Source organism: Oreochromis aureus, linkage group 18 (assembly GCF_013358895.1).
Source record: "Oreochromis aureus strain Israel breed Guangdong linkage group 18, ZZ_aureus, whole genome shotgun sequence".
Taxonomy (NCBI): domain Eukaryota; kingdom Metazoa; phylum Chordata; class Actinopteri; order Cichliformes; family Cichlidae; genus Oreochromis; species Oreochromis aureus.
In genome coordinates, this window is record NC_052959.1 from 26,917,542 (window position 1) to 27,039,437 (window position 121,896).

Genomic DNA, 121,896 nt, shown 5'->3' on the forward strand with positions numbered 1-121,896 from the left:
AATAAGCTTTGTACAACTGTGCTCTACTCGTTTACAAACCAGCACAATCTGGTGGGGACTATTTAATGAAGCTTCCTCTTGAGGACCTGAGCGGTGTTTCTTAAATTGTACTTGTAATCTTGCTCAGTCTCTCCCACGTCTTGTTCTACTCTGGTTAGGGTCAGTTTGCAGTACACTCCTTTTATATGCAATCCTGCTTCTTTTCAGGAAGCCCTCCAACTGAATAGCCTTCGATTTTAAAGAAAGACTTTCAGAATGTCCATTACATCTGAACCCATAAAAGCCGATCTTCCACACACCCAGCCAAATTTATTGTTTCTTTAATCAGCACATCTTTCAGCTGTGCTAACATAATCAAAGCCCGTTAACATGCTAAACCTGCATTAGGGAGCATAATGTGCCATTTGAACACAAGAGTGCTGAAAATGGGCCTCCGTACACCCACACAGGTATTCCATTAAATTACAGCATTTCTGATTGGTTTAATGTTCAATTAGTTGGAAACAAATGTGCATTTCAAAAACAAGGACAAACACTTCTGAGTTTGTAGATAAGTAGGATGTACTTTTTTTAACACTTCACTTTCATAAAAAAAAAAAAATCTCTAAATTAAGTCAGAATGAGCTCCACAAACGTGTGGCCAAAACGCAGATCTTCAAAGATAACATGCAAGTGTTCAGAACTGTTCAAAAAATCTAGCTTCTAAAATTTCATGATAACTCCATCAACATTAGATGTTCTTTTAATGTACATCTTGTTCAAAAATCTATCTGATAAAATCCCTTTGAAACTTGATGACTGACAGCCACTGACCACTTAAATTCCCAGTGACTCAATCTCAGATGAAAATGCTTATTACTAATCCTCATGCATTCAGCATGAGCAGCTACACACTGCGCGGTGCAGTGTACGGATCATGTACTGGAACACATTCACGGATGGGTGGTAAAGCAAAATGATGCTGATCTCCAGATGGCTTAAAGGAAGACATTTAGAGCTGATAAGAGACAATCTTGGCCAGATGTGGCCTACTGACCCTCGACACAGTTTGTGGAAAAGAAACAGATGTTGCGGGTCTCCAGAGGATTCTCGTGCGTGAACTCCGGGGAGCGCGTCTGAGGCTCAGATTCTCCCGTCAGAGAGGAGTTGTCCACCTTCACAGGGAGAGAGAGAAAAAGGATGTGAGCGCGGTGTTATCAGAGAGACTGAAGAGGTGAAACTGACAGAGTGGAAATGGGGAAAAAAAGGACTTTATAACAACAAGTGATATAGCGCTCTTGTCTTGTCAAAACTGTGTTCTGATCTAGGTGCTCGCTGCAACACGGTGGAGAAATTTGAACCACTGAGAGAAACTTTCACCCTATTCAGCAACAGCAAGTGCAGCTGCAGAAAAGATATTTTCTATACTGGTAGGACCTACAACATTATCTGATTTCCACACAAGTCATAAAAAGCAGATAAATTAGACCTAATTAAATACAGGTAAGATATTAGACTTGGTAAAACGATACAATATTACATATCAGTGAGGGAGAAAGGTGTGTGAAACTCTAGGAGTAGCATTCAATTTAAAGGTGAAATGAATCAGGGATGACAATTAGGTGAAAGTGAGCGGCCCGTTTTCATGGTAGGTTTATTCCCATCCCCATGTACAAAATGTATTATGGCTCAAACAAAGGAGATTTCTGAGGATCTGAGAAAAACGGATGTTCAGGATCATCAGACTGGGAAAATGTTGAAATGTATAATCCTTCTCTGGAGAATATGGACAACTTCGTAGTCAGACAGACAAAAGAAATTAAAGATCTTTGTTGCTCACTTCAGGTGTGCTCAATGAAAAAAACAAAACAAAACAAAAAATACTACAATTAAAGGCATTTAGTAGTCTGCCTGGTCGGTCACAAAGGAACTCAATGCGAAAGGCCACTTTTACATTGGCTAATGATTCCACCATCAGAAGACTAACTAAACAGCATTGGTGTATATAACAGGATTGTAAGGTTTGTGAAGCCCATCTGTATGTCTGCTACCAACTGCTTAAACAAGAAGGCTGTTCTGACAGTGCTTTATGGATCGGTTCAATGAGAAATGTTGTAGAAAATATACATATAACATATATTCACTGACCACAACGTTAGGTGCACTCGTTCATCTGTTGATGTAAATATCAAATCAGCCAATACCTTGGTGTATGGTCAAGATGACCTGCTCAAGCTCATTTAAGTGACTTTGAACATGGCACGGTTGTTGGTGCCAGAGCTGCTGGTGATAGCTCCTTAAAGCTGAATGCATCACATCAAGTTCAAATGATATCAAAACGGTTTCTCCAATGTGACAAAGAGTAAAATGGGCTTCAGAGACATCAGATCTCAAGTCAACAAAGCACCTTTGGGATGTGGTGGATTGTGGATGTGCAGCCAACACATCCATGCCATCTGGCATCTTTTCGTCTTCTTGCATTTGATTTTTTATTTAATGTTTTTCACTTTATTGAATTGAAAAATTGAAAAATTATTATTATTATTATTGTTATTATGAATGCATAATGATATTGTGTCAGTGGAAAGCCCTGGGATAGACACTAGTGTTTCCAAAACCTTGTTGAATCCATCCATGAAGAATTAAAACAGGCAACTGCCCACATTTAGTTTAGATGTTTAATCAGTGACCAAGTCAGATATTTTTTATTTCAGTTATCTAAATCTGGTCCTCTTTATTTTCTTTTAAGACCTTTGTCAGAGTCAGATGAACCTTTAGGTCATATTTATGCAGAAAATATTAAGAAATCTCCAAGCGAGCGTGCAGACCTTACTCTGACTCGACATAAAAAAAGACGAAAATTTAATCAAAACCAGATTAATCTTTCACACAAAATATGTATACAAAATGCCCTTTCCCTGGCTCATCAGTATGAGGTGAATTCTACAGGAACAATCTGACTCAGTTTTTCATTAAACTGCAAATCTGAAGCAGACAACTAGCCGCTCAAACATCGTGTTTGAATGTGATTACGTGGTGGCTTGGAAACGAGCCAAAATGAAAGCATTTTCTGGGTGATGTAAATATGGTCATAGCTAACACAACAACAGTTTTCGCATGTAAAACTGCACATTGCTTGTTGGCAGGGGAAAAGGCTTTAACAAGAACATGTTTAAAAAAAACATTCAGAAAACATTATTGAAATCATTTTTAAGGGGAACTGGGAAAAGTGGACAGTCCACATGAAATAACAGGAAGTGAGACAGTCTCGTCTTATGATTACTGTAGCATTGTTGTGGGTTGGTGCATCACTTTGATCCAGACTAAAATATCTTTCAAGGACTGACAGCTGGTTAACAGTTTATCACAAGGCCAAATATTTTATCAGTTATTTGATTTATTTATCATTCCCGTCCATGTCACCTGTACTTTGTTTACCTGCAAATGTTAGCATGCTCAGATGCTCTTTATGATAAACAATGTGCTAGAAAAAAGAGAAAAAAGCTACTGTAATCCCACTGCGACTTCCAGGATCCCCAGGGACGGGCCCAGCACCCCTCCCCTACCTTGCATCCGCTGGAAGAGATCACTCGAAGGTCAGCTGGGACGCGGTCTCCCCCTTTGATCTCCACCAGATCTCCCAGCACCACAAGGTCTGCATTGATCTGCATCTTCTCCCCCTCCCGGATCACCATCGCTTGCTGGCATGGAGAAAAAAAGACGAGCAGGGAGAGGGAGTGTGAGGAAGAGAGAATGTTTGGGAACAGAGAGAGGATTTAGTCAGATGAGGAGAGAGGAGAGATATAAAAAGAAGAGAAGCCAGGGGGTATGGAGGTATGTAAAAGACAGATATAGACGAGAAGTGAGATGAGAGGAGGAAGACAGGTAGGGAAAAGAGGTGCGAGAAGTGTGTGAAAAGAGTCTAAATAGATTAAAGAATTAGGCAATCAAAGTGCTAGAGGTGGATAATGCAAGGGGAGTTTTTATGCAAACACACTCACAATCCAAAGTTGGCTCAAACATTTATTCTTCCTTTGTGCAAGCTTATTAGGTTTCCACTCAAGTGAGTGTGTAAGCCCTACTTGAGGGACGGCTTATTGATTCAGAAAGCTCTGAGACTACACAAACACCAAATGCATCAACTTACCTGTGGCACCATTTTCTTGAAGGAGTCCATGATTCGAGAGCTTTTGGCTTCTTGGAAGTAAGAGAAACAGCCGGTGACAATCACCACAGCTGCCAGCACCACCCCCAGATATAACTGAAACGGAAAGAAAGCCATGTAACAGGGGGAGACGGTGTCTTTATCAACTTAGTTTGGTTCATGTAAGGCACGCTTAAGCGCAGGAAATGGGGATTTATCAGCTTGAAACGGGTCTTAAAACAGTAAAACCTTAAATGTACATGTGCAAGAACAGAGTTCAGAGGGAAAAACCTGAGGGAAGCTCACAGACTTAGTGAGAGATTTAAAAAGAAGAAGTCATCCCAGAGCCGAAATCTTCTGTACTATTTTTGTTATCTTGGACGGTTCAGTTCTCGTCAGTCCAAGTGAGCATCTGTCACCCAAACCCAGAAAACCAAGGACTGAAACTCCAATCTGCGAGGCCACTGTGAGATGCTCACTGAGCTACAGCCTGGCTTTTTAGACTTATGGTTATGTAAAAGCAGGAAACATTCATTCTGGTGTATTTTTATTGCGTTTTTGGTGGCTATTTTCAGGTCTACTGTGAAAAGGCTGTTATGGGTTCAGCTCTCACTGATGCAAACAAGACAGCCAGGCACTTTGGATGAAAGCATCTGCCAGCTGGTGTACTGTATGTCTTGGACTCCTGGAAAGAAAAATTACAAAATCCTGAAAACTTTCCTTTTTGGAAGGTGTAGCTTTCATTTGACAGCAACAACAGAATGTTTTGCTCTTTTACACTTCAGTGGGTTATTTTTTCTTTCTTTTTTTAAAAACACTAACACTGTGTAAAATCTTCTGAACCAGGAAACATATCTGTATCCCCTGAAAAATCACTTATCAGTACTTAGAACATTTTTCTCCATTTCAGTGTTCAGTTTGCAGGTCCTGATTTTGTCTCCATGTGAGTTTTGCAGATTTTAGCACAGCTCTTTTACCTCCTCTCACTTCAGAAAGAAATATTTCTGTTCACCAGCTGCATGGAAATTATAGAAACAACAGCTGTCAAGGCAGGTGACATTTAAATCAACAGGTTCTTTCCCAAATGTGAATTTTAACACCAAGAAATATATTGCGTTATTTCAGCGGCACTTTCAGAAGCCTGCTGGAACATTTTCTCAAATTAAATGCAATTCTTCAGGTCAATAAAATGCATCAAAGTAATGTAAAATTAACTTTTCATCTGACAACAACCATATGTGGAGTACATTTAAGGTGGAATTTCTTCTGTAATAGCTGCCAGTACACTTTGCAAAGGCTCAAAGTGCCGAAGCTGCAGGCTGTCAGGGCTTTGAAGTAGCTTACCGGAGCATCCAGCTGTACATGCTCAGCGCTAAATGGAGAGATTAAACTGCTGGGGGATTAATGTGCACGTGCACGTGTCTTTCTACTGTACGTTACTGTATATTATGCAAGAGCCTAATGCTGACTGGAGTCTGAAGAATGATGATGATGATTGCATAATGAGTGAGAGCCATAATGTGCAGCATGGGTGGTGCTTGGCTCCATTTGCTCAGTGGTTGGTCTGGGTATTTATTCGTGCGACTGCTAGGACTAATGCCAGTGTCACTGGTTGTTTTTGTGCCACACTCGGAAGAAGGCAAGGACTCTATGTCACGGTGTAACCGATATTCTGTACTTCTGAGGACCTAAGCCTGCTGTGTCTAAAAAGTATTTTTGGATTCACGTTACACTTTAGAAGTTGAGTTTTCCTCCTGTTCCTTTTCTGGTTTCTTTCTTTATTCTGTTTTCATGTATGCTGTCTCTGTATTGGTCCCTGTGACCAGTTGGGTTGTTATGGGAAACTCAGAAAGGAGATTAAGATCTCAAGACAAAAACCTCTCCTGAGTAAAGGTCACGTTAAGAAAATATAACCAGGGGGAAAAGAAAGCCAAAGAAAAATCCACCTTAGTTGGACTAACAATAAGTGTGTAGCCACGTCGTGATTTGTGATGTGATACTTTTTAATTCTGTTTTTTTCTTCATTTTGTGAACTGCAAGGTAAATGGCATCTCCGTCCATTATACTCAGCTGAAGGCAGACATCTCTACAGCCAGTAACAGCCAAACCATCTAGATAGATAAATACCACTATAAGCAGAGGAAAAGCTTGTCCTTTGAATTTTCTTTACTCTCTGGCCTTTGGTTTAAGATTTGATTCAAAGCAGCTGAAAGGTGTGAAGTATGTCTTTAAAAAACGATTCTGTATTTATATGAACAGTCATGTGAAAAATAACGTTTTCACAGGACTCCCGTGAAAACCTAAAAGTACACCCCCTGACTCAGCGGCTTGTAGAACCACCTGTAGCAGCAATAACTTGAACTAACAGTTTTCTGTATAACTTTATCAGTCTCTCACATCATTGTGGAGGAGTTTTGGCCCACTCTTCTTTACAATGTTGCTTTAGTTCATTGAAATTTGCACGCATTTGTTTATGAACAGTTTTGTTAACATCCCAATCACACCAATTCAGTCAGGTTGAAGTGTGGGATCTTTTTTTTCTTTTTTAGTCATTCTGTTGTAGATTTGCTGCTTTGCTTGGGATCATTGTCCTGTTGCATGACACAATTTGGGCCAAGCTATAGCTATCAGAGCAATGGCCTCACGTTTGACTCTTGAATACTTTTGTGTTCATACTTTTGAGTTCGTGGTTGACTGCACCCGGGTCCTGTGGCTGCAAAACAAGCCCAAAAACATCACCCCTGCTCCACTGTGCTGACACAAGTGCTAATAGGTGCTAATATGCGATGTTTGCTTTTTTCTAAATGTGGCGCTGTGCCTTATGGTCAAACATCAGCATTTGGTTTTGTCAGTCCAAAGGACATTATTCCAGAAGTCTTGTGGGTTGTTTAAATCCAACTTTTTAAAACTAAGCTAAGCTGTGCTGCCATGTTAATTTGAGAGAATAGAGGCACCTGGCAACCTTTTCAAACAAGCCATATGAACATTTAGGTGTTCAGTGTTTTTCTAATGGTACTGTCCTGAATTTAACATGTGAGCTGCAGAGCCGGCGATGTAGCTCTTGGGTTTTCCCTTAGCATTTCACAGTCTGAAATTTGGGTGAATTTGCTGGGATATCCACCCCTGGGAAAACTGTGGCATTGTGTTAACACATACCTACCTCAGACCAGCAAACTGCTAAAACATCTGTTTTTATGGAGGTGGTCACATTTACTGCTCATCAATTAGTCAAGTGTATCTGACTGGCATCACAGGACTGCTACTCACCCTCTTAATCCCTACTGAAACTTTAATGCTATACTTAGTTTTTTGCATAACTGTAGTGGAGATTTCTTTGCAGTAATTTCATATTTAAATTTTTATCCCCACTGGAGTTTTGAGGGGGTCTAACAGAATGGTCAAAAGGATGTGTGATGTAATCAGATGAATTTTGTCAATGTTCTCACCCCTTTTACATACACCTTTATATGTGATTGTTGGTACAACTCTGTAACTTATGCTTATGGGAAATGATGTTGAGTCCCACCAAAGATAGAAAAGGCAGGAAAATCCATAAAGTTAGTAAAATTTTGCTAGACCTGGAGGATACTTTAACTTTCATATAAAATTAGAATTAGATAAGTGCTCCAGATAAACCAAGTACATCTGTCTGAACAAGATGTTAAAATGATGCTTTCTTATGCATGGACATGTGCATTTTCAGCTCTGTGTATATATCTGAAGGAGCTGTATACAGGTGTTTCAGTTGACACCCTATATCAGTATATATAATGTATTTTATAACTGCAGCTGCCTTTGCTTTTCTGCACGTCTTACTCTGAGTGTGTGATTAATATGTTAGGTCCATATGTGTGCAAGTTTTACAAGCAGTTTCTCACATTGTCATTGGGCGGCTCCTCCTCTGTGGCCACCTGGATACTGTAGGCCAGGAAGCAAAGGATGGCCCCAATCCAGAGCAGAATGGAGAAGCCGCCGAAGAGCTGGCGGCAGAATTTGACCCACTCCGGCGTGGTTGGGGGAGGAGTCAGAGTGTTCGGACCATCCCTGGCAAGATTCTCTACAGCTCTGGCATTGGTCAGGCCCTGGGGGAGAGCAATTTTTAGGAATAAATGTCTTTCTGCTGTCACAGGCAATCTTATTACAACACAATGGCCCAGTTTTCACCTTGGCTTAAAAAGCAATTTTACAGCTGTAGTTGCAGAACATCAAGTGTCCCTGTCTGGCCTATTTAACATCACCAGCATAGAAAAAATGCTCATCTAAGATGCTCTGTTGGATGTACCTATTGAACATTTTCCTCTTAATTTCTTTTTTCCAATATCTCATTTAGCGAAATCCCGTGTAAATATCCAAAGTGCTATGATTTAATTAGAACAGATAATCACACATCTGATTAATTGACTGTCTTTGGAGCTTGGCAAATGTTTGACATTTTTACATCTTGCACTATTTCCCATGGTGTAGAGCTTTGATTTTTTTTCCATGCTCATCTTTAAAAAAGAAGATAAAAAGATAAAATCTTATTGACCTCACCTCGAATGTTACACTTAGAATCAGCAGCAGATGTGGTGAAAGCAAAAACTGATGTGGTTTATCTGCAATTTGTTTTTATCCTAAAGTGTGTAAGTTTCTTTGAGTGTGCAAAGGATTAAAGATGAAGAGGTGGCACTGGGGAGAGTCTATGTTGACCAAAGTAATGCTTGGTCTCCGTTTGGATGTTGCTCTTCAGTCTGGGCAACGAGAGATTGCATCTCTGTACGGGATATTACAGCAGCGCTTTCTTGTGTGCTTGTGTGCAAGTGTACATGTGTACTTAAGAGAGTTTGTGTGTAGCTGACATTACCAGTCTGAGGTCCACTGCATATCGTTTCCCCAAATCATCCAGATCTATTTTGTGGTCATCCTGCAAAAATAAAATGTTTCTTTGATATTGAAGCCTCAAGAATCGCAGTAGCACTGTTTCTCACTAATAAAAGAGTTTATTGTTTGTATCTAACAAGGATCCAGCAGACAGACAGACAGACAGACAGACAGACAGACAGATAGATAGATAGAGCTGAACTGAAGATGAGTAAACTCTATTGTTTCTTGAGTGTGTAAGCCAATAAAAACTGATTGTTTCCTGCTGCAAACAGAAGAAACCCATCCTGAAACACTCAATTTTCTTGTTTGATGGCATATTTCTGCTACTGGTCCAATCCCAAGACATTTCCACTGTGGGTGAAATGGAGTTTGGCAGTGTAGCAACAAAAATGTCAGCCATCAGCTGTCAGGATTGTATCAGTCACACAGGATGAAGGGTGAATTTCTTAGTAAGACAGGGAAAAATCCATATTTTTCCTCACCAACAGCCGCCTCACTGGCTGCAAGTAATTTGGCCACAATCAAGTAAACAGTTAGATAGTTAGGTTTTATTTATAAGCACCTAAACCTAGTATTGATTAGCTATTGTCTGGTGGTAGTGAAAAGGATTTCTGTGGGGAAAAATGCAGGAAATCAGTAACTGAAGAAGTATATGAGCCAGACAGATCAAAGCAAAATTAAACACTTCATCACAAAACTTCTCCTAAGTGTTGACAGTATCAAAGGGATTCTTTTCTTTAATCAGTCACAAGCCAATCTGATAACTGACAAGAGCTACTTTATCAGAGATAAAGTAGCAAAAGGCAAAACTTAGCCCACTTTTCATGGACATCGCTTGGCTGCATTCTGACAGCACCTCAAAGAGCTACAGCTCTGCACAAGACGAAACTCTGCACTACACTGCTGGTGGCCCACAAATTATTCAGTATCTTTCCGAGTACAAAGAGAAGCAGCCAAAGGGTGGCTGAGCAGATAGGAGAGGACAGACTGGCTCACAACTAGTCTGCAATTGACTGCACTAAACATGTTGGATTGCCATTTTGTTTATGGGTCACTGTTTTCATTTATAGCCTTGTTAAATAACCTGGTGTCTTTGCAGTAACACTATTTGGGGATCATTTGGTAGCAGCGGCATTGGAATCAATCACTGTGCCGAATGAGTATGAGATGGAGCAGTGACAGCTTGTTTTTCTTACCAAGGCCACCTCCTTCTTCAGCTCATCCAAGTCCTTTCCCTTCTTATTCCTCTTCCCTCCGTTCTCGGCACCACACTAGGGGAAAAGAGTGTGATAACTATACATTAGGGTATCATTGTAAACCTAAAATAAGTGGGAAAAGTCACTTGCTTGGTAGGCACATTGTGCCCTGCCATTTACATTCATAGCAACAGAATGCAAGCATCAATGTGAGCACAATGGACTTTGTGTTTTCTGGTTTATTTCAATCTCCTGACACTGTTGGCAAACCATTCACCGAATATGGACGAGAAAATATCTTTTTCTAATACTGCAAGTTCCTCATTTGCGAGCGCGAGCGAGAGTGTGTGTGTGTGTCACGAACAGTTGGAAGAATTGTGCATCATGGAAATCATCTGCCGCTGTCAGTCTCCTCCTGGCGGCACGTGTGCATGTCAGTGAAGGAGGGATATACAGCGTGAATGAGAGGAGAGTGTGAGCAAGTGACACAGTGAAAAAGTAATCAGAAAGAGCCAAACAGGGAGCACAGAGCCGGCGGAGTGCCTGAAATGTGTCTGGCATAGCAATTTCCCACCACTGTGTGTGAGGAAGATTACCAGGCTGTCCTCCCATAAAGCTAAATGGAATGGGCCTGATGGAGAGAATAAAAGCAAAATTACATAATTACCCAAATAAACAGCAAGCCGAGAACAAAACTTATTGAGGAGGAAAGCCATTATCCTGAGATGTTACTGTCTTTTTTTGTTTGTTTGTTTTTTCAAAAGGCATCATTCTGACACTTAGAGACATCAAGTGCTGAAGACGCATTTAGGAAAGTCCGTGATGCATGTCCACACCATATGCTGTCATTGTACATATATTACAGTAAGTAATGAGCGATGTTCATTCATTCATTTGCTGATATTAGAAAGAAAAGCTTCAGAAATCAAGAGAACTCACCCCTTTGCCCATGTTGGACGTCCAGACGTCAGCGGGTTATAATGTGAAGAACAGCACTCGTGGACCGCGGCCACAGTTGAGACTCTCCTCCCACGTGTGGAAGACACTGGTGGCTTTTTTGGGCCTGGCACCCCCACTACCAAAAACTCTTGTCAGGGTAACCTGACCCATATACCCCGCTCCACTGGCCCTCCCCATTACTCCACTCCTTTCCCAGGGCTTCTCCATATTCACACCCATCAACCCTACCGTGACCAAATGGTCCCACACACACACAGCAAGTACCTGCACCTGCTTAATACGTCACTACCTCCTGTCACAACACACACGGCCTGTTAGAGAACAATGGCTCTTCAATCACTCGTGTCAACACTACAAGTGAAACCTTGCTAGCAACATAACATGCAGCATTTCTAACAAACATCATAATGAGGGACCATTAGTGACCCTTAAGAATTCTCATTAAGACTCATTATCATGCAAAGGAAAGTACAGTGTCCAGCTGTTTAGTGAACAGTAATGATAGTGAGAAACTGCTGTGTTATTGTATAGCGCTGAAATGATTTCTTCATTTGTTTTGTGCATGAAATCAATGTGACTCACTGCCAACACAACACTTAAATTAGCTTAAAGTCCAAGTTATTTACTACATAAGGTGGGTCATGACCACTGCGCCCACACAACAGATGCAGCAGATGATCTTGTATCTAATGTGCACCAAATGTGTTATCACTTTTTGCCAATTGCTTTTGGAGCAGATTCTGTGCTTGGTGTCTGCTTGCATTGCATCGCATCTAATCCTGTATGAACTTTGTACTTTAGGTCTAAGCGCCTGTACAATGAGTTTCTCTGCAGTAAAGGTCTTTTATTTTTAATGGTATATTAGCATGGTTGTTTGAAATTCAGCATAAAACTGTGAAGATAAAGCTTCTTATTAAAGTGTCTAAGATATAAGCCAGAGAAGTGATCGTACAGGTCAATTAAATGAGTAACCTTCTAAGAGAAAAAGTATCTTTAAATCTAATTTGGAGGTTGTATATTTCACTGATGATGACCTAAATCTTTGTACTAAATGTCACCAATTTATTAAGAAAAAGTTATAAATAAATATGTGCAAAAATGAAATCCTCACACATCAAAACCCTTTAGAATTTCACACTGGACTTAATTACAAGAAATATAAAAGAGAGCTATAAACATTCACAGATACTTTGATTCATTCGAAAAATAAAGTTGAATTAACAAGCATTGCTTCATTTGTGGCAAGCAGCTGATAATTGTGATAGAAAATGGTATACATGAGTGTAAGCAGACAGATAATGCCTTCAGTGCATACTTAGTCTTTTTACTTGGCAAGGGAGTTAATCCCAGTAGACTCCTGTGTAAATAAGCAGATGCATATTTACAGCCTGGTACAAAAAAGGGGCTTTGATCAATTTCCTTGTTCACGGCTGTGTGGGGAAATTTTTTAATAACTAATTTATTTAAATTTGATCAAGCCTAAATTTCTCAATTTGAAGGGCATAGAAATGCTGCTACTACCTTGAATGACAGGTGGGTTGTGACTAGGCGCAAACCTGCATCGTTAGCTGAAGATGCTTACTACTCCTTAATCATGTTTGTGCTGTTTGGAGCATTTATCATGCAGTTAGCTCCCAAATAATGTGCTTATTGCATGGTTTATTGTGCCACAAGACTGAATAATAACTCTGATGCTCAGTTCTGGTAAGTAAAATTTGAGTATTATTAGCAATTTAGCACAGCTGTACTGTAATTAGCAGTTATCTGTGAAGGTGCCTTGCTAACCAAGTTAGCAGACAGCTTAGCCCTTTTCCTTCTGTGTTATTATCTCAAAACTCAGAGGTTATTGTCTCAAAATTTCAACTCAATGAATGACCGCCTCTAGGTTTCAACAAACCTAACTTAAAATTTTGAATTATTAAGTCAAAATTTTGAAACACTATCTAGAAAGTCCACAAACCAACGGGTAAAGTCAGGGTGGATGTGTTGTTGTTGTTTTGTCATTCTAAAAAGGACATTTTTTTTTAACAATAACGCTACACGAAGCTACCATGTATTAACTACATATTTGCCTGTTAACCTTCTACTTATATATTTAGGCAATCTGTATGTTTTGACTGATGAGTGACTTAATTCTCATGTATTTATTGATTTATTTATTGGTGAAGAGGATATCAACAGACATCTGATGATGCTCTTTTAATGTTAATACTTTGTAAAAGTTACAGATATCTTTTTTCATCTTCTGATGTGTTTATCCAAGAAAAAGTTTAGTGTAATAATATACACTTTTTATATTTTACAACATAGTTGTTTGTCAATTCTAAATAGGCAGCTTTAGCTGGTGAATACATGACCCAGTTTTTAAAGGTCATAGTTAACCTGCATGGTCCGATTCTTGCATCCTCTACATTTTTGCCAAACAGAAAGAAACTTGCAACTTTGTGCAAGTCCATGAATAGTCAAATTTTGTTTTTGTCTTTTTGTTTTACTTTTGTCCCACCAATCCCGACACTGTGTTTGAAGCCACAAATCCTATTCTAAAATCCTCACAACACTTTGTAACAGCTGTAACAGCAAAATATACCTCAATGTATGAGCAACTTCAGGGATGGCTGAAGTTGCTCATACATCTGGAAACTTTGGGTGGCTCAGGCAAGCAATCTGGCTTTATTACTCCCCAACTAATTTCTGGCTAAAGTCTGGCTTATACTGGGCATTATCATCCATCCAGTTTAACTTTGGGAAGCGCAGCATATAAGCATCTGTTCCACAATGTCACAAGATAATACAAAAATTTCATCTGCATTAGCTTTAAATTGAATTTTTAACACACTTAATTATGGTTGTTAGAAAAAACCAAAATAAACCTACATTTGAAGCATTCCGTGGTCTCCCATTGGCCAGTCAGTCATACACTGTCTCCGGGCAAGTCAGCGCACATCTGTTAAAGACTCTGATGTGAATAATGAGGCATAGTATTTTTGAAAAGGTTATGCTCACTAAATCCCACCAGCATGTTAATTCAGGGGGGGAAAAAATCCCCTAAAAAATTGTATGTTATTTTGCCATTTTGTGAAAGGGTGGCAAATGGTTGCTAGGCTTTTATTTCCTGTTCATCATTATTACTTTTTGATTGTAGGATTGCAAAGGGCATGATGAGGAGAACCCATTTTAGCGCTCACCTGCCACCATCATGCAGGAAAGCTTAAAAGTTTAATTTCAAAACTGAATTCCTTTTGTACTTACAAGAAAACCACCTGGTGATCACTGTGCAGCATTTAAAACCGCCAGATTACATCCACTAAAATGGTCTTTTTGAAAATGCAAAAAGCTTTCAGATAGCTAATAAGGTTAGTGCTGTTCTATAATGAGTTTTACTTCTCTTCCCAGCAATAAGCATATTCAAATATTTCAAATGGTAACTATATCATTTTGGAAGGACCTTCGTCTTTTGAAAAGTTCATAAAAGTGAGTCTTGGCAGAGACGTACGTGACAAATTTACAGAAAGCTTAGCACTCGGCACAGAAAGAAAGACACGGCAGGCACTTTCAGCTGGGTTTACTTTTGTCTTCTGTTGACAACAGCTGGCGACGTGGGGATTTTATTTTTATTTACGTTCTCTTTACAACATATTACAGTCACCAAAAGTCGTTAGTAGTTCGAAAATGATCACAAGCATTAAAATAAATGTAAAAAAATGTAAGAAGCTCCAGTCATTTCAAATGAAGGAATGATATTCTTCAACTACGACTAACACGGTTCAAAATACATACAAAACGTGTTTAAAAGGCGGTTTTAATGCTGTTTGTCTTACGTCAGGTGTCTGTGTGGCTTTGCTGAAAAAAGAAGAAAACATTCTAACTAATCCATTTGACTGGATAGTTAAACAGCGACTAGTGAAACCAGTTATATCGATGTGGATTTTAGCACCTCCATTCCTGTTATGAATTTTAAAGAAACATTCAAGTCTACGCTTTCCACCCTGCATATTAAGCTCACCAATCGCAGTCCATCTTTGGCTCAGGGTTGGGGAAGGAGCACCTTTAAAAGAAAGCTCTGGGGGAAGAGGAGGCTCTATCTGTAGTGATACATATGGATTTTTGGCTGGGCTTAACACACCAGATAAGTCTCTTCCTCTAAAGATTTCTCCCACAGCAAGCACCTTCTCCCCCCATCTTTTTTTTTTCTTCCCAGCCACATCGTGCTGCATCTAAGGCTAACCAAACCCTTATCCACCCTTCATCTTCTCTCTGACTCCGCACAACAACCTTGATTTCCCTTCATCTTTGAATAAAACATACCATAGAGACAGCCACACAGTACCTTCCATAACACACAAGGTCAGAAATATGACATATTCCAAAGAGTTACATTACATTTCTTCCCTGCCTCCATAAACATGTTCTCCATGTGTTTTCTTGCACACATGTAAAAATGCCTCAGAAACATTTGCTTTACTTAGGGTGACATACTGCTTTTGTTTTGTTTTTTAAATTTCACATGTAATCTCATTTTTAACACTTTTAACAAGACACACATATACATGAAACACGCAACGGCGACCGGAAGAGAGCTAGCTAGATTATAAGTTTTTGTTTGGTGTCTTCAGTGAGGACTAAAGGCGGATTTGTGCCCATCCGTTTCTTTCCTCTGGAAGTAGTGGGCAGAGGAGAACCTTTTGGCTTTCGAACCAGCAGAAAAAAAAGACAGTAAAGGGCCAGAGAAGAAGGGCTGGCAAAGGGACGTGCCCCAGGGGGAGGTGGCGCTTGAAGGGCAAACGAGAGGGCGTTGGTCGATCACTGTTGAACACGAAGGGAGGGGAGAGAGAGAGATGTCCATCACCGAGTTGAGAAAAGAGAAGAAGGAAGAGGAGGAAGGACAGAAGAGAGAGGAGCAGAGCATTGAGCTGTAGGCCTGGCAGTCAGATAAGGAGAGGCTTAAAGAGAGGAGTGGATTGTGTATAGGCCTTTTCTGTGGGGGAATAATGCAGTGCAGACTCACTAACCGGCAGGAAGAGGAAGAGATAAAGGAAGTCAAAGACGTTAAGGACGGCGAGAACGAAACAGGGAGTTTAGAGAGAGGAGATGATTCTCAAGATGGGGGCAGAGATGAAGAGCGAATAACAGAGGAGAGGAGACCGCAGAGGAGGCAGGGAGGGAGATGTAGAGAGAGATATCTTGTTACTAGCACACGCTAAAATAATTAGCCCTGGGTTGGCGAAGAGAAACGTGCAAGCGGATTAACTGGACCTAAAATAACTCTGAAGCTGCACCTCTTCCTGGTAAGCTCTTTTGTCAGACTCGTGAGAGCGTTGGCCAGTCTCGGGGGCCGTGACGTCATTCCAGGTTGTCAGTCCCCGGCCGTCGAGTCAACAGCAAACCGCCTCATGCACTTAGCGCAAACAGCACAGCAGGGCCCCCACCACCACCACCTGCTCTGCTCGCCTCTCTCTTCCACCCCCTTCCCCCAATCTCCTGTCGTCTGAAAAATGTGCAGCTGTTACAGTAAGCCCGTACGCTCTTATAGGACCAGAAATAGCCCCCTTTAGCCAGGGCAGGGACACAGCGACAACCTCCATTAGCTCAAATGTGAGAGGATTGAATCACCCCGAGCTCGAGGGCTTGAACCTCTATCTGCGCCGGCTGAGAGCAGGAATCATATTTCGCTCCCACTATCACTCTCCTGTCCCTCTCTGTCTCGCTTTTTCTCTGTCTAAAGTCCAGAGTGCACTCGCAGCTCCGCATAGTGTGTGTGTGTGTGTGTGTGTGTGTGTGTGTGTGTGTGTGTGTGTGTGTGTGTGTGTGTGTGTGTGCGCGCGCGTGTGATTGAGTCGTAAACATTAAGCGGGGAGATTCAGGGGACTCTAAACACGAGGGGATATCTTTCAGGTTCCTCTTAAGGAAGTTATGTGCATAGTTAAGCCCTAAACAGTTTTACAGTTTGCCCAATGAGCGCATACAGGATCCCCGGCGAGGCGTTGTGAAAATTATTTGACACCGTTGCCGCTGATATAGTAGGACTATTCTTACAGCCAGTGCTGTCTTGAAAGAGTAGAGATAATGGAAAATAATGGGGGTTGCATCAGGCTGGGCAGAAAAGGGGGGAGCAGACTAGAGGAGTGGAGGCAGTCATGGAGAAGTCAGACCTTTATCTACAGGAGGAAGAAAAGAGGGAAGGGAGGTGAGAGAGAGAGAGAGAGAGAAACAGGATAGAGCAGTTAGCATATAAATCACTTCTGTAATTTGAATTAACAAGAAAGTCAGGAAATTCACAGTGAAAGGAGGAAGAAATGGAATAGGAGAGCGGAAGAGAAAGAAGATCAGTGTGAGGTGAGAAAGTTGGAGTTTGACATGTCGCCTCTGAAAAAAGCAAATTGGCTTGTCCCCGCAGCCAGGGCTTCGTGATGCGTATCGGACGCACTTGGAGAAAGCTCTTTTTTTTTTTTTTTTTCGGTGGATAGGATCACAATGAAAGGAACCAGAAAGGCAAAACCCAGGGAGCAGCTTTTTAGATTTTGTTATCAAACCAAGCCGTCTTAGGGTCTCGCTTCAAATGGCATATCTTATGACCTGACAAAAGCACTCGGGGTGCTGGCTGGTGTAAGAGATTATCACGACATCTAAGATCTCAGCCAGTATAGTTGCGTTTATAATCATCGGCCTGTGACAGGAGCAGTTATGATTTGACTCATTTATTCAGGGACTCAGGTTAGCGTTGTGGGTTGAAAGCAGGTATGTGGTTTCTCAATAGACTTCCCACTCTCTTATCTTCGATGGGTCCCCCCCATCCCACCCCCACCTCCCTCCCTCGTGGTCTGTTATTTGAAGGTGAGCTGATTGGCGAGCCTGGAGAGGAAGCCAAGCGGTTCGGACCTCCCTGTCCCTCCTTCACCGCTGGGGCCCTCCTCACCATTTCTGCGAGTCAGCTCCAGCTCGATGGTCATCAGTACCCGACCCGAGCCCTCCTCTCCTCCTCCTCCCCCCACCCTCTCTGTTTTTCTGACTATGGTTCGCTGCTGCTGCTGCTGCTTGGGCTGGGCCTTCCCCACCGCCTGGCGTACGGGCTGGAGCAGCCGGTCAGCGAACCCGCCCCAGCCCCTCCCCGTATCCTATTTCTTATCCTTGCGTGACTCCTGCTTCTTCTTTTCCGAGGTGGCCGCCTTCACCTTGGAGGGGTCGGCGGGAGGCACAGGGCCCTGTGGGGGGAGGAGGGAGAGGGGAATTGGGGGGAGAACAGGGGAGGAGAGTCACTTCAGGAGGAAAGGAGCGTGAGGAAGAAGAGAGAAAAGAAGGGGGGGGGGGGGTGACACAGGTGTGTTAGAGGTGAGAAGATGAAATATGGGGTTAGCAGGATGGGTGGAAATGTGAAGAGGAGAGAGAAAAACACATTTAGGTGGAAGAGGAGGAGGGTGAGGAGGTAGAGAGAGAGTCCTTTTAGGGGAGGGGGTAGCAAGTGAGGGGGGGCGGTGTCCAGAGCTGTAAGGGGGTGACAAAACAGGTAACCATGCGTTAGGATGGGACCCAGTGGCAGGTAGGCTCCATACACCTGTGACAACTGAGTGACAATTGATGATTAACAAACAGACAAACGCACACACACACACAGACTAGATTTTGATTGGCTATTGAGTAAATATTGCCCTTAAATTATTAACATATCCAGTGCCTTTGAATTTGGCCTTGGTTTGTATGAATTAACTCTTTGTCGTCCTTGTCTCGGTCAAAAATAGTTCCCTATCTTATCAAATACTCAAAGCACTTTACCAGCCACATTCACCCATTCACTCCCACACATTCACGCAGTGCTTTTTATACTATACATACAGCACTTTTACTTTCACTTATCAAACACACACAGATGACACATCAGGTGCAGTTTCAGGGTTTCGGAATATCTCGCCCAAGGACGCTTTTGCATGCCGACTGATAAAACCACCGACCTTCTCATTAGTGGACGACCTGCTATTCCTTCTGAGCCACCGCTGCATCCTTCAAAGAAAATGTTTACAAATGTCTCAAATTTAGCTGGAAAGTGTTTTCATCTAGGTTACATTTCAGTGCTGAACATTGTTCCTCTGACTGGAGTTCACTACGGAGTGAAGACCTTTAGCTCAATGCGAGGAAGCTGTTTAAACACTGTTGAAAGTGCCGTTGCAGATGGAGCCAGGGCAGTTAAACGCCACACATTAAACTCTTTTAAATTATTTTTAAAACAAAGATTTTTCATGTTTAAAATAAAAATAATTTTGCATTTAAGTCTGACTTTGTGACTTTTTTATGTGTTTTGCTTGTTGTTCAAATACATAAATGGTGAAAATGCAATATGTTTGCACGACCGTCTTAAAAAGAAATGCGTCTCTTGGGGGTTAGCCTGTTAAATATGAAACATGTTTTTATCCCAGACACGTTTCATTCGACCATTAAATACTAGGTGCCTGCTACATATCTTAGACTTTCACAGTAACACCAAGAACAGAAAAATTAAATCATTTCCAGGGTAGCTGCACTTTGAGGCACAGCGTCCCATCACATTTAGAAAGGGCAGTTCCAGGGTCAGAGTGGCAACAGAAAATTAAATATTTCTGAAGTATCTAACTGAGCTACTGAATAAATAATAAGTAAAGTGTGCAGGGGAATAGTTGTTATAAATCTTCAACATTGTTTTGCTGTAGCTGTGGTCAGGGACAGACCTGCGTAATCTCTTAACATCCTCCAGGCCTCCGGTTACCCTTTGAGGGTTTGGGTTAAGGTTAAGTTAACATTATGCATCATAGCAGAAAAACAGAGAGCTAGGTACACTTCACTTAATTTTTAAAAGTAACATGCTCTAGTTTGTAGAGTGCACGCTTGTTTAACCTGTGGCTAAAACACACTCTAACCCTAACCCTGAACAAGCCAAACTCTTTATTTAGCTTCTGCTTATGTAACTTTGCAGTTTTACTGGCTGTCCTTCTGTTTATCGTTTGTGTGTTTTTAAAAAAAAAAAATTCTCCTATAAGAAATCTATAAACACAGGAGGAGGAGAGAGGGAAAATGAAGTAAAGTGTTGCTTCATTTGAGCACAACAAATCCAGGAGGAAAGACTTGACCAAGTGGAGATAAGGTCAAGGCAACACTTAACTTTACAATAAATGTATTCCAGTGCATTAACCCCTGAGTTAACCTATTGAAAACTATCACAAGCGCATGATAATGCTTTGATGGAGCCTAATAAAACTTTGCTCGTATGTAATGGTTTTTATAATGCCATTCTTTTTGAACCCCGGGTCAGCACAGTGTTGTCGTGTTACAGAGAACAGAGTGAAGAGGGAAGCGTGCCGGATATGAGGCTTTGAGACTGAAATACTTCTCCTCTAATACGTGAGGTTAGTCAACAGTGGAAAGCACACTAGAGGCGGTTTCTACCCACTGAAGCTCCCAGTAATAATACCCCGCTGATTGCATTAGAAAATTTATCTTCTTTAATTACGCACTCTGCAGAAGCTGCACACACAGACGGCAGTTGAGACACACAGTGCAACCAACTCGACAGGGAAGCTGCAAGGGCCGTCCGGTGTCATTATCTTCGATCATGCTTACATTCTCTCATACATCACTGTATTGTTTACCATTATGCATCCCACGATAGGCTCGAGTTTTGCACTGCAGTGTTTTCCATAGCTCCCACGCTAACGACGGGCTTGCTTCGTAAACACACTCCAGCCTGCTTATGCAGAACGCAGTACCACCCTCGTTACAGGGGCTGCACACACTTCAAAGGAAATGTGGGTACAGTGGCAAAATAGGAGGGACTGGCGGGGAGGTAGATAGGTAGGTAAGTGGCTGCGTCCCGTGCTGCATACTAAAAAGAGAAGGTGACAGGTGAGGAGGGAGATTGAGAGGTAGATGAAGAGCGAGAGGTAGTGATTTTCTGTCTGGAACCAAAGCTGATCAGAACCCAGAATACCTGAGGAGGGAGAGGAGAGAAACTGGAACGGGAGAGAGGAAGGGGGCGGCGGGGCGTGGAGAGGAGGGTGAGGAGGCAATCGGCAGAGAGAGAGAGAGAGAGGGAGTTAAAAAAAAATGAAAGAGCAAAGAAGGAGTTACAGATAGATGCTTCTCATGGTCAGCAAGGTAGTCAAAGGCATGGAGAGAAGAGGAAGATGCGACTGAAGAGGGGGAGACGGGACCGGATAAAAGGAATCTGAATGAGAGAGAGAGTGTGCGAGGGAGGGAGTGGAGTGAAGTGAGGCAATTGGGGAGTGGAGAAGAGAATGGGTGGGTTGTGTGTCTGTGTGTGTGTCTGTGTGTGTGTGTGTGCTCAGATCGATACTGAGTGCACTCAATTATCATTCCAGTACAGTATGTGTGTATGCGTGTTCAATCCTGTGAGCTTTCTTATGTGTGTGGCTGCGGGGGTAAAGTCCTCTTCCACAACTCCACCTAATGGGGAGTAGCGGGCACCACAGGGTTCCTTTGTCTCTCTGTCTCGCTCACCCCGTCGTTCACTTCCCTGCCCAAAAGCCTTTTTTGAGATTTGTAGTGCAAGCCCAGCAAACAGAAGAGCAACGAAGACGGCGATGCTGATGCAAAATTGTGTCGTGTCAGCAGAGCCTCCTAATAAGGGCTATTTGATCAAACAGCCACTTATGAGCGCACTGTAAAATCCCACGAGTCCTCTCTGTGTGTGGTGCAGCTAGAAGACCAGAACCAGCTCAGAGGAGCAAAATAAATAAATAAGCTAAAACACACTGGAGAGTGAGCTCAGATGGAAAAGCTGTTTTCACTGTATATTTTTCTTCCAAGCAGAGACTTGCAGGAGAGTAACTGCAAATGACAACGTTGTCAAATATTTCAGTGTCCTTTTGGCGGCGAGTTATTTATTCATATATGCACTGTCATCCGCCGCAGGCACTTGAGAGCAACTGACTGCAGCTCAAGAATAACCTGACAATCATATGACAGTAGAAAGGAAAGAAGAAGACAGAAGGAGGAAGCAGGGCTCCGGGGAGATGAGAATGAATGCACTTGTTTAAGGTAGGAGGAAGTCTCGGTCATTGCCGGTGTCGCCATCTAGGTTTACGCTACAGGGGCAACATGGCGCACTCCGGAGCCCGCCACTGCTTTACAGTTTGCTTCTACCTGTGGCTAAATGACTTGCTGTTACAATAACACCTTTGATCTCCTGCCGCGGATATCTTTACACGTCTCTCGTTTCAAAGCCGAGTCTTGATTGTTGAAAACGCCTTGAACTCAAATCCTTTGACTTCTGTCTCTCTATTTTTTCTTTTTTTTATTATCAGCATGCAAAGCATACAGTCGATTACAACCCTCCAGCCCCCACATTACCACAGAGTAATCAAACAGAACTTGCCCTGGTGCCTTATATGCACAAAAGAATACAAGCCACCAAAATGTCTGATTAATCCACCTCTTGAGGCTATCACACCCCCATGAGGAACAGAAGGGGGAAAAAAATACCCCAAATCCTTGGCGTGCAGCAGCGTAAAACCACTGATAACAGCCCAGACCATAATAGGCCCCGTGATTTTCATTTGACTCCCAGTGAGCAAAATCAGCAGCTCCCGTCCATTTCCCCACTGCGAGCAAATCATAGTCCCATTCAGTAAGGCAATAGCATTAGTGCCATAACCTGGCCTCGGCCATTTCACAGTCACTGGTTTGAGTTTTTCCTTCTTTTTTTTTGTTTTTTGCCCTGTGGCTGTTTACTGGCACCATACTGTTAGGACCCCTCCCATCCCACCCCCGAGGGAGCTGAAGCAGTGGTGAGGACCACGAGAAAGAAAGGTGGGACGGTGTGGGCTTTAAAGCACCACGAACGCTGAGACGGCACAAGAATTTTAACAGCTTGAACACTGTTATTAGTGTTAGCGGGCCCGGCTTTGAATGGCATGTTATTTTGTTGTTGATATGTTGCTGAGAGGAGGAGCCGGCTGAGTGTGAGGGCATACTCGAGCTGGTTGGACTGGCATTGGGGGAATGCGATTAGGAAACTGTGCCGTTATGCACTGTCATGTTGGATGTGTGCTATTGTGTTGCTGCACTGCAACAGAGGAGATGAATATTCCCTCTGACAACATGTTTCCTGAGCCCAAATACTCAAACACTGAATGCCATTGTAACCTCTCCAAAAGCACATCATTTTACTATTAGCGCCTGAATGTGACAGCAAACCAATCTGTTGCTTTTGGTGTTGTCGGCTGGATGTGTATATGCGCCGGTCTGTGTGTGTGTGAGTGTGTGTGGTGGGGCTGGAAGGAGGCAGAGGAAGAGAGGAGCGGGGGCAGGAAGGAGAGGAAGAGAGGCGTGTGGAATAAGTAGAAGGGGAAACTTGCCTGTCTCTGCTGTGAACCCTCTTTCTTTTTCTTGCCATGTTTGCTGGAGGGGACAAAAGAAAGACAATGTCAGGATGTCGAATCTATCTCTCCCTCCAGTGGTCACAGGGCTGCATTGCCTGGCAGCCATCATAAAGAACATCAACTTAATCTACTGGCCCTGTCTCAAGCACAGCCCCCAGGTGCTAGATGTGTTAAGATCTCATAAGACTGGAAGATTGGAAGGGTATAAGCAAGATGATGAATCTGTCATCTTCATGATCTAGTAGATAATCCACTCAGAAACCTTCACTTCACTACTTTTAATCATCTCGCCTTGGACCTATGCAGTACTGTTTTTAGATTGAATCTAAATTGAGAGATCATTATCTGTCTCTTTACAGCTGACTAACTTCAATTTTAAACCCCGCACACCTAACCAAATCAAATCGTGGCACAGCAGCTATGCCAGCTTGGCCACGCAGGTGTCCATGCCAGGGATGGGCTCCGGCTTCAGCTCCAGTCCCTGGCAAAAACCCGACTGGCAGAGAGCCGCCGGCCACAGGCCGGGCACTGACCTGACACTGAGGCTGAAGACTCGGCGTGCCACCAGGAACCTCATCAGGTAGTAGATGACCACGATGAGCACCAGCAGGCCCAGGACCACCCCGATGATGGCTCCTGTGATCACGCCAGCCTGGATGGGCACTACGAGTGGAGGAGAGGAAAAAGCAGATGAGGAAAGGTCAAAAAGGACAAAGATGGAAAAGTGGCAGTGAAAAGCAAATGCCAGGTTGAAGTCAGGAGTGTTCATAAGAAAAAAAATGTGCAACGAACCAAAAAAAAAAAACAGTAAAGGAGATGGAAAAGAAACGATCTTGTCATTTGTGGGAGGAAATTGGTAGGAGAGGAAAGGGTAAACAAAGCTAAAAGGAAAGTGAATAAGAGATGAAAGCAGCAAAGAAAAGTAAAGCAAAAGATAAAATAAAGGTTGAATGAAAGATTAAAGATACCAGCACAGTGGAGGTAGAGAAGGAGATGAAGCGACAGAGAGATAAGGTAGAATAAAGGTGAAATCAGAGAGAGTCATGGAGAGAGGTGCTGAGGGAGAAAGTGGAAGACGATGGCGTAGGAGATGGAAGAGAGAAATGGGAGGAGAAGATGAGAAGGAGGGGGAGAGAAGAAGTGAAAGGGAGGCAGTGATAGCAATCGCAAATAGAGAAAGAGATAAAATTGTAATTGATTTCATTTAACGGGAGGTGCGAAGAATTCTAAATGAGGCAAAGCAACGACTGGTTTGAAGACAGTCGCTTGATTCTGATGAACGGCGAGAACTGAGATTAATTTCAGAGTTTCAAATGATTAAGACAAATGAGAACAGTTCACTTTCAATGGAAAAAAAAAAAAGAATCACTGAAATATGGCATACAGGACGGGTGGGAATCTAGCAAGCAGGAATTTAATTTAGGAGACAAACCCCGTCTCACCTTTCTCAAACACCAGCAGTCGGACACTGGAAGGCCGGCCCACTATGTCAGGGGGGTTCTTGGCGTCACAGGTGAAGGTGCCGTTGTCGCTGAGCTCCAGGTTTTTGAGCAGGATGGATCCGTCACGGCGACCTGGGTTTCCCACAAACTCCAGTCTGTCTCTAAAGGGACCCTTGTTGTCAACATAGGCAGCACCACCAGTGTAGTGGAAGATCTACAAATGACAGACAACACACTGTCACTCTGACTAATGCTGCATTTGGATGTTTAGTAAGTAGAGCAGCAGATCAGACCTGAGAGTTCCTGCAATAACAAATTTTGCCACCATTTGTGTGCATTTTTTAAAAATATAGAGATGCACGAAGCACCTGTCAGGGGGGCACTCATGGAGCATTAGAAAAAATTAGGCCACAGCTTTTAAAACTGGCAAGCAGCTTTACACGAGGGCCAGAAAATAATATTCAAAAGCAGCTCCTGAGGGGTGTAGCAAATGTGACGCCAATTACTGGCGCACGAAAAACATATACAACATTTATAACTAATATATGGTGGATAATTGATAACTGAGGGGGTTTGGGGAATTCCAGGGAGTGGACCAAATCCCAGTGAAACATATGAGCAGTCTATTGTTTTGCATTTATAACCTATTAATTATTAAGTCCATTCAGCGTGCTGCCATTACTGCAGCAGCAAGTCTACAGTGATTACCGCTGCCTGCTGACACTGACTGCAGTGACCTATAGATAGTTTAACTGACAGAGTTAGCCAGTTTACTGTTTATGATGCAGAGGTTGTGCCTGTTTGGTTGCCCTATTTAGTTCCTTATCTTTCCCAATAATACAACAGTAGGTTGATTAAATTAGCCCATTCTTGATTTATTCCACCACCACAGCTCCCAGAGCGAGAGCTAGCTACCTGTTTCACTGTATTAAATTAAGCAGATGCACACTAATCACTGTGGTACTGCAGTTAGCCATGATGTTGTTACTGGGAACAAGGCACTTTTTCTTAATAGTTTTGATCTGTTCCTGGTGCACATCTTTTGTCCTCTGCACACACAGGTTAATGTATATGGTCTCAAACAGGGCAGCTTGCAGCTTATTGAAAGCTTGTATATTTCACTCCTGCTGGACCAACTGAAACTGCAGTATTTACTGCACAGTGTTGTCAAAGGTAGTTTTACATGTAAAGCAATTTAAAAACCGAAAACAAAGGAGAGCTTTGCATTCAGATGTCTGCATATTGTCGTGACTTCCGGTTCTCCTTCCTGGAAGAAGTGCCATGACTTTTAAAATGATGACATGCCGTCACCAGGTATTGATTATTAAACATTAAATGGCCACAGTGGCAGAATCGGGGTGATGCTCTGGATTTTACAAGGTCAAGGTCAAATGTGGCTTTTAAGGTTTCATCTATAAATAAAGACCTGAGGCCTGCTGTTACCAAGTCCCACGTGAAAAGAAGAGGACCTTTCATATGATTAACGTGTCAGAAATCAAGTATGACATTTTAAAGGGACAAATGCAGCGTGACAACAGATAGAGATATGAAACTGTAAATCTGTCCAGGCAGGGAAAGAAATGAGCGACTGAAGATAAGTGAGGAAAAAAATAAATAAAAGAAGAAGAGAAATCTAGTTTCAAAGTGAGGCCACCGCGGGAGACAGATGAAGGCGAAGGAGGTGAGGGAAGGACATAATGAGAGAGGAGGGGAGGGACAAAGAAGGTAGAGCTGTGGAGGAGGAGATTAAGGGAGGTGGACAGAGGGAGGCACAGTCAGGATGGGGAGATAGAGAGATTAGAGAGATGGCAGGATGATAAGGGCAGGGAGAGTGAAATTAAAGAGCAGGAGGCAGGTGAGGAGTGGGGAGATTAGCAGAGAACGTTGCTTTTAGTTAGTGCAGATGTTAGAGTAAACTGAGTACTTGTGTATGATGACATTTCAGATATGCACAGTACTGCATTTGCTGGATTAAACATGGATTTGTTTTTGGATAACCACGCTCCCTCAGCGCTCTACAAATCACTTTGTGAATTTTGGAAGACATTTAAAATACAGACATCCGAAGATTAAAGAACATCTCCCGAGAGAAATCAAATCGCGTGGCCTCCAAAAGAAAACCACACCTTCTTCCTGTTATCGGTTTTCTTCCTCTGCTTGCCGTGTTTCACAGAGATGGTGAAAACAATAAAAAGTCTTTTGGCAGAAAATATAGACATTGTTGGCAAGTCTAAATTTCTGTCAGTGCAGCAGACTTGTGTACTTCCCTCCTAAATATTTATACATGACTTGAATGTGAGAACAGTGGGAGTAAACAACATAAGAATGTCATTCATGCAAATAAGAAGAAAGAAGGAGGGAAGGCTCTCCTGCTGCAGCCCGCCTTAGTGATTTACATCTGGCTCTTTAGCTGCCAAATGCTCCATTATTTCAACAGCTAGACGCAATCGTTGGCTGTCTGCTGTTTGATTCTGGACAAGAGATGTTTTACTGACACAGCTGCATGCTGCAGATGAAAACAACACTGTTGTGGACAGTGAAACAATGACTTTATAGATGCCACGCTCGGTGATGTTCCGCTGGAGTTTCATCAAGCGCAGCTTTGATGCGACTATACTTGAATTGCTTGTTCCTTTCAAAGTAGCCGACCTATAAACACACAACCTCATTTTGCATAGCGTGTGTATATGTGTGTGAATTTGAGTATTACAGAGATGGCGTCCCGTGAGCCATCAGGCCTGTATGTCCAGGAGAAGGTGACGTCCTCCGAGGTCCAGCGCCAGGAGAAGAAAGAACAGGAGAGTCGGATGTCAGAGCCCACCAAGGCGTGCCGCTCCCAGCCAGTGTAAATCACTATAGCCTGGGACTGCTCAGGCACTGGGAGACACAAAGCAGGTTTAAGTGGTTAATTCACACATGGAAAGAACAAAATATTCTGGGAGCTCATATTATTTTTGATACTATGAGCTGACCTTCACTATATACTGTGTTCATGCATCTAAATCTGTAACTATAAAAACACATATACATAGTTGTTAGTATGAGCTGGTAAAAAAAATAAATAACATGCACTGTTTCTTAGAATACCTTAAGTACCTTTGTGAATATTTTTACACCTAAACTGGTATCAAAAGACACAAAGTAGTCCTCTTTTAGCATAATCCTAGGTGCATGCATATACATCCAGATAGTCACTGACAAACTGCACATTAAGTGGGGTCAAATGTGCCATTGATTCAGAGTTGCACTCAGTAAATATTTGGGTTGTCTCTAAAAGGGGAGCTTCATTTTCTCCATTAGTATGGATAACGTTGGCCTAATCATGTGCACAGTTTATGCTTGAATAATATTTAATGATCTATGTTAATTCAGTCTTGGCTGCAAAAATCAATATTTTAACTTCCTCAAAAAATGCAGTCAGCATCTCAAACAACTACCAAAGCCCCTCGGAGCTGCACAGCCTCACCGCTGAGCAGTATCATTTTTTGTATTGTTCACTTTCCCTTGGACCACGCCACCAACGAGTCACAGTATTCTCACTGCTGTATCAACATGAATGCCCTTAAGCACTCTGGAGTTTTCAGCACCCAGGGAGTAAAGTTCGCAGCTTTCACTGTGCACATCCTTGAGCGATAGCCAACCCCCGCAAAACTTGTCAATGAAATCACGCTTGACGTTTTTAATTAAAATTCTGACAAAACATCTGACAGGAGGGAGTTTAGAAAGCTGCCTCCTCGAGAGCAAAAACCCTCAGTTAAAAAGTCGTAATGCTGCTGCTCTTTAACGTTGCAAGCTTGGAGACACCTGCTTCGAGAGAGAAGCACAGATGGACAGTGCTGACCCATTTACTGGAATGCATGCAAAAAGAGACTGCATCCTCTACAGGTGTACTGTTGGCCTTTTAGATTAAATCAATACAGCAAATGCCAAGATATCAATTAAAATGCTTTAGCTAAGTGTTAATCCAGTGTAGTGGGAGGTATTAGAGTGCACTCTGAGATTAATTCAGTATCAAAGCTATTAAACCTTTTTCATTGTCATCAAGTTCATTAGTTTTCAGGTAGCACAAAACACACAAAAACCCACTTTGCCATATCCTCAGATCAGTAGAAAGATCATTTTTACATCATCAGTTTCAGTAGATTAAGTTAAGTGTGACCTTTTTTTTGTTAGAGAAGTCCTCAAAAATGAAGTTAAAACTTTAAAAGAAGGTTTTCTTTCATTTTCCCCCCCGTTTTTTTGGTTTTACCTATTCCCAGGAGGGCAACCGACGTCAGCGCCAAAAACGTCAGCATGGTCTCTGGCTTCTACGGAGCTCCCAAAAGACTGATGCTGCAGACCCGACTGGAGTCGGTCGAGGAAGAGTCCCTCTCTGGAGGGAGCGTGAGTGGAAGGAGGAGAAAGAAAGAGGTAAAAGAGAGTGGAGGGGTGCAGGATGCCAGGACAGAGGGCTTCAAAACAGGACAACAACAGAAAACCCACTGTCCCATGTTTTATACCCAACCACACCCCTCGTTCAGGCCTCAGCCCGGCCCATTCCTCCTCTCCTCACACTCCCCTCCTCCCGGCTCTCTCCATTTCCCTCTCTGAAATAAATGAGCGCATGTTATCTTTTGAAGTAGGAAAGAAAGGCAGGTGACAGACACCTGCGCTGTACAGTAGTTGGTGAATTAATTGGATAAACAATAGGCAACTAGGGGCGAATTTGCAAAGTATGTGCGACATTACAGAATGATGAATGCAATGTGTCACATTAAACCCTCACCTTGATGTGACTGAGCTGACAGGAGATGCTAATTAACATTTAGTGTGTAGGTGCAGGTAAAGGCGTGCAGCAGGGACTCGTGACCATATGCGGCTGCTCTGTATGTGATCACTGCTCGCATGTTAGTGTAACATGGAGAAAGATGGGAGGCTGGTTTCTGTTTACACTGAGGGAGGAGATCCAGCAGAGAGGTCAGTCCAGGGCCCTCTCCTCCTTCCCCCATTCCTCACCCCTCATTCTCCTCTCCTTGCACTTTCACCCCATGGCCCAAACAATGCACCAACTATTTTCTCTCATTGTTCCCCCTCTTCAGATTCCTCTCATTTGCTGACGTCTCGCACTTGAACACAAAGGAGAGAGAGTGGACAGGGCCTGACTGGTGTTTGCCTGTCTGTCAATGGGGCTTTCTTCCTCTCCCTTTCTTTTTCCCTGCCCAGACAAAGCTGCGTATTGAGATCACAGCACCCACTCCTCACTTTTCCAGTGGCACAGACAGCAGTAGAGTGTGGGGAGAGACATGCTATATATAGATGAGTTGATATGAGGACAAGAGAAGAAGCACAGACGTGAAAGTGAGGCAGCGGCGAGATATAGGCGCAGGGTGAGGAATATATGAGAAGGAGAGCAACGGTGTGAGCAAGAGTGAAGTAAAAAACAAAAAGTCTGATTTCTGGAGGTTTCATTCAATCATTCTGTCACCCGTCATGAATATGGATTCATTTAGCCGCTGGCGTATTTGCAGTGAATACATGCTCAAATTAGTAGTTCTCCTCTAGCTTCAGCAAACACACAAGCTGGATACATTCAACATTGAAGGGTAAATCATATCAACCTTGATTCAAGTCCTGCTACCTCTCTTTAGAATTTGTATATGATGAGTGAGAAGAGCTGGCACTTGACAAGGACGTCCACTTTACCCACTTCACGTCATTATTACACTGAGCCCACTTATCCAAGTTTCCTGGGATAAAAATCAAGGCTCTCGTTTTGCAAGGTAGCACAAAGCCAAGAGAGCAGCAAAGCACCGAGCATCAGATCAACTTTCTCTCACGTTTGAGACGACAACATAAATTTTTTTTGCCACTTGTGACAGCCACTCGTTCATCTTAACACCTCAGATACCCCCCTGACGGATCAGCTGAACAAAATGGACCATCTGCCAACTTGTTGGCGCCATCAACTGTCTAAGCTTTGGCTTGAATGTCTAAATCGCGACATCCTTAACAATTATTGCAGATCCTGCCTTCAGGCCCCAGAGAAACAGGGGGATTCTTTATGAGTCTGGCAGGTGCAGAATGTGGCAAGCACCCAAACTCGTCAGCACCGAGCGATGGTGGCAGCGGCAGCGGCTGAGCTTGGCAGGCAGAAACTGTATCACGTATAGAGCGAAGGCCTCCATTCCTGGCAGTGATATAGCACACTAATGCAGGAGAGGGAGAGCTCATCTGCTGCTAAATTATACAGAGAGGAGAGGTAGAGGAGAGGGGAAAGAGGTACCAGCGGGAAACACGCGGGGAAAACTCGATCTGTAGACCAATTTTAACTTCTTTTTTTTTCCGGAAAATTATACACAAGTCCTCAGCTGCACTTTAGTCATATTGAGGTGGACAAGGCTTCACATCAATTGGTGTTATTAGAGATGACTGAATACGCAAAGTACCTCAGGCTTTAGCGACTGTGCGAATGAAACCATCTCAGCTGTCTGCCTGTATAACCCATCAAGCTTGTTTTCACGGGTGGAGACAGTGGCCTCAGTTGTATTTGGTGAGGGCATGTCATTAGACACCCATATAAATTTACAGAGCATATTTCCTTGTGATTTTCTCATTTCCTTTGACATCAAATTATTTCCAATGGAATGAGGAAAAAAGAACATACCAAGCACACTTTGAAAAGCCCACAGATAAACACAGGCTGGGAAGGCATCCCGAGCTGTAGATGTTAGGGGCACTTGTCAGCTCTATCCATGTCTAATTTTTCTGCAATGTCGAGTATGTTTGTCACAGCTGAGTGCAGCACTGATCACAAGGCAGGCTGGCAGACGTGCAGAAGGGGAATGTCTTTTCAAAATGTGGAGGGCTTCTGCGAATGAAGAGCCGCTTTAAGATGGGACTGCTGGAGGGTTTCTTGCCGGTCGAGATGGGAAAAAGACAGAAGAGATACACACCACAGAGGCTGGTTCATACCAAGGTCAAAAGACTAATGACCGTCAACAGCGATCCAATGGAGTGCACTGCAATCTCAACCCCTTAAGCACAAGCATCTCAGTGTGGGCCAAAGTGAAGCGCTGAGACGTGGGGAACAACAACTGCTGCCATCATAAACCCATCACAAAGCGGTCTCGTTAGCGACTGGATCGACTCGCAGTTTCGCTCAAAGGGGTTGAATAATCAAGCGAAACATTTCCATAACCAAATAAGGCAAATGAGCCATGGCGAGCAATTGGCCAGAAAACTGTCAAAAGTTCAGGCTAGAAGGCAGGATTAAATATAAATACGGCCGTGTTATGCCACCATGGGTTCCTAATAGGAGGCAGGTTAACGATGCAGTGACAAAAAAAACCCAAAAAGGTCAACAGAGGAAAGAGTAGATGACCAAAAGTATGACATAGGTGTGTATTCATTAGTAATCTTTGACATTTAGAGAAGTTATTTTAAGTAGTGTGTTTCAAAGAGCAGCAGCTGCTTAGAGTTACAGTTTGAGACTCGTTTGACTCAGTTTAGATTCAAAGGTTTTATTTTCACTGTTTCTGTAAACGTGTAATGATATGAAAACCTGAAACAGCAACTGCTAATTTCTGATTCTTTAGTGAAGCCGTTGTTTGTTTTCTATACTCTTCATAGCTATCCAAATCTATCCTACTTGAAAAAGTAATCACCCCCTAAACCTAACAACTGTCTGTGCCATGTTTGCAAAGAAGAACTGCAACCAAGCGTTTGCAATGACTGATGAGACTTCCACAGCACTGTGAAGAAATTTGGGCCATTCTTTGAGCAGAACATCTCAATTTGATCAAAGTCCAGACTGACTACGCAACGCCAAAGTTTGAAGCTGGTGTGTTCCAAGTAACTGTCCTGCTACATAACCCGAGTACATTTGAACTTTCTTCCACAGGATTTTCTGGTAGAGAGCAGAATTCATGGTTCCATCAATTATGGCATTCAGGTTCTGAAGCAGCAACTCCACGCCATGCAAACTACCAACACCATGTTTGACTGTTGATGTAATGTCATTTTAATGAAATACTGTTTGTTTTGTGACAAATGTAACAGGACTCAAAACTTCCAAAAAGTTAAACCTTTGTCTTTTCAGTTCACAGATTGTTGAGTCCTTTTCTTTTTATAAATGTGAGATCAGCCTTTATGTTCTCTTTGGTCAGCAGTGGTTTTCACCTTTAACTCTCCCATGGATGCCATTTTTGCTGAGTCTCTTTCATATTGTTAACTGAAACACGAGAAGTTTGCAGTTCCTTTGCGACCTCCTGAATAAGTCGTCAATGTGCTCTTGGAGTAATTTTTGTAGGCAACTCCTAGGAAGGTTCATCACTGTTTCAAGTTTCCTAAGTTTTCTCCATTTGTGGATAATATCTCTCAGTGTGGTTTGCAGGAGTCCTAGCATTAAAATGGGTTTGTAAGACTTTCAAGACTAATAGATGTGACTCAATGTTTCTCAGTTGTTTCTTTACATTGTGTCATAATTTGTTGCTTTTTGGGGTCTTTTAGCCTACTTCACTTTGTTAGTAGGTTCTATGTATATGATTTATTGATGTGCAATAATGAGGCCTGTGTGTGTCTACTCAGATTTTCAATAAATGTGGTTAGTCACAGTTAATTCACACAGGGTCAGGTAACTTTTGAAAAATAAGCAAATAAATAAATCAGAAAGCGGGGAAATATTTTCTCCTCGATTGTGACTGCAATTGTGCAAGAGGGAAGGACACACTTTGCACCAATCACTAGTGAAATCAAGCTTTCATGCTCACATCCACAGCTATGCCCAGTTTAGAATGATCAGTCACCTTCTGCATGCATGTCTGCAACAAGCACTCTGAGAAAACCCTCAAATGCACAGGAAGAAGATGCAAAAAAAGGACACTACACCCAACCGACCAACAGGTTTGTACAAATTTGGAGCACTTGCTAGCTGGTTTTCATTGTTTACTGGATGTAGACTGGTGTTTATGAAGGTCATGTTGTCTAACACAGCTCTGCACCACTCCGCTCCCATGTCAAATAGTCCTTGCAGAGCCTAGGGGTGTGTTTTGATGGTCCCACTGAGCTCAAACCAGATGGGATGGCGTGTCACTGCAGGATGTTGCTGTAGCCCTGCTGCTCAAAACAGTGTTGCTTTGAATGCTGAATAAATTTCCAGCAGTCTCACCTGCTAAGTCCCCCCTCCCCAAAACCCACACACCATTACAGCTCATCCTCTGTCCTTCATGGTGTGAAGCACACATGCAGATGCTCAGCAAACCAAAGTCCAGATTTCCACCACATCTAATGTGCATTTGTTGAGTTTATTGGCCTTGCTTTTCTTAATGTCCTTCAGCAGTGGTTTCCTTGCAACAGCTAGAGTATGACAGACTGATTCACACAGACTTCACCTAGCAGTTGAGGTTAAGATACTTGAACTCAGGGAAGCACCACTGTGGTGCTTGTGGTGCCTGAGGTGCTTTTTTCAGACTGACTGACCTTCATGTCTTAATGTAATGATGGACTGCTGTTTCAGTTTACTTGGCAGCGCTGTTGTTGCCATTGAAAAGGGGTTTATTTGCTGTGCTGTACAAACGTTAAGTTGGCACTGGGAAAAAAGATGTTTTCAAAGAAAATAATAGGTTAATACATTTTTTTAAAATCACTTTTGATGACTCAGGTGATGTGAAGAATCGCAGACATAAGCAGCGTTGTTTTACACTGTCAAAACAGGGGGGGGGAATTAAATATGTAACTGTGTCCAAAGTATAGACAGCCACAGCATGTGATAAAATTGTAAACTGTGATGTAACACCTGAACACATAAAAACCAGCGGAAAAGCAAAACTGAAGAGAAGTTCATCCTGATGAAAGGGAATAACTCATTAAAAGTGTTTTTTTTGTGTAAACTCTGAAAAAAAATCTTTGATGTCTGAGCAAGCAGAGAGACTAAAGGATGAATGTGAATATCTACACACAAGTGTCATTTACAGGAAAGGATTACAACGGTTATATTTCACGGTGACGCCTCAGCCATTTGAGTTCAGTCATACATAGGTTCTTTTTTTTTTTTAAATTTTGTGGAGAGTATTCCAACTTTTCTCCTTTATTGCCTGGTATTTTTTCACTGTTTGTGCTTAATAAAAAAAGTCAATAAGATTGAAAATATGTCTAATAAAATCGTGGGTGAAAAACAGCAGTGTCACACTGCTTTGTGAGTCCAGATTCTTAAGCAAAGGGCAAGAAACTGTCTGTGATGTATCACAGCCTCTCCATAGTGAATATGAGTGATTAACATCAGGATGGAGGTATATGGTATCGCTTTTGTGGACCTCCTGTTCGTGGAGATGTTTTATATGTCCTAGTATGACGCTAGTAAACTACGCCATGGTATGATGTAAGTTGCATTTGTTGTACTTGGCATCCACTGTTGTTAATCTAAGGTTACTGAACTTAATCAAAACTAAACAAAAAAAATAAAGATAAGTGACATTTTAGTTAACTGAAATAAAAACTAGATTTTAGGGTAAAAAGATATTTTGTGCTTACAAAACTTGTATAGGAAAATTCATACACACTGACAGTTTATTAGGTACACCTTATTAGACCCCCTTTTGCCTTCTAGCTGTTTGGTCAGAAACCTGCACATCTCTGGAAGCTCTCTCCCTGTTTCTCACACAGATGGAGCAGATACTGGCCCTGCTGCTGGACCTTATGTAACCTTTGTCTCCTGGTTTCTCCTTCACACTATTAAGGAGACATCCTTTCACAACTCTTTGGGCTTGCCCATGAAGGTGAAATGGAGGAAACTGATTCTGTGGACAGATGTGCAATATCCACGTAACGAATTTAGACCAGAAGTATCTACAATCAATTAATCAGTTACAATATGTGTACCATATGAGCACACAGTCAATCTACGAGAGCCAGAAGTCTGGCTGGGTTTTAGGGGAGCAAATACTTATTCCACTTAATGTCACCGAAATCAGTTTATAACTTGTGTTTCTAACTTCCATAGAAACTTCTATAAAAACTAGACTGTTAATTTCTTTGTAAGTGAACAAACTTACATATTCAGCAGGGGATCCAATCATTCCCACACTGTATGGATGCAGCAATCTGGATGGGCTGGACTTCCTGTGCTTCAATGGGCTGTTGGCACTCATGCTACCAGCAGTGGCACTGTCAAAAAGCAAAACCAGAAGTTATCCCTTCTGGTTTTGCTTTTTGAAAGTGTCACTGCTGGTAGCAAGAGAACAACAGTCTGCTGCAGACAACGTAACTCCTTATTTGGAGGTACTTTTATTTTTTTTCTTTCTTTCTTTCTTTCGAGGATTGTCGTCTCCATCGTCTTACTGACAGTGAGCAGCTGGTTGTGAACATGTCATCATTCAACTTATGCTTGCTCTAGTGTCAAGGGATACCACTGGGGGGGAAATTACAGCTTTCCATAAACAACATGTGTTTACATTCAAGTGCCACAGATCTCAAGCACCAGCAGAAATTATGACCTTTGTCCACTTTGAGCACAGAATGACTGAGTGTGGGTGGTGGTGGTGGAGGGGCAGTCAACAAAAGTCTGATTTTGAAGGTGCTGCTCAACCATGAGAGATATCGCTGCTAAACTTTTTCCCTAATTAGGTCTGTTTTTGTGCTTAAATCTAAATAATTTAAGCACAGCAGTGATTTGTCATGGCCTGTCAGAAAAGAAAAAACACTGGAAGACAATTACCAACGCCACTGTTTGTGGTTTAATTTCAAGGATTTGTTGGCACAGTTAAACCCAACTCGCATTAGTTAAAATGAGCTGATGAAGTGCACTGATGAGTCACACTGCGCGCACAATTCTGCACTGTCTCTGGTGTTGAGGAGCTAATACCCTGTTAGAGTGGAGACTGGAGGACGAGGGAAATCATATAAAGGGTCTAAAACAGAGGGGGCCTGACATCATCAAATCCGAAAGGTTACTGGCCAACGCTGGGTGCTCAAGCTCAAGAAAAACACTATTGATATGCCGTGGGTTCGGCCGGGCACAATGGCAGGGACTGTCCCTCCCGCTCTCCCTCGTGGCCTGGCATCGCAGAGATGTCACAGAGAGCACCAAACAAATGGACGGAGGGATAGAAAGGGATGGAGGGAAGGCGAGGAGGTGGAGGAGAACAAAGTCATTGTTCTCAGGGTGGAGAAAGCGCTATTGTGAACAAGACAGATAGCTTATGTGGGAGAATGGGGTGGGGAAAGAGAGAGGGACACAAAAGGACAGAGAAAGGTGAAACCTGGCATTTTTTATAGATGCCCCCCCCCACCCCCACCCGTGCGCTTGGAGGTAATCCATAATCCTGGCTTTAGGGTACACTTCCTGAAAGTTTAAAGAGGAACACAGCAGGGACAGTTTCAGCACACAGGAGCAATCTTCAGCTTGCCTTTCATGTGCATCAAGCCTAGAGATCCTTTCTCCTTTCAAATCGTGCTTCACATCCAAGAGCCTCCAGTCACTTCTTAACATGTGGATAAACAGTTCAACAGAGGCAGGGAGCAGGTAGGTCTGCAGCAACTGCCCCCTGGGTCCAGTCTGAGCGGGTGACTCAATGTGAACTAACAGCACAGCTGTTTGAACATGGGCTGAGACCTCAGTGGAGAGATGGAGGCCGCTGTGCTGCAATGCCCTGCAGGCGTTCGATGCGTGCCAGCTGCCCCCCTCGGTAAACATCAGTGACACAAATACACGGGCGGTTAACCAGGCGCACACACACACACACGTGTTCATGGAAAGATGACAAAAACAGCCTCATTCAGACATGCAGAAAAAAGGGAACGAATGCAGAACAGTGTCAGCATGCAGGCGCTTAGACCCAACAGCAATACAAGGAGATTTGATCATTTCCTCTCCACTGACACAATGACACAAATTAGACACTCTCCACGTCAACCTTCAGTTACCCACAACAATGGACAATATCATACAGCACACACAATATGGGATTAAATTAATTACATGTTTTCTTTCTCAATATTTCACGCTCTGCTGCCTGCGTGATTCCCATTTGGGACTTTTTTCCTCAAACTGGATGTTTAAAGCTCATTTCAAAAGCAACAGCACAGCTGAACACTGCTGGTTGAATTTCAGATTTCAGTAACACCAGCAAGCCCTTGTTCTTACTTTTTGTTTTTTTCCTTGAAGATGAGATGTGATGATGATATTCAATATGTGCTTCAGATTTTCCCAAAGCTGTGTGCAGGAGACACGACACATTTAAAGCAGAAACTAGACTAAAACATTTCAGTCTTTACACGAGAAAAAGGAAGACTGAATAAAATAGGAGGAAAAAATGTGCTGCAGATAAACAGAAGACAAAACAGGCAGGCAAATCTGGATTTGGAATTTCCATGATTATTCAGCCACAATGGTGTCCTTCTCAAACTCCCCCTCAGCAGACACAGGACACGGCCCACACGCACAAATAATAGGCAAACCACCAGCCGTGCAGTATGCATACTTGCATGCAGAGAAAGCATAACAAATAGCGATCTCAAGAGCTTTCGACTATGGGAAATATAAACCACTCTGCATGTAAATACACTGACAATAGTGTGCCACATGCTGCGTGAGATGCTGCACAACTGGCACAATTTTCCAAGTCTATGCAAGAAGCTGTGAGGGTGCACAGTGGTGCCTTTAGCTAGATGACATCTGCATGCCAGTAAGCAGGCAGGTATAATGCTTAATATGTTCATCATTACAGACCGAAAGGTTTGCTAATTAAAAGTGCAGCTGAGGGTAATGACTGTTTTTTTCTCAGTCATAACACATTGGAAATTCAAATTCAGACAAGATGAAAAGTAACATTATCAATGAAGTGATTACAGTTCATCATTAAGGGAAAATGAACCCAATTTCACAACAATCCATCCAACAGCAGTAGAGCTTTAATTTGCAACAAAACAGGTAAAGTCAATGGATTTTTTGTGTGGGGGGGGCTGAGCAGCAGCGTGATCCAGAGGTTTGTGCTGCCTCACGCACCAAAGGGTCTGGGTTTGAATCCACCCGGACACATTTGTGTAGAGTTTGCATGTTCTCTGGCTTCCTCCCACACAATAATCACCCTAATAAGACGTGCTTATTAGGTAGGTGAAAACTGAACAGTTATGGTTAGAGGCAATCTCACTTTGCACTTTGAGTATAATTAGCTTAAAAAATACACAAGAAAAGCTCTCGATGCTTTGTAGATACTGAAGTAATATTGCTATTGTGATTCTTTTTTCTTAGTGTGATAAGGACAAAGTCAAAATAGTCTTAACTTGTAGTAGATTTTATAGCAATCAATCTTAATCTGTTGAGACATTTTATTCTGGACCACATGCAAAGCCCCACCTTATCTTAAAGACCTCATAGTATCTTATTATTCCCGTAGCATACTTCAGAGGAAGAGCCTCCAGCGATCTGGCCCATCTTCTGTGGAATCAGTTTCCAGGTTTGGAAAACAGGCGCCCTCTCTACTTTTAAGATTTACCTTCAAACTTTCCTTCTTGGAACTGAACCATCCTTTAGTCATGCTTCTACAAGCTCAAGCTGCTGGTGGGCCTGTATTTATATGCCACTACTGCATATAATCAACTTTGTGTCCCCTTTGGTAATCTGAAGCTAATGGCCCCTGAAACTGCTCCCTGTTTATTATATTGTTTGTTGTTATGCTCTTTTTCTCTTTGTTCACCTCTTCTTCTCTGTTCCCCCCTCACCCGAACAAGCAGAGACAGATGGCGGTTTCCCCTGAGCCTGGTTTTGTACATCACACTGTATATAAAATCTGGCCATCATGATGTCACCTTTTGGTTAGTAAGGTCTCACAGTGAGGCCTTGGCATCTCGGGGCTTGAAACCAACAACAAGTGAGGATGGATCTGAATTAGAAAACAAAGACACTCTGTGATCATGTGATGTTGAGCTGTCAGTCATAAGGAGGGTATGCCACAGAAGTGCACTGGTGAAAAGGCTTGCTGTTGGCAGAGTGCTGTGTGGAAGCATATTAGTGGAAAGTTGACTGGCAGGAAAAAGAGCGGTAAGAAAAGTTGCACCAACAAAGGGTCGACTGCAGGCTTGAGAGGATCGTCATGAAACATGGAGTCAAAAGCTGGTCTCAGGCTGATGTGAGTGCATCAAGAGCCACCAGCCTCAGAAGTCTTCAGGAAAGGAGCTCCAACTGTTGCTTTCCTAATCTAAAGCCACTGCTGAACAACAGACAAGGTCAGAAGTCTTATCTGCCATAAGGAGGAAAAGAACTGGACTGTTGCTCAGTGGTCCAGAGTCCTCTTTCCAGATAAAAATATACTTTGTGTTACATATGGAAAACAAGGCTCCGGTGTCTGGAGGAAGACTGATGAGGCACTGGATCCAAGGTGTTTGAAGTCTAGTGAGAAATTTCTGCAATCTGTTGTTATTCGGGGTGCTATGGCAGGTGGTGGTGCTGGTGGACTATGTCAACGCAACAGTCTAACAAAACATATTATAACACTTCATGCTTCCATCTGCTGAAAAGCCTTATGGGGAGCTGCCCAGAGTGCCAAAACTACCATCCAATGCTTTGCAGTCCATATTAATAATACCTTTAAATTGGCTAACCAAGTCACCTGAAGATGAAGATGAGAAACACCCGAGGCATAAACAGAGAAGAGCTGAAGGCCGCCATCAAAGCAACCTGGGATTTAATAACATCTGAGCACAGCCACAAGCTGATCACCTACATGCCACGTCACACTGATGCAGTAATTCACTGCAAAAACTCAAAATCTTACCAAATATGAAAATGAATTTTCACTTGTTCCATTGGCAGATTTTTTCACTTGTTTCAAAGTAAAATATCTTGTTTTAAGTGAAAAAAAAAAATCTGCCAATGGAACAAGTGAAAATTCTCTAATTTTTCTCTAGTTTCAAGATTCACTGTCTTGAAACAGGTTTCTGTACCTCACTGAAATGTTGCTCAGTAGCTGATCGTGTCTTATTTTAAGTGTAATGAGATCATTTTGACTAGAAATACAAATATTAAGTCCTAACCACAACATAACCAAAAAGCAGGAGAATTTACAATGAGTGCATTTAATCAAACAAATTATAACTTCAGGGTCCACCCCTAAAAAGAACCAAACCAAACAACAAGTACTTTCTCTACCTACAAAAACAAAAAACCAACATAGTGACACAGTGACATCAAACCAGCATCTGCACAGTGAACTGGTCTTGGGGGTTGGGCGGAGGATGAATGACCTGGCAGTCCCTGGCGGTGTCTTCTTATGCTCTGCCTCCCGGTTGTTAGCCAATCGGTACAATCCATCCACCCTGGATGCACCAATCATGGAGGAGCACCTGCACACTCAAATTTGCATATTATAATTACGGCAACAGTCGTAACAGTAAGCTTTTGCAGTGCATGTTAAAACAAAGCCCTAACTAAGTATTCAGTACATAAACAAACATACTTTTCAGAACTGGACATTTTACAGTGTCCAGAAAAAAAAACTTAACTCTAAAATAATTTGAATGACTGAATTTCTCGTTTTCATAGACAAAATTGTAAAGTCAATTCAGTTTTATCTATATTGCGTCTAATAACACAGCAGTCACCTCAAGGTGCTTGTTATTGTAAAGACCTTACAATTATATCAGAAACCAAAACGAGCACTTGATGATAGTGGGAAGGAAAAACTCAATTTTAACAGGAAGAAACCTCCAGCAGAACTGTGCTCAGGGAGGGGAAGTCATATCAGACACCTCACAGGGAATCATCGAGTATCTTTCTTTACCTTTCCTTACAATGTAAAATGCCCTGAGATGACTGTTGAATGGGAGTTTATGGTGGATTGACATTACCACCCCTAGAGCCAATACTGTGGCTTAGTCAGTAAGCACTGCTGCCAAGATGCTTACAGATACAAGAGCTTATTTGCAGTTCACCAGTTTCCCCCCTCCGTTCTTACTGCAGCTCTGTTGCCCTTGCATGATGTGTGACTCGCAAAACATATCTGTCAAGCAGTGAGCGTCTGTCAATGTCAAAATATTTCCCGCTCATTCAGGATGTTTAGCATTAAAAGAGATTCTGAGGTGCTCACACAGACAAAAAGCACAAACACCAAAGTAGTTCAATCTCCGCGAGCACTCGCTGCCTCTCACATGGAATCACTGTGCAGAAAACTCACAATCCTCTTTCACCACGTCATAATCACCCATCCTTGGTGCTCGAACCGCTGCGACTCTCCTTCCACACATCTGTGATTGATTCATGCTGGACAGTTAGTGGATTTCCATCATCTAATGCAAGCTGTGAGTGCTTCGCTTTTGTCCTGCTGTTTGAGCAACTGTCAGCTCCGGCATCGTCAGCTACTAATAACATTTCAGGCAGTTGGCAGTCTCTTTGGCTCGTACTATTATTACCACACACTTTGCCGTTGCCTTTTTGAGGAGAAATAAGGACAGTCTGAAACATATTTGCATGCAAACCGTACTTTTCTGGGTTTACTTGGCGGCTGTGCAGAGTGAATTTCTGATAGAGATCTGATACCGGCAGGTATGCTGTAACTGCTGAATCGATGCAGGTTTTAGGAATTCATGTGCATCGCATGTGGCAAGATGTTCACGCAACTTTGACTCTCAAAAGGAACTCAAAGTAAGTAAAAAGGAGCAGCCTCCACAAATCAATGACGTACACAGGACGCTTAAAACTGGCAAGTGCCTTTATTTTCATTCAACAGTACACAAAGAAAGAAAGAAGCTATTTACAATTACAAGAATGAAAATTCAATTATTTATTATTCCCTGCTGATGACTACAGACGATCAGTAGTAGTCCTCTGGGTCAGCTTTATCCCCCTGATTCTGAATCTGCTGCTGCTTCTTGTACAACTCGGCGATCTGCAGAGATTGAGAGGGAGAGAGATGTTTAGAGAGAACAAGGGAGACGAGACGGTTTGCGAGAAAGAGGGGAAGCAGGGTGGAGGGAGGGAGGGAGGGAGAGACTATCATGAAGTGAGGTCAGAAACATGAAGAGGAGAAGCTAAAAATATCAGTTTGATTATTCATATGCTGGGCTTTGATGTCGGTGACTCCCAGCTGCTGAGTGCGAGACGGGGGCTGTGTTCACTTGGGCTCATTGGAGTTCGGGGGCGAGGGAGGAGGAAGGCGGGACAACGAATAATGCGCGAACAACAGGCCCACCCAGAATCAGCAGTATCAGTACCAGTACAGCAGGGTGGCACGGTGAGGATGGAAAACAATGAAACATCACATTATTTCTCCTCCGCATGATCAAGGTAAAGCTTTGATTCTCAGCCCAAAAGTGGTTGCATCCAACATGATCTGGCTCGTCTTCATGTTTTCTTAATTCCCACTGACTCGAATGAGGTTAAGGTTTATTTAAACAGTGCGCTACGTCAGGCAATGTGAACCGATGTGCTGTGCTAACGAGCGTGTGTGCATCTTCACTGATGACAACTGACAGAAGCATCATTTTAATGCTGCTGATGTTCCGACTTGATTCGCTGCAGCAAACGCCTATATCTACACTCTATAAGTAACAGATGGGCATTGATTCAACTCAGTGAATAATAACATTTTATTGTAGTTCAGTCTTTAGAAATGCTACACAAGTTTGGGCGCAGGTGGTGTTACACTACAATGAACCTGGCATGGATTTTCCCGGTGAGGCGCGGCGTGCGTTTCAGAGCTGGTGCATCTAAGGCGATGCATGATGCAAGAAAGCATGTCGTAAAATGTTTAGCAGGGAATCAAACTTTAAAAATCTCGTTTCATTTTGTTGACTTGTTAGAGTCAAACGGTTTTGAACGTAGGGGATCTCTTTTTATCACGCCATGAATCAGAAAACATGGTCAACAGCAGGAGGAAAAAAATAATATCAATGTTCATCGTGTTTTCAGGTAAAAGATGTTCTATAAGTCAGGCTATGAATGATACATGAACGCAACCTTCAGAAAACAAAACTTTGAGAATACAGAAAGCAATAAACATGGAGACTTCAGTACGAGTTTCAGGCATCATAAAGAAATTCTGGTGCATCTTAACACAGAAGTGGAGACTTCTGGTCTCTGAGTATGAATTAAAAAAAAAGACTCTTTTACATCATGTTCTATTTGACACGTAGGCCCAACAGACATGGTAGTAAATTAAAAAAAAAAACCCAACAACTTCATGTCTATTTTGGACATTTCTTATCTACATTGACATGTAATTTAAGGGGGATAGTTTAATTGCTAACTCTAAATTGCCCATAGGTGTGAATGTGAGTGCGAGGGGTTGTCTGTCTCTGCGACAGACTGGCGACCTGTCCAGGGTGTACCCTGCCTCTCGCTCTAAGACAGCTGGGATACTCTACAGCTCCCCCGCGACCCTGACAAGGATAAGCGGAAGCGAATGGATAGATGGATGGATTTTTAATATGAGCATCCACTTTTGTAGCAGAAAGACCATAACTGGTTATTTATTTATTTTGTACAATGAATGAATGATATAGGCTTGGAGATGAATTTGGACACACTGTTAAGGAAACTGATTGAGGGATTAAAGAAGAAATATTTGGTAGTTTTAGCCCTACAGCATAAAATAGGTAAGTACAAATTCCAGTATTTTCTGGCAATATTCTAATATATATCAATATTTACCACTATTTCACTAATACTACAATCTAGGGGAGAAAAACTAAACAAAAACAAACTGACAATATATTTGGAAATATACTTTCAAAAACATAAAAACATTTGTATGTACATGACATTTCCTGTATAAAGTATACAGTCCATATACAGTCCTGTAACTCAGGTCAGCATTGGGATAAAAATTTTATATGCTCATGGGTCAGCAGCCAGGTCATACAGAGGCAGGCAGACATCAACATGGCATTAAAAAAAACAAAAACACCTAAGGAAACCGCGGAAAGTTGATTTGTGTTCTGGCCAAACTTTCTGGGAGTTATGTGAAACACAAATCCACTGTTAGACTAAAATAACAGAATTAATGGGTTGTGCTGCTGAGCTTGGCGTTGTCTACTTAAATTTGTTTTTCTGAAGGTACGACTGTCCTGCAGTTCTCTACTGTACAGTACAAATTATGCTTTGCTGCCTCACAATATATTGCTCAGAACCCACCACTAAACCAGGAGGTGCTGCTTTAACTGACTGTAATACAGCTCTGTTCGACATGCAGCAGGAGACCATTACATAAACCAATTCCTGTATATAAAAAAAGACTGTCCTTGGAGTGCTATTCACCCATGAAATTTTACAGGACGGCTCTTGTGAAGCGACCATGATGTTGATGACGCTTTTCTATACAACACGGTCAAACAAACATATGACTGAATTTTACTAGGTCGTGATCTTCCCTCTTTGACCTCATGATCCTTCACATGTTGTAGTCCTATAAGAGCTCTATCTGACATTGTTTTATATGTGTGTACTGCTGGTTTCATATTCATTGGTGGAGGGGGGACCAGTACTGATCTAATGTACCTGAGCTGCGGCCGTGGCGTCCTCGGGCTTCTTGTCGTCTCTAATCCTAAGGAAGCGAGGGAACCTCAGAGAAATGCCCTTCTCTGGATCCACCTGAAGAAGAGCAGATCACAAGAATTATAATTAAAACAAGCAAACAACCTGTGATACTGGGTTATCATTTGTTGTTACTTCTAAAGTACCCCCACGTACTGGATATTTTGTTGACTAACATGCACTGAAACATATTCAAGCCCTGCTAGCTCAAGGTTTGGAAACATCAACTCTTTCTACTCCGGTTCCAAAAACCTCTTTGAATTATTTGCCTTGTTTAGTATTTTACTGGCTTTAGAAATTGTACTGTACATTTTCTTTTTCAGAACAATCAAGGCTGCTTGAAAATGCAGATATATTGAATGCGAAGGGTGCATTTAAGATTTTTCAGAGCTGTAGTTACAGTTTATCAAATGCGAAAGGGTTTTTGTGCAAATTTGGGGGTCAAATGTAATTAATAAGTATACAACACTGACAATAACCTGACTTATCAATTCAATCTTTAAAACTTCTGGTAAAAGTTGCAGTAAGTACAGGCTATTTGCACAGATATGAATAAAGCTGTGCCTTGAAATTTTGGCTTTTGAAAAGTTGGGAAAATGGCTTAGACCACCATAACAGCTCATGAATTAGCGAAGGTCCCAGCAAAGCATGGAGACCATTCTGTTCATAAGTACCTGAGCTGTTCACATGAGAGCTCGAGCTTCACGTACACAGAGGGGATGAGCATCATTAGCAAATGCACATAGCACTTTTAGTTACATCAAATTGCACTGCTATAATTTCTCAGAAAATATACACTCTTTTTCAGGCTACTGCCTATCGCAGAAAGCTGTAGCCACATTATGTGTGAAGCCTCAGGGTAATCTTACAAATTACCTGTCAAAACCAACCTGGGGATGACGGCATTAAAAGAATTGATACTGCTAATCCTCTTTTTGGTTACTCATCCAAACATCTGATATTCAACTGTTTAAAAATACGATGTAAAGAAGGTTTATTGAGAACAAAATGCAACACCTGGCAAATTTCAAACCAGATTTTTTTTAATTAATTGTAACGTTTTATCCATCCCAGTGTTGTTTTACTTTGCCTGCTGTTAAAACGAGAGCTGTATTCTGGCAAACCTTTTTTATTTGCGCTGAGGGACTCTGCATCTAACATGCAGCCAAACCACGGGTAATAAACAAGTATCTGTTCTATTAAAACTGGACGCTTTTACAACATTTTTAATAACACAATTAAGAGGCACTAATTATGACTTTTCACTGTAGGCAACAGAGCATAACAGGCAGAATTTATCAGTGGAAACACATGGAGGGCGGATTAAGACACTGAACTGACCATTCCCATTGCAGCTTTGTAGACCGGAGACAGTGAGAGGTCAGCGCACTTCACCTCCCAAACCTGCACAGCATCCAGCCACACGTCGGGCTCGGCTGATTGGTCAACGCGGTAGTAAGCACGGGGCTTAGGCAGGATGTGCTCCTAGAGAACATAAAATGAAAAATTAATGATTAAATCACTAATTTATCCAAATTAAGAATAAAATGCTAGATACATTTTAGAAATGTGTACCCAGAGTTAATGGTGATTTCTTCAAAAGAACTCAAATTCGTTCTTCTTACAGTACAATTATATAAACATTTCAAACACAAAACTCTTCAGATACGCACAGCTTGTGCAGGGCACTCGGTCACACATAAAATGTCGTGATTAGAATCCAAGTTGGATGAAATAACATTTTTACTTTTAGCACGGCATAAACTGAATGCATGTAGTCACATAATCAGACAGGCACCACCAGATTACCTTTAGCATCTGACTTTTTAACGCCACTCAGTACCAAACAGAGAAAACATCACAGAGTTTGCAAAAGACAATTCATATGCCCTCAGTTTGTGCATATACACCCAGTTAACTGGAGTAGAGGTCAGTTAGTTCAGGTTTATTACATCCCTGCAGCATCAGACGGCAACAAAATCCATCAATAAAGTAGCGTTCACACAGGAAGAGCCTAGCAGCAATAAGGCAACCAGCAAAGGAATGTCAATGTACTTCAACAACATTTAGCGACAACTGTTGCCAGCAGGTCCTGAGTTGACCTTAAATGACAATATGAGTCCAGCAGTTGGGTGGCACTAGCAGTCGATTAAAAACAGCATAGAGTTCAATACAAGGTATATTCAAAAAGTCCTGGCTTTACACATAAATGTTTGCTTAAGTTTTAGGTGCATAGTGGGATTTAAGGAAACATCTAAAATGGCCCAAATAGCTGACCCTAAAAAGGATTTGGGGCAAATTCAAGTCTGGTAAGTTTTTATTTGTGCCGATATTCTCCTTCCCATGTTTAAATATAGTAAGCATCAACTCTTATTATTAAAGCAGCTGTTGAAATATAGCAGCCATGACAATAAAACTTCGACCTCATGCATTGTTTGTCAACTGATATACTGTTAAAATCTCCTTCAGAGTACTTTATCCCACGCATGCACCCAATGCCGTGGGTGTCTGAAGGAAAGCATGAAAAAAGTGACTCATGCCGAAATGAAAGATTGCCATCATTTGAACAGACTGATGAAGCCAGCAGTGTTATGTATCCCACATCTGAAAACAACTAGAGTGTACATACAGTGAACATGCAAATATGCACAGTGTAAAAATAGGGCAATGCATGCAGAGAGAACCTGGTAAAAAAGACAGTGATGGAGCGCTTTTGGTTGCCCTGCTGAATTGTGCCGTGTCTCAAAAACCACATCCCAGGAGGCAGACACAGAGTCTCAGCACTCTCATATTAAAATGGTACCTAGTTTCTTGGTGGGGGCAACATGATTTCAAAGACACATTATCACACACCTACACGAAAGATTTCATTTAGAAACAGCCTGATATACTGCACTTTTTTTCTCTTTATTTTAAACTCGATATTTACCTCTCAGGCTTCACCGCCAAACTGTTTCTGTTCCCGCGAGGCGACCGAGAAAAAAAAAGTCAACTTCTGCAATATTTAATAGTACCATTTTAACTTTGACACGAGCAATCATTCTGTCAGCGTAGGTGTCATTCTTTTACAAAATGATACCCATCTTGTTTTGGCGTGAAACAGCCATTTCAGCGAATGTGCCTCTGAAACGGTTTAATGTTAACGAGACTGCTGCAGTGTCCACAGAACTGGGTCATAGTTAAATAATTCTGGGGGAAAGAAAGCTCCAGCTGTAGCGGTGCTGTTTCCCTGCACACATTATTTATACTGTGGGCATTCAAGTGACACTCCAATACAGAGTGAATTACAATGCATGAGCTGGTAGGCGTGTAGAGTCTTATAAAATATTGAGTTCTGTCGGAGCTCAAACCTGTGGCCTTTCAGTTGTACTTGGGGATACACAGATACAGCTATATAATAGATAGAGTTATTATTGTAATCATTAGATGGGTCAAGTATTAGGTGGAGTTAATAAAACTGTAATATTGCAATTTTACACGCCTTCCAGAGCATCATAATTATACTTCACACAAGCCTAAAAAGGTGTGTGAGCTATTTCAGTTACATGCAATTATTCATGTTGATTTAAATGTATTTACACCACCAAGAACCAAGTGAAGAACTCATCTTCGGGGCATGTAAAGTGACTTTTTTAAGGTGGAGTGGCAATTATATAATCAAGTACAGTTGTTACTGCTGGGAAAACTGCGCAGTTTGTGCCTGCTGTGGATTATTTAGGCTTACATGATGTGAAACGGTAAGCTTAAAAAAATAAAAGAACTTAGAACGAAACAAAATAGATTTTAGATTTAATGAAATTACAGATCAATTCAGGTTTACTACAATTTTTTGTACAACACGTTCTAAACTCTCACAACAGCTGCTATCACAAAACACAGCTGGAAATATCATCACTCTGACCTGCAGCTACAAGGACGCAGTCATTTTCTATTTATGATACACTTTTAATGTGAATGCTCTACATTTTAAGCACATGATTAGCAATGACGAGGAGAAGCTGCATTTAGGTATTTAACTCTCTTCCAGGCTTTCAATGTGAAATGTGTGATCAGTAAACTAATAATAACATTTTATCAAGGTCACTGAATGAGAAACTGAAATTCAGTTCAATTCATTTTTAATTGATGATTTTCACTTTTGAAATGATATATTTTAGTTACATATTTTTAAATAGATACTGTATTTGTTCCTTGGTTGTACCTGAATCTATAACACATTGCTTCCACCAGAAGGTGACAATAAGGCATCAGAAGTATTATTAAACAGTATTATTATTATCAGTATTATTAAGCAAGAAAAACACAAAGAATGTGTGATTATTAATAATAATAACAAAAGAGTGCTACATGAATGTTTTTTGCAGGCCATCCTGCAAGTTAGGACTCCACCCTATGCCAGAATCATACTATCCATGGATATACTTTTAACTTGTTAAAAAAAACCTGTCACATCATGATAATGATATAAAATGATAAAGTGGCGTCATGCGTTTACTTTGCCTAGCACAAACGACGATGACAACAAAGTCCAGACATGTCTGAAAGCGAGAGCAGTGTGTCATTTTAGTACTTAAAAAGGGAGTTTCTTCAATGACATCCAATATAACATGATAATGCAATATGCAAGACAAATGTTGCTGCTAACAATGGGAACAGTGAACTTGTTTCACCACTTGAGGCAAAAACACCACCAACTACTGCTAGGCTATGAAGGCAGGTAAAGCGGAAATACGAGCAGCGACCCAAATGACTCACCTGAGCATCACTTGAGCACTCACTCCTTGCACTCTATATGGCAAGAAGAGCCAATGGTGGATGGAAATTACTAATGCGGTTACACAGCAGTAACGCAGGACTTTAAGCAACTGGTTAAAACGCTCAACTAAACCCAAGCTAACACACCCTGAGTAAAAAAATATTTTTAGATTTAAACTTTATTATGTGATCATATTGTGCAGGCTCCTGAGGAATTACAAGGTTAAGTTGCTTTTCCTATTAAACTGTGTTAAGCAGTTGCATTATTTATTTATTTTTTACTGAAAACATCTGGAGAAAACACTGCCGAGACTACTATTGTGCTTACAGTTGACTTATGCCATGTCAGTGGATATAATGCTGTGTCACTGCTACATTAATGCTGTGAAGGCTACACTTCAAATTAGGTAGTCTGTCATCAATGACAGTAACTCAATGGAAAAGGAGGATGGAAAATGCCTTTCATTTTGTTTGCACATAAAAGCTGCTGCCTGCGAGCTAAGATCACCAAAGAAATGTTTAATTTTTTCCCCTCTATTGTCATAAATATGGTTATTGCAAATTTTCAAAATATGATATAATTGGGCTTTACTGCCCCATTACCATTTTGGGTTAATGTAGAAAATATGTGAAAAATAAAAGTTTATGGTACTTACATAGTTTGTTCTTCACAAATTGACACCACTTCTATGATTTTTGAAGCCTAAATGTAATTTTCAGTTAATAATAAGCTATAAACGACTGAATGTGAGTGTCACCACTGCTTAGCTGCTTTGTTCAGATCAATGACACTGAAGTTCTGGAGTCTCATTTAACCATTTGTTACAAAATGCCTCTTTCCTTCAAAAGTGCCAACTCATTCCCAAATCATTTCTGGGAGACTTTATTTGAATGTCAAATTGTACTTTTGCTTAAAATCTATAATGAACGTGATTCTGCATCAGGCCCCAAAAACTCCACTATCAGTCAGCCTCTAATGTGTACTACCCATAATCACTTTCAAGCATCAGAATAAAGATTAGACTGAAAAATGGGGGAGGGGGGGCAGCTCCCGGTGTTACAGCACAGCAACTCGCCACCCAGGGGATTGTGAACCGAGCCAATCGTCTCCCCGTCTCGAGTCCCTTCGGCTTGCAGCACTGCTGCAACTAAAGCAACACGGCCACACCACTGGCCTTCCTTAATTCACCATCCATCACTTTCATTACAAAGCAGCACAGTGCAGGCTCTATTGGTCTCAGGAAAAAGAAAAAAGGTTACACCACTTTCTAAATCACTGCTTCACTGTAGTGATTCTACACTGTGCAGCAGTTTGTTACACCAAATTCAACCCTTTAATCTCTAAAAGAGATGTTTTAAAACCCCCACGGTGTTCACCAGGTTTGCTCAGTCTGTATTAAATAACGATTACTTTGTTTTATAAATAGATGACTGCATTTTAAAAACCCCTGTCTCTTTTATTCCTGTAAAAGAAGGAATAAATTTAGCTGATAAAGCCGGCAGAATACAAAAATGAATTTACACTCTCGTAACGGCTATCATTTTCAGAGAGCAGTTGTCAAGTTTCTTCAAATGCTTCTGCTGCTCTGCTGCTCTGGAGCAAACCTCTTCAAATATAAATTGAAAAAGAAATTCATTAACCAGCTTCAGAGCACGCCAACACAGTTTCACTAAACACATTTTATTTCATTGGTAAAATAGAAATGATTCATGGTGCCTGCCCGGCATTTCCTAAACACACCAAATGAACACCTCTGAAAGGCATGTGCTACTTATTTTAGGTAGGATGTAACACGTGCACAAGCCTAGAGGGTAGAAAACATCATCTGTAATCCCTGAGCTTATTCCTGTTACTTTTCTCCTTTTGGATAATTAAAGGTATCCTCGAGGTGCTGTTTACAAATTGAAGTTGTAACTTAGGAGTTTATCTGGACACTGGTCGTGTTATTTCGATACTAAAATCTTGGTTCATATCTGAAGAGACTGAATGAACAGAGAATATAATCTACGAATGCATAGTTGTGGAATTTCACGGCTCCAACCCCCCCAAGAACCTCAGGCAAACTCATTGTGGTTTTGCTCTAAAATTTACTGCATCTGTGTTTATGTTACTATCAAGTAGGTACTTATCAAACAATGAATTCAAGTAATCCTAAAGCTGAAGCTTCAGACGTCTTTACACAGTACTGTCATCTGTTATCTGTGAATGAAGTCTGTGAGATGGGATATATATACTTGGTATGGTCTCCTCAGGCACACAGCTCTGGCTTTGAGTGGAGAAGCCGGCCATTCAAACCTTATGTTTGCGAGGGACAGTCTATCAGAGAAAAGCTAGCTTCAAGGAAGCACTAAAAAAGCCCATTTGAAAAGACTGTACCAAGGCCCAGTATAAGACAAATAAAGATTAGCGTTGTGTGATTTCAAAACAATCTTGTTGAGTCTACAGTTAAATATTTGTCTCCCGTATATTTGCGATTTAAAAAAGAGGAAGAAAGAAAAAAAATCAAGACATCAATGTAAGGAAACAACAGTGTGACTGTTTAAAGAGTAAGTGCAACAGCCTTGCCGTGACACTTTACCTTTAAGAACTTGTAATGCTGCTCCAGATCTTCATCCTTGAAGCCTGTCCCGATCTGGAAGAGACGAAAGGAGATAAGAGGCACGCACACACACATATATACACACACACACTCAGTCTTAGATGTGTGTGAGGCAGCAGACATTTGGCAGCAGGCTGCAAAACAGAGAACAGCAAGAAAATCCCTCCCTACACCACGAGCATCTTGTCTGCCTACTTCACATTAAGCAACATGTCACCTCTCGAAAGACCTGAGCCCGCTGAGACACAAGAATCACCCAATGCGCTGACACACACAGAATAAGCGGGGAGGAAAACAGGCTGGTGTGTCATGCAAATATAGGATTTCCCAGCTTACAGATCTGCATGTATTCTGCAGATCTCCATGATAAGCTTCACTGTGTGTTTTAAAGGTAGCATTCAAGAAGATTTGGAGGTTAATCCAAGCATGTGTTCATGCATTCGTTATCTGTGCTGGTCAAGTCTTCTACCAAGCCAACTGCAATGTATTTTTAAGAGCACCTGTTCCACATGAAGTAGAGGTAAGCCAATTACTGCACAACTAGTCTGTTTTGTGGATAATCAGAGCCTCCCAGCAGCTTAATCCAATCAATACAAGTGTGTGTGCGCAAGTTAACAAAAGCAAACAGCAATGCTCACCAACATTCACATTTTTGACACAACAACAACAACAACGAAGCAAAATAAATTATTCTATTTTGGTAGTTCTGGGCTGAGCTTCATTTCCTTGGTCACCTCAGCCAGGTCCACATGTTTGATTTGCCCGATTGTTATGCTGGATGCCCTTCCTGACACAACCACACAGGGATTTGTTTGTTAGATAAATGTTTAAACCACTACATTATGCAAACACTCTTAATTTGATGATTTAATTTTTGGTTTTATAACTCAAAGCACAGGGAGATCAGTGTGAGCTTCAATGCAAGCCCACTGACTCACCATGCTGCAAATTTAAAAAATATATTTAGTTAAAACTTGACAAAAACCCAGCGAAGAAAATGAAAACCCAGACTTGGACGGAAATAAAGTGCATGAGCAGCAACATGGAGAAGCGGTTAGCACGGTCACAGCAAGAAAATTCCTGATTCAAACAACTGCCTGGGAATGCCCCATCCAATTGAGGGGAGTATGGAGCGCTCACTGTGGCTGAATGGGTTCCCTGTGGTTTCCTCTCACAAAGACATGCTTGGAAGGTTAACATATCTTATGTGACCATCTGTGAGAATGTGGGTGCATGTGGTTGTATCCGCATTTGCCCTGTGATGGACTGAATAGCTCAGAGTTAATAGATGGAAATCTGTATGTTTTTTCAGTTTTAGCCTTGTCAAACATGCCTGAGGAGGCATCGGTTCATTGAGACCGACTGCATGTCAACTGCTTTTACAAAATGTTTGTATTTTTAAATACATGGACTAAATCCTGCCCCTGACAACTAGCCCTAATATTACTTTTAGTAACAAACAAACACTGAAACTAATAAAAATGGATCCAAAACTAAACATTGACAGCTGTGCACGAATGTCCTTGTCTCTTGCACCCTCTGCATGCCTATTTTCTTTCTCCCATATGTGGGAATTTTGTGTTTGTGACGTGTGTGTGTGTGTGTGTGTGTGTGTGTGTGTGTGTGTGTGTGTGTGTGTTTTGCAGTACCCTCTTTCAATTTCTTCATGGTGGAGAAAAGGTTGTGTGGCTCAGGTCCTATTTGTTTGGCAGCACTTTTCTTTTCCAATAGGCTTTTTTATTTTTCTATTTTGACGAAAACCTCTCAGCTTGCTGCTCTGACTCATTCCTGCCTGCCTAATATCAAGCTCCTGCCAAAGACTGCAAACTGTAAATACACTTCTAAGGTATTTTAATGGGCTCACAGAGAACAGACTCAACAAACAATCATTTAATGAGATGCGTGTTGACATAACTACCAGTGTTTGTTAGAAAAACCTAGCAGAATAAAGGCAAACCAATGGTTTTGATGTACATTAATAAACTGTGGACATAAAGTGGAGAAGACTGAGATTTAGATCTTGTTTTCCACTGTGAAAGTTCTCAAAACTACAGTATTTCAATACTGGTCATTAACAAAATACCACTGAATCAGTCTTAACTATGTATAAGTGCTGGTTTCTCATTGTGTACAACTACTTTACAAGTACTTGTTTTAATCATTTAATTGACTGTAAATAGCTAAATGTATCTCTCAGCTGTCACCTTCCATTTCATTAGTGTCCCTTTTCTTCTCTGTGACAGCAGCCTGTGTGAACTGTGTGTCCACAGCAGCAGTACTGCTCCCAAATCTGCTGCTCACTCAAGGACACTTCACAGGACATACAGGTGAAATTACATTTGGGAGATGGAAATGTGGTTTAGATTCTGCTTTCGGCTACAGAGAGGGTTACTGAAGTTTACAATGTCAAAGACAAAACATTTATTCCTTTGTTGTTTAGCTGACACTGGAGAGCAAAAGGAAGATGAGTGCAGCACACAGGAGAAGTGGATGCTGCAGTCACATGGCACACACTGACAACTGCAGAAAAGATTAACGGCGTGTTTCCATGTGCCCACTCATCTCATACACATGTGAAAAAATATGTACACTCCAATTTTACTGAACATAGCTGTCCACGTGAGACGTTTAGACAGGAAACATGATCTGAAGTATTTTTTTCTTCCATTGTACAAAAACAACTGCAGGAGTTGACTGCTGCTCAAACTGAAATGCAAGTTCAACACATTACACGACTTTCAGACTCATCTAATAATACTTTTCAATTAAGCCCAAACATTCAAAGCTAACTATCAGCTTAACCACAGTTAAAGTTGGTCATTTTAAACAACAAAAAGCCTTTAAAAGCTAAATGCCCTTTGAAGAAGTGGGAAATGAATTAAAAAGAAATCAGGAAAAATGTTAAGACTGTTTCACGGTCAGACACTTTGCTTAGAGTCGTGGGAAGGGCCTTGAAGGTGGGGGTGCTGTAGTGTGTTACAGAAGTTGTCGGTCCTGCAAATAGTAGACCCCGCTGCACACAGCAGACACGAATAAACACCCAAAACTGAACTGAACCGCTCAATAACAGCCGAGAAAAAATACAGCGGCTTGCACACAACATAACACAGATGCGACACTAAGTAAACTGCACAAGACGGACACACACACCAGTCAAACTATGAGGTTTGTTAAGACAAAGCAGTGAAGACATACAATAAAACTATTTGTGCACTGCTGACCAAAACCTATCAAAATATGGAGCCAAATTTATAAGTACCCTTTTGGTAACAAAGGCAGAACTGTGAAATTACTGCTTGATTACAATGTTAAACTGCACAGCGGCAGCTTGTAAGCCAAAGCCTGACCTTCATCTGGGTGCAGGTTATAATACTCCAAATGTGACTTGGTGCTCAAAAGTTTAGGCGATAAATGTCCATGAGGACATTTAGCTAGTGCGAAGTATTGGCTGATAGCTAATTTTGAAAAATGCACCACTTCTAGAGATGTCCAGTAGAGGTGGGAATCACCATACATCCCACGATACGATACTATCACAATACTTAACCATGATATTATTGCAATTTTTAAAATATTTTGCGATATTCAGATTCTGTACATAAAGGTAAACTTTATCAATATTCATTTTATCTAATAACAAAGTCTCACACTCAGTCTTTCTCTCATTTCAGTCAGTTTTATTGTTGACAAACTGAACCGTTTGTATTACAGTCTAGTCCAACTTAACTGAATGCAACCATCTGGTACAATTATAGCTATTCTGAACTATGCAATTTGTGAAAACTATGCAGCCCCTTCAGCAACCGAAGAATTTGAAAGTAAATTAAAATAAAATATTATTTTACATTAAATAAAAAGTTTTAAACTTAATTAAAATAAAACATGTCTTAAATTAAAATAAGCAAACTCATGTTTATTGCTGCCATAAAAAAAGTTAAACACATTTGGACAGTGAAGGAATGTCAGGATTCTTGCTCAGAAAAAGGAGCTGATCAACATGCTCTGAAGTCAGAGCATGTTCCAGTCCACAAAAACTTCTTTTGTAACAAAATATCGATTTCTGCTGTCTCTGTATCGATACATTATTAGCAAACAAAATATCACGATACTACACAGTATCGATTTTTCCCCCCCACCCCTAATGTCCAGTATGTACCGTCATTTAACCATGATGCTTTTATAAGGGGGAAACAAAAAGTACTTTTACTTATTTTACCCCCAGTTTGCCTTTTGCAACTGGAGGTGCTGCAACACCGGCAATACCCCCACTTCTCTTGGCGTTGGTTAGGCTGATATCAATGCATTTATGTTCACCAAAGACAGTTAAATTAGTCATTTGATTGATTTGCTACTTTCCTTCTGAAGTGGAGCCTAAAAATAGGTCAACAATGCAGCCATATGTGATCTAATGTGTACTTGAGGGAAGAATAGTGCCACTGAGTTGTGAAAATTCTCATGGTGACCTAAAAAATTTAAGACAGTTTAATAATCTTTAGGGCTTTTTATTAGTACTTGTTAAAGTCATTTTAAGACTTTCTAAAGGCCCTGTAAACACAGGTGACCTAAAGTAATGCCTGACTGCCTCAGTCAGCTGAAGGGCCTACTCTGTAAACATGGTTTAAATGATGCCCTTCGTCTTTGAGAACTTTTGCTGAAATTTACTGTTAATGCCCAACAAAAAAAAAAAAAAAGACAAAAGGCATCTGTCCAGAAAACATTGGCTTTGTTAGGCCTTTACGTCTGTGAGAGTGTCAGCAACACTTACATCTTTCTTTCCCATGTTTTATGTGTGAACATGAATAGAAATGGAAAATGAATGACACTGCCTACAAAATCCCAAATGTTTCCAAGCCTGATTTATAACAAGTAGCCCAAAAAGTGCCAAAACATCAGTCAGTTAGCTCGCAACTTAGTTATACAGTTTTTGGCTCTGGCTTTTGAAGACTGTTTGTCCCCGTGTATTTTTAAAAATATTTTTAAAGTTACTGTGCATGGAGGAGGTGATGCTCCAACATGACTTTAGAAAAGCACAAACTGTAACTGCCAAGTTGCCTTTCAGAGAATTTAGTCAGTACAGCACATATAGTATGGGACATCACGCCCCCGTGTGTCCTGGCTGAAGAAACCTGTATTCATGCCTTTAAGGTGGATGACCTGTGATAGCATGCATACCACCCCGCCTGCACATATACCCCATGTCATCACAGTCATTCCTCAGTTCTTATGCTCTTCATCTCGCTAAAAACATATCTGCTGAGTTGAGATAACTATCTACTCCTAGTTATCTCTGTTGTCTGACTGCTTTAAGTTAGTTTAACTGACCCTGCTGGTGTTAGCTTCCACCGCACAGTTGGTGTGTAGTTTGCCCGCAGAGTGCCAATTTAGAGTGTTCCTGTGCAGTGCTTTGCGTTTTGGTATGGATGCTAAACAGAAGCAAGGAAAGCAGAAATCTACGGTTCGCTGTTTCTCTTCGCACAACGGTGATCATCACCGGTCACTATGGATGATACATGGAGCCGTCCCAGGCTGCTTATCTGGCCCTGTCCCAAGACCATGGTGTCGGTGGCTCTGCAACACTGCTGTCTAAGCACAACAGATTCTCCGCGTCACATCTGGATTCATCGAGCTCATGCTTTGCGTATCTAGCCAGAGGTAGAGCTCTGTGTAAACAGAGGTTGTCCCACCAGATTACAGAAGCTCTCTCACTGGCGTACAGCACCAAGGGCCTCGCTTTGCCCCAGGGTATAGGAGCTCATTCCACCAGGGCAAACTCACAGGCTCTTTTTAAAGCCGTAACTGTAGGTGATGTTTGTACTGCAGCTAGTTGGGCATCACTGCACACTTTTGTTTGGTTTTATCGTTTGTACATTACAGCTCATGCTGTCCTTAAGATGCTGGTGGTCCAACTCCAGTTCAGTGGCTGCTCTGCGGGGGGTGTATATATGTCCCATACTATATGTGTTGTATGGAGTGAATCAGCTGAAAGGGAACGAACAGTTACGTTTGTAACTTCTCTTCCCTGAAGGAGAGGAACGAGGTCCAACACGAGATTCCCCGCCCCGCAGCTTGGCTTGGTGAAGAGCAGCTATTGAACTGAGGGTTGATTGATGAGAGGAGCTATATGTGCAGGCGGGGCTGTACGCATGTCATCACAGGTCAAAGGTGTGAATACAGGCTTGTTCAGCCAGGACACGCGCGGACACGATATCCCATACAATGTGTGTTGTACCTCTCCTTCTGGGAATAGAAGCTATAGAGGTAATTGTTTGTTCTTCACATAAATAAGCTCAAATAAAATGGGGGCAAGTGCATTTCACAGTTGGAGATTTTATCTGATCTGAAAGTGGCCAAACTCTGGACAAGTGAGAGTAAGAGTTGGGGGGACTAAAAAATAAAAGCAAGACTGGACGCTGCAGGCCAAGCTGACAGGATAGTTGTAAACCTGTCACCTCTGTGGCTCATTCAGCATTTTTTTAAGTTTGGATCTTTGAACTGGAAAACTAAAATTAAAAATTGCTCACAATGTACTGAAAAAATCTCCTAAAAATGAAGGATTTTCAAGCACTACAGATAAAATCAACACGAGCAAAAGAAAAGATTGATATAAAAATCAATGAAGAGCTAAAAACCAGACTTCTACAATTTTCACTCCATCTTTTGTTATCCACAGCAAGGGAAATAATTATTTCACCCACTGTTGAATTTGTAACTGTTCAATTTACAAAGAAATGAATGGCCTTTAATTTTTTTTCATTTTAATAAATAGAGAAAATACCAACCAAAAATCTAGAAAATAAAACCCATTACATAAAAGTTATAAATTGATTTGTACGTCATTGACTCAAATAAGCATTTGATTTCCAAACAAAACAGTACTTTTTGGAGAAAACCTTGTTGGAAAGCACAGCGGGAAGATGATTCTTGCAGTTAGTCAGTGGGTTTACACACATCTCTGGAGGGATTTTGGCCCATTCTTCTTTATAGAAAGTCTATAAATGTTTTCGGTTTCTTGGCTGTTGCTTGGCAAATCAAAGCCTCAGCTCTGTCCACACATTTTCTATAGGATTGAGGTTTGCAGAGGTCGCTCCATGACTTTAATGTGCTTTTCCTTCCTTTGCTGCCTTAGCTATATGTTAAGCGATATGCCGGTCATTGTTACGCGACCCATCTTCAGTGTTCTGGGTGAAGTAAAGATCTTCTCGTCCAAGATTTACATGGCTCTGTCTAGGGCTGTGCGATATGACCAAAATCTCATATCCCGATATTAAGACATCTATCGTCCGATAACGATATAAATCACAAAAATGTAACATTTTCTGTAAATTCTGTGAATGTCGGGCAGCTCGACTTGCATGAAGTGATTCCAGCTGGGCGTCGCGTACCTGGAGTCGAGTGTTTTAACTGATGCATGAAACGATACATTTTTAGACATAAGTTGTAACAGCCGCCGTTTTCTTTGTGAGTATTTATTACACAGCGTGCTGCGGGAAAAGCCTGTTCTAACGTTTGAGTCTAAGGTTTATTTTTAGCACCTGACGGCTCTTTTTTGCTTCTCATCCGTAAATACTCTGCATCTTTCACGTGATTCAGTTTATTTTGAAAAGTCTCAACAGGATCTTGAGCTTTATTGTGAAAGGTTTATGTGGAAAATAAACAAAGCGGACACGAGGTGGTTTTACCGTCGTTGTTGCTAACGACAACGCATAAAAACAAGCGCTTGTCCGTCTGTAGTGTGGTTATGTTAAATATAAGAAAGAGAGAACTTTAGGAAATTAATATAGCCACTACAGTGACCATCAAAATAATGAAAAAATATTGCCGTAAACAGTTTATTTTGCGACACCACGAAACAAACGATAGCGTAAAATGAAACGATAGATGTTTTTCTATCGTCATCCGATATATATCGTTATATCGAACAGCCCTAGCTCTGTCCAGTACTCTTATCAGCAAAACAGCCCCAAAGCATAACATTTCCACCTCCGTGCCTGTCTGTGAGGACAATGTTCATACTCAGGACCATACTCAGGATTTCTCTTCTTCCAAATACGGCAGAGTTCGATTTTGGTTTCATCTGACCACAGCACTTCCTCCCTCGCCTTCTCTGAATCAATTAGATTTTCCTGGCAAACACCAAGTACTAAATCATGTTTTGCTTGGGGACAAAACACCTATTTCACTCAGTGACTTGCAAATCAATTTATAACTTTTACTTGATTTTTTTCTGGATTTTTGGTTGATGTTCTTGCCCCATTAAAATGAAACAACTATAAACATTACAAACTGTTCATTTCTTGTCAAAAGAGCAAACTTCCAAATTTAGCAGGGGATCAAATAATTATTTCCCCCACTGTACATCTGCCGAGCTGTACTTACTCAGGATAGTGATCTCAAATATGAAATCTATTTACAGATGAAATAGTTTAAAAAAAGAGAAAACTACCAGCATTGCCTGAAAAGTTAACGTGGGTCTTTAACGGGCGCTTTAACCTCCATCGGCTCCAGTGGAGCAGCTCATGGGCCAAAAGCGTAAACGCTGCGGTTGTACCAATGAGCTCCCAGGTGTGAATGTGTGTAAGTAGATGTTGTAGAAAGAATGTGTGTGTGTGTTCGCTGCTCTCTAAATCCCTTTTCTCCGGATAAAGACATAAAAGTTATAGAGACGGAAAAAAAGGGAGATGAAAGGTTTCAAGAGGACAGAGGAGAGGCTGAATTTATGCTCTGTGCTGGAGTCATACTCTGACTTGTTCACACTGTCATTATCTCACACACGTACAACTACACACACTGAAGTGGTCACGCATGTTCCAATATATGCTTACCACTTATTCCAAGACGCATCCAGTCACACCTCCACACTTGTGAACACAACGATTTTCCTCTAACTCGGACTTGAGGGGAAACACGACAGTTCAAAGCGCGAAACAGACTCACAAACACAGCTCCCACACACATAAGAGGCAAAAGCAGCACACATACACACAGAAAAACCTTCGCACTTAATTAACACTCCACACTCTACAGCACCTTAATACAAAGATGTGAAATATGCATTGCACAGAAGACAAACAATAAAATATGTCAAAATTAATTATCTTTAAGCAGAAAATTAGCTGCACTATTAAAGACTTTTTTAACACTATCCTCCCACACATCACATGTTTACATGCATCAAAAGCCACAGGTCAAAATTTAATTACACTGATTAACATTTTGAGTTGAAGGACTCAACAGCTGCCTGGAAATGTTGACACACTTGTTCTGGATGAAAATATTAAAATAGCGTCTCTGGAGACGTTTAATGTGGAACGCCAGGAATGCAAGGCCATTCAAAGATGTTTATAGAGCGCAGATATTCCTTACAGTCAGACTGGGAGAAAATAAACTTTGTGCTACTTTTCTGAAAGGAAATTGAGGATGTTGTCATCTAGCTGTTTTTTTTTTAAATCTTTACTAATGTTTTATGCATATATAGAGCTGCTTGTTTAAAAAAAAAGTCTTATGTCTATGTTTTTTTTACATAGACATAAGACAAAACACACACACACACACACACACACACACCTTGCAGACGGACTGGAACTCTTCATTTTCTTCATCGTAACAAGCCAGCAGGAAGCCCCCATAGGTGCCTGTCCTTTTTCCTTTCCCCAGATAGGCCCCAATCACACACAGGTCCACTGTGTCTCCAACTCCCTCCAAGTAGTCCTTCTTCAACTGGGGGAGGATAACAGCATGTGAGAAATACATTTATGTATAAATCACCCCAAGTTTTGGCCATCGTTCAACACAGGCAAATAAAATGTGTGACTTTAAATGTCTGCAATTTAAAAAAAACAAAAAAATCATAGTGTTAAATGAGTGGGTACCAATTATCTGTGCATAAATTAAATGCCTGAGGGTATGTTCATGTGTTTTGTTTTTTTAAACAGTATTAACCGTCACAGTTTTCGAATGCTGCGTGAATTAGTTGAAAACCCGATAGTTTAAAAATGTCCTCCAGAAATTCAAACTCAGTTTGGATGAAACTGTTTTAAACAACAGTGTAATCAACTGAGGTGTGCAGAAAAAACCCCAAATTCAAAATCTGTTACACTTATCTGTGTTTATATTTTAGAGCAGAAACCTGAGAAAAAACATGTCTGTAATTAGAAGACGAGGTACGGATGAAAAATTTCTGAACTCTGCAGCTGAAAATCAAAAACGTGATTTTGACTCGGCAGATATTCCCTTCAAGGCTGTCTCATCGTGCACCTCTGCACACCTTCGATGTTAAAGGCTTCGAGATCACCCTCTTTCAGTCCCGTTCCCTCCCCTTTTTCTTGCCCTTCTGTGACGTATACTGGATCTTCTCCAGTGTGTAAAAATGGCGCTCATTAAACTTGACCATCATTTTGGAGAAAAGGAAGTCTCAAAAAAGTCTCAAGAAGGCAAATCTGGTAAGCAAAGGCTGTCTAGGTTTGCTGAGTGCTTACAGATGCTACTGCAAAGTTCATGTATCTGATTAATCTTCTCACTTAAACAGAGCTAGGGATTGAAAATCTCACCATTAGAGATGAAGTCACATCCATGTGAATATCAAACTTATAAATCAGTGACATAGTAACTCCTTTTCCTCATTAGCATCTCATGGCATTTGTCATTATAGATATTAGTATAATAGTAAAAGTATAATTAGTAATATGAAGGTCTCAGCCAACATGACCACTTCATCTATGATCATGCTCATCTCCATCTGTATGCAACATGTGCTAATAAATAATTTGGCATTTCTGTAAGTTTTTTTGAATATGCAAAATTCAACAAAATCAAGCTATGTTAGCTTTATTAAATATTGTTAAATAGATCAGGAGTAAGAATTTGGTAAAAGTGTAAATCGTGTGCATGAAGGTTATGTGAGGAAACTGGAAAAGTGCCTGTAAAATGGCAAAAGTGACCTTGAGCACAGCTTGGACTCATTAAGAGATAATTGTTTGGAAATTTCACAAAACTCTGACCAAAAGTCTAGTAGAAATAGTGGTTTTTGTGAAAATGGAAAAGTGCCTGTATGAGACCTTCAGCACTATTTGGATGAAGACCAATTAGGTGATCATTGTGTTTCCAGTTTGAGTACATTTTGACTGGTTTAGTAGGAGGAGCAGCGACTCTTTTGAATTATGGAAAGACAGATGATGGCTGCTTCACTATGGCATAAGCAAATTAACAAAACAAAAATAAACATCAAATATCAAATGAGCAGGCTCCTGATTGTACGCTACATCTGACATATTACCTGTGGGCTTGAAAAACTGCAGATTCTTCAAGTGAAAAGCTTTAAAAATTGCTTGAGTTGTAGCCAGAGTCTTAGCTCTCATCGCCATTACTGATTCAACGATTGAAAGTCATGTCAGTTTGACAAAGAAGTTGTGTCAGTTGTTTGTTTTGGGCTTGTCTGTGGTTCAGGGTAAGAACGGGACTTTCAGAGAGTGCAAGAGAAGATGACCTTGAAGGCTTTACCTTTAAATAAAGTACGATTTGGAATTTTACTTGGCAAATGTTGGGGCTTTCCAAGCACACCATGTAGCTACCAAGAAGCAAAAAATGAAGTGCCTTTCTATAGTCACTCTAAATATATGTGTGTTTGTGTCATAACTTTATGATAGGGTAAGTGCACATCCGTTGTTAGGCAGTGTGTGTGTGTGACGTGAATGTGAATGAATAATGGGTAACAAAACCAAAGTGCATCACCAGACATACACACACACCTTGAGCCAATTATGAGAGCGCTTGGCAATTTCATAGGTGGCATCCTTCTCTAGAGTCTTCACCATGAGGCCCTCGCAGGAGTCTAAACACACAAACAGATTAATACTCCAACACACGATTCCTGCTACGCAGAAAGGAAATTAAGAGATTATCTTTCAGATACATAAAAGGTCTTTGTTTTCTTTTGAAATACACAAAACAAAAGCAGGTTGAGGACACAAAGACAGCCAGTGGACAAGGACACAGGCGTATAACTCAAAGAGACGCACGGGAAACACAGCTCTATGTGCTTCCTCATAAACAGAGCCAGACAGACACAACGCAAGAAAATTCAATTACACAACTAACAAGTCCTGTCTCTCTTATGCAAACACACAACACAACAAACACACACGCCAAACAAAGGGACGGCATGCAGGGAAAGGACGACTACTACACACAAAGCCCTCGCACAAAATCACAAATGAAATGAATCTCTCGCACAGCACACCCCCACACGCACAAAAAGGTTCAAGACGCACAGGGACAGCAGGCGAGGAAAAAAGTACACAGTCGGTGCACGCACAAAAAAGTTATGAGACACAAAGAGACAGCAGGAAGGAAAACAAGTTAGAAAGCCTGTCTCCATCTAACCGGCACGTATACGCACGCACACACCTCGGACAGATTGCTCCAGGAACTCGGCGATGGTGTCGGTGTTGTCGGAGTCGATGGATCGGGCAAACACGAACTCCCCCTCCACCTCTGAGAAGCTTTCTCTCAGTAGAGCCCGACGCCGACACAATGGCTGTCGCACCAGGGACTAAACACAACACACACACACACACAGAGAAACACACACACAATTACAAATGGCAAAACTGTATCATTACAACCATTTCCTCTCTATAGCTCGGAGCCTTGCGATGACAAGGATGAAATGCCATCTCAACCATCTACCCACTCATACACAAACACACAGTCTCAAAGTATACTCACAGACACACAGCCACGGCAGCTTTGGGCACACATACAAACACCCACACGTATACATGTGCACGCACAGCCACACACACGAGCAGCCTTAAGTCTGCAGAACATACAGTCTTATGCGCGATTTATACCCTTACTCGAAATGTATGCAGACAATGAGGCCGACGCAGCCTGCAACGTTCTGCAATTACACCTTCGGTGATTGTTCTATGCTACAGTGTCGACTTTCTTTTACACTTACATATATGCACTTTTCCACAATCAATGGCGATTGAAGCTTGTACGAGATAAACAGAGGCTTACTGCAATTTTTCCTCAACCTGTAAGGAAACTGGAGGGCTGCTGCTAGCGGGCTGTTGAAGGGAAAAATGTGGAGTGAAGTTGAACAACTATATTTTGTCGGGGGGAATTTCACTGATATTCAACTTTTATTTTAATTCATTTGACTGACAAAAAACTGAGGTGACAGGTGTGAGCTTTATTTGAAAATCACTGCTTTTACTGAAATTACTGCAACTCAGAAAACAGAAGAGTCTACACACAGATTGGTGGAGCTCTGAAAACCAGGAAATGTCATACTGACAGACCAAAAGGCTGCTGCTTTTGCATTAAGAGCATGAAAAATAATTACAGCCTATTACATTTTACATTTTGTTTTACAAAAGTTGGTTCACAACATTTCTAGGTAGTAGTTTGGTGCAAGCGACGCTGCGGCACAGCCAACCTTTCGTTCCACACATTCTTTGTGAGGATGATTCTAACCATCTACTAGAGTTTAATTTATCCGTTAAAAATAACTGAAAAGGCCACATATTCTTCTAAATATCACAAGTCAGACAACACTTGGCTAAAGCAGCAAAGCACCCACATACAGCATTGACAAGAGGACAATACACTAAAGGTCAACAGATGCAGGTTTCATCAATTAATGATGACACTGCAAGGTTTTTTTTTTTATGCTTCATTTTATTCAGCTTAGTCGCAGCACTGAAATACTGCTGCAATTTCTGTCTGACCAGAAACCCCAAAACATTGTGGGAAGCTGCTGGGGATCATACCCTTAGGAGTTCAGATTTTGACTGGAATTGCATTTTTTAAACATCTTCACATTATGTCTACTTTTGTCTTTTTGACTATAATTGAGGTAAATTTTACATCTATATTGTCATTTGACATGTGTCAATTGCCTGTAGTTGGCAGCACATGGATTTATACACTCTGACAGTAGCTTGGCACAACAGCTAGGCAATGCCAATCCTTAATGATGCTCTTGTCTTTATACATGTCATTGCTCTGAAATAGGACTTTGGCATATTGTGACACGGTGACATGCATTAATACAAAGCTGAAGTGTGCTCTGGCATAGAGGTTGTCGGACATGCACCTGGTATTTTGCAAGAATATATAGCAGTGAGCAAGAGGGGGCGCAGAAAAGAAGCCAAGTTTGGTGCTACATTCACTATCATTTCATCATGTACACCAGGGGTTCTCAAACTTTTTCTAGCATGCCAATTTCAGAAGGTGAAAAAAGTTGAAGCCTTACAACATTCTTGAATTTTACTTAAATGCAGGTCAACACAATTCATCAGCAAATTGTAGATTATTACAGTTATTTTTTGGTACTTTTCAAATTCCAAGTGCCATAGCTGCAGTATTACAGTAAGAGTGAACATACCCATCTGTAAATACACAACATATTCATTCATATCCATTATTGCAAGAAGTTCTAGCCTAGTTGACAACAGCTCCTTGACCTCTGCCAATCTGCCATATCTACAAAATTCTCTATATCTATCTAAAGACAGAATTTCTGTGACTCTTTACAAAGTTTTTTTTTTTCATTCTCTGTACCGTTCTTCTGTCTCCTTTCTGCACAAGAGTTATGGAGGCTGTGTTGCCAGTGATAAATTGAAGTTTGGGCAGTATTTTGTGTTCAAACTCAGGAGGACTTGTGTCACTACATGGAATCAAGACCGATTTATAAAAAGAGCAAGTTCAAATCCACCAAGGGAGAGAAATCTCGAAGGATAATGAGACAGATGAAGCTGGACTTGAACTAGTAGTTTGCTGTACGGCTGCCAGCCAGTGCTCATAGAAAGCTTTGTATGAGTCATACAAATCCGTTTACCCCAATGCGTTAAAAGCACAAATTTATTTATTTTCCCTCCTTTTATATTCTTGTCTTAAAAAAATGAACCCAACAAAATGAGCATATGCAGTGTATGTGTAATATTAGGTCCCTAAAGTAGATAAATAATTTAAAAAAATAGCACCAAGGACATGACCTTGGTGTCCTGTGTGGTGGCTACTGCTGACTAATAGCTCTTGCTGGTTGGTCAGGCCTTAGCAGGGGAGGTAGCTGGTGTGAATAGCATTAAAAAACCCTCCCAGGACAACAACAGCGTTAGCAATGACAAGGACTATAGGGCAAAGGCAATTGGATGTTTCCAATTAATCGAGGAGAGAGATAAACAAAAAATAAATTAATAAATAAAGGGCAACAGCCATAAAGAAGACAAAGCATGCATATACAGAGAAAAATTAATTCATCACATTTGCATAAATGCCATATTAGGAGGAAGTAGCAATGAAATGGGACAACTTAAGAAGACAGTATTGGTCTTTTAATTACATAATTTTGTTTCTGTCCACTTGGGAAAACTCACATGGCACCGGAAGATGGAAACAGTAATTAGGATTTTCTTTAGCAGTCTTAAGAAATGTGCTTAAAAACTGAGCGTTATTTGGATAGAAACATACTCTATCCCACACTCAGTCACAGTTACCACCCACAACACACACAAACAGCCTGCAAACGGCACCGTCTCACTCTCAGACAGACAGACACACACCTACCCACACACACACGCACGCACACACACCCCGTTGGAATTACAATGAGCATTACAATCATTATGTAGTTACGGCCTCCAGAAGCAGCGTCATTGGCATTCAGGGACGATGCTGGCAACTTGGCGGGCGACGAGCACGCAGGTACTCACAAACAATAAACACGCGCGGTGGTTTAAAGAAAGAAAACAGGAGCGTTTTAAGAGATCTCTGGGAAAGATTTTCATCATCATCACTAGGCCTTACCTCGCCATTGAGGTAGAGGAGGTCAAAGGCGTACACACACACTTGGACTTTGATCTCCGAGGCATCCACATCCTGCAGGGAGACATCAACACACATGGATACATTTTAATATTTTTCCCTTTGACAAAAATATGCAAATAGATGCATCTTATTCACAAATCGCTACATCCAACCTTGGGACTTGTTACAAAGAGCTCTTTGATTTCTCTCCCCGTTCATGTTGAAAGTTAACCACCCAGCCTTCCCGTCTTCCTCTTAACAGCATCACACCTCCCTGTTGTGTTCGCCCTCTCTCAGCCTATTACTTCCTGCTCCTCTGCTCACTTCACTCACCTCTTCTGCTTCTCCTTCTCCTACTCTCACCTTTCTTGAACCTCATCCTGTTTATTCCACTCCTTGTTTACTCCTGCTGGTTTCTACTTTCCCAACTCGACCTTATTACTGGGTTTCCAGCACACCCCTGATGGAACCTAAGGAATGTTGAATTCTGTGGATAAGGCTCCACAAGTGATTTACAAATCCATTACTCTGTCTGTGAAACCATTCTTTATTAGATACTAGCTTGTTTCAAACTAGTGATGTATGAAATCAGGTTGCATCATTAAAATTTAAAAGGATACCCTTGTGCAGTTTTAGACCACTAGTAGCACAATGAAGCAATGCTTTCCAGAGAAGATTTCAGGAGCATTTGTTTGCATGCAATCACAGCAATACACATTCTTAACTCCTGATTTCAAAAAATCCCAGTTTTCTGTGATGGCAGTGACATGCCAACAAGTGCAATGCAGCACAGACTGACTCAGATGGCTACCATTTAATGAATCTGCCAATTGTGGACCTGCGAGGTGTCCGCTTCTCAGACTACAGACTCTTCCTCAGTTGTGCATTATGGGTCTCCCAGTTCTCCTTCTATTCTGGTTAGACTGTGCGAATTTGAGAAGGGAGCAGTGCCCATGGCAGCATGAAATCTTCAGTTTTTTGGCAGGCTTAAAACAAAATCACTGACCACTTTTATAAAAATATTCTTTTTTTGGACTGTAATTGAACCCACAGAGGCTGATGCACAACAGAAACAGTTTCAGCTGTGCTACCATAGTTAGAAAAGGCTGACCAGTCAGCATGATAACATGATAAACTTCTCTTAACTAACAAAATGTGCCACTGGGACTCAACTGATGACTTCTGATAACAAGCCTCTGTTTGCCTATTTGGGATACTTCACTAATAGTCATTATTTATTTCAGATGAATATGACCTTTCCAAGTAAATATTCTTAAGTCATCTCAAAATAAGGTCAAAAAAATGCTTGATTGAGTTTAAAAGCCACTGTTCAAATGCGTTTGTATACGTGAAAAGAAAACATCAATACCACAGCTGATCTTAAAGACATCTGATTATTTTAAGTATGAAACACTCTTCAAACAAACTTTGCCTCCTAAGTTTATTCTCAAGCCAACTACTGTTGTTTTAAATCATCATGATCATTAACATCAGTGTACTGAAAGCCTACTTGCCCACGTGACCTAAATTACTCCCTCCAAACCTAAGCATGGTGATTTTTAAGATTTAAGGTTTATTTTTTAAAGGCATGAGCTATAACAACTAACTATGTAATCTATCAACCTACCAATTTATGTCAGTACTAAAGTACAAACTGACACTAAATCAAATCTGTGCCAAATTCCATCTGCAACTAACTTTCATACATCTGTCACCAACATATAAGAAGCTCATGATGAAATACATACTCAGCTTCATCAACATTTCCTTCAGGTAATTATTAGTTAGATAAGATAGTCAGATTAGATAATTTTGTAAAGTGTGACTGGCAGGTTCAGTTCTCCAAACTTCTGTGAGTGATCTGATAATGACTGGATGGAAGAATTAAACAGCAACGACTAAAAAAAGTTTTTAAAAAATTACAAAAAAACACCGCAATCTTTAAACCTGAAGGATTTCTCTCTTTAATTCTTCTTTTCACACCCTCATTACTTTCCTCTCTGCTCATTAATAATGTTTAATTAGTGCATATCGGGTTTCATCTCCTCAGCAGAAATATTTCATTTCAGGAAGCGTGCTTGTGGTATTGAAGCAGTTGAGATGTTACAGAATGCCAGAAGGGCAAAACAATCAGTATGTGCATCAAACCGTCATTACAAATAATCATAGTTTCATGGTGGCAGTAACAGTATCCCCCCCCCCAAAAAAAAGGAAAAGGAAAAGAAAAAGTCATCAAGATAATCATTTTCAGCAATTTCCATCACCATGTTCTCTGTATTTTCCTCCTCATTTCTCTTTTCCTAATTTACAAGGATGGCATCATGCATACAAAGAGAAAGTAAAGAGAGCAGTTTCACACTAATGTGATTGGTGTAGTGGAAAGAGGCCGTTAGTCTGATCAAAACTGAATAAACACCTTGCTGACATTTGCAATCTCAGCCACCACCACCACCCTTCTCGATCCATTTGACTCTTCCTTCTCCTACTTATCAGTCTCCCCCTCGTTCTGTCTGCTTTTTCTCCGTCCATCACCCTCAGTCTGCCGGATCATTTCACACTATTATCTCGCTCTACTCTACCTTCAAGTCTTTATCTCTGTCTTGTTTTCTCTCTTCAACCTTTTCACTCCTCCTCCTTTCTCCTCTCATTATCTCCTACTCTCTGCCTTTATGACACCACAGCCATTTTATTTCCCTTTCCTCTCCGCTATTACATCCCGCTCTGTCCATACCTTTCTCTTACGAGTGGTGAGGACCTGGAAGGGCTGGATCTGTTTCTTCTCGTGATCCCAGGCCACCGCCTCAGAGTCCAGGACACAGGATACAACAGAGTCCTTCTTCACCTGCATGAAAAACCATGACAGAGCAACAAAGAAAAATAGATAAATAAAAAGATAAAAGATTGCACTCAAGAGTGAGATGAGAAAGATTTTTTATAGATGAAGGGAGAAAAAAAGCCAGACTGCATATAGGGAACATCTGCTGTAGCAAACAGAAGACTGCTGGATTTACTTCAATGAGACTTTCAATCTTCTGACAAACTCAGAGATTCAAACTCTGTATGAGACTCAACTTGGCGCTTTTGAAAGACATGAACAGAGGCAATCATACTGAAGACATGTTCAGGTCATTTCAGGACCCGCAGCTGCCCCCAATTTGTTGCCAAATGCTTTGGAAGACGGCACATTAACATTTTTTATGCCCTACATTTATTGCTACTCTTGAGCAGTCATGTCTGATAACTGAAGCCTCTTCTTTTCAGACAGTTTCCAAACTGTTAAGCACGCCCCCTCTTTTGGTCGGACGCCCACGTCTGGTCAAAAGCTTCACAAGAAACATTCTGCAGTTTGTTGTTTATCATTTCTGCATTAACTAAAGGCTTTGGCAGCTGATAGTTATTTCCCTGTGCAGGAAGACACTGATAGGGTTTAAGCTGCGGATAAACCGTCTAGCTCATGGGCAGATTATATTGACCATCACAGCCGAATCCCAAGATCAAACTGAGCAAACTGAGCGGCTGCTAATTAGCTGAGCCACCAAATCATGTGTGAGGCTTTAATCCCTCACTTCCTGGTCAATTTGGGACCTGTAGGATACCTCGAAATGTCTACATTTCTAATCTGACTCAGACTGGGAACTTATTAGCGAAGGAAATCTGAAAGGTAATCAGACACCTAATCAAAGCTAAGGCGTAACAGACACTTTAGCTTGTTTGCAAACAGTCTGAAATATCAAACACAATCAGTTCTCCTCATAAGGTTATTAGGCTAAGTAATGAATTAATTACTAATTAATGCATCTGTATTAATATTAATGTATTAATATTAATTCACAATTTGAAACATTAAGGCTCTGTGGTAGCTTGGGGAAAATTGGTTTTCCCTTATTAAAATGCAAAATAATGCAGCAAGGTGCTGTAAAATCTAATCAAACCATCTTCTCCATGCAGGCAACCTGGGTTAGTTTGAAGTTTAACTCAGTCAGTGTGCTCACCAAGTGTGTTGGCACACAGATACACTGCCACGAAAACATAATGTCAAGATAGGCAATGTAAATGATTATTTAAGCATCTTCTTTAATTAACTGTCTGCCACATTAATGATCAGTAATCAATTTCTGAGACAAAAACTTCACATAACCAACATGAGCCATTTTCAAAGCGCAAGAAATTCAGCATCTTAAATTATGAACCATTAACTTCACAAACCCATAAAAAGGAAAATTACTTCAAAAGAAAGAAAGGCAATGCCATCACTCAAATCTATCTCGAGTCATCCAAATAATCAAGCAAAGATGCCAAAATCTGACACTATGTCTGTTTCTTCTTGCAATTTAGGAGGCGATAATGGTGAGAAAGACAGGTGAGAGACAGCGAAGGAGAAAAAGTCTGAAAATAATCCAAGAAATGCTGGTAAGGGGAGTGCAAAGAGAACAAGGCGAAGGAAGAGGAGCAAGGGAGGAAGGAACCAAAAAAAAAGTTAAAGAAAATGTTTTAAAAGGAAGGAGGAAAAAAATGGTGCGAAAGAAATGGTGAGAAGGGAGACAGGGATGAGAAGGAACCGAAGGCAAAAACAAAAAAAAGGTGAGAGAAGGCACCAGTCAAGATTGTCGACAGGCAATGAAGAGAGAGCGAGAGCAAATATGTAAGAAGTGTAGAGGGAGTGAGAGGAGAAGGGTATAAGTGGCAGAGAGGCAGACCAGAAAGGTGAAATTGCAGACAGGTAGTATCAAAGCTTAAAAAAAGATGAGAGGAAGAGAGGCTGAATAAGACAAGAGTGGAGAAAGAGAGGTGGGGAAAAAAAGAAGAGAGCGAGCCAGGAGTAGTGAAGAATTGAACAAGTATCATCAAGACGTAATGAAGAAGAAAGGCGGGGAATGATTAGACAGGCAGACATGAGGAAGTGGACGGAGAGAGCAATAAGGTGAGTGTGAGAGACAAAGATCCATGTAGCTTTTAAAGTTATTAAAAAAAAAAAGGGAGGAAAATATCAGAAAGATGAAAGTCAGTGTGAGGGAAAGTTAGAGTGCAGATGTTATGAGAGAAGATGGGATACAGGGGTTAGATTGACTGAGGTGAGATATGAGCTATCATTTGAGTCATGTTGGCAAAAAGCTACTGTCCAGCAGGATGAGGAAAGAGATATTATTTTCCTCCCATGTGGCAGAGGTGTGCTAGTTTATGTAACCACCGTGTGAACAGCTCTAAAATCTTAAAACTAAACAAGGTCAAATAACTTTAATCTTATTGTGAAATAAATCTTATTTTAAATAACACAATTAATCCCTAAAGCTCTTTCACAGCAGTCTGCTAGCTTTTCTTTTTGGCTTTTTTAGACCTTTTATAGATCTTTTTCATAGCTGACATTATAACATGTCAAAACAGGAAAACCACATAATAATATAATATATAATCGATAACATTAACGGTGGTTTTATGCCACTTAGATGAGCTGGGTCCGGGGTTTGTTACTGTACACCGACTGGAAAGGCTTCCTCGACTACTTAATGGACCAGAGCAGCCGTTAATGTTAGTTCCACCTAAGCGTTTCCTGCTTGATGAGTCAAACTGTCTGAAGTGAAAAGGGTCTCCTAGAAAACTGACAGTAAGGAGCTATAAGGGAATGAAAGAAGAGAAAGATAGGAAAATCATGCAAATGTTTCTCAGCCAGCTTTCAACCATTTGAATAAGGATGAAGTTAATCAGTTGTGACTTAAACCCACAAAGACGTGAGAGTTCCCCGTCGTTGGAAAGCATTGAATGTAAAAGAGGATATCAAGAAGTTATATAAAACAAGTTAGTGTAAATTAGGTGGTCTTAAGTGAAACGTATAACACAAATATTGTTATTGTTTAACCATTTACACCCGACAAGTCCCAAGTTAGAACTACCTGTCAGTAACTATAAGCACATCAACAATTTATCAGCTGTTGGCAGACGCAGCCAACAGTCGATGGGAAAGAAGTATTGTAGAGATGAGAATCGAGAACTGGGAAACTGTCCAGTTCATCAAGCTCATATGCCTCCAAACTTGTTATTTCATTTAAACCAGAATTTTACATGGTTGTCTGAAGGCTGCACAAGGCTGAGCAATGTTGTCCAACTTGTGGAAGTGGAGGTTGTGCACACCGCTGTTACACACCAGCTTTTTTTCCTACACTGTGTTCAGACCATAGAGTGTGGAGGGTAAAGGCACTGTGACATCAGCCATTGGTTTTGGCTCCACATTCTCAAAACCTTAAGTTTAGCATTGTGGACACCGCCATGCTACAATTCTGGAGTCAGAAGCTGTATCCTTGGACCAGATGGGGACACTAGGCCAGATATGTTAGCGAGCTTTCACTATAAAGTGCAGAAATCCAATGCAGACAAACACGTCTGCTTGTTAGACCTATGGAACAAAAGAATAAGGAATTTGAATCAGGAAGCACAAACTTCTTCAATATTATGGACAACAAAGCAAGTCATACTATTAGTCAGATAAACCACTGAAAATGTTTTAAGAAGCATAAACAGCATGAACGTAATGGAGATGGTCAAACTCAGTTACTCAAATGAGCTTAATTGAAGCTGAGCAACAATTTTACTACCCCATTGTATCAACTTCAAAAATACTAATGGCTGCTGGTGCTGACCTCAGGCTCCTAGTAAATGCGAAAAAGCCTAAAAGATTTTCTGAAAAGTTGCCCTCTGACCATTAACTTGAGGTCGGGGTCACTGCGATTTGAGCAGATGGAACTATGGTATCAATTTTAAAATCCAACGTCATCTCGTTCTTGAGTAATCATGATAACAAACTTGGTGTCCACACCACCCATGACGCGGAGTGATGATAATACCCCATCAGCTTTCTGTGGCTGAAGGGTTAAAAACCTCCTTCAGTCCAGTTTTTTCTCCTCTAGAGAAAACAAATTTTGATTCTATCAGCGAAATAATAAAGAATAAGATATTATCATTGATAAATGTTATAAATATCTTCTTATAGATAAAATGTAGAAGTGAAACTAAACTCAAGCAGCACAGATTTAGTCGGGGATGAACTCAGAGAGGCATTTAAAAACAAAACACAGCCGCACATAAAGAGCCAATCAGTTTAACACAAGACACTGATTAGATTTGGGGGGGTGGTTATTCCCTGATGATATGTTCACAGGTTGGAACAATTAACGGCTGACTGTACTGACGTCCGGAGGGAACATGACCTCTGTGAACCATCATGAGTCATACACTGGAAAATTAGTTGCATGTTTGACCTGCAACTGCAACCTTCAGGTCTGCATCTTCGCATTCTCACCTTGAAGTCAACAAAACACGTCTGAGATCTAATTAATGACAACCTTGACACCACAAAATACCTTGCAACATGAGGAAACAAAGTGTGAACTCTACAAAAGGTCAAGTCTGACCTGCAAAACTAAAATACTTAAACTGAAATTTACCAAAATTATTACATGATGTGAGTCTTTTGCTTTCTTGCTACCGGTGTTGTGGTGCCATTTTTTTTCCTGAATTTGTTGTGAGAAACACCACCTGTTTCCACTAACAAGCTCTAGTAATTAATAATATCTTAATAAATTCTTGCACATAGAAATATTACACGTCTATTCTGAGAATTCATCTGATTCGATAATCTGCTCTAATTAGCACAGACCAGATGGGAATTTATTTTAATGTCAATGACGTTTCAATAATAGCTGTGCATCCAACAAAAGGCTCGAAAACAAAATAAACGAGAGCAAACTGATGTAGATTCATTTGGTACTTGACTGCAGTTCCTTACTACAGCAGAAAAACACACTCAGCAGGCACTGAAGCAGTGAGCACGCTCAGATAACCTCAGGCCAACTGCCAAAGTTTCAGGTAGTGGTGCTCTTTTTCCTCACTCCCCACGCAAGCAGATCCTCACTAATTTGGCAAGCCTTCCCACGGCTGAAATTTAAAGGTAAAACTGCAACAACGTGTGTTTTTGACATCTATTAGAGAGATGACAAGCTGGTTAAAATTCCCATCCTGAGTGGACAACTCAGTAGTTTTAAAGCAAAAAAAGAAATCTAATGGCCAGCAGCAGCTCTCGATGATTGCAGGGAGTGTAAGGACAGGAAAGAACAAATAAACTGAACAGGTGTTTCCAACTGTGACAAATCTAAGGCAGAAAGGAGAAGTATGCACATGGAAACGAGACAGATGAGAGATAGGCGAGAAGAAGAACCAAAGTGACGAGGCAGTGAGCAGGATAAATGTGTTCAGCTGTTATCCGCTACGCTGTAAAAGGCCTCATTTGACAATCACACTCTCCTCTCTCCCAAAGGGCTGAGCTGCGGTGTCGAAGTGTTTTACCTTGGGAATGCGGGAGATGATATCTGGGTATTTGCTGGTGTTGTCTTCCTGGTTGCGGCTGAATATTCGAACCTCGCCACTCTCCAAAATGTGAATCTGTAGAGGAAAACAAAAAAGTCACAATAAAATAGATAAACACAAAACAGCATGATTTATGTGTTGGTTAAAACATGTAAAATTACAACAACAATAACAACATCAACAAAAAGAGACTTGTGATGTTGCATACAGATGGATCGACTTGTAAAGAATTCATGGACCTCAAGGAGGAAGAACAACAGCTATTGTTATTAACAACTAACCACAGGAGATACATGTGTAGGTGGAATTCATTACCGCCTTTTATTATGCCAAGATAACACTATAATAGTTGAAGTGTCAGATAGGACAAACGTATTCGGGCAATTATAAAATCATAACTTATGTTGTTCAACAGGATATTTAAAGAAAAACATTCAGTCTACACATGAGGTGCCTGCTACATTTATCCTCCTTTATGCAGAAGATACATTTAAAATCTCTTGTGCAAAAGTGTTCTGACTGGGACAGGCAGCTCACTAAATACACAAAGATAGACACGATAACATTCACAGTCAGATTTTACCGATTCCAAGTCATTTAAAATGACCTTCAATTCATTTAGTAAGACCAGTTCACCGAGATTTAGTTGATATTACTTAAAATTCAAATACTCCTTTTGGCCAATTAAGTGGGAGCTTTGGGGACAGAAAGAAGAAATAAGACCTGGGAATGAAGAGAGCAACTACCCACACAGTATGCAAGCATTATCAATACATACATGCACACAGGATGGATCCCTGACCAATTAGCACCAATTTTCTGTTGATCTATTCCGGTAATCGGTTCAGTCTTCCAGACTAATGACTATCTTTATGTAAATATGTATTCTGACGGAACATACAGCTGACAACATTTATGGTCACTCAGAGGAGAAGGTTTTAGGGGTCATCATTAAACTGAGGCTTCAACAAACAATTAGTCTCCCAATTATTTTCTAGATTAATGGATTAACTGTCAGCCCACCGAAATGTCCAAATGAGCAAGTAAATGGCAGAAAATCACAATATAGCTACGCTGACACATAATGTGTTTCAGCAGTCCATCTCATGCAACAGGATAAACACCTTAGCTTAATCAATCCAGCTGTCTACATATGCAACATAATGGCTTGTATTTTACTTTTATTATTGTATTGTGCTTCATATACAAAACTACAGTAATTGTCTATTAGGCTCTTAATTCTTCCAATACATGGGTTATCTGCAGTTCACTGCATAATGTGCATAAACACATCTTATGTGGAAAAAGTTAGCAGCTGCTCCTCTGCTAATGCAAGACAGTCTAGTTTGATTCAAGTGTTACGTAAAACAAAGAAAAAAAAGATGATGCATACATCTAAAAGAGAAAATATAGTAAGTTGTAGCTTCATATTTATATTTTAGCTGATTCACAGTTCAAAATATTCTTCATTTATTTTATCCTTTGTTTAGGTGCAGCCGCTCAGTTAATCCAGCGTATGAAACAAGCCGTTTTAGCTCCTCTCCCTTTAAGCCAACTTTCTTCTGGGGCTCCTGTACTCACAGCTATAGCTGTGTGCCTGATATGAGATATAGGGAGATCCACTAACATCAAACAGAGTCAAAAGCAGACTAAACTGTTTGAGATAGAGCATTTAGAAGAATCTGAAGCCTGAGCTTTAGGCTCACAGGGATTACTTGTGCATACACTGAGCTCATTATTTGAAAATTTGCCCATGTTTAACATGAAAATCTACCAGTGTAACAGTATGCATATTTCAGAAAATAAGGAAAAGCCTAATAGTTCCCCTTTAAGAAACTAATGCTGCATTCCATTTGAAGTACAAAGTCATAAATTCTGACTTCCCAGTCAGACTTTTTAGCTGGAACGCTGGGTAAAGTTGGCCTTGAGGTGGCAGTAGCGTGCATAAACATGGAGTAAAACTGTAGAACATTTCATCTGTACCAGTACCGCTTTGTATTTGTGACTAAATAAGCCATACACAGAGTACAGACCAGGCTGTATCCATGAGTGTACTGCTGCTGTGTTGTTAAACACGCCAAATAAAGATAAATAAAAAGCCTTTGTGTTGTACTACTGGGCGACTGCTAAATGGCTCTAACATCCTAGGGAGCAAAACACTGCCTGTTTTTCCGACTGGTACTACTACCAAGGGAAATGAACCACAGTGGGTTTACCATTTCTGCTGGAAAATTTGTTCTCGTAATAAACTTATTTTCACTGCATTTGCCAATCAGCTAACTGAGTTAGTCCAGTGACAGACAAGATCTTAACGTAGGTGAGAGAGAAACACCGTCGCTCCTTATGTCTTGAAGTTTCCCATACTGTGTCGAGTGCAATGATGACAAACAAGCCATTGTTACACACACTGTTGGGTCAGCTCATCGTCAGGCTGATCTCGCTCCCTCTCTCTGTATAAATGTTCCCTTTGGGTTTTCTGTCTTGTGTGCAGGTGTAGTCTGTTCTCTTTTCAAGTGTATGTGGGGTCATGTGTGGCTTAAGTCACATGCTTCCAAGTTATCCACACAACAGTCACTTTTTCTATACGGTCATTTAGCTATTGCATGTCTGTTCACACTGACATTATGAGCTTTAAATAAATTTAGTGATTCAAACTCAAAGTGATATTTCACAAACTAATTGGAACTTTTGCTCATTAATACTCAGAGATATGAACATTAGCACAACAACTGTCCACTTTTAAACATTTTTCTTTAGTTTTTTTTGTCCTTGTGACATCTCTTCTATTCAGCTCATTTCTTTTCTAACCATTACATGTGTTTAACCCCCATTTTTCAAATTAACTACCTAGGATATCTGCAGATTTTGTCTATTTTTTAACCTTCAGACAGGGACATCTAATTATTTTGCTCATTTACAGTTTTTTTTCTTCAGTTGTCATATAGAGCAAAGCTGACTTTCTGTTGGCTGCAATATCTGACCACACAATCATACACACAAACACACACACACACACACACAAGGTTGAGTAGTGAATCGTGAGTCCCCCTGCTGGCCGTTTAAGGTAAAGTCCACTGCAGTGAGGCCAGAGAGAAGAGGAGGACGTCATACGGCTTGCTCGCCGGCTCGCTCCCTCTTTGCATCCAGTTCCTCTGTTTCTGTTTCTCTCTCTTGCTCTTCATCTTTCTTCTACTCAATTCAACTCAGTTCAAAGGCACTTTATTGGCATGACTGTCCAAAATTAACAATACAGCTGGAGGGGTTTACATTACAATCTCTCTCTTGCTGCGTTTCTGTACGTCTCCCTCGAAATTTCCTCATACCCTCTTTTCTCTCCTGTTGTGGTTTGGACTCCCTTTTTCTCTGATCTCTCTTGTCTTCTCTGTCTCTACCTTCTTGCCTCATGTCTCTTCATCTCCCCCCTTCCACCACCTCCACCTCCTCCCCCTCCCCTCTAGCCCACAGTGGCAGAAGTAGCTCACTCTACCCACAGGCCCAAGGTATAAGCAGCACTACTGTTTATCTTAAAAGAATAGGCACAGGCACACGTATACACACTGTCAAGTGAACAGGCAGTGAGAGTCACAGAACAGCAATACTTCATACTCAAAAGAACACAGCCAAAAGGTATATGCATGCAAAATTCAGCAGGCATATGTCTGGTGCCAAATGCAAGGAAAACAAACAGTTGCACTCTGTCACTTTGCCATCATGTGCACAAACACAGACCTGTGCACGCTCGCCATCGTATTTGTACTCGCAGGTGAACGCTGCCTCGTCAAACTTCTTCATCACTTCGCCAACACCCTTAGTTGGGTGAGCCAACATGGGTCTCAGTGGTACACCTGGAAGAAAAAGGGTGAATGGCGGGAGAACTGGAGTAAGTAAACGGCTAAAAACAACCAGACAGCCAAAGTCATACATTTTTCATGAATTATAAATAGAAAGTAATTTGTGGTTTGGCCCAGGAGAAGTTTCAATTCATTTGCCATTTTTTCTGGTTCTTGTGTAGAGAAAGCACTAGCCCTCCTAGCGTTAGTCTAACAGGGCTTCAGGTTCCAAGAATCTCGTATTGTTTTACAACAAGAAATTAAAATAAAATAAACCAAGAAAATGTGAAATTGGCTTCAACGACACATTCCCACATGACACATCAGCATCACACCCACAACTGTTTCTGTGACAAAACCACAGTCAAAATTAGTTTGTTTGTACTCCCATTTGGCCTCAATATTAACGTTCTGACTCACATTCCCTTGGGCTGTGCTGCTAAGTTAAGCTTCAAAAGCAGCAGACATAGCATGATATAACGAAAATATACCAAACAAATTCCTTTAATTGCAGCTTACAGAGCAAGAAGCCCAATATGAAAGGACTGCAACATTTTGTCCAAATTGGCTGGTGTTATGCAAACACTCACCAGCTCCTTTAACTATCTCACATTTCAGAAAAAAACAGGCCCCTGAAGAACAATTATTTACCTGCCAAAATAGCGGCTAGATTGCTCTAACTGACCAACAACGGCCAATTTAGTTTCCCAATTTAGTATCGTTCAGATGGTGGCTTGTATTAATTTCCTACGTTGGTGCCAAGTCTCCTTATCACAAATAGCCTGACAAGAGTATAATTGGGAGCTAATCCTTAGTTTAGCGTATCTTCTATCTTTCTGTGATAAATGACTTAACTACAATAACTGACTCACCTCCACTGAATGGATCAATAAACACACACCAATCACTGCTTAGGATCTTATAACCTTTCTGCCTCTTGACTGGTTGCTTACCTGGAGTGAGCTTGCAGTGATTGGGCAGCTGGTCTATGCCCTCTTTTAGCAAAACGGGGATCAGAACGTCGTAATTGGGCATCTCGCTGTATGGGAGAGAGCAGGGCAGCGAGTTAGACATGAGACAGGGTGACTGGAAAGAATCCCCCACCCCACGCCACCCCACCTCCCAAAAAAAGAGAAGAAAAAAATCAATATGTTCAAAACGGAATGTGAGGGAGAATGAGGGATGGGACTTAAAGGGGGCGACGAGGCATTGTGGTGGTGCCGAGGAGAGAGTGCAAATTGAAACAAGGGTGTTTGTTGAGGCTTCAGTTACCAGTAAGTCTGTTTGAGAATGAGACTCTTCTCTTCAATCCACGCCCGCCTGCTCTCAGCACTCATTCCCTTCCCTGCGTCGATCACAGCGGGAGGAAAACCTATAAGGAAGGGGTGGGGGGGGGGGAATGCATTTCAAACAGATCTTTGCAAGTGTTTGAACATTTGTATGACCTAACATTTGTTGGATGAGAGTTCAGAAGCACTTCAAAGGCCAGGAAATATACAAGACTTGCAGCAATTACTTGAGTATTGCTGCACTTCACTTTTTTATTCATTTATTTATTTAGCTCAACAATGAACAGTGAAGATTGGATTTAATTCCCACTGTGAAGTCCAAATTAATTATATTGTTTCCCAGTTTAACATTAATAATTATGATACATTTAAACTATGACTGAATAATAATTTATTAAGTTAAATTATTCATCGCCATGATCCTCTTCAGCCCAACAAATAATTTGCTCTGAGTTGACCTGCCTGATTAAATAATGGCTAAATAAATAAATAAAAATGTTAAGAAAAACATTTCCAGACCAGGCCACAGATCAATGCAAATTTCCCCTATGAGCCTCTGGTCTAATTGACTCTTATTAAAGCACACCTCCAGTCGTGACTAAGCAACGCATTTTAATAAGTCTAGTGTTAGTAAGAGCAGTGCTGAAAGTAGGTGGTAAAGCGAGGCAGTCAAAACTTTCTTCGTAAAGAGATGAATTTAGCAACAGATCAGGTCAGAAAACGCGTTAAATATATCAAATTACATATCAAACCTGTTCCCATCCACGGATGATGTACACTGCTCTTTCATGCATTAAATCATGTGAAGCTGATCTATGACTGCTCTAATTCATGTGAAGAATATTTTAACGCTGATTTAATGACTAGCCTAAAAATAAAGCACATCATTACTTGCTCTAACACTCCACCTCCTCCTCCATCGTTGTCACCTCCAAGTTAGGATTCAGATTCAACTTTTACAAAGAATAATTGGATCATACCACCAGAAATCTAATTATTTTAACCATTTCAAGTATGCAAAGTTCACCGTGTGAGAAAATATATGAATTTGAAATATACATTGATCTGAAGTTCGCATGAGACTCAAACAATCAGATCTAAGCCCTTTTGCAAATTCCCACCAAATAAAAGATTGGTGCATCCCAAAACTACAGGGCCAGAAGTTGGAATTGTGTACGTCAGTGGCTTTAAGAAGCTACCACAACAAAAATATCAAATGATTTGCAGATGCAGCCCCCAGAATCCGTCTGCATGATCTTCTTCCCACTAAAATCACTTAAGTTCTGCTACATAATGCTATTTAACGACTGGGTCCCAAATCTGCCGAAATGTTGGCTGGTTCTTGAAAGGGACGGGAGAAGAAATGGCTCAACAACAGCTTATCGTTGGTAGAAACATGTACTTGATCACAGTGTAAGACACATTTACCAATTTGATTGTGCTTTGATCCATCCATAATCTCCTCCTCCACCTCCCAATCTGTGTTTTGTTTGGTTTTTTCAGTGCAGAGAAGTTTATTATGAACTATGCCTAAAGCTTTCAAAATGCAAGTAAGGCACAGAGGGATGACATACTTCATATCTTATTCTTTTTCCCCCCTAGTTTAGTAGCAGTGCAACAACTCCCGAATCATTTGCTGCACAAACTGAAAAGCCTGCAGCTTGATACTGAACAATCTGACAAGGACTGGGAATCGGGATTCTATTAGCCCCAACAGTGTGACACAGTAAACTCGTTTGGTTTCGCAAATCAAGTAGAAATCATTTCAATATTTAGTCCTTTCACTGTTAACCTCCCTTCTCTCCTTTTCTTGAGTTTGGTGTAACGCAAAGAGTGATGATTTACATCAGAAGGTACTCGGCTATGCAACAAATTCGTTTATAAATTAAAACAACCAGTTAACCAAAGCTCTGTACACATCATAGGGCAAGAAACCTCTGAATATGTGCAAAAGAGCAAGAAAAAAAATAGGATTTGAAAAACTCATAAGACCAATTAGTAAAATAAAATAAAATTAAAATTTAATGCCAAATATTAGCATAACCCAGAATGAAAGTAAAACATGGATGTCTTTAAATTTTTATTAAGTGTCAATAGAGGGAAGGAAGGGAAGGACAGAGGGAGGGAAGGCACTGAATTGTAAAATGTCAGAGTATGCAAGAGATTTCAAGCCACCACCACAAACCCACTAACACTGACTGTAAAACAGCTGGATTCAGGTGAGATGCAGAGACGGAGTAAGAGAAGTTCTGATTTCAAAAAGTCTGTACAAGGTGTGGCAGCCACTTAAACCAAAAGTTCACTAGGAAAGGATCTTTTCATGGTGAGTGCTCACAGCAGGAATGATTTAAAAAGGAAAAAAAACTTTCTTTCTTCTTCTTTCATATACTTATGGAAATCTGGCTGCTATTTAAAAAAAACAAAAAAAAGAACTTTTCTTTTCTTTAAAATTACCTTGTCCAGGTGGGGTCAGGCATACAGCTTGGCTCAGTGCAGAGAGCACACTTTGCTCAGCAAGACCAATCCTCAGCTTCCCAGCCAGAGACCTGTCCATCAGAACCAAAAGTTCAACAGCAGTCAGAAGACACGCCTATTTGCACCAACTCTAGTCAGTTATTTGTACCTAGCTACCTTGAACAACACCTGCGAGCAGAGATTGAAAATAAAAGATAATAATAAAATATAAAAGATACCCATAAAATGGTCAAGCCAAATTTTGCAGCCTTGACTTGAGTTTTTTTTTCCCTTTTTCTTTTTTAACCAGACCTCAGGAGTTAGCAGTGAACCTGACTGAGAAAGCCAGACATACTGCAAACTTAATTATTTCAAATTACCAAAACTAAAGGCAATTACAATTTTGTCTGTTCACCTGGATCAATAACAGAAAGAAACGCGTTGGTCAACAAGCTCCATCTAGAAGAATCTTTCTGTAGGTGAACCAGTGGCAGGTTTTTCACCCGGTTGGCTTTTGGCAGCACACCACTAAGAGGTCACTTAATTAATTAATAACTGTGCTATCAAGTCCTCCCACCCCTACTCCTCTTTTTACTGTGTGCACATAAAGACATTGCAAGATGGAAGTTCCCAAGCCCCCATTCATTTTCCCTATGTGCATTATGTTCAGTTATAATATTAAAGGATGTAATGTTAAAGGAAAATTCTTGTTTATGAATAATCAAGTTAAATAATCATGATTTCAATTAATAACAAAACTAATGGATGTTGATTGTGATTAACTGTGTTTAAGGTTTTTTGCCATAATCATAGAGCCACACTCTGCTTTACTTTACATAGGATCTAGTGATTGAGAGAGAATTAGGGCAATATTCCTAAAAGCTCCTTTTTGCAACCATTAGAAAGAATGCAGGTCTAAGAGATTTCTGCTTCTGCAGTAGTTTTCAGACTCCAAGGCTACATTCATCTTTTATATACATGGCTAAACACTTCCAACATATACACAGAGGGTTATGGAGTTATTATGCATTTCTGCGTCTATAAATGTGCAGACGCCCATGTATGCCTGTGGTCACACGTGCAGCCAAGGCTGTCTGTGCATGTGTGTGAGAGAGAGTCTTATTTTACCTGACTATGTAGCGGGCCTCTGAAAAGCGGCATGCCACAAAGAGGCCTTTGATGATGTCGATTTTCTTATTCATGGCCTGAGGCAGGCGGGAGGAAATTGAGATTCACAGAAGAAGAGCGAGAAGAGACAGAATGCAAAAAGACTGAGGTCACCAGCGAGTACAAACTCCATGTTCAATACAGAGGAAAAAAATAAAAATAAAAAATGACCCAGCAGCAACCATGAAGGGAAAAGGAACTAATTGTACAAGAGAATCAACGCCGGTAACAACTTATTCAAATGGTGGAAAATTAACCTTGCCCCTCTGAAGTAGACAAATAAACTATTAATTTCTTGTTCGATACACAGTCACATTAACATTTCCTTTCTTTTTTCCCTTCCATGACCTCAATACTGAGAGGCAAATAGAGCGAAAACAATATTTTCCCAAGACTGCTCTCCTCTAATGAAAATGTTATTCTGTGGCTCACCGAGTTCCCACTCATGCTGGCAATTTCCTTCAATTTCCTGAACACGCCCCCTGCTGTCAGACTGGCCGGCTGAAACATCATGCGCTGGTTGCTACGGGAGCTCTCGGCCACTAGGCCCAAATCTCCTTTCTCCTGTGCCTCTGCTTTGATTTTGTCCAATTGTCGCCCTGGAAACAAGAGTGAAACGGTAAATAGCAGCAGCCTCGCTGGCTGATGAGCTTCAGAGAAGGGTGGCATCAGCAGTTAGGCTGGGAATGCACAAGCAAGTGTTTGGGTGCAGCAGAGTGCTTCCACATGTTCGTGTGTGCGTGCGCGTGTGAGTGTGTGCCTATTACCAGTGGCTTGAGCAACAGCTTTCATCAGCACCGTCTCGCCAACACCGAGCTCCATCCCTAGATAGGCAGGACCGAGTTGGTTCAGACACAGATACACGCAGCAGAGCAGGTCATCTAGGAAAGAGAACACATATGAAGGCTTTATTATACTCCAAACACAGCAGCACACACACACACCTCCAGACGAGTCTGCAAAGAGAAGCACATACACACAAATAAAAACAGATAGCACCAAAAATGGCACTTAGCCAACAGTAAACCCACATACAGACACAAACTCAGGCACATGGATAGACACACTCAAGCAGCGACTCAAATACACAACCACACTGTGAGACACCAGCAAGCGGCACAAATGTGGGCACTGAAAACTCTTGACACACAAATAAACACCCACAAAATCACATTCAAATACATACAGACAGGCAACACAAGACTAAGGGGTTTTCCGCCAGAAAAGTTGTTGACTGTGGCAGCTTTGGCTTCAACCAGCAATCTTCCCTTCTTCCCCAGAGTCCCCTGTTCTGGGTGCTGGCTGTATTTGTTATAAAAATGCATCAGGTATCTTTTTTTATTTTTTTAAGGCATGACAAATTCCCTGGATGGAGTTTCCACCAACTACTGCCATGACTAGACTGGATGGAGAATTTCTTGTGGTTCATTTATCATGCATCAAATTTGGTAGATTTGCAGCTGCAAGTTTTTAGTAATATTAGCATCACTGATATATGTAATTGTTTTGCTTTTTTTTTTAAATTCTCTTATTTAAAGTGTACATTAGGTGGCAGAAAATCTGTCAATATTAAGAGTTTTTTTTTTTAAAGTCATTCTTGACAGAACAAGCCAAAGTTCTCTGAAATGTGTTTCACCCACAAAGGCCAAAAGTCATGAATTTTTTAATATCTTTGTGGTTTTCACTGATTTAATTTGGCAAAAAAAGGACAAAAATTCCAGGTAAAAGTTTCAAACAACAGCTTAGGGCTTAAGGGGTTAATATAGTGCACTCCACCAGTTGTAACCCTACTTTTCTGGGACAGACACAACAGCAGAGCTACATACTGCAGATCTAGATCTACACACACATAATGGATGAGAGAAGAGAGAGAGAGAGACATGCTTTCAGGCTGCACCACTGAGAGAGCACTGAATCATATTTAACAGGTTTTTTTTCAGCATCCTAGGAATTTCTTGTTTACCAAATGGTCAAAAATAAGAGGAAAGTGCAGAAACTCGTTGCTTTTACTTTATGTAATCATAAAGGCTCATTCATAGCCAAAAAAAACCCTGACATACAAGTATGACTAATTACGCCTACCATAACTACTAATGGCTCAGTCACACTAAGGTAAAAATATCTATGTATCTATCTATTCATAATTCTATATCTATCTAGATTTCTCTCTCTCTCTCTATTTATCTATGTGAATCTCTCTCTTGCAGTTTAAATCTAACAGATTCCTAATAGTTGCAGTGACTAACTTCTGGCAAACCACTTTCAATTGCAATGTGCTTGCTCAAGTTGTTTGGTCAGAGGCCACCTGTTTCCAAACAACTGTTGTCCGACACAGACTGACGGCAATCACTCACAGACAAATTGGTAAATGTTAGCAAATAGCTGCGATCCCAATTTATAAATGCAGATAAATTACCAATATATTGCAATGAATCTGAGGCAGTCAGCCCAACTCCTTCAATAAGGGGCTTGACTCAACTGGTTGCCAACTAGTTGTACGCTGGTTATATTCCTACATTCTTAAAGCGTCACTATGTGTGGAGGAATTTCTGAATTTTTTTTTTTTTTGTTTTAAATTTCTGAGGCTCTGGAGGGATTTCTGTGTGCACAGATAGCAACAAATTTGTGATTTTCACCAGCTTATGACATTTAATTGCTATAGTGTCACAAAAAAATTGCATGTAATCGCAAACTTTTCCCCATCTGAGCTCACTGAATTGTTTCTATTTGGACAAAAGCGGTCAGCAGAACAGTAGGCTAATTAGCTACCTCAGCTCATTTAATGCCTGCAGCTTTTGTATTGCTGAGGCCTGACACAAACACAATTATATACACAATGAAACACAGGCAGAACAACACACACACAAACACCATCAGATTCCCACATTCTCATACACACATCGGCCGACTTGTCCTCCCACTTTTATGTGCAACCTGGCGTCATCATCATCTCCTTGATAGAGCGGCTGGCAGCCAGCTGCCTGTATAGCTACATCAGCATGCATTATGGCAGAGATAAAATAGCATTTACCTGGGGAGAGCAGCAGCACAGAGCGAAACAGGTTTGACAGCGTCTCGATGTTTCTCAGCCTAGGAAATGACAACAGGATTGCTTTTAGACAGGGAAGACGAGTTAAACGAATTTTAAGGCCATCCTGTAAATACTGGTAGGTGGGAAATGAGATTAGTCTGGAGGTTTTAATCGGAAATAGGGGCTTGGGAGGCAGATGAAGAGTTCATTTATGAAACACTATACATCAGTTTCAGATAATAATATGTCACTGCCAGGAGATTTGTCATTCAATATCCTTCAAAGATAAAAATGTTTTCAACTAGCAGCAAGATACAAAGGTTACAAATCATTATTTAAAATGTAGGATTTCTAAAAATAACATGCAATTTCTTGTTGGGTTTCTTTTTAGCTGGTTTACACGAACCCAGGTTTACAAAACAAAAGATGAAAACTAAGGTGGGGAAAAGTTGACTTATTTTTGTAGTTGTATAGTTACAATACTGGCTTTCATATTAAACACGACCATCCCTCTGAGCAGCCTGACGTCTAAAAGCTGAGACTGTTTTTTCCACTCTTGTATGACGGCCAATATGCTCACATCAGGCATGAGCACATAAGCCCTGCTAACCCGCTGTTCAAACCTTCTGTTTACAAGAATCAGCCAATTAAAAGAAAGGAGGCTTAAATGAAGGGTGGCCTTTAAGAGAGAGGGGCTAAAATGCTTGTTTTAGACAGGGCAAACTGAGGAGCAGCACCGCAGCTCTATATGAGGCAAATAAGGATTATTTTAACTACTTTAGTAAAACATAAGAATAAAAATATGCAGCTGGAAGTGAGCATAATAACTCCACATTACAATATATTTGAGCAATCCTAGAAGGTGACCCATTTTAAAATTTCTTCATGTTCCCAACCCAAACCAGTGAATTATTCAAATTTTCTCACTTTTCCTGACTGGCGAGCACTTAACTAATTTAGTTCCAGAAATTCCCAGCAGGAAACCTGAATGGTAATTTTATGAAGAAAAAGAAACTCTGCAGTACGTGTGTGTGCTTTGAAAGACTTGCAATCATTTTCTTACTAATGATGTTCAACTCATTCTGGCATTTAAAAGAAAAATTTCCCCCATTGGGAGGTCTCACCTGCCAGAGTCCTCTTCAATCCTCTCAAAGGTGCGAGCCACTGCCAAGTAGGGCACTCTGTAGAGTGATGAACACGTAGTTAGCAGGCAAAGCATCAACACTGACAGATTTTCCCACTCGCGGCGCTGAGCTGACTCGGCTATTCAGAGCGACTAGCAATTAATGCAACAGTAGAATAAGCTTTGATTCAAGGTTATCAAAAACCTCACAAAAATGACAGAAGGGAGGGCGAAGGTGACAACGCCATGTTGAGAAAAGTGTGTCGTTACAATAAGTTTGACAGAGAAATATGGTGGGAAGTGCAAATTTTTTTGCATATATTCTGGATATAAAGCTACTATATGATAGTGTGTTTTTAATCCTTACTGCGAAGCTCTGACATTCAAAGTGTTTATTCAATTTCAGAAAAGAACACAATTTAATTCAGAGGCTGATATTTAGCTTTAAGAAGCAGCAGACTTCACCTGCGCACCGCTTAAAGCAGGTTAAAACAATCTGTACAGCAGTCGACCCGAGAATAAGCCGAGCACATAAGCAGCATGCCTTACAGCGTGACCTTGATATAAAATTCCATGATTTCCCTGTGATTACCCATTACTAAGTCAGAGCACTTCCCTGGCCTGAAGGTTTTCATTCCTTCAGTTTTTTCCCCTTATAAATAACTCGCAGATCTTCACAGAAAAACAAACAGGCTGGTGTTCACTTCAGTTTGGCTCAGAGGGAAGAAGGGGAAAAAAAAAACCAAAAAAACCCACCAACAGTGTGATGACTCTAATCGCTGTTGAGTGAAAACATTGCATCCCAAATCTTGCCTGTTTAGTGAGTAGATTAGCTTTGTCTTTTATTTGACAGCCAGAAGTGGGGAGTAAAAGCAAATAATCAGCAGAGAAAGAGACAGGTTGACGTTCGACTATAGTTCCTGTCCACATTGCACTCCCAAGCTTTATTATTGGCATAATTCATGATAATCAATCTCAGGGCATCTTGTTTAAATAAGTCTAGGCACATAGGCAGGCTGTGATTTCTGTATTTACTTTAGGATTACACAAATTCTCCAGTAAAGGGAAAAAATAGGCAGCTGCCTAGTTAAAATAACGGCTGTTTTTCCAGTGATCCTTCACATAAAATTCTCATAATTTCTGCCTTATGCAAAGATAGTTGATCATCCCACATGCTCCCCCCTCCTTCTGTCTTTCTTCTTTATATTTTAATGTCTGATGTCCAAGCGACTGGATTTGGTGGGTGGATAGAGAGGCTTATGTGAAGAAATTATATTATTTTGGAGACATTTTGAAACAGGGAAAAGCAGTATACAGAAGCAGTGAGGAGTGCCAGTAACTGATGCACGCTGGAAACAGTTAAAGATACATATGAATTTCAATCAAGACATTCAATCAGAGAACTTGTGTTCCTATTTTTGCAGCAGATAGGTGACTTACTTCTGGCCCTGTTTCCAACAAGCGTGGTCCACGGGATGATATTTTGGTCTCGATGGATCATAGTCTGTTTGTCCTGAGGTTGCCTCACTGAGGAAATAACACAAATTTTAAAAGATAAAATAAGAGAGCACATTTGTGTCCAACTAAATGATGGCAACAGCTGTTACAGTCACTGGTGCCAACTCAGATTCCTTTGTAGGCAGAGAGTCACGCACACAATTATCATAACAATGAAACAGTTTAAAAATGTGAAGAATATTTTGGAAGATATTCTAGTAGCTTTTCTGGTTAGCTCACAAAGAAAGAAGCTGAACTATTGCAAAGTTTATCCGAACTGAACGTGTAAGTAGATATTAACAAAAAAAGAAAAAAGAAAAAGTTCTGCATATTAAATAGAAAAGTGTTCCCATTGTCAGTAGTTATTGCTTCCAAAAAACAAAAACAAATGACTGGGATAATTTACAAGTTTAAACCGTCTCTTTTTTACTGCAGTAACATACAAGATGCGAGTTTCTTTTCCTCAAACAAAATATCATTGTCTGAATTCATTACACAGAGATAAACTAACGCTGTGAACTTTCTTTTGTGTGCAATACCTGTCAATCCCAGAGTGTCACACACAAGGTAGTGATAAAAAAATAAATAGTTAGGAAGATGAAAAATGCATTCCCTGCTTTCCACAGCCAAAAATAGTTTGGATCTTGAATAGTTAACATGACCTCAAAATGACAAAGCAGTAATTTGCTGCTGGCTTATTTACATGTGGTAAACGCATTGCTTTCTGTAAGGGAGACTGAATAATTGCAAAAGCAATCATAATAAAGAGAAACGGATTGGTTTCCAGCAGTAGAGAGTGCATGCCTGAGCTGAGAATACAACAATCATCATATACGGTGTTTGCTCGTTGTAGGAGGTGCAGGAAAAGGAGAAATTAGCACAACTGTAAAAGTTGTAAATAATAGCAGTATGGAGCAGCCTAATGACTCTCACACCGAGCTGAAATGAAACAAAGGCAAATAAAAAAATAATGCCTGCATTGGTCCTGTTGTCATTTATTAAATACTGGTTTGGTAAATATGTATCCTGGGTATGTTTATTTGTCACATTTCATTTCACAAAGATAAGAAAACAATGTTCCAGTCGTGCCTGATGCGGTTTTACACATGAAGAAAGATTTCTGCTCTCTTAACTCCTGACAGTGCTTATTATTTAACAGTGACACTGGATCAGAAATCAGAAAGGGCAGATCCTAAAATCAAAGGTATCGGTATCGAATCAGAAATGCAAAAGGCTGCTTTGAGTCCACCTTACTGACTGCTCATCAGCTTTATGGGCTTTGGTAAGGACGCATGGAGTATTGCTGGCTAATAAATTACATTCTTTTTAGGATAGAATAGAATAGCCCTTTATTGTCATTGTACATGAACAACGAAATTATGGGTGCTCCACACAGGTAGGGATGGGTATCGTTTAGGTTTTATCCGATACCAGTACCAAACAGGTACTTTTGAAACGGTGCCGGTGCTTAAACGGTGCTCGAACCGGTGCTTAAAGAATGGAGAACACAAAATTGGTCCAAAACCTCTCATGTTCAGCTGTTTTTGTAAAAGATAACAATGTTAGCCTTTTCTTCAGCTATAGGGCATATATGGTCTCACTCTTGGCTGGAAGCAGTGCTTAAACAATGGAAAAACACAAACTTTGTCCAAAAACCTCTCATGTTTAACTGTTTTCTTTGTAAAAAGATAACAATGTTAGCCTTTTCTGCAGCTATAGGGCATATATGGTATCACTCTTGGCTGGAAGCAGTGCTTAAACAATGGAGAAAAAACAAACTTTGTCCAAAAACCTCTCATGTTTAACTGTTTTCCACTTTTTCTTTGGTCATTTTAGCCTTTTTGGCCAGGGTGAAGGGAGTATCTGCCATCAAACAAGAAGACAGCCGCATGTAACTACGACGGTGTTTGCTAGTTCACCTTACATGCATTAATGTAATAATGTGGTTAGCGTACTCAACTTACACACGAACAACATGAAGCTACTCACGGCTGCTGCTGCCATCATCATCAGTCATCATTCTGCTACACTGGCAGGGCTAGGGGCCAGGACTCTATCAAACACGGCGCATTTCTCGGCTTTTAAAAAAACACTATGCGTCACCAGGTGTTTCATCAGATTCGAGGTGTTACCTCCTTTGCACAGTATCACCTTAAAGCACTTGTTGCAGGCTGCCGAGTTTGCATCTTTTGCTGTGAAGTACAGCCAGACTTTTGACCGTTTTGCCTTGGGCATTTTTAATCTGTAGCTCTGCTCTAAAAGAACGTACGTACCTGGCCCCGCCTACTACGCTTGCAAAGGTAAAATGATTGGCTAGAATCCAAAGTGTATGACATCTCAGTTAAAAAAAGCACCGAAATGTGCGCTGCTTTTCAGTCCGGTTACTACCGTTTATGTCAGAACCGGTGCCGGTACCCATCCCTAAACACAGGTATAAAATATAAATAGTAAGACAGCAGTAATAAATAAACAGGAGAAATATATAGAATCACAAGGAATATATAGAAACCAGAGGAATAGATAGAAAATAAGAGAAAGGCACACACTGGAGAACAGTTATAGTTCTGGTAATGGAATATCAGGAAGAAATTACGTTAAATAATGCAGAGCGCACACAGCATTAGGAACCCCATTTAAGCCCAGTCTCAATGATGAGTTTTGCTTCTCTTTTGCACTCTGCATCACTGTCTGTTTACATGAAGGAGGGGCAGACACACACACACACACAACACACACACACACGTCGCAGCTGACTAACAGACTCTGGACTACAGTTTATTTGCGATGATGATGATAGTGTTCGGTATCCGTGTGTGCAGCAAAATCTGCTCCCCTCTTCACCCCCAACACTTGTGTGCTCTACACTGAAGAGCTCTGCATAATTATGGTTGAGACCAAGTAGCTGCAACCAGCCAGGCCCTCCTCCTCTTCACACGAGCGAGTCTCTTTAAATCAGGAAGGAAGAGGAAAGAGGACAGCAGAACCTGATGACACAGCCTGTTTAATATTGAAGAGGTGGCGCACTCTTAAGCATGTTTTTCAACTGTAGACTAAAAGGTACAACTGTACCGTAATGAAACATCAGTGCTGGTGTTAATATTCACTAGCAAATTTATACAAGTCGGGATTTCACGGATTGAAAATGGCTCAACGCGACAGCAACTGTTTGAAGTAATTGGGACTACTTAGATAAAACATTTATAAGTATTTAAAGAAAAAGCTTGATAATGCCCACTTATCCAGGGTGGGTGGCACGCCTCCTGAGCCTTGAATAGAAATCTGTAGAATAGAAAGCACACTCATTTATAAATATACACTGACAGATTTTAATCTATTTTGCTAATCCTATTACTGTCTTTTTGTATTTGTTTATTATTTTTAGGACTAGAATAATCACCCAGTCGATCGTTTTTTTGTCCTTTTTTTCCTCTCGCTTAATTGACAATTAATCATCAGGAACATTCCTAAACAAAACAAGCACATCGCTGTAGTGATGAATGCAAGAAAATAACCTTGGTTTGATTCACTTTTTAAGGAATCGATGTCATATACTATTGAATTTTTCGCATTTACTGCAGATCACTATTAGTTAACGCCAACAAAATGTAATGACAGCATCATTTCACCTGTTTTGGCTACAAGTCTTGATAGAGACTGCTCAAAGGCAGACAGTATTTCTCATCCACCCACCCAGCTGTGCCTTCACAGCCATCTTTTTTCTACATTTATTCTTTCAAAGCTCAAAGTAACCATGCATTTCTCTCTTTTTCATCATTTTTGTAGATGCCTGAACTATATCTTTACAAAACTGAAAAAGGAACTGAATTCAGTGTTTCTTTGCAGTGTGAGTGCCTAGTTTGAATCAATAAAATATCACCTCTCTGGCAGCTACCATCAATCAACATAATAAAATGATTAGGTAGTCACTGAAGAATATAATGGAAATAATTCTCAGTAGCTGCTCTCCTTCTCCTCTTCTACACCTTGTCACTAAATTTTGATCCTTCTTCTTTTCCCCACATGCACGTACAGTTTACACTTTAGTAAGAAGAGGTCAGGGGTGAAGCTCAGCTGAACAGGCCGACATGTGGATAAGTTTAGTGTTCCAGCAAGATAACAAACAGGCAAGTAAGGTGGCAGGCTTATCAAGCCTGAGCTACCTGTAACCTCCTGTTGCGCCTGTCTTACCCTTTCGTGTCTTTACTCTCCTCCTCTGACCTCTTCCTCTCTGGACTCGTCTTTTTCTCCCCCTCATTCTTCTCTGGCTTCTCCGTCTTCACTGCTGCTTTTCTGGGAGCTATCGAAGGAAATAAATAAAAGACAAGGTGAGGGTGATGCAGGGGTTGAAGTGGAGAATTATTTTACCTTGTTCTCCAAACTGATAAAAGCACAGCACATTCACATGCTGTTTTTTTTATGCAAGCACAGAACTATGCAAATTCCTTCTCACCAAAGAAACTGCTGATGGGGGCTTTCCTGGCCGGCTCCTTATCTTTCTGCTCTTTTGCTTCTTTCTGCCTTTTCACCGTTTGACTTTTCGGGCTCTCTTCTGTGCCTCGCGTGTCCTTTTCAACCACCTCCGTTTTGGCTACGGCAGGCCCTTTCTCATCATCATCATCTGTCTTCGGCTTTGCTTCATTTTTCTTTTCCGCCTCCTCAGCTTTCTCCTCTTTCTCATCAGAGCTCTTTTTCTCCACCTGCTCCTCTTTTTCTACAGTTTCTTCCTCTTTGCTCTTGTTCTCCACCTCCTCGTCCCCTGGGTTGTTAGCCTCGGTCACTGCCTTTTCCCCCCTTTCTTCCTTTGTGTCCTCCTCCATGGGTTCATCTGCGTTACCTACACAGGGGCAAGACAGAAAGGGAGTGGAGTCATTGAAGAGAAAAATGCCAGCAGGTTTACTGAGGGCAACCCAGTTTTTTTGTGAGCCCATGTTTGAAGACGCAAGAGCCTCCTTCAGTAAATGCCGCAGGTTATATTTCTGAGGTTTCCTTTTCACCTGAGAAAGGCAGCTAAGAGAAATTACTATTGACAAACTTGTAGCACCGACTCCCAGCAGTCAGAGCTGGGGTCATGATACTGGCTGGGTAAGGAGGGCGGCATGAAACTTTAATTTTCTCATTCAAACGTTAAAGTAAGTGGTGGAATGGACCGCTAAACCCAGTAGTCACAGCTGCTACTTTACTAGACAACTTTAGAAAGAGAAGGAGAGCCATTTCCCTGTCTGTGGGAAAAAAAAAAAAAAAAAAAGAGTGGGGGGGGCACCAGGCTCAGCTGCTGTCAATTTTTGTTGTTTTTTTTCAAACACACTAAAGTGGTTTTCAAGCACACTTCAGCTTTAACCTTTTTTAGATGTTTCTCAATTGTCCAATATAAGCCTTTAACCTGCCATTTCCCAAATTTAAACTGCATGTGATGCGTGACTGACCACATGTGGATTCACGCTGAGAAAGTACAAGATGCTCTACCCATGCAGCATCCAACCCCAACCAAATAGAGTATTTGCAGTAGTGAGAACACATGTGGAGTGAACCGCTCTGAGACGGTTTCTAACCTTTTAGCTCTGTCCAGGTGGTGATGTGATTGGTTCAGTTTGTTTGCCCGTGTGTTAGGAGGACTACTCAAAAAGTTAATGGACAGACTCACCTAAAAATCTTGTGAGAAGATGGATTTAGCACAACTAAGAAAAATTAATTTTCTGGAGTTTAGAACGACTGTTGATAATTATGAGACAGGGCAAAACTGGACATTGCATCGTGTTTGAATAGCCTTCATCTTCTCAAGAAAATATCACAGACTAATATCAATTTATGCATGATTTGGGGTGAATTTTCAGCCTTGGTGGAGGTATACACTGTTGGGCTGCTCCATTTTCTTCACAATTCTGCCTTTATTGAGTGTCTGTGTCAAAACTTAGACAAACCGATTAAACAAAGCCAAACAGGCTCCGTGGATGGTGAATTTCTCAGTTTGCATCTCACAGATGGTAAAAATGAACTTTGCTTCATCACAGTGCAGAGCTCCTACAGTTGCAGTAACAGACTGAAATCATTACCCTTTATCCTCAATCCTTTGAATCTCAGGCTGTTTTTGTTGCGTTTCTCTCTATTTGCACTTCACCATAACAGTAGACCAGGACTGTCAAACATAAGGCTCAGGGGCCAGAATCGGCCCACCGAATAAGGAAAGGTAAAGGAGGGCATCATTTTTTTATTTTTAATTGCATTTTCAAAAGTTTTGCTTTTATTTTACTTTTATTTTTTTATTGATAAAGACTTCCCTCGTGGTCATTCATAATACATCTATATAATAAAGTAAAGTAATAAATTAACAATTAAATGGCAACAAGTCCCTTTTTTCCATCATCTAAAAAACATACATTTCTATAGTAAAGTCACTACGCAGATGAACAAAAAAGGACATTTTCTGTAAATTAACAAAAAGTTTCTGTTTCATAATCACAGGACAGTCTGGACAATGAGCTACCAAAACATTTTCTGTCATTTTAAATATTAATTTCTTACATAATCTTCTTAATTTCTTATTTATCTGAATCCAAAGAGATGTGCTGACAAATTTCTTTCATTTGCTTCATAAGCATTTTTTAAAACTGAGACATACAGTTGAAATTGCACTTCTTTTTGTTATACTGAGATATCTCAGGGATTAAATGTGTAGTTAAACTACAACTAGTGGAGCTGTGAAATGAGTTTCATCCTCGCAGTAGTCTGTACATAAAAGATGAACATATACGCTGTTATGTAATCCAGTTTTAGCACGAGGGCTGTTTCACCATTTTTCTTTAGCCCTTTATTTGCAGAAGAGAATTGAGGATTAAGTTATGAACTAACATTAGCTGGCCTGGACAGAAGTGGACATCCATAAACTGTGTCGGATCCTGTGGGGGGTGACTCGCTTTCGTCCCCACTCACAAGTCAAAACTAAAGGAAATGCACTTCTGCATTGTTTGAGATGATCTGTCAGTATCAGAAATAGTCACTTCGTCACTGTACCATAATTCTCTGAACAACATACATCTACAGGACTACAACTAGAGATTACTTTGTTTGATTCAATAGTCTACATTATTTTGTGTTCCTCCACTCATCGTTAAGCTCAGAGAAAAAGGCCATGATGAAACGAAACGCATGCCGCAATTTACCAGAGCCCTGTGACAGCAGAGACAGCAATGAAAATGTTTAATCTTTCACTTCAAATCTTTCAAATTCATGATTCAATAAAGAGGAAACACTTATTTGTGGAGCTGGAACTGAAAAGTGTTTGCCTGGTGATTAATATCTAATTAATTATCCAAGTTGTTGCTCTTTATTATTGCAAACCAATCGGCCATAAAATTTCTGGAAACAAATGGCTGGATGAGACCATGTACAGCAAGAAAATAAGCTGTTTGGTACTGTGACACTGCTAAACAAAAAGTATTGTTTAGGGATGCACCGATCCCGATACTGGTATCGGGTATCGGGGCCGATACTGTAAAATGTGTGCGTACTCATACTCGTAAAAGTTAACCGATACCATGAACCGATACTTATGTAGCCGGATGGGAATTTGGGAGTAGATAATCATAATTCCCATGGACTTGAACGCCACATAAGGTGTTCACAGTTCACAGAAGAGAACGGCATGGAGAGATGCACGAGGTTAGCTGAACCAAAGTGAGAGACTCGGCTGTTTTACTGAGGTTAACTAGCACAAAAGAGTGTGTGACTAGAAAGCTAACCGTGTGAGAGCTTCGCAACAGAGTGTGGGTGAAGTGACTTTTTGTTTCAACGGTCGCACCACCGTGGAAAACTGTGTTTCCAGCCATGACCGCCGAGGCTAAAGGCTAGCCGGACTGCTTGGCTGCGCCACGGAGGCAGCTGCTATGGACTGTCGGAGAGCTGGACAGTGACTGGCTAACGCGCTGTAGCAGAGACAGCATCGGGTCCGCAGGGAGTGGATTTAGTGTGGGACTGGTGAATGGCGACCTACCGAGCAACGGAACTGTAAGTCAGACTTTTGTGCTCTTACTGGGGAGAAGAGGATTTTTCTCCATCGTCTGGCGTGAGCAGCAAACAGCCCTGCAACAAGTGTGAATGTGAGTGTGTGTGGGGCCCATGTGTGAATATTGTATGTTTAGTGGAGTTATATAACGTGTTTTGGAGTGTATATTAGTGAGTCACTTACCAAAAGGTGATAACATAAGTTGGGTTGTTTAATATAATTTGAAAGGGAATTATTTCATTTATACAGTGTATTTCATTTGGTTAAGGAATTGGAATATCATGTGAGTTTAAAAAGGGATGTGTTGTACAGTATTTGTCTCTGCCCTTACGTTCAGTGAACGCTTCGCTTAAGTTAAAGAGTTGTCTGGGGTCGTTTCTTTACTACTGGTTAAGTTTAACTTGTGTGTGGCAGAAGTATCGGTTTTTGTACTCGGTATCGGCAAGTACTCAGATCCAAGTATCGGTATCGGATCGGTTTGAAAAAATTGGTATCGTTGCATCCCTAGTATTGTTTATATGTTTAGTCAGGATACAATTGAGAGGATGTTTCCAAAACTGGATTTTAGTAATGATAATATGCGAGTTTGTTAATATAGCATGCTGATTTTTCCCCCTTATAGCCGCTGTGTCTGTGCAACTTCCCCTCCCAAGTGGACTTTCCAAACCTGTAGAGGAGCCAAACTTGGTTATCAGACTCGCAGCAGAAGCGAAAGCATACCTTCACCGCTGGCACTGGTCTCCACACGTGGCCGTTTGTTTCGCTGACCCTGCTCCTCCTTGACCTCTGCCTCTTCTTTCGGACTCTCGCTGCCACTGCTGCTCTCATTGAGCTTCCTCTTAGGGAACATCTTCCTTGCTGCACATATCAGGACAGGCATTACATTAAAAGAAGATGATTTTAAAAAAAGAAAGGAAAAAAAGAAAGAGGCATCCCAGCTGAAATCATGCCAGGATCAAACAGTAAGAGAATGTGGAGATAAACAGGACGAGTCTCCTCTCTTGCTGCAGATGTAGGGCAAGAAGAAGAAGGGAAAAAAAAGGGAGAGAGAATCATAGATACATACTTTGCTAATGAAAACACTAATTCCATCCTGAAGAATATTATGCAGCACAGCAGCTTACGGTTCCAGTGTAAATTACCCTGCAATTTTACGCAGCAGTGGTGCTCGAGGGCAATTTCAGTTTTGGTAACACATCCGCCTCTGTTTTGGCCCTTGTTAGGGGTTCTAGCACAGGTAGCAGTGCTGATGTTTTTCTTCTGGATATTATAATGAAAGCATTAACCCGGGACATTAAGAATGCAATTTCTGGTCGAATTAGGGAGTTACTTTAATGTGATGTTTTCTCCAGCAGTGATGGTGGTGGGGCTCTTATTGTGGCAACGCGCCACTGGTGAAAGCAAACACTGCAGTCATCAAACACAAAGAGAACGGGACGATGAGAAGAGAACGAGCCACTTTTACTGCTGCAAAAACTAAGATGAAGGAAACAAAGTGGGAGAGGAGGTGCTTCTCAAATGAAGACAAAGCTGGAATGCTAGAAAACTCTAAGCAGCTTAAATTCTCTGTTCAAACTCCAACATATCTGGTGTTATATGGGAAAGACAGCAACTACAAAGAGCCATGTAAAAAAAAAAAAAAAAAAAAAAAAATCACTAGGCCATTCGGTTTCATTTTAAATGCAGAAATTTCCACACATCATCTGATTAAGAATTTACAAATAAGAAACAGCCGCTCTCTTTCAGTTTTATCTTGCAGATGTGAAACGTTCAAGCTGCTGTGTACCAACTGAGGCTATAAAATAATAATCACTACATATGTTTATGCCTTGTTTTTTTTTTTAAAAAAAGCCCAAAGTTTCTAAAGCTTGCAAACCCAAGAAAGCACCCAAATAAACACCGACAATCAGCTGCAATAATAGGACGACATGCTCTGCTGGTTCGATTAACTCCCAGTCAGCACAAACGATGCACTGCTAAGACAATATAGCAGTAATAATATTATTATCACAATGCAAAGATGTGCAGAAAAATAATGATATAGGCTCCAGGAGGGTGTACTCGTGGTGCAGCAGATGAGATTAATGATAGCGCAATCACGGTCTAGTCTCGTGGTTGTCAATCTAAGGCAGACCAGAGTGTGGAAAGACAAATGAAAGAAAAGGGTGAAAAATGAACTTCGCCGCTTCTGGTGAACAAACTTCTTATGCATTCAGTTCGAGATAAATTTCCTGTTTTCTCCCTCATTGTGAAATAATGAGTATTTTGAGCCATTAGGCGCCTGCTAACAAGTAATCAAATAAAACAGCTCGAGGCAGGAAAGCTATTAATCCTCTGCTGGTGTCAAAGTTCAAAATGGTGCAAGTTTGGAAAACGAGCTGAAAAGCACAATTCTGAAACAGCTTAATTAAGACAAAGTTAATAAAAATCTGTTCAGATGCTGACCAGTCTTGCGTTTGACGATCCCAGTGGGGGAGACTGAATTGGGAGTGCTGGGGGTCCCCGGTGAAGCAGAGGTGGCTGGAGTGGCAGGGGTGGCGGGGGTGGCCGGGGTTACAGGTGTGGCTGGGGCCGATGGTGGAGACAGGGGGGTGGGAACGGCTTTAAACGCATCATCCTTCTGAAAGACACAAGCACGAGTGATGGTAAGCATTATGACAAGAGGCGCATGAACAACAGCTTGAACAGGCAAAATGACTGCAGGTCATGGTTTGTTTGCATGGCCGTCATCATCCACAGATATTACTGAAAATGAAACGGAAGTGACAGCAACAATTGTCCAGCTGTCTGCAACAATATCATTTGGATCGCTGTGGATTGTTTGTGTGGCTCATCCTTGTAGCCTGTTCTGCTGAGGAACACGAGTACTGTGTATTATTTAGTTGTAAGAATGATTTTTTTTTTTTTTTTATTGCTGAAATTGTTTATTGAATGTGAAATAAAGTAATTTGATGAAGACATGCAGTTTCTAATTTTAGGACTAATTTTTGGCAACCAATAACCAATACCTTAAAATTATCCTTAAATCCTTGAAGATTTAAGACTTTTTAGGACCCATCTTAATGCCACTTTTGTAAAACTTTATGATGGAGAATATTTTGACCTAGTAGCTCACAAAAAGTGACACGGGTGCTCATTTAGACATGAAGCCAACATGTTTAGATGCCGCAAGATTTATGGAAAGAAGTGAATCTCTAAAAAGTGTTTAAACACCATTGTGATAATGGGAGACGTGGCCTGAGCATTAAACGTTTGTAAAAATGGTTATTCTGATCCAAGACAGGCTTTAAGAGCTCTAAATCAAGACTAGAGTGAAGGTTTGCAAGAGGGCAGCATGGACCTCTGTGGAAACTGGATCAGCTGAATCCAAAGCACGATCAGGCCGAGGAAAAGTGAGCGCACTGAGAGAAGATCAATACGAGAGGCTTTGTTCGCTGAGAAACAGAGAAGCAAAGTCACAGATAACAGAATTAGCTAAATAAAGAACACAAGACTCCCTCCAGCAACAGTCCTGTCAAGAGAAGGCAGTCTAGCAATAGTCTCAGAGGATGGAAGGGTCTCTAAATCACATCTCGTAAGGGGAAACAAGGTGAAATGGTTGGGGTAGGTTAAGAAAGAAAGACCAACACAGTGAAAGATCGACCCAAACAAAAACAAAAAACAAAAAAAAAAGTACTGATGAATCTATGGCAGTAACAGGAAAGTTTATTTGAGGACACATTTGATGCCACAGCAGATCGAACCTACAGTGAAAGATTTAAGGAGCTGGACACCTGCACCGAAACAACTCCACACCGACCGATGAGAAGCAGCATTCTTCTGGGACAAGCTCTCTTATTTGCAATGCTGCACTGCTCTGAAATACTGAGCCAGCCCAAACACACTGTCAAGTACTTTTTCAAAATCACCTGACCATCACCATGCTGAACATTTGAAACACTCAAAATCTGACAGTGTTTTTACATGTAACATGAAGCAAAGTGCAGTATATGGATAAAGGTACTTGGCCCCCTCCACATTACACCTACAGGTGCCCCTCAGCGATGAAGCTCTTGGTGCACAAGTTTTGTACTGATGTTAATGCTACAGGTGGCTTTGAGTCAGCTGAGCACTGGTGACTTTTGCACAGCCCTGCTCTGTAACCTTATGGGGTCTTCCACTTCATGGCTGAGCTGCTGTGGTTCCTAAAGACTTCCAACTTTTTAATTAAACTCCTTAAAACTGATTGCATAATATCTAGGAGGAAAGCCATTTCATCAATACACTAGTTACAATAGTTGCATCCTCCTATATAGTACCAGTAAGCTCTGTAGAATGACACATTCTTTCACAAATGTTTGTAAAGGCAAACTGAAAACACCCAGAATCAAAGATTAAGAGAGAGGCCCAATACCTTTGTCTATATAGGCAAGGCAAGGCAAGGCAAGTTTATTTATATAGCACAATTCAACAACAAATGAGATTCAAAAAGTTGAAGACATTCAAAAACAAAATAGATAAAAAGCATGATTTAAAATTGATTAAGACAAGCAAACAAACAAACAAACAAACAAACAAAACAGTATATAAAATCAAAAATCAGAACAGTAGATAAAATCAGAACAGTAGATAAAATCAGTAGTTAAAATGTAAGTTTTGAAATTTAAGCTTAAAAGTGAATTTGGTGCTTTATTCAAAAGCAGCTGAGAATAGGTGAGTCTTCAACCTGGATTTAAATAAACTGAGTGTTTCAGCTGATCTGAGGCTTTCTGGGAGTTTGTTCCAGATATAAGAGCATAAAATCTGAATGCAGCCAAAACCTGGTTCTGACTCTGGGAACTGATAAAGACCGGATCAGATGACCTGAGGGATCTGGAAGGTTCATACTGGGTCAGGAGGTCACTGATGTATTTTGGTCCTAAACCATTCAGAGCTTTATAGACTAGCATCAGAACTTTGACCCTTAGGCAGCCAGTGTAAAGACCTCAGAGCTGGTCTTGTGGTCCACTTTTTTTGGTCTTAGTGAGCCTCAGCAGAGTTCTGAATGAGCTGTAGTTGTCTGACTGATTTTTAGGTAGACCTGTCCAGATGTGTTACAATAATCAAGCCTCCTTAAAGATGAATGCATGGACTAGTTTTTCCAGGTCCTGTTGAGACATCAGATCTTTAATCCTTGAAATATAGGGTACATTCCATTCAAACAAACTCTATGAAATGAGGTGAACAAACGTGAATAGACACCAGGTAAAGCTGACAGAGGAAATCAGAGTTTGCAGCAATTTAAATAGACCGACTTCAGTGAAATATTTGCTTCATGCTGTCACAAAGCACCCATCAGCTGGGATTCTCCTCACAACACTGACGATCAAAAATAGAGAACAAGCTTACTGATGCTATTTGAGGGCAGCTGTAGCCGTATGGTTCAGTTTCACTTTGATATAGAGCAAAGGAACAAAGAGAGGTTGGAGAAAAGTGAGACAAATTTATTTACAGCTCTCATTTGAACTCTTCCTCATCCTATTGGCCTCAGTAGCATTATACTTTAGTCTCAATGCTAATGGTTTAAATTCAGAGTCCCATTTACTTTGCAGGTCTAGTCACTTGACTTTCTATTGTCTCAGATGGCCCTTTATGCATGATGAAAGTTTTCTGTGCATTTTGTGTCAACGCACCACTTGACAAGAAGTTCCTTGTGAAACGGTCAAAGCAAGGCTGGGGTAATCAGTTTTTCTGGCTTAAGTGCTGCTGTCATTAAAGATAAGAGAGAAGCAAATACTATAGTTACTGAAGTTAATGAAATTCATGGAGATTTTAGTTGAGATTCAAATTTTCCACTCATTATTTTATGGAAATGTTCTGTATTACATTCAAAGGAGAGATATGTTTAATAAATATAATTATAGCACAGACGGTGAAAACGAAAGCTAGGAGCAAGCAAACCTGATCAATACTGAACATCAATTCGTTTGAGAACAGCAAAAAATGAATAATTATATGAATACTGTCTAATCATTTTAAGTAACAACTGCACTGGACATATGCTTTAAAACTAGTTTACCAACGTTACAACCCTGAGTATTATGTAAACCTACCTGCCCTGCTGCCTCCTAACCCTAGTCCCTTTTTTCCTTCTTTCCCTTTTTTTCCCTTCTTTTTCTTTCTTCTTTATTTTTTAATTATAAGTTAAAAATGTGACAGCAAAGAAAGTGTAAAAAGGCATACTACTGTTATGTTCAACTGCTGTCTCAATAAAAGAGATAATTTAAAAAAAAAATAGTTTACATCACAGAGGAGGGAATTTTTAAGTCTGGAGATGGACTGACTGAATTGGTCTCCCACCAACTTCCCTCGGAATAAAAACTCAAAAATATAAGTCTTAAAAAGGAGTTGGAAAGTGAGCAAAGAAATCAATACAAACAGATAAAAGCAAACCTGATCAATACTGAACATCAACAAGTCTGAACAGTTAAAAAGTCATAAACACGTGAATAACAGTGCTTAATTTCACATAACAATCACATTAAAATAAAAATCATTTGTTAAACTATTTTGATCCCCCATCCCCAGCTGAAGGTTCCCTTCTTTATAAAGACACAAGCAGCTCACTGAATTGGTCACGTCTCCCACCAACTGGCCTCAACAACATAAAAACGTATAATAATAGTTGGAAAGAGCAAAGGACTCAAAACAGAAAGTCAAGAGCAACACAAACAGCCAGCTTCTGCCACACCAAGGGGTTGCTGTAGAAAGGCAAACCGAATCAATATTAAGCATCAACCATCAAGACCTGGAACAGCAAAAACTACATTTAAATCAAGCAAACTAATGATGTTAAACATCTGGATTCAAGTAAAACCATGTCACTACAAAATTAAGAAACAAAAGGTGGCTCATGTGACCCTTCACATGAAGGGTTTCCTGGGGTCCACTGACAAAACCTGCTGTTTTTCCAACATTGCAGGCTATTTCTAATGTTCATTCACCCTAATAATAAGTAGTTCAATACCTACTTCAATACTGCACAGTGCAGAAAATTAATTATTTACTAAGTTATTATCGAGCAAACAAACAATTTGGAATCACAAGATTACTTAAGGTATTTTGACACTTCATTTACCATTTTACAGACTAATAACAAATCGGATTATTAATTACTGATGAAAGTGATCTTTAGTCGCTGCCCTGCATTTATCTGCGGGGGAGCTGCTCCACTGCCAAGAGTACAAGAGTGGATATATTAGTACCTTGTCACAAAAAATTAATAATTACACCCATATGAAAGGGATTTGAGGTGAGGGCAGCCTGACAAACATCATGTATCATCATAATCACTTCCCTCAATCAACAAATAGTGAATAATTGCTGACATACAACAAAGAAAATAAACAGGCTGGTTAAGAGAAGTGTTTATCAAACAACAGGTGGCTGAAAGACAGCCAAAGCTGATAATCAGGTCTTTTCATTACATGGCTTATTGACAAATGTATTCAACATTGTGATTCACCATACAATTACTAGGCCTTTGTGTAGCATTGTTTTTCCCCATAACCAAACCAACAATAGGCACTGATATGCCTACAGGAGCCCTAAGAGTCTTCGTTACACTCGTTTCAACATTTGATGGGTAACACACTGCTTCAGTGTTTCCACAAAGCATGCCTGCTTTTTTGTTTAGCACCATGACATCCCATCAATCTGTCAGTCTTTTATTGGTGAAAACGTCACTCACAAATTGCAGCTGATGTGTTGAATTTAACAGATTAAATGAACTCTGACGTCCCAATTATAAAACCACATGTCGCTTTTACCTTTTCTGTTTTATCAGGAGCTTCTTTGTCTCCTTGTCCCTTGCTGGGAACTTGTTCTTTAACAACTGGGGCCTCGTCATCATCGCTGTCCAGGATTTGACGGCAGCGTTTCACAACCTTTTTGATGGGCGACTCTGCTTCCTGAACACCGTTCTGCACCTTCAGAGGACTCTTGACAGGCCTGGAGATGACCACAGAAACACACTTCAGATATCACAAATTTTAAATAAAGCATTAAAAGGGACCTATTGGCCTTATTTCCATCTCAGTACTTTTATTCTGTGCTTTTACTTGAGTAGCTTTGCATGATTCACAGTTCAACATATTATTTAGCGCATTGTTTATAAATTATTAATCTACATTAACATGTCAGGGTTTTTTTTTGTCACAATACATTTTATATTAAATGGTACATGCCCTGCTCTACTGTCATTGTAATCCAGTGTTAGGTGGTTGCCAGGCAACCTGAGAGCATCTATTGTGATAAATCCGATGTCACCAGCACAGAATTAAAATTATGCTTTTATAAGGTGTGGTTACTTAGCTACTGCTTGTATAGAAAGAATTCACAAACATGGTATTATAGTTAGAGATAATCTATATGTATAAAATAATCAGCAACTAAAGCTTTAAAATTAATAAAGACTCATCCCTGCTGCTGGAATAACTGCTTCCAAGAGAGAGGGGACCAGCTGTGCGAGAGAAGCTGTGCAAACAGCTTGTTTGATGAAGGACTTTTATTTACATTTTAATGTGAAAACACTGAAAAAAAACAAACAAACAAAGAAAAATAAGTATTCGTCATTCAGGGTTTATTTCAGTCAGTGTGCTTTACAGCTGAACGCTGGACATGCCATCACTGACCCAAACAGGTCAGCAGCTAGAAAGTGAACTAGCTTTCTAGCTATATCTTGGTACACTCAACCCTTTTATTTAGGGGTCAGGACCTTGGATAGCTCATCATCTGTCTGAAAAAAGCTGTTTGAGGTCTCCCACTCCTTTTACATTTGTCTATTTATTTATTTTTAAAGGTACACTTTGCAATGACCTTCTGCAAAGTTTAACTAAAGCTGTCACCACCAGGGGGCAGTATTTTGCTAACTTGTGTATTGTTTACAGATGTGTGAAACTGTGATACTTCTTTTTTAAGCTACACTAATTTCAACAACGGACTTGGTCTTTTGCTATGCTAAAAAAAAAACAAGCGCTAATAACCTGCCTGACTGCTAAAGATACACTGAATACACAAACCTTTACAGAGTATTACATAAAAGTACAGTGCAGCCCTTGTTCAACTTGAGCTAAAATATCTTCTCTCTGTAGATATTTAGGACATAAAGCCATTGTTTCTTCATATAATATTGACAAAATTATTTAAATTTGTTAAGTTTTAAACTGTTTTAAATTCTCAATATTTAAAAAGGCCACCTTTAGGAGACATTATTCTAAATGATTGCCCATCACAAACAGAAGGCTTAAAGAGCCGGTTCACAGGAACTACTTACATGAACGCTGACTTTATTATTCAAAACTCTAATTGTATTTGATATAAACAGACACCATTTTAACAGTATATTAATGACAGAAAACAAGGAAAAGCATAAAAGAACCCTTTAAGGTTAATTCACGTAGTAATGTTGACCCACAAGGTGCGATATTAGGCATTTTTTAAAGGATCAAGTCAACAGTAAAATCTATCATAAAAAAGAAAACCTATAAAATCAAAGTAAGACTCGTAAAAAGAGGTCAAAGCAATGATGAGGCGATCATTACAGAAAGGAAAGTCAATTAAAGTGAGTTTTAAGACGTACTTAAAAGATTAAAGAGTCTAGAGATAATGAACATTTTATCACCAAAGCAGCTCGGAGATGAGAAACTGAAGTTCTCGTCTCTTCATCTTTTGATAGGAACTACTGGACACAAAGTTTCACTCAGCAGCGAAGATAACTGCACATACGCCACGCGTGGGTGGGCTTTCAACACAAAAATATGTTTGAAAATGGTATCAGTATGCACCATATCAGCCACCTCGCTTTATGCTTCTGCCTGAATACAAATGCAGGTATTTTAACTGCATTATAGGCAGTAAAAATCTCCATCCTTCTGATAATATGACAGTTTTATTATGTGGTTTATTCCTTAAAATAGCCCTGTTTGTCCAAGTCTAAAGAAATTTGCAGCCCAATTAAAAGTTTTAAGGGTTCAAAATTGGCCTTGATGCAGTGACTATTTTACGAATGAGTACATTAAACTTCACTAAAAGAAAAGCCAACTCTTCTAAGTTCAGGCTGTATAATTATTATGAAAACAAGACATCTGAGAGAATAACTATTAATAAAAAAAACTAATAGTTATTACTTTTGCTCTGCAGTCCTTTTCTCAGTGCAAGTGCCAGACATAGGTGTGCTTTTGCACCTCTATTAAAAACCAAAGACACTCACCTGTGGCTTGAATTAAGATGAGAAACAAAGAGAGGCCAGTGTAAATAACAACAGTAAAACTAATTCAACAAAAGTCTAATTAGAAAAGATATACAAAAGGGTTTTTTCTGAAGGTTTAACAAAAATGTATAATGCTTAAACAGTCGAGGTTTTACAGCAGCAGCCGCCAATGCAGAAGTTCTAACTGACACTGCACCGTGATCATCTTATGCGAAGTCTGAATCTTCATTCTTTGAATAGGATGAGACTTTTGAAGCTTTTATGGGACCTTTTTAAACATCTATCCTCATACATCAAAAAAGCTGACAAAACAAACAGGACCATGATTTTCAAAGCTTTTTTTTTTTTTTTTCCAGGTTTCAGGCTTCAGTTTAACAAGGTAACACCTACTCTTTGCCTGAACTATATACAGAGCAGGCATGCTTACATGTGGAGTCAAACTATAATTTGTGTATAGATTAATACAATTGCTCTGAGAGATTTAAAACACCCTAACGTCAAAGCTAAATTAACAGTGATTCCAGGCAACAGATTCTTGAAAAGTCTTACAACTCACTTTTTCACAGGCTCCTCTGCAGCTTTCTTCTGAATGTCCTTGCTCTTGGGCTGAAAGAAGGATCTGTAAAAAGACCACACAAGCATTCACTGACTTGATACATGTTTATACCAACACATGTCTGTATTTAGTGCATTAAAGTGTAATAAAAATCGCTAATAAGGCCGCACTTTTACAACAACACAGAAACAGGTTTGCCTGTAAATTAGAAACTTGCTGAATCACAGATTACCATCTTTGCTATCTAGTGTTACAGCAATGTGGCTCCTCAGATCACAGCCGCTTTAAAAGATCTCTATAAGGTAGGAAAATAGCCTGCCTTTAACGACCATGTATACTTATATAGCTATGATACCGTCTGTGTCTGTGCAGGAGATAAAACTATATTTCCAAACAAGTGATGCAGATAAAAGCATGCTAAAGCTAGCTTACAGGTAGTCCGATTCACACCGAAACAGACATGTTTTTTGTTTGTTTTTTTAGTGTAACCCCCTCTAAGTCAAACTTAACCCCCCCTGATCACCACTTATTACACAGCTAACTCTTCCAGTGCACAGATAAAAGCATCGTCAAGCTAGTGCTAATTTCCAGCAAGCTAACTGCAAACTTTGGCTTGCACTTACGCGATGCTCCGCTGCATGTTGTCTTTAAACTCTTCCTTCACCTGATACCTGGCTAAAACAAACGTTTAAATCGCAGCAAAAGTCCAACATTCACACACACGAAGACACCAACTCCCGCGCTGCAGAGAGGCAAAATATTAATTTGGAATATTCGGCGCCAAAAGTTGTATCTCAGCCAAAGATTGTCAGAGGAGAAGATGACTCACTACGGGAGCCCAAAGCGAGCGGTTTCCGCTCTGTACGCATGCGCACTCACGTACTTAGTTTATCCAAAGAAAATTTTATTTTTACTGTAGCTACACAAAATGTATTAAATGAAACTACTCCGTTGCTACTAATAAGATGTGATTGTGCTTAGTCTAAGCTTATACGCTACTGTTAAGATAGTATACAACTCACTATGGGAAAATATAACAAAGCTAATGGTTTGCTATGTTCATGCAGGTATGTAAAAAATAGTACTTCTTTAAATTTTTGTCACACTTCTCTTGAATTGGCTGCATGTTTCCCGATGCAATCTGTATGAAATGGTACCTGAATTTAATTCCTGGTGTTTTTCAGTCTTCCCAGCAAGTTCACATCAGAGGCCATGACTGATAATGGGGAGGAGAACATTTTGAAAAGCTAAAACACTTTTAAAGTCTGCAATTTACACTGCCAAAATGGTACCAAGCAAGCTAAAAAGGCATGTGGGAACCAGGGTCAGTCTGATAAGGAGGTGAATGCCAGTTATATAAACTGGTGTAGCAACGCAGACAAAAAATGAACCAGCGGAGATAGAGGCTATTTTTTTTAGTGACATGAATATGAGCCTTGACATTTTGCTCTACTTTTGGTGGATCTTGGGCACTAAAGGTTTGAAAATCTACAGTCATTCCAAACCAGGGGTGTCGACCCCTCTTTAAAGATAGTATGATCCCTCTGTATGACAATCTGCACAGCCTTTTAAATCTCATTTCTGCAGATATTCAGAAAATATTCCTCAACTTATTACTATCCATAATATTCAAAAGTAAAGTTTGGCTTTTATTGAAGGACCAGAGTGTCCTGATGGTTAATGTGTCACCACATTAACCACAAAGTTGGACTACCACAAGTAAAAGAAATACACATAAAACTGGGAGAAAGTGGTGGAAAGTGAATGTCAAACAGCTTTCCCCAATTTCTGTCAGTCATTTTCTTTGTCATTTTTGAGTTTTACAAGAATTGTAGCTCAAAAAGTGATGTGATATTTGAGATATATAAAAAATGAGTTCATTCACGCTGGACAAGCCCATCAAGTGTGTCGTAATCTCCAACTACAAGACGCACCAAGCAAAGGCAATACTCAGAGAATGTGTCATTTGTCAAATGCTTCCCACTGAAAGCCAAATAATAGACAAAACAGCATCTTAAAATTACAGTTAAGAACAGTTTTAAAGGTTATGGGGCTAAAAGAGAACAAAAATGGTCTGTGTGTGTCTAAGCTTCTTTTTATTGTCATTGCGAGCTCTAGAAAGGGAACATCTCATCCAGCAGTTTTATGCCAAGCAGGCCAGATCAGTAATAGCACCATACCCATCCTTTAACATAAAGAAGTACAAGTGAACGCTCCAAGAAAAAAAAATACATATAATAAACAGATTGATATATCTTGAAAAACAACACTATAACTTTTGGGAGGTATTTTTTGTAACTAAACGACTGTAATATTTAAATCTTTCACAAAAGGGTCCAATCTCTGTCCGGATTGGATGCTTTTGTGTGCTGGTTCTGGCCACCCCTGATCTAATAACATTAACAATAACTTAGTTTTGTATAACAACTTTCAAGAAACCCGAGGAGCTTTTGTAACAAAAGTATAAATAAACAATCTAGGCTTACTTGATTCATAATACAAAAAACCCCAACAAAATATAAGCAAAAAGCGACAAAATTCTTCAAATGTAGATTCCTCTGAAGGTTCCATAATGTTGCTTTAGAGCAATATTAACAACACCCCCTAAAAAAATCTACAATATAATATCAGGAAAAATAAATAGTAGATAAAATATAACGCGTACTATCTTTACTGATCAGAGTGGCACCTCTGCTGTTTTACACTTCTCCGATCAGTCTGTCTCCCGGGCAAATGGGGTGTAGTGAAAAGTTCATGAGTTGTCAAGGACGCTACTGCCCCCTGTTGTGTCGGGGTGGTAACTGCAACAACACCGGCTCCTGGACATGACACTGCAAAGACGACACGAAAGCGCCCTTTTCAACAGGATTTTCCCTGGGCCTGTTTGAATGCATCATTTATGGAGCTCGTATTATTTTCATGAAGACTGGAGCAGGGGGCTGGTGAAATGCTAGACAAACAGCTAAATAATGCAAGCTGAGTGCACTGCTTTATTTACCCAACACAAGTGTCATGTAGTTAATTGTTTACAAGTGCAATTCCCCTACTGTGGCGTGAAGTGCAGACAGAAGAAAAGAAGGATTCATAAATATTTCTATGCAAAAAAAAAAAAAAAAAGAAGAAGACAACATGGTCCAACTAAATAAATAGCCCACAAAGTCTGTGCATTTTAAACCACAGGTAGTGAATAATAAACTATTGTACAACAAGCTCAAACAGCACACAAAAAAGCTTGTGTTTGAGAGATTTGAGAAGGGAAAGCAGTCCATCTGTTGTAGCTTGTTTTCTCTTTGTCACTCTAACCGTCTCCCTGCTGCCTTCAACTCATCTTGAAGTTGAGTCTGCTTCGCTCCCTCATACAGGCTCCGACTGACGTAATGGTTCACATCCCACCCTGCGGGGCTCTTGTGCAGCCAGCGAGCGTTCAGGCTCAATTCCCCCAGCTCCCTCAGGTTGACTCCTGGCCGTGCAGGGGTGGAGATGACGGGGAAAGGGCCGTGGAGAGCCCGAGGCACGGGGAGCGGTTCAGGAAGGCAGCACGGGAGTAGGAAGGGGTGAGGCAGAGGCTGAACCGCTGTCAGGAATCAGAGTGAGAGTCAAATCAATCAGAAAGGTAACCCCTGAGACATATGCAGAGCTCAAACACATAGTGATTTATTAATACCACTACTCTGATGCATTGAACGGGCTTTAAAGCCATTCGGGGGGAACCTAAAACTAGTTCTAAGTAGTTAAATTAACTGTCTAAAGTGAATATTTTAAGTCTATAATAGATAAAACACAAAGAAGAACAGCAATCTTGAGTCTAAATCTTCATTAAAAATGTCACTTTGAGGTCAAATTATGAGCTATTTTTAGGTCTTCAACTCATATCACAGTAAGACTAAGTTTCTGGATTCTTTGGGAGGAAGCATGTAAATGAACATTAAATTAGCATCCTTCCCACATAAATTCAGTCGTCTTAATATTTAAAAAATCATAAAGTAACTGCTTCCAGGAAACATGCACTATTAAAACTTCCAAGGTGCAAAGTACAGAGCATTTTTTAGCATTTACTTTCTTTCATGCATGTTCAAGCTGAATGAATTTATTCACTCTGGAGGAAAAGTCTTCAAGGTCAGGATCGAACTCCTTCCTTGCATTATTTTCCATCACCGTCACCCTGTTTCACCTTGAAATACATTAAATTATAGAAGAGGCAAGCCATCAGAGTGCAGTCTCACTGGAAATTGAACTAAACGCAGCTGAAGGAGTTTAAAAATCTGCAGTTTACAGGCATTGAATAGTGAGTTATGTAATGTGAAAGTGAGTGAATATGAGGACGGTGGAAAAGCAAGGTAATGTCAGTCCAGCTAAAACTACAATTACAGCTTTGTTAATTACTGATCAAGTGGAGAATTCTCAGTAAAGTCCATGAAACCTACAGTAGCAATCAATTGATCCTTTCAATGAGTGTGTCTGGGTCTCGAAAGCCTTTATTAGACTTCATTGAATCACATAAAGTTTTACCATGAATTAAACGCACCATCCTTCTCCTGCACTAGAGGAAAGAATTATTAAAAAATAGTTATAAATATATAAGAATAAGAACATCAAATGTGTATTAATCCAGAGCTAGAAGTAGTCCTGAGTCAACTGAATTACATTATATGGACAAAAGTACTGACCTTCCTGCACATGATATGCTACGAAGCTCCCAGTGCACAGCTTTTGCACTGATGTTAATGAGAGAAGCGGTTTGAAGTGCTACAGTCATCGGGACAGCAGAGAGTTGATGAATTTTACGCGCCTCATTAGTAGCTCCACAGAGTATTAGTTTGCACGTTCACCTAGCAAATGTGTGCCTTTCAGGAGTCAAGCTACAGTGTTTTGGAGACTGGGTGATGCACGAATAAACACTAATATAATAAACAAAATGAAGCCATGAAACAAGCAAAGAAACTAGCTCACACAATAACATTAATTGCTCCTTTGCAAAAGGGTGTTTTAAAAAGGTCAAGATGACTGTTAAGGAAGGTATGAAGGTTAGGGGCTCCAAAAAGTACCACTTTTTATTTTTGGCTCATACAGTTTAAAAAAGTTCAGTGCCGTCCACAGTGTTATATCATCAAAGAGGTCCAACAAGACCTTCAAGGGGGTTGTGGTTTACGTTTCAAGTTTGTGAATCATCTGCACAGCTGTGAAATTAAGTTCCATATTTTCTGAAAATTGATCCTAACAGCAGCATACTGAGTGAAATAAGTACTGGACCAGGAATGGACCCTGATGATAAAAAAAAAACACCCAGCCTGGTGGCAAAGCTTCTGTCTGTTAAATATGATTTAAACCATTCAAAAACAGCCTCTTTAACGCCCACGCCATGATCCAAGGTTACCACTAAGGTATAAAAGCACTAAAATGGCAAAATGCTCCAGGTCTGCAATTAATAAAAGATGATTAAAAACTTTTCAAAGTATTCTCTCACAGATTGCAATTTGGGACTCTTTGAGAGCCAAATGTCTCTTATTATGTGTCTGTAGTCACTTGGTGCCTCCAGTGGTATATTATTAGGTTGACACATTTGCTTGGCGAGTGAAAAGTTGCTGGTTAAATTTCAGCCAGAGACACAAATCCCCTTTGGGATTGTATTAGTAAGGGCATCCGGTGTAAAAACTCTGCCATATCAAACATGCAAAGCTACCCACTGTAATCACCCCTTGTGGCAAGGGAGCAGTGAAAAGCAGCTTTTTGGGTCTTCATCTGTGTTAGCTGGACTCTGCAGACCTCGTGCCTTACCTCTGTCCATCACTGACCCTGCTCTTCCACAGAGAGGAAGGCCACTGTCAGCAGCGAGATGAGGGAATAGAAGAGAGCCGCTCTGGACGAGCTGGAGGGATGGAGGTATATGGAGGATGAGATGGAAGGATGGTTGAAATGCAAAGAGTGCAGACAGACAGCGAGTGCACAAAACATCAAGAACACCAGGTGAAGATTAATTTATTTTTAATATACGGAGGATCAAAGCTCCTGGAGCTGAAAGGAAAAAGGCACTTCAGATGATGAAGACATTAATCAACTTAATTGAAGTATGGTGTTCCTGATATTTTGCACACATATCTGAAAAACTCAATTAGAATATATGACATTAAGAGTTTAATTCCAAAACAGTACTTTTTTTAATAGACTCTGCTCATGCAGCGCTTTTCTACCTCAACAGACAAAGCGCCTCCCTACTAATCCCCACTCCTACAAAATTTATCAAATAATTAAACAAGGTCTGCTGCTTTTTTTAAAGGCTAGTAGGTAACCTAAGCCCTTGCGCTGCCCATGAACATGATATAACTTTAACACACTGACTCCCCTCTACTTTAGAGGATCAGTCAATTGCTTGGTTTTACATTAAATGATAAAATTTCACTAATGATTTTTATTCAAGTCAACCAAACTCATATTAAATGATAAAGTTGAGGCAATTGTTTCTATTAGAGCTGGTTCATTTTTTATATATCAAATAAGGCAATTATTTTCTTTCAAAGTGCTGAGGAATGAAACTCTTCCTAAAGGACTCATTTTTTGAAAAACTGGCCAAATGACAGGTTACATTCCACTCCACTGTATTTATAGTGTTATATAAAGTGTAAAATAACCCAGAAGCCAGTTTTCCACATAACAAAGTCCTTTAAGCTGAGGTGAAGACGTGATGAATGACCTGATGGCTCGGTGCTGGTGGTGCTGGTGGTGCTGGCGGTGGGTATCCCGGATAGTTGACGAGAATAAGTTTACTGAAGTTGAACTTGTAGGTGAATCGTTTCCCTTTGGTCTTGTGCAGGATGCGTTTGTTGTAGTAGTATCTGGAAGTAAAATGTTTTCTCTGTCAAGACTACTCTCTGAAGTGTGTGTCTAAGGTACGCTTTGCTGTTCCTGTAGGGCACTTTAGATTTCTTTGTTGCTTCCCAGGCGGCATGTTTTGCATCTGTGGGCATTTTAGATTTGAAAATTTAATTTGACAACATGTGTTGGCAAGGAGCCTGAGGAGGAAGCTGCACGGAGAGAAAGGATTACTCATATATATATATATATATATGTATGTATATATATGTATATATAAGATATATATATATATATATTACTATGTATATATATATATATATATATATATATATATATATATATATATATGTTTGTATAACTTTTTAAATTTCAGTATTTTTTACATATATACTATGTTTGTATAACTTTTTAAAATACAGGAAAATTCAACAGGAAAATTCAAATAAACATAAATAGTCAAAATCAAATTAAATGAAAAAATATGTATATTATAGCATTATTTGTCTTGAATTAATTTTAAGTCTTAAGTTTTCAGAATATGTTGATGCTAATTTACCCACCTGAGGGCCCGGCTGAGCTTGTCGTAGTTCATGTGTGGCTTGCCCTTCCTCTCGCCCCACAGCCTGGCCAACTTCTCAGGGTCCCTGATGACAAACTCGCCCCACTCCCCTCCCCAGCCGATGGCCCCGCCCTCGCCTCGGGCCAGTAGTTCAAGTAGGAAGTGCCAAAGCTGGATCTGTCGGGAGCCGGGCGACCAGGTGGGTTTGTAGGCCCAGTCAGGGAACAGCACTGCTGGAGAAGCAATTAGGAAACAATAAGGAAGGTCAGCAATCTAAAATTCAGTGGTGTGCGTTTGAGTCCCCATTAAGGTTGCTCATTCATTTGTCTCAGGAAGCCACAAATCACACTTTGATGGGCTGGGTTAATATCTTGCATTATTGGTAAAAATTAGATGAGAAGCCTGAAGTAGCTATGCAAGTAAGCAAACATGAGCTGTAGACTGTATATAAATGATGGGAGGAGCTGAGCATTTAATTGTCCATTACGATTTTACTTTTTAGAAGTCAGATGTTTTTCAGAACTAAGACATGGACGCAATCACCAGGCATGCATACTCTTAAATCACGCTCTGGTTTTTTGCCTAATTCCTCCATATGGAACCATAATTAGAAAAAAATAAACTGACATCAGATTTTATTAAATAAAACTTTAAACCAGCATTTGAGACCATAAACCCACCCAGAATGTGTTTTTATAAATCAAGTAAAAAGGGGTTTTATTTTTTGTTTTTCTACTGACTGAATACAATCGAATGTATTTTTTCAACCACACAAGTCGCCCCCTGCTGGCCATTACAAAGACTGCAAGTTTAACGCTAAATACACTATCATGATAACATGTTACTGGTAAGTGGAGTTTATCCAGTTAGATTCAGTTAGTGTGGCTGTTTCTTGTACTAAAATCTTGAAAAAGACAAAGGACTTAATTATTGGAATGATTAATTATGAAAATTTATGTTTTCAAATGATGTAGGGCTCAAATTTATGGGGCACTGTAAGGGTCCAAAGACCTCTCTGTTTTCTGTGTTATGAAGTATGTTTTACATTGTTATGATTCATATTTAGAAGGTAATGTGTCTCATGTTTTATTCAGGTTGGGGATTTTTTTTTTCCTTTTAATCTTTGTGACAAGCTCAAAACTGCTATTAATATAACAGAATAAAAACGCCACTGCATACATTACATTACATGCTAACAAGCTAATTTGCCATAAATCACCTCTCTGTCAGAGTAAAACAAAGATATATGAAGTTTGCTGTGTGAAAGTTGTTTTTTTTGCTGAAACAAAAATTGCTGCACATCATGAAAAGAAGCTCCTAATATAACATCTTATTATCACCATATCAGATCGTGGCTCCAATAGGCTTTGGTTTCTCTTTCTTTATTCCACACTGATTGTACGGATTTTTGCAAATGGGATTTTGGTCGTAGAGGAGTTTCACTAAATCTCTGTTTCATCCAGACATGTCATAAAAAAACACACACAGACACAAACAATGAATATTTCTCATCATTTGTTTTGGTGGTCGTGAAGCTTTGTTGTTCTGTGAGCACAAACTAATAACTCTGCGACTATGAGAAAATAATTTCAAGCTTATTCAAGCTCAGCTCATTATTTTGGGTTCAGAAATATGCTCATCTGTTACAGAGGTTTCTTACTGCAAGCTGGTTATCTGTAAATTCTTCCACAAGAAAATAGATTGTCCTTGGATCTGTCTGAAGCTTTGCTATTTGAGGCAAGACTGTTAACTTCAACAAAATTAATAAGGTGACGTGAATACATTAAAGCATGGATGGTTGTCTGTCTCCATCCATGCTGGCAGCCTGTCCATGGTGTAAACTGCCTATCATCCTCTGGCAGCTGGGAAAGGCTCCATGACCCTGAACTTGATAAGCAGTTAAGAAAGTGGAAGGATGCATGAATTACTGTTTCTAACTTGTTGGCTGATAAAAATAATACGTAATATAGTTTATAAGATGGTAAAAACTGAAGTGTTAAAAGTTAAGACCAAGTTTTTTGGGGGGGGGAGTTAGAAAATAGATTACTAGCTGATTAGCTTGTAACATATTTGAATTTAGCTGAGCAAATAAACTCTAAAATAACAGCTCTCATGTGTCACCTCTCTGGTGAGGAAATACCTGCTAGATATAGTGGGGCTTGCCTCAATGCACAGGGCATTGGAACCTGGAGAGGGGCTGGACTCCATACTACTCTGGAGTTGCTCCTGTTGAGAGGCAGCGAGCAGTGCTGGGTATGCTTGGCTATCAGTTCGGTACCTGCATTTTGGGGATTGTTGGACTTCTTTGCTTAACCTCAGCTTGTCTATATTAAGCATCATGGCTGAGCATAAGGGTGTTCTTTGGAGGTGGCATGAGGACTGTAGGCCAGTAATCAATTTTAGATCTGTGGTTTCATGTTTTGGACACTTGGGAGAAGAACAACAGAGTTGTGAACTGAACCCCAGCTTGCAGTGAGTTGAATCAAATAGTGGGGGAGAATGCTGAACAGGCTTAGTGTACCTATACATATAGGTTCAGGTATACCAGAACGTTCATAGACGTTCCACATTTGGCAGAGTGTCAGTAGCAATCTGAGGGACCCTGAGGACAGACAGTCCAAATGGATCATGTTCTGCACCTCCATTGTTGAGGTGGCTGTATGGAGCTGTGGCCACAAAGTGCTTGCCTAGGCAGTAATCCCAGAACGACATGTTGGACATTGGAGATGAAGAGAGCCGTCAAGCTGAAGAAGTCCTACTGAGCATGATTAGCCTTTGGGACTCAGGAGGCAGTTGACAGGTACCGCTGACCAACCAAAGTGCAGCTCTAGTAGTAGATTTTGGTGAAATCATGGAGAAAGACTGTCAGTCAGCCTTGATGCAATTCTGGGAAACTGTCATGTGACTCAGGAGGAGGAAGCAGTTTCCTGTTCACACTGTATACAGCAGGAGGTAGTCAGGCAGAGGAAAGAATATTTTGAGGATCTCCTCAATACCATTGAAAAGCTTTCTGTAGTGGAAGCAGAGTCTGGGAATGAGGGAGATGATTTGCCCATCACTGGAGATGAGGTCACTGAGATTATTAATCAACTCCTTTGTAGCATCTCTGGATGTTGTGGGTTTATTGTAGCTGAATCACCTCTGCAACAGTGCATGGAAGTCGAGGAGAGTGGACTGGCAGAATGGACTGATGGTTACCCACTTTAAAAGGGCAGACCAGGGAGAATGCTCCAGCTTCAGGGGGAACATGCTCCTGAAGCTTGTCTGGGAGAGAAAATAGCCTATTTGTTAGTTGAATCTTGGATTCTGTTGGAACAGTAAGGTTTCATGGAACACCAGACCATCTCTCTGTCCTCTTGTGAATATTCCAGGGTGCATGGCAATTCGCATGGCAATGAGGGAACATGAGCCTGATATCCATGGCTAGTATCTTCTTCATTTTATTTACTTCTAGTCAACTAGTCAGACTCCCTCTTGGCTCCATTGTCTTGTTCTTAATCTTCCTTGAAAAGGAAGTTTACTGGTATCAAAATCAGCTTCTCTACTTAACTAGAATAATGTCCTAAAAGATCCCTGAGTAAGTAAACTGATGGTGCAAAAGCCACTGGCAAAAACAGTTTTGCTTCGGAAATAAAACTGGAAGATGTTCACGCTGATATGCCATACCTCGTGGACATTAAAGCTTCAGTTTTAACTTAAGTACAGACTAAATATTAATATCACAGGTCAAAATGGAGCAGCTTGTATCAGTTGCTGATTGGTCAAGACGGCATCAAGACTGCATGACTTGCTGGCACTGACATGATGACATATCATTCCTTTGTTTCTCGTAGTTTTATCTATTTTTATCATGCATCCGAATAAGATCTGCACCGAATGAATACATAATAACTCTTACATAAATATGAAAGCTATCCCACACAAATGTCTACCCACACATATGTAAATAACTGAGATGAACGCACACCGACACACACGGTCTTACTTCTGCTCCAGTAAGGTGAAGAAAGGTGACCGACTGAGGAGCTGCAGCTGCACTGCATCTGTCACAAAATACAAACAGATAAAACTTGTCAGTGTCTGACTACAAGAAAATATCTTATAAAAAATGATAATTACCTCTCATCTGGTGTGAAATTAGCCATCACAACAAAGCACAAATGCAACTGATTGCAGCAACTTATCCTTTCACCATCACCCACAAATGAAATCGATGGCAAAGCCAATCTCCCAATTGTATATTAGATCAATATAAGTAAATGAATATAATGTGTTATGTATGCCCTGACAGTTTATAATGTGCCTGGAATTGCATTTGACTCAATAGCTGGTTTTACAGTGGCTTAAATGTGTGAAAGCACCATTTTCCCTGCAGACATTGTTT

At 40.5% G+C, this 121,896-nt stretch overlaps 4 protein-coding genes and 1 long non-coding RNA gene across 7 annotated transcripts in view; 1 reads left to right on the top strand and 4 right to left on the bottom strand.

Annotated features, from left to right (window-relative positions):
- The window catches only part of atp1a2a (ATPase Na+/K+ transporting subunit alpha 2a), a 50,551-nt gene extending 39,349 nt beyond the window's left edge, over positions 1-11,202 (bottom strand). The window contains exons 1-7 of the mRNA XM_031754938.2: positions 11,122-11,202; positions 10,183-10,257; positions 8,967-9,026; positions 8,002-8,205; positions 4,127-4,240; positions 3,546-3,680; positions 1,037-1,154 (exon numbers count right to left, since the gene is read on the bottom strand). Coding sequence (XP_031610798.2) covers positions 1,037-1,154; positions 3,546-3,680; positions 4,127-4,240; positions 8,002-8,205; positions 8,967-9,026; positions 10,183-10,257; positions 11,122-11,133 — 718 coding nt within the window. The 5' untranslated portion in view covers positions 11,134-11,202. The remainder of the gene's footprint in view (positions 1-1,036; positions 1,155-3,545; positions 3,681-4,126; positions 4,241-8,001; positions 8,206-8,966; positions 9,027-10,182; positions 10,258-11,121) is intronic.
- A 1,526-nt stretch (positions 11,203-12,728) lies between these two features.
- On the top strand, positions 12,729-29,340 carry LOC120434543. The gene is made up of 4 exons (XR_005609163.1): positions 12,729-12,846; positions 22,036-22,161; positions 27,651-27,841; positions 29,206-29,340. It is a non-coding gene; the product is annotated as an uncharacterized LOC120434543 (long non-coding RNA).
- On the bottom strand, positions 14,697-29,329 carry mpz (myelin protein zero). 3 transcript variants are annotated; one of them, XM_039602778.1, is made up of 7 exons: positions 29,196-29,329; positions 27,657-27,823; positions 24,947-25,160; positions 24,038-24,167; positions 23,481-23,523; positions 18,312-18,341; positions 14,697-17,297 (listed from the first exon to the last, which is right to left on the bottom strand). In XM_039602778.1, exons 1-7 carry the CDS (start codon positions 29,239-29,241, stop codon positions 17,286-17,288), a joined length of 642 nt encoding a protein of 213 aa, XP_039458712.1. In that variant the 5' UTR covers positions 29,242-29,329; the 3' UTR covers positions 14,697-17,285. The 3 variants fall into 3 exon arrangements, with proteins under 3 accessions (XP_039458712.1, XP_031610820.2, XP_039458711.1); XM_031754960.2 differs by lacking the exon at positions 18,312-18,341; XM_039602777.1 differs by having other exon boundaries at positions 14,697-18,341.
- A 13,263-nt stretch (positions 29,341-42,603) lies between the features above and the next one.
- lig1 (ligase I, DNA, ATP-dependent) lies at positions 42,604-110,938 on the bottom strand. The gene is made up of 27 exons (XM_031754946.2): positions 110,767-110,938; positions 110,144-110,206; positions 107,147-107,327; positions 101,805-101,979; positions 100,080-100,217; positions 95,811-96,194; positions 95,549-95,657; positions 91,304-91,390; positions 89,865-89,921; positions 88,741-88,799; positions 86,477-86,590; positions 86,142-86,308; positions 85,671-85,747; positions 84,543-84,634; positions 82,072-82,171; positions 81,753-81,838; positions 80,699-80,814; positions 76,949-77,044; positions 71,346-71,456; positions 68,615-68,686; positions 65,204-65,348; positions 64,546-64,628; positions 62,366-62,518; positions 52,781-52,834; positions 46,788-46,931; positions 45,411-45,503; positions 42,604-42,801 (listed from the first exon to the last, which is right to left on the bottom strand). Exons 1-27 carry the CDS (start codon positions 110,781-110,783, stop codon positions 42,727-42,729), a joined length of 3,048 nt encoding a protein of 1,015 aa, XP_031610806.2. The 5' UTR covers positions 110,784-110,938; the 3' UTR covers positions 42,604-42,726.
- A 2,653-nt stretch (positions 110,939-113,591) lies between these two features.
- Positions 113,592-121,555, bottom strand: LOC116332077 (ETS domain-containing transcription factor ERF-like). The gene is made up of 4 exons (XM_039601701.1): positions 121,498-121,555; positions 117,514-117,745; positions 116,832-116,973; positions 113,592-113,717 (listed from the first exon to the last, which is right to left on the bottom strand). Exons 1-4 carry the CDS (start codon positions 121,553-121,555, stop codon positions 113,592-113,594), a joined length of 558 nt encoding a protein of 185 aa, XP_039457635.1.
- Between the last annotated feature and the right edge of the window lie 341 nt (positions 121,556-121,896).

Coding starts and splice junctions, on each gene's coding strand:
- mpz (XM_039602777.1), bottom strand. CDS start 29,241: ATGCTGACGTTTTTGGCGCTGACGTCGGTTGCCCTCCTGGGAATAG. Junction 27,824..29,195: donor GGTTGCCCTCCTGGGAATAG/GTAAAACCAAAA, acceptor TGTGTCTCCCAG/TGCCTGAGCAGTCCCAGGCT. Junction 23,524..24,037: donor GTCTTCAGCCTCAGTGTCAG/GTCAGTGCCCGG, acceptor TGTCCCCTCCAG/CAAACATGGCAAGAAAAAGA.
- lig1 (XM_031754946.2), bottom strand. Junction 82,172..84,542: donor CCTGACCCCACCTGGACAAG/GTAATTTTAAAG, acceptor CCTTCCTTATAG/GTTTTCCTCCCGCTGTGATC. Junction 65,349..68,614: donor TCCTCTACCTCAATGGCGAG/GTAAGGCCTAGT, acceptor TGTTGTGTTTAG/TCCCTGGTGCGACAGCCATT.
- LOC116332077 (XM_039601701.1), bottom strand. CDS start 121,555: ATGCAGTGCAGCTGCAGCTCCTCAGTCGGTCACCTTTCTTCACCTTAC. Junction 117,746..121,497: donor TTCACCTTACTGGAGCAGAA/GTAAGACCGTGT, acceptor TTGCTTCTCCAG/CAGTGCTGTTCCCTGACTGG. Junction 116,974..117,513: donor AAGCTCAGCCGGGCCCTCAG/GTGGGTAAATTA, acceptor TTTTACTTCCAG/ATACTACTACAACAAACGCA.